Source organism: Desmodus rotundus, chromosome 2, assembly GCF_022682495.2.
Source record: "Desmodus rotundus isolate HL8 chromosome 2, HLdesRot8A.1, whole genome shotgun sequence".
Classification (NCBI taxonomy): Eukaryota; Metazoa; Chordata; class Mammalia; order Chiroptera; family Phyllostomidae; genus Desmodus; species Desmodus rotundus.
The window spans coordinates 108,007,756-108,151,934 of NC_071388.1; the positions used below are offsets into that span (position 1 = coordinate 108,007,756).

At 45.1% G+C, this 144,179-nt stretch overlaps 1 protein-coding gene and 1 long non-coding RNA gene across 2 annotated transcripts; one reads left to right on the forward strand and one right to left on the reverse strand.

The window, feature by feature from the left end:
- Positions 1-45,752: 45,752 nt before the first annotated feature.
- HS6ST1 (heparan sulfate 6-O-sulfotransferase 1) lies at positions 45,753-113,360 on the forward strand. Its single transcript, XM_024569774.4, has 2 exons — positions 45,753-46,593; positions 110,122-113,360. The coding sequence occupies exons 1-2, from the start codon at positions 46,064-46,066 to the stop codon at positions 110,828-110,830; spliced, it is 1,239 nt and encodes a 412-aa protein (XP_024425542.1). The 5' UTR covers positions 45,753-46,063; the 3' UTR covers positions 110,831-113,360.
- On the reverse strand, positions 66,231-77,313 carry LOC123480667 (uncharacterized). The gene is made up of 3 exons (XR_006656749.2): positions 76,729-77,313; positions 75,898-75,979; positions 66,231-66,635 (listed from the first exon to the last, which is right to left on the reverse strand). It is a non-coding gene; the product is annotated as an uncharacterized lncRNA (long non-coding RNA).
- Positions 113,361-144,179: the final 30,819 nt, after the last annotated feature.

The window sequence follows — 144,179 nt, forward strand, 5'->3', positions numbered from 1 at the left end:
AATCACTTGAGAATGAGAATATTTCTTACAAAGGGGGATTTTGGGAAAGCCCAACTGCAGTGTTTATAATGCCATGCAAATGCACTAATTTCAGTACAAGATGAATACTAGTGGTGTCTGAGATAACACCTGCTGTTTTTAGAAGATCTCTTGAAGTATCTGTGAAATATGATCACTTTGCTGGTAAGTTTGATAGCCAAAGAGTTGCTGAAATCACTGCCCCATATGCAAGAGACAATGGATGCATAGGACTATGTCATTTTTGCAGTAGAATAAGCTTCTGGACAACAGTTTTCTGCAATGTATTATTCAAAGCAGAAAAGTATACCCCAACCAGGTCACGTATGTACATGACATGGCATGATGTGACATGGAATACACAGGTTTGTTAAAGTCTAAGTGAATATGAATATAGCAGTCCACTTGTCATGCTCCAGGTGCATTTCACTCTGATAAAATGGTAGTGAAGTGTTTGAACGCCTCCAGATCTTTTGGGAATGATAAAATTTCATACAAAGTGGGTTCTCAGGAAAGCCCATCTGCATGGGTTATAAAACCATGTAAATGTATTCTTTTAGTATGTAATGAATACTAGTAGTGTCTGAGATAACAAAGTGGTGATGAAGTGTTTGAACACCTCAAGATCACTCAGAAATGAGAATATTTTGTATAAAGCGGGTTTTCAACAAAACACATGCAGAGTTTTTATAATACCAAGTAAATGCATGTACTTTTGCTGGAGATGAATGCTGGTTGTATATGAGATAATGAAATGGTAGTGAAATGATGAACAACTTGAAATCACTTGGGAATTAGAATATTTCATACAAAAATGGCAATGATTAAGTACTGATCAATAATAACCCTAAACATAAATGGATTAAATGCCCCAACCAAAAGACACAGAATAGCTGAACGGATAACAAAGTATGACCCACATATATGCTGTCTAAAAGAGACCACCTCAAAATAAAAGACCTACACAGACTGAAAGTGAAGGACTAGAAAAGATTTTCCAAGCAAACGGGCAGGGAAAAAGCTGGGGTAGCAATACTCATATCAGACAAAATAGACTGCAAACCAAGGGCCATAAAAAGAGACCCAGAAGGACACTTCATAATACTGAAGGAAAGAATCCATCAAGAAGACATAAACATTGTAAATATATATGCACCCAACATAGGAGCACCCAAATTCAGAAAGAAAATCTTGGAGGACTTCAAGAAAGATACTGACAGCAACACAATTATAGTGGAGGATTTCAACACCCCACTGTCAAAAATGGAGACATCTTTCAAACAAAATATCAACAAAGATATTGCAGCATTGAACAATGTCCTAGATCAAATTAACTTAACTGATATATATAGAACCTTTCAGCCCCAAAAAGCAAAATACACATTCTTTTCAAATGCACATGGAACATTTTTAAGGATAGACTATATGATAGGACACAAAAGAAGCCTCAACAAATTCAAGAAAATTGAAATCATATCAAGCATTTTCTCTGACCACTAGGGACTGAAAATAGAAACCAACCTCAAGGAAAAAATTCAAAAACACTCAAAATCATGCAGATTGAATAGCATGCTATTAGGCAATAAATGGGTCAAGAATTAGATCAAGGAAGAAATAAAAAAAACTTTCTTGAAACAAATGAAAATGAACTCACAACAACCCAAAACTATGGGACACAGCAAAGGCCATCCTGAGAGGGAAGTTAATAGCAATACATGCCTACCTAAAAAGATAGGAACATTTCAAATAAACTACCTAACCCTACACCTACGCAATCTTGAAGAACAACAACAAAGACAGGCCAGAACAAGGAAAAGGAAGGAAATAACCATGATCAGAGCAGAATTAAACGACATAGAGACTGAAAGTCTAATTCTGAGAATCAATATATCCAGGAGCTAGTTATTTGAAAAGATAAAATTGACAAGCCGTTAAGCAGGATCATCAAGAAAAAAAAGAGAGTACCCAAATAAACACAATCAGAAATGAAAGAGGAGAGATAGCGATGGATACCACAGAAATACAAAGGATTGTAAGAAATTACAATGAAGAACTATATGCCAAGAAATTTGAAAACCAAGGTGAACTCGACAAATTTCTAGAAAATATAATCTTCCAAAACTCAATGAAGAAGAAGCAGAAAGCCTGAACAGACCAATAACAGCAGACGAAATTGAAGCAGTAATCAAAAAACTCCCTACACACAAAAGCCCTGGTCCACAGGGTTTCACAGGAGAATTCTACAAATTATTTAAGGAAGAGCTAACTCCCATCCTTCACAGACTATTAAAAAAAATTCAAGAAGTCAGAAAACTCCCAAACTCTTTTTATGAAGCCAGCATCGTCCTAATCCCAAAAACAGATGACACAACAAAGAAAGAAAACTTCAGGCCAATATCGCTGATGAACATAGATGTGGGGAACCGTTCCAAGTATGGGAAATGTGGCTCAGCCCCAACTTGAAAAAGCCAGTGGGGAGCAAGGTTGGCGGGCAGGACCAACATCCATGGATAGGTTCTCCCGTGGGAAATCAAGCCTGCATTGTACATAGGCTGCTATGAGACTTGCTCTTGCTAAAACTCCCTCACCCTCAATTGAGGCAGCAAATGTTTACTGAGTATCTTTAACTTCCTAAAGTCTGTGCTAAACCACCTAAGTATGGAGTGTGAGCAGTTTCCCCCTTGAGTTGGAACATCCTTGTCTTTGAAGTAATTAGCAGTATTCTCTCCTTTGTTGTCCTTAAAAGGTAATCACCTGTGATGAACCTGTGCATAGTAAATGAGGACCATCCTCCATGTAATGTGCCCAGAAAAACAATAAAAGCCTGTCCAGGTGGGGGTCGGCTCTCTCTCTTGGGCTCTCTCTAGCCCTCTCGCCTTCTCTCACTTAGAGAGTGGCCGTGCCATCCCTTTCCCTCCACAGGATTTCTGTAGTCCTTGTGTATTTGCATATTGCTGCCACAACACAGGATCCTGCGGGCCGGGATCTGCGTTGCATAGAGGCTAAAATCCTCAACAAAATATTGGCAAACTGCATCCAGCAATACATTAAAAAAGATCATACACCATGACCAAGTGGGATTCTTCCCAGGGATGCAAGGATGGTACAATATTCACAAACCAATAAACATAATACATCACATAAACAACAGCAAAGACAAAAATCACATAATCATATCAATAGATATGGATAAAGCATATAATAAGGTACAGCACCCATTTATTAAAAATACATTTAACAAAGTGGGAATAGAGGGAGCATTCCTCAACTTAATAAAGACCGTATATGAGACACCTATAGCCAAAATCATACTCAATGGGTAAAAACTAAAAACATTCCCACTAAGATCAGGAACAAGACAAGGTTGTCCACTTTCATCACTTCTATTCAACATAGTATTGGAAGTCCTAGCCATAGCAATAGGGAAAGAAAAAGAAAGAAAAGGCATTCTAATTGGAAAGGAGGAAGCAAAACTGCCATTGTTTGCAGATGACATGATAGTGTACATAGAAAGTCCTATAGACTCCACAAAAAAACTGCATTATGCTAAGTGAAATAAGCCAGGCAGTGAAAGATAAATACCATATGATCTCACCTTTAAGTGGAACCTAATCAACAAAACAAACAAGTAATTAAAATATAACCAAAGACATTGAAATCAGGAACAACCTGACAGTAACCAGAAGGGAGAGGGGAGGGGATAATGGGGGGAAAGGGTGAAGGGTTTAGAGGAACAACTGTAAAGGACACATGGACAATAACAAGGGGGATGGAAACAGGTGAGGGAGGTGTGGAAGGCTTGGGTGATGGGCAGGGGTGGGGATAAAAGGCAGAAAACAACAAAAAAATCAAAAGTATTTAAAAAAAGAAAAATAGAAAAAGAAATGGAGATCACATGGAGGTGTATCAGCATGGAGGTCGAGGGAAGAGAATGAGGTGAAAAAGCACAGGAGATAAGAAACATAATTGGTAGGTAGAAAGTAGATAGGGGGCTGTTAAGAGTAGTATAGGAAATGGAGAAGCCAAAGAACTCATATGTATGACCCATGGACATGAACCAGGGGGAGGCAGTGGGTACAGGGTGGAGTGGTTTAAAGGAGAGAAAAATTGAGACAACTGTAATAGCATAATTAATAAAATATACTTAATAAAAGAATAAGCATCACAAAGAAAAAAAGAGAGAAAATAAGACCCTGAACAAGCAAAGCTTAAACCACTTACAGCTGACACACATGAACCTTGTTAACCCTGAGGGGGGAAGGGATGGAGAAAGACACTTACTAAGGGCTTCTTGTGGCTAACCAGACTCAAACTTTTAAAAACAGATCCTAGCAGCCATTTCTTCACAAGGTCCTGTTGCAAGTGTATGTTTCATGATATAGTCAGCTTTCAGTCCCCACTCAGGTCGTCTGACCCAGGTCTCTGGAACCAAAAGCACTGGGCTGCCTATACAACTACCAGTCCTGCAGGCGATGCCAGCACTAAGGAATAACAGTGAGTCAACATAGGAAACTACGCTATTCACTCAGCTTTTATTAATGCAAATTCATTCCAAATCCACACTAACCTAATCACAAAAATAATCACTCAGGAACAATCAGTAATAATATCACATAAGAGAACTGGGGAATAATGAACCCAAGCTCCAGCAGTCCAGAGCAGGTCCAGGTCCAAGCAGGAACAGAGGGCAGTCAACATCTTGCAAGACAGAGTCAGAGTGATGGATTTGCAGCAGAGTTCTTTCTGTCCCAAGGCAGAAAGTGCCAAATGTCCCCAGATGTGCCATCCATAGTGTGAAATCCTCACTTTTATGTTTCTTTGGTCGAAAGTCATGTTGATTTTGTACAATTTCTGATATGCATGTTTTTCATGATTTAGATAAGCACATGTTGTTTTCCTCAGTCTCAATAGGCATATGTTGTATACATCAGCTCTCACAGGTACATGTTTTACGTCAGCTCTAATAGACATGTTGTTTTATGTCACTCTCTGAAAGCACATGTTGTCTACTATGCTGTACTGTGCATGCTGAGGGGCTGCATCATCCCCCTGAGTCATTGCTCTACTGCACATGCTCTAAACATGGCTTGAGGTCCTGCTCTACACAGGGCCTCTCACACAAACTGCACTTCATGAAGAAGCCTGCACTGGACTGCCTGCCTGCACTGTTTTTGCCATCTGAGACAGCTCTTATCATGAAATTCCTAGAATTCTATCTCAACCAATAGGACTAAGGCTTTCCCCATCCAATTGAAGCTGCACAGTTCCAGCTAATCAAAGTGTTCTATCCTGACCAATCACAACAATGCCCTTTGGACCAATCAAACTGTGAAGACTTGGAATCCTAATTTGCATGAGATCAGACCAATCAGAGACAAGGAGTAGGGGCATCTGTCTATATGAGTCATCTCCTCTCTGACTGGGGAAGCACACTTTCCTTTTCCATTGAAGATTGAAGGCTGAATCTCCTTGGCTGAGCTGAAACACCAAAGATGTCTCCCCAGAGCCAAGCAGAGCAAGCCGGCACTGCACAAAGCAGTCCAGAACAGAGCGGAGCAGACCACTGAGCAGAGCAAAGCTGTCTAGCTGGAGAGGGGCCTGTTCCCATGCTGCCTCATAGCCATGCTGTATCACAATTGAGCTGTTTTGCACTGAATAAGATTTCTTCACCACACCCCAGACTGGGGATTCCTGTTGGCATTGAATTAGTGCCAATGACCACTACTGACAACCCTTGGCTACTCCCCTCCATGGTACTAAAGGACAGGGACCCTTTCAGAAGTGAAGGATTCATTGCCCAGGAAGATCTGGCACTGAAGTCTGTTAAATCTTCCCCTGAACCCTGAATCGAGGCAACAGATTTGAGGCTCACCTCCTTTGTTCTTGCCAGTTGACCTCATGATAAAGCTTTTTTCCCCAAAAATCCAATGCCACAGTGTTGGCTTCTGTGTGCATCAGGCATAGAACCCTTGCTTGGTAACAAGAGCACATAGAGGGCACAGATGAGGAGTCTGAACTGAACACCTCAGCTCTGAGAAAAGAGCCCTTGTTAAAATCCAAGAGCAGAGAATTGAAACCGGTGGGGGATGCAGCTTTCATCTTGAGTGTTGGACAAACCTCCATGCAGAATGATGGAAAGGACTGAGGATGTCCTAAAGCTGCCCTGCTTGCCAGCTCAATATCCACCACTTCTTCCTTTCCCTGTCCAAGTGGCTGGTAGAACTCTTATTCTTTCAACTTATTGATGTGCTTTTAAAATGGAGTCTACTATGTGCCAGGGACCCTGCTAAGGGCTAGATTAACAGTAGTGAGCCAGAAAATACCACATGGAGTGCCAAAGAACAGAAGCATTACAAATGGAAGCTGGGCTGTATGCTCACCAGGATGCTGGGATACTGCTGGGAGGCTCAGGGAGACAGGCCTTCGGGGAGACAATACATGCACAGAGGACTCCAAAAGAGGTCTCTCTGCAGCCACTAGTTTCTTGGCTCTGCCAGGTGTAGCTGAGAGGCCACCAGGCTCCAGGGATGAACTAAGTCCAGGAAAAGGGTTGGACCATCTGGAGGTGGTACAATTAGCAAAGACCCAAGGAGAAGGTCAGAGAGGAATGCTTTGGAGCATTCCTTAGACTGAGTCAATGTACCAGCTCCTTAGTCTGTACCAGACCTACCAAGAGAATTGTCCAAATCCTTCAGAGATGCCCACTGAACTCAAAATAAAGCTTGTACTGCATGGCAAGGCCCTGTTCCCCTCATAATCCCACCCCTGCTTCTTTTTTAAGTTTAGTGATCACCACACTCTGATAATATATACCTGCTGCCCAATCCAAAGCAAGCCCCTATGAATGTGCGTGCCCTTTCCCTGGGTGACCAGTACTCTTTCCCCCTGGCAAAGGGGATGTCTTGGGGGACAGAAGTTTGCCAGCATGGGCATGACAAATAAAGCATTCCACATAGACAAACAAAACAGTCTGAAAAATCTGGTTTGGGTTCACTCTAACATAAATATCAATGGAAATCATCAACTGTGTTTTCAGGAAACCAATAATATGTCACGTGTATGGTGCACAATCAAGAAAAACATTTCTTTCCACCTCTAGCACCACATCATTAATCTCTCATAACGGTTTGGAAACAGTCTGTGCACAATGTGACTGCCCATCCACTGATCTTCCTAACCACATCCCTCCACAGTTAGAGGAACAAGGGCGTCCAGGGGAAGCCACATAGAAAAGGGGAGGGAGAGCACAAATCAGAAAGCAATGTCAGCTCAAGGTCAGCTCAACTGAAAACTCATCACATGCAAAGAAGCTGACAGACATCCCCATGAAACCACAGATGCTTTCCAACACAGTCCCTGGTCCTATAGGGACTGATGGAAGCAGAGGAGAGAGGGAACAAAGAAAGAAGCAACCCATCGAAAACCAAGTTTTTCAATTCTCACAGATGTCACTCTTCTGTAATATATAGAAACTTGGAGCTGGAAGAAAACTCAGAGATAGTTTGCTTCAACAATTTTTCTGTTTTCTCAAAATAGATCAGAGTGAGGGTTGACCTTCCTGCTTGACTGATTAACAACCCTGGCAGGGGAATTCTGATCCCTTGCCCAGCACCTTCTCAGACAGAGTCAGAATTCTGATTCTCCACTCAGAGGAAGGTGCGAGTAAGCATTATCTGTGGGCAAGACCCCATGCATGTAGGGCTGAAAGACCTTATAATCAGGCAATCTAACTTAGCCTGATACTGGGTAATGGGAAGAACTTCCTAAGGAGGTGACATTTAAGCTGAGACTATCAGGGTTAGTCAGAAAAAAAAAAATGGGCAGAAAGTTTCCAGAAAGAGGGTCCCTCCCTCTGTCCTTCCCTCCCTGCCCCGTTCTTATCTTTTTCTCTTCCTTTAAGCAAACTGTTCATTCAAATAAGCTGAACACATTTCCCACCTCTATACACAGTACAATCATTGCTTTCCCCAGCCCAGGGCTTAGGTAGTTCCGCTCTCTCATCTGATTTTTTTTTGGCAACTTTTTGTTTATTTATTTGTATTGTTGCTCAAGCGCAGTTGTCTGTTCTTTCACCCAACATTCCATGTCCTGCCCTGCTCTAGGATCCCAGCCTCCCCCAACCCTGTCACCATATGTGCTATGTGTTCCTCCTGCTTCAGAGCTTCAGATGCCATACCCACAACACCAATCACAGGGACAATGACTTCCCAAAGATCCTCTGGCTAACCTGTGGCAGGACAAGAATTCTGGTCTAGGTTCATGCTCTAGTACCACTGTCCAACTTTCCCAGTAACTAGTCAGGAACGACCTCAGGTCTCTGCCCATGCCAAGCTGAGTTTCCCCATACCAGGCCACAGAAATCCCCCTGTGTCCTATGTTCAGCTTTCAGTCCCCTTTTGTCTTGGCTGAATAGGGCATGCTCCCAGCAGAGGGGAAACAGCCATCATGTCCAGACCTGGTCTCTTCCATCTGCTACCAATGCACACTCACAGGAGGAAATGCAACAGGATGATCAATAGATAAATATCCTGTATAGAGACATACTGCCAGGGCCTGACACAACCTGTAGCCTGCTGACTCAGCTAAGTAGAAAAAAAAGGGAGTGAGCTCCTATTAGCTGACAGATCACCATGTACCAATCACTTGAGCCTGGTGTTCTACATATGTGGATGGTGCTGATGAGCTGAAATTGTAAAAACCAAGATTATTCTTCTATGTCTAGAAGCAGAAATGAGTCATCTCACAGCCCATTTTTGTTTTCAGGGGCAATCACAGGTGTGGTCTTTCTTCAGTTATCACATCAGTGAAGCACCTTTGCTCCAGGAAAGGCTATAAAAGGAACTTTTAATTTTCTTTGTTGTACAATCTTCAGCAAAGGGCCTCAGGGCCTTCCTGAAGGTAAGAGAATATAGCATCACAACCCTGCAGCCCAGGGGTGGTTGTAGCACAGCCTTGGTGGGGACCTGGAACAAGACCCTCACCTCAGCAGCTGACCAGTATTCACTGGGCTGTACAGGGCTTGTGCACAACAATGATGCCATCTAGCAGCAACAGAAACAGCAGGGCCTCTGGTTTCTGCCCTTCCTAGTAGTGAAAGTTAGTGAAGACTGTAGTAGCTCATTGCCATGTAACCACATCTCTCTATCTCTACCAAGATGGTAAGGGACCATTCCAGTATTGGAATAACCATCTTGTTTAATGCTCATGAGTATATGGGAAGCACATACCCATGCTGTTGTCTGAATTTTGCTGATGAGGGCAGGGCATTCAGAAATTAGCGAGTTTCCCAAAATCATATACCCAAATAAGTAGCAATACTAGGAATTCAAAGCAAGCCTGTCTGACTCCAGGGCCTATATTCCTGCACTCCAAAAAGCCTTGTTCTACCCACAGCAGAAGCTAGAAACTACGAAGCATCTCTGGGCCATATTGCTTCCAGGTATTGTCTCCCTGTGGGTTTATTTCACTTAAGCTTCCCTGGAAACCTGTCTCTCTCCACACCTCCAATCAGTGTAATGCTTTAGCATTTCATTTACATGCGTCCAAGCCCTTTGGATCAAAAATCACATGTGCCACGTGGCATGGGATTTTTCCTCCATTTTGCTTAGTTGACATGAGAAACGTGCCTAAGCAATCAGCATAACTTTTGAAAATCAATTTTTATTATCTCAGTCTCTCATTAACAACCTCTATTAATGAGCTGTAATGAACATCTGGAAACAGCAGCTGTTTGGGGAATGAAATAGAAAACCCACTAAGATGACAACTTGCTTTTCATAAACTAGATTGACTCTCCAAATAGGAGAGGCAGACAAAATGGAATCCAAAGAGAGAGTAAAGGGAAGGAAGAAGGGTTAAGCAGTTTTATCCCACAAATGAATTCACTGGGAGAAGGCTCTCACTGCACCAGTGCTGGTGGTCCATCTTCTGTGAGCCAGGCCCTCCCTGGGATAAGTGCCATGTGCCTGCAGGGATCCCCTGGCCAGTGGGAGACACCGGAATTTTAGCTTATGGATATCTCCATGCAGTGAGCACCAGATACTGCTAGACCTTTCAGTAGGCAGGAAAGTTGGCTGAGCAGACTAGGAAGGCTTCCTAGGATAGGAGCAGTGAAGCTGGGCCTTGAAGCCTGATTGAGAATTTGTCAGATGAGCAAAAGGAGGACATTCCAGGAAGAAAACACTGCTTGCGAGAAGGCAAGGAATGTTTAATGGCATGTTATTCAGTCTCCACGAGTCAGTGTTTTTGAGTTTTTTTCCTTGGGTTCGTTTGTAGTTTGAGGCCCTTGTTGTCTGAGAAAATGATTGAATTGATTTCAATTTTCTTGAATCTGTTGAGGCTTGTTTTGTGTCCTATCATGTGGTCTATCTTTGAAAATGTTCCAAGTGATTTGAAAAAAATGTGTATTTTCCTTTTTGGGGGTAAAAGATTCTATATATACTAGTTAAGTCTATTTCATCTAAGACATTGTTCAATGCTGCAATATCTTTGTTGATATTTCGTTTGAAAGATCTATCCATTTTTTGCCAATGGGGTGTTTAAATCCTCTAGTATAAGTGAGTTGCTGTCTTTATCTTTCTTGTAGTCCTCCAAGATTTTCCTTACATATTTGGGTACTCCTATGTTGGGTGTATATACGTTTATAATGTTTATGTATTCTTGATGGATTCTTCCCTTGAGTATTATGAAGTGTGCTTCTGGGTCTCTTTTATGGCCCTTGTTTTGAAGACTATTTTGTCTGATATAGATATTGCTAACCTAGCTTTTTTTCCTGCCCATTTGCTTGGAATATTTCTTTTCCAACCCTTCACTTTCAGTCTGTGTAGGTCTATTGTTCTGAGGTAGGTCTCTTGAAGGCAGCATATGTGAGCGTCATGTTTTCTTACCCATTCAGCTACCCTAAGTCTTTTGAGTGGAGCATTTAATTCATTAATATTTAAGGTTATTATTGATAAGTACTTATTCCTTTCCCCCACTCTGTACCTGTGTTTCTCTCTCTCTCACTCTTTTTTTTTTTCTTTTTCTTAAAGCAAACCCTTTAACATATCTTACAGTGCTGGTTTGGGGGAGGTATATTCTTTCAGTCAACTTTTGTCTGGGAAACTCATTTCACCTTCCATTTTAATTGACAGCCTCACTGGGTAGAGAAGTCTTGGTCAGAAGCCTTTGCTTTCCATTTCTTGCAATATTTCTTGCCATTCCCTTCTGGTTTGTACTGTTTCTCTTCAGAAATCTGCTGCTAGTCTTATCACAGCTCCCTTGTATGTTATTTCCTATCTCTCCCTCGCAGCTTTTAAGAATCTTTCTTTGCCTTTTTTGTTTTTAAGATTATTTAAGGCCAGCTTTTTAAAATATTCTTTTTTAACTTTTTTTTATTGTTCAACTACAGTTGTCTCCATTTTCCTCCCCCACTCTCCCCACACCCCAGCCAACCCCATTCCCATCCTTGATCCTACCACCCTTTAGTGTTGTCCATGTGTCCTTTATACATGTTCCTGAAAACACTTCACTTTCCCCCCAATTATCCCCTCCCCTCTCCCCTCTGGTTACTGTCAGTTTGTTCTTTATTTCAATGTCTCTGATTATATTTTACTTGCATGTTTGTCTTGTTGATTAGGTTCCACTTATATGAGAGATCATATGGTATTTGTTTTTCACTGCCTGGCTTATTTCATTTACCATAATGCTCTCCATATCCATCCATGCTGCCACAAAGGGTAGGGTCTCATTCTTCCTTTCTGCTGCATAGTATTCCATTGTGTGAATGTACCATGGCTTTTCCATCCACTCATTTATTGATGGGCACTTAGTTGCTTCCAACATTTGGCAATTGTAAATTGTGCTGCTATGAACATTGGGGCACATAGGTTATTTGAACTGGTGTTTCACGGTTCTTAGGATATAATCCCAGCAGTAGAATTGCCCAATCAAAAGGCAGTTTCATTTTTAGTTTTCTGAGGACATTCCATACTGTTTTCCACAGAAGCTGCACCAGTCTGCATTTCCACCAACAATGTGCTAGGGTCCTCTTTTCTCCACAACTTTGTTACCACTTGTTTGTTGATTTGGTTATGATGGCCACTGTGACCAGTGTGAACTGGTATCTCATTGTGGTTTTAATTTGCATCCCTCTGATGGGTAGTGATGCTAAGCATCTTTTCATATGTCTCTGGGCCCTCTGTATGTCTTCCTTGGAGATGTGTTGTTCGGGTCCTTTCCTCAAACAAGGTTTCTATCTCTTTCCCCTTTTCTTCTCCTTTTGGTATTCCCATGATTCGAATGTAGTTGCATTTCATATTCTTTTGCAGTTCCCTAAAGCTATCTTCATATTTTTTTTTAGTCTTCTTTCATGCAGCTGCTCTACCTGAGTATTTTTTCCTGCCTTGTCTTCCAGCTCACTAATTTGGTCTTCTGCTTCATCCACCATGCTTGTAATTCCTTCCAGTGTATTTTTCATTTCAGATATTGTATTCTTCATTTCTTTCTCCCTTTTTTTGTTTTTCTTTCTTTTTTAAGTATATTTTATTGATTATGCTACTACAGTTTTCCCATTTTTCTCCCTTTCTCCCCCTTCCACCCTGCACCTCCCAACCCTCCAGTATTCCTCCCCTTAGTTCATGTCCATGGGTTGTACATATAAGTTTTTGTTTGTTTCTTTCTTTTTTAAAATTATTTTATTGATGTTCAAGTAGAGTTGTATGCATATACCACCAACCATTCTCCCCGACTCAAACCATCCCCACCTCCCTCCTCTGTTGCCACCACCCTTAGTTTTGTCCATGTGTCCTTTATAGTTGTTCCTGAATACCCTTCCTTCCTTCCTCCCTATTGTCCCCTCCCACCTCCCCACTGGTTACTGTCAGCTTGTTCTTCATTTCAGTGCCTCTGGTTATATTTTGCTTGTTGTTTGTTTTGTTCATTAGATTCCACTAAAAGGAAAAATCATATTGTATTTGTCTTTCACGTCCTGGCTTACTTCAGTTAGCATAATGCTCTCCATATCCATCCATGCTGCCACGACAGGTAGGAGCTCATTCTTTCTTTCACCTGCATAGTATTCCATTTTGTAAATGTACCATGGCTTTTTGATCCATTCAATTACTGTTGCGCACTCAGGTTGTTTCCAGCATTTGACTATTGTAAATTGTGCTGTTATGAACATTAGGGTGAACGAGTTCTTTTGGATTAGTGTTTCAGGGTTCTTAGGATATAATTCCAGCAGTGAAATTGCTGGGTCAAAGGCAGTTCCATTTTTAGTTTTCCGAGGAAATTCCATACTGTTTTACACAGTGGCTACACCAGTCTGCATTCCCACCAACAATGCACTAGGGTTCCCTTTTCTCCAAATCCTCTCCAACATTTGTTTGTGGATTTGTTTATGTTGGCCATTCTGACTGGTGTGAGATGATACCTCATTGTGGTTTTAATTTGCATCTCTCTGATGGCTAGTGATGCTGAGCATCTTTTCATATGTCTCTGGGCCCTCTGTATGTCTTCCTTGGAGAAGTGTCTGTTCAAGCCCTTTGCCCATTTTTTAATTGGGTTGTTTGTCTTCCTGGAGTAGAGTCGTGTGAGTTCTTTATCTATTTTGGAGATCAGGCCCTTGTCTGAGGTATCATTGGCAAATATGTTTTCCCGTACTGTTGGTTCTCTTTGTAATTTGGTGCTGTTTTCTTTAGCCATGCAGAAACTTTTTATTTTGATGAGGTCCCATTTGTTTATTCTTTCCTTTATGTCCCTTGCTTTAGGGGATGTGTCTGTGAGGATGTTGCTGCGTGGAATGTCTGAGATTTTCCTGCCAATGTTTTCCTCAAGGACTTTTATGGTGTTATGGCTTATATTTAAGTCTTTTATCCATCTTGAGTTTATTTTCGTGTATGGCGTAAGTTGGTGATCGAGTTTCATTTTTTTGCACGTAGCTGCCCAGATCTCCCAACACCATCTGTTGAAGAGGCTGTTTTTGCTCCATTTTTTGCTCCTGCCTCCTTTCCCAAATATTAATTGATCATATAGACTTGAGTTTATTTCTGAGCTCTCTATTCTGTTCCATTGGTCTATGTGCCTGTTTTTATGCCAGTACCAGGCTGTTTTGATTACAGTGGCCTTGTAATACAGTGTGATATCAGGTATTGTGATCCCTCCTGCTGTGTTCTTCTTTCTCAAAATTGCTGCAGCTATTTGGGGTCGTTTATGGTTCCATATGAATTTCTGCAATGTTTGTTCTATATCTGTGAAATATGTCATGGGTACTCTAATAGGGATTGCATTGAATCTATAAATTGCTTTGGGTAGTATGGCCATGTTGATGATGTTAATTCTTCCAATCCATGAACATGGTACATGCTTCCATTTGTTTGTATCTTCCTTAATTTCTTTCTTCAGTGTTGTGTAGTTTTCTGAATACAGGCCTTTTGCCTCCTTGGTTAGGTTTATTCCTAGGTACTTTATTTTTCTTGTTGCTATATCAATTGGGATGTTTTTCCTAATATCTGTATCTGCAGTTTCGTTGCTGGTGTACAGGAATGCCTTTGATACCTGAGTATTGACTCTGTATCCAGCTGTTTTGCCAAATTCATTTATTAGGTGGAGTAGTTTTTTGGTGGAGTCTACAGGGTTTTCCATGTACACTATCATGTCATCTGCAAACAGTGACAGTTTCATTTCCTCCTTTCCAATTTGGATGCCTTTTATTGCTTTTTCTTGTCTGATTGTTGTGGCTAGGACTTCCAGTACTATGTTGAATAGGAGTGGTGAGAGAGGGCATCCTTGTCTTGTTCCTGATCTTAGTGGGAAAGCTCTACGTTTCTGTCCATTGAGTGTGATGTTGGCTGTAGGTCTCTCATATATGGCCTTTATTAGGTTGAGGACTGCTCCTTCATTCCCACTTTGCTGAGTGTTTTTATCAGAAATGGGTGCTGTATCTTATCGAATGCTTTTTCCACATCTATTGATATGATCATGTCATTTTTGTCTTTGCTGTTGTTGATGTGATGTATTATGTTTATTGATTTGCGAATATTCTACCATCCTTGCATCCCTGGGATGAATCCCACTTGGTCATGGTGGATGATCTTTTTAATATATTGCTGGATGCGGTTTGCTAATATTTTGTTGATAATTTTAGCGTCTATGTTCATCAGCGATATTGGCCTGAAGTTTTCTTTCTTCGTTGTGTCTTTATCTGGTTTTGGGATTAGGATGATGTTGGCTTCATAAAAAGAGCTTGGGAGTCTTCCATCAGTTTGGAATTTTTCGAATAGTCTGTGAAGGATAGGGGTTACCTCTTTCTTAAATGCTTTGTAGAAATCTCCTGTGAAACCATCTGGTCCAGGGCTTTTGTGTGTTGGGAGTTTTTTCATGACTGCTTCAATTTCGTCTGCTGTTACTGGTCTGTTCAGGTTTTCTGCTTCTTCTTCGTTCAGTTTTGGAAGATTATATTTTTCTAGAAATCTGTCCATTTCACCTAGGTTCTCAAATTTCTTGGCGTACAGTTCTTCATAGTAATTTCTTACGATCCTTTGTATTTCTGTGGTATCAGTTGTAATCTCTCCTCTTTCATTTCTAATTCTGTTTATTTGGATCCTCTCTCTTTTCTTCTTGATGAGCCTACTTAAAGGCTTGTCGATTTTGTTTATCTTTTCAAAGAACCAGCTCCTGGATTCATTGATCCTTAGAATTGTGCTTTTAGTCTCTATGTCATTTAACTCTGCTCTGATCTTGGTTATTTCCTTCCTTCTGCTTGCTCTGGGCTGTCTTTGTTGTTGTTCCTCGAGTTCTTGTAGGCGTAGGGTTAGGTTGTTTCTTTGAAATGTTTCTATCTTTTGAAGGTAGGCCTGTATTGCTATGAACTTCCCTCTCAGGACTGCCTTTGCTGTGTCCCATAGGTTTTGGGTTGTTTTGAGTTCGTTTTCATTTGTTTCCAGAAAGTTTTTGACTTCTTCCCTAATCTCGCTCTTGACCCATTCATTGTTTAATAGCATGCTATTCAGTCTCCATGATTTTGAGTGTTTTGGGTTTTTTCCTTTCGGGTTGGTTTTCAGTTTCAGTCCCTTGTGGTCAGAGAAAATGCTTGATATGATTTCAATTTTCTTGAATTTGTTGAGGCTTGCTTTGTGTCCTATCATGTGGTCTATCTTTGAAAAACTTCCATGGACACTTGAAAAGAATGTGTATTTTGCTTCTTTGGGATGAAAAGCTCTGCATATATCAGTTAAGTCCATTTCCTCTAGGGTATTGTTAAGTGACACAATATCTTTGTTGATCTTTTGTTTGGAAGACCTGTCCGTTTTTGACAGTCGAGTGTTAAAATCCCCTAGTATAATTGTGTTGCTGTCAATATCTTTCTTGAAGTCCTCCAAGATTTTCTTTATGTATTTGGGTGCTCCTATGTTGGGTGCATATATATTTACAATGTTTATGTCTTCTTGGTGGATTCTTCCTTTGAGTATTATGAAGTGACCTTCTGGGTCTCTCTTTATGGCCCTTCTTTGGAAGTCTATTTTGTCTGATATGAGTATTGCTACCGCTGCTTTTTTTTCCTGTCCGTTTGCCTGGAAAATTTGTTTCCAGCCCTTCACTTTCAGTCTGTGTAAGTCCTTTGTCCTGAGATGGGTCTCTTGTAGGCAGCATATGTGTGGGTCATGTTTTCTTATCCATTCAGCTATTCTGTGTCTTTTGATTGGAGCATTTAATCCATTTACGTTTAAGGTTATTATCGATAGGTAGTTATTGATTGCCATTATTTCCTACCTGTGTTCCTCTGTCTTTCTCTTTTCCTTCCTTTCCCTAAAGCAGTCCCTTTAGCATCTCTTGCAGAGCTGGTTTGGTGGAGCTGTATTCTTTTAGACTTCTTTTGTCTGGGAAACTCTTTATTTGGTCTTCTATCTTGATTGAAAGCCTTGCTGGGTAAAGTAGTCTTGGTTGCAGGCCTCTGGTTCTCATTACTTGGAATATTTTTTGCCATTCTCTTCTGGCTTGGAGCGTTTCCATTGAGAAGTCAGTTGCTAACCTTATTGGGGCTCCCTTGTATGTTACTTCCTGTTTCTCCCTTGCTGCCTTTAAGATCCTCTCTTTGTCTTGGAATTTTGCCATTTTAATTATGATGTGTCTTGCAGTGGGCCTCTTTGGGTTCCTCTTGCTTGGGACTCTCTGTGTTTCCTGGATTTGGGTGACTTTTTCTCTCCTCAGATTAGGGAAATTTTCCATCATTACTTTTTCAAACAGGTTTTCTATCCCTTGCTCTTCTTCTTCTCCTTCTGGTATTCCAATTATACGGATATTGTTACGTTTCATGTTGTCCTGCATTTCCCTTATTGCCTCTTCATTCTTTCTGAGCCTCTTTTCCTTTTCTTGCTCTGTCTGGGTGTTTTTTTCTACTTTGTCCTCCAGCTCGCTGATCCGGTCCTCTGCTTCATCAAGTCTGCTTTTCATTCCTTCTACTGTCTTCTTCAATTCAGAAATTGTATTCTTCATTTCCTCTTGGCCCTTGTTGATATTTTCTATTTCCTTTTTCATGTTGATATAGTTTGCAGTGAGTTCATTGTAGTTTCCTTGTAGTTTCTGGTAGTTCTCTTTGAGCTCGGAGAGCTCAGTGAGCTTCCTGATGACCATTGCTTTGAACTCAGTATCTGATGGTTGACTTGCCTCTTTTTCGGTTAGCATTCTTTCTGAGACTTCCTCCTTTCCTTTCATTTGGGAATTGTTTCTTTGTCTTCCCATTGTTTGTGAGACTCTTTTTGTTAGCCTCTGCTTCTTAAATTGATGTGTTCTGACTCCCTGGGTTTATGGTATGAACTTCTATGGTAGAATGCCAATGGGATTTGGTGGTGCTGTCTCCTTAATCTCCTGTGCTCACTGGTCTTGAGCTGACGTTTATGGGTTTAACATGGTCTAATTCTAGTCTTTTCAGCACTCCACGTTTTGTTGTCTCACCTGTGGGAAAAAGAGAAAGGGGGGAAAAAAGAAAAAAGAAAAAAGAAGAAGGGAAGGAGGGAAAAAGGGAATAGAAAAGGAAAGGAAGGAAGGAAGAAGGAATAAAGAAAGATTGGAGGCAAGATAAGAAGGAGTTTTAACAAAATTAAAAGAACAGAATAAATAAAAGAAGGCAGGAAGAAGGAATAAAAAAGGTAAAGGATGGAAGGAAGAAGGAATAAAAAAAGACAGAAGGACAGAAAGGAAGAAGGAATTCAGGGGGAAAGGAGGAAAGAAAAAGAAAAAAAGGCTTCTTCTGGCTTTAAACCGGTCAGGTTAGTTCTGCTGGTCTTCCTGTCTGTAGAACGGGAGGGGGTGGTTGGAAGGATTGGTTTCACTTTTCTTCCTTCCTGAGCCACACTCTTCGCTGTTGTTCAGGCTGCAGTCCAGTTCCTCAGGGTCCTTCTGCTCCCCGCTAAGCCTTTAGTTCATCAGTTGTGCTGTCCTTGTGTTGCACCAATTAGGGGCAGCTCACCAGAGGGGCCCAGTTTGATTGTGGGTAGCGGAGGGAGTGACTGAAATCCGGTGGAGAGTGGAGCGGGTGCCATTGCTCCCTCTCGGCCCCTCCCCCACGTACAGCATCACAGTGCAGCAACCAGCGTTACCCCACCCTGGTGAACACCTAAGGCTCCGCCCCTTTAAGTAACAGAGGTGCCAAGACAAAAAAAAAAAAAAAATGGCCCAAATGACAGAACACTTCAAAGCTCCAGAAAAACTACAACTAAGCGAGGAAGAGATAGCCAACCTATTGGATGCACAGTTCAAAACACTGGTTATCAAGACGCTCACAGAATTGGTTGAATCTGTTCGAAAACCAGATGAAAAAATGAAGCCTAAGCTAAGAGAAACAAAGGAAAATGTACAGGGAACCAATAGTGATGGGAAGGAAACTGGGACTCAAATCAACGGTGTGGACCAGAAGGAAGAAAGAAACATCCAACCAGAAAAGAATGAAGAAACAAGAATTCGGAAATATGAGGAGAGGCTTAGGAACCTCCAGGACATCTTGAAACGTTCTAACATCCGAATTATAGGGGTGCCAGAAGGAGAAGAGGAAGAACAAAAAGTTGAAAACTTATTTGCACAAATAATGAAGGAGAACTTCCCTAATCTGGCAGAGGAAATAGACTTCCAGGAGCTCCAGGAAGCTCAGAGAGTCCCAAAGAAGCTGGACCCAAGGAGGAACACACCAAGGCACATCATAATTACATTACCTAAGATGAAACAGAAGGAGAGAATCTTAGAAGCAGCAAGAGAAAAGGAGACAATTACCTACAAAGGACTTCCCATAAGACTGTCAGCTGATTTCTCCAAAGAGACCTTACAGGCAAGAAGGGGCTGGCAAGAAGTATTCCAAGTCATGAAAGGCAAGGACCTACATCCAAGATTACTGTATCCAGCGAAGCTATCATTTAGAATGGAAGGGCAGATAAAGTGCTTCTCAGATAAGGTCAAGTTCAAGGAGTTCATCATCACCAAGCCCTTATTATTTGAAATGTTAAAGGGACTTACCTAAGAAAAAGAAGATAAAAAATATGAACAGTAAAAATGACAGCAAACTCACAGTAATTAACGACCACACCTAAAACCAAAACAAGAGCAAACTAGGCAAACAACTAGAACAGGAACAGAACCATAGAGATGGAGATCTCATGGAGGGTTGTCAATAGGGGAGTGGGAGGGGGAGAAGGTGGGAAAGGTACAGAGAATAAGTAGCATAGATGATAGGTGGAAAATAGACAGGGGGAGGGTGAGAATAGTGTAAGAAATGTAGAAGCCAAAGAACTTATAAGTATGACCCATGGACATGAACCATAGGGGGGAATGTGGGAGGGAGGAGGTGGGCAGGATGGAGTGGAGTGAGGTGGGGGAATGGGACAACTGTAATAGCATAATCAATAAATATATTTAAAAAACAGTCTGACACTGGCATAAGAACAGACACATAGATTAATGGAACAAAATAGAGAAACCAGAAATAAACCTAAGTCTTTATGGTCAACTAATGTTTCACAAAAGGGACATGAGCATACCACGGAATAGCGATAGTCTCTTCAATAAATGATATTGGGAAAACTAGACTGGTACATGCAAAAACCAAAAAAAGAAGAAGAAAAGAAACTCAAAAAACAATTTACACCTTACACCAAAATAAACTGAATGAATAAAAAACTTAAATATAAGTCATGAAACATAATAGTACTAGATGAATACATTGAAAATAAAATTTCAGATATACCACGTAGCAATACTTTTGCCAATATATCTCCTACAGCAAGAGAATTAAAGGAAAAACATTTTTAAAAACTATTCTTTCCATGTGTCCTTTATAGTAATTCCTGTAATCCCCTCTCCTCACTGTCCCCTCCCCACTCCCCTTTGGCTATTGTTAGATTGTTCTTAACTTCTATGTTTCTGGTTATATTTTGTTTGCTTTTTTCTTCTGTTGATTATGAATAACAATAAAAATTTAAAAAATAAATAAAAACATGATCAGCTAAAAAAAAAAAACAACTGTTCTGTATCAAATTAAAAAGCAAAAAAGAGAAACCATCATCAAAATGAAAAGGGATTCACAAAAACGGTATCGGAGTATTCCCTCTTCTTGGATTTTTTGGAAAAGTCTGAGAAGGATAGGGGTTAGCTTGTCCTTAAATATTTTTAAAGTTCTCCTGTGAAAGCATCTGCCCCACTACTGTTGTGTACTGCCAGCTGTTCTTGGTCTGTACAGGCTTCCAGATTACTCATTCAGTTTCGGAAGGTTATATTTTTCCTGAAATTTGTCCATTTTGCCATTTTCAAATTTCTTGGCATATAGTTGCTCGTAGTAATTTCTTACACTTTTTTAAAAAATATATTTATTGATTATGCTATTACAGTTGTCCCATTCTCCCAACTCACTCCACTCCATCCTGCCCACCCCCTCCCTCCCACATTCCCCCCCTATGGTTCATGTCCATGGGTCATACTTATAAGTTCTTTGGCTTCTACATTTCTTACACTATTCTCACCCCCCCCCCCTGTCTATTTTCCACCTATCATCTATGCTACTTATTCTCTGTACCTTTCCCACCTTCTCCCCCTCCCACTCCCCTATTGACAACCCTCCATGAGATCTCCATCTCTATGGTTCTGTTCCTGTTCTAGTTGTTTGCCTAGTTTGCTCTTGTTTTGGTTTTAGGTGTGGTCGTTAATTACTGTGAGTTTGCTGTCATTTTTACTGTTCATATTTTTTATCTTCTTTTTCTTAGGTAAGTCCCTTTAACATTTCAAATAATAAGGGCTTGGTGATGATGAACTCCTTGAACTTGACCTTATCTGAGAAGCACTTTATCTGCCCTTCCATTCTAAATGATAGCTTCGCTGGATACAGTAATCTTGGATGTAGGTCCTTGCCTTTCATGACTTGGAATACTTCTTGCCAGCCCCTTCTTGCCTGTAAGGTCTCTTTGGAGAAATCAGCTGACAGTCTTATGGGAAGTCCTTTGTAGGTAATTGTCTCCTTTTCTCTTGCTGCTTCTAAGATTCTCTCCTTCTGTTTCATCTTAGGTAATGTAATTATGATGTGCCTTGGTGTGTTCCTCCTTGGGTCCAGCTTCTTTGGGACTCTCTGAGCTTCCTGGAGCTCCTGGAAGTCTATTTCCTCTGCCAGATTAGGGAAGTTCTCCTTCATTATTTGTGCAAATAAGTTTTCAACTTTTTGTTCTTCCTCTTCTCCTTCTGGCACCCCTATAATTCGGATGTTAGAACGTTTCAAGATGTCCTGGAGGTTCCTAAGCCTCTCCTCATATTTCCGAATTCTTGTTTCTTCATTCTTTTCTGGTTGGATGTTTCTTTCTTCCTTCTGGTCCACACCGTTGATTTGAGTCCCAGTTTCCTTCCCATCACTATTGGTTCCCTGTACATTTTCCTTTGTTTCTCTTAGCTTAGGCTTCATTTTTTCATCTGGTTTTCGAACAGATTCAACCAATTCTGTGAGCGTCTTGATAACCAGTGTTTTGAACTGTGCATCCAATAGGTTGGCTATCTCTTCCTCGCTTAGTTGTAGTTTTTCTGGAGCTTTGAAGTGTTCTGTCATTTGGGCCATTTTTTTTTTTTTTTTGTCTTGGCACCTCTGTTACTTAAAGGGGCGGAGCCTTAGGTGTTCACCAGGGTGGGGTAACGCTGGTTGCTGCACTGTGATGCTGTACGTGGGGGAGGGGCCGAGAGGGAGCAATGGCACCCGCTCCACTCTCCACCGGATTTCAGTCACTCCCTCCGCTACCCACAATCAAACTGGGCCCCTCTGGTGAGCTGCCCCTAATTGGTGCAACACAAGGACAGCACAACTGATGAACTAAAGGCTTAGCGGGGAGCAGAAGGACCCTGAGGAACTGGACTGCAGCCTGAACAACAGCGAAGAGTGTGGCTCAGGAAGGAAGAAAAGTGAAACCAATCCTTCCAACCACCCCCTCCCGTTCTACAGACAGGAAGACCAGCAGAACTAACCTGACCGGTTTAAAGCCAGAAGAAGCCTTTTTTTCTTTTTCTTTCCTCCTTTCCCCCTGAATTCCTTCTTCCTTTCTGTCCTTCTGTCTTTTTTTATTCCTTCTTCCTTCCATCCTTTACCTTTTTTATTCCTTCTTCCTGCCTTCTTTTATTTATTCTGTTCTTTTAATTTTGTTAAAACTCCTTCTTATCTTGCCTCCAATCTTTCTTTATTCCTTCTTCCTTCCTTCCTTTCCTTTTCTATTCCCTTTTTCCCTCCTTCCCTTCTTCTTTTTTCTTTTTTCTTTTTTCCCCCCTTTCTCTTTTTCCCACAGGTGAGACAACAAAACGTGGAGTGCTGAAAAGACTAGAATTAGACCATGTTAAACCCATAAACGTCAGCTCAAGACCAGTGAGCACAGGAGATTAAGGAGACAGCACCACCAAATCCCATTGGCATTCTACCATAGAAGTTCATACCATAAACCCAGGGAGTCAGAACACATCAATTTAAGAAGCAGAGGCTAACAAAAAGAGTCTCACAAACAATGGGAAGACAAAGAAACAATTCCCAAATGAAAGGAAAGGAGGAAGTCTCAGAAAGAATGCTAACCGAAAAAGAGGCAAGTCAACCATCAGATACTGAGTTCAAAGCAATGGTCATCAGGAAGCTCACTGAGCTCTCCGAGCTCAAAGAGAACTACCAGAAACTACAAGGAAACTACAATGAACTCACTGCAAACTATATCAACATGAAAAAGGAAATAGAAAATATCAACAAGGGCCAAGAGGAAATGAAGAATACAATTTCTGAATTGAAGAAGACAGTAGAAGGAATGAAAAGCAGACTTGATGAAGCAGAGGACCGGATCAGCGAGCTGGAGGACAAAGTAGAAAAAAACACCCAGACAGAGCAAGAAAAGGAAAAGAGGCTCAGAAAGAATGAAGAGGCAATAAGGGAAATGCAGGACAACATGAAACGTAACAATATCCGTATAATTGGAATACCAGAAGGAGAAGAAGAAGAGCAAGGGATAGAAAACCTGTTTGAAAAAGTAATGATGGAAAATTTCCCTAATCTGAGGAGAGAAAAAGTCACCCAAATCCAGGAAACACAGAGAGTCCCAAGCAAGAGGAACCCAAAGAGGCCCACTGCAAGACACATCATAATTAAAATGGCAAAATTCCAAGACAAAGAGAGGATCTTAAAGGCAGCAAGGGAGAAACAGGAAGTAACATACAAGGGAGCCCCAATAAGGTTAGCAACTGACTTCTCAATGGAAACGCTCCAAGCCAGAAGAGAATGGCAAAAAATATTCCAAGTAATGAGAACCAGAGGCCTGCAACCAAGACTACTTTACCCAGCAAGGCTTTCAATCAAGATAGAAGACCAAATAAAGAGTTTCCCAGACAAAAGAAGTCTAAAAGAATACAGCTCCACCAAACCAGCTCTGCAAGAGATGCTAAAGGGACTGCTTTAGGGAAAGGAAGGAAAAGAGAAAGACAGAGGAACACAGGTAGGAAATAATGGCAATCAATAACTACCTATCGATAATAACCTTAAACGTAAATGGATTAAATGCTCCAATCAAAAGACACAGAATAGCTGAATGGATAAGAAAACATGACCCACACATATGCTGCCTACAAGAGACCCATCTCAGGACAAAGGACTTACACAGACTGAAAGTGAAGGGCTGGAAACAAATTTTCCAGGCAAACGGACAGGAAAAAAAAGCAGCGGTAGCAATACTCATATCAGACAAAATAGACTTCCAAAGAAGGGCCATAAAGAGAGACCCAGAAGGTCACTTCATAATACTCAAAGGAAGAATCCACCAAGAAGACATAAACATTGTAAATATATATGCACCCAACATAGGAGCACCCAAATACATAAAGAAAATCTTGGAGGACTTCAAGAAAGATATTGACAGCAACACAATTATACTAGGGGATTTTAACACTCGACTGTCAAAAACGGACAGGTCTTCCAAACAAAAGATCAACAAAGATATTGTGTCACTTAACAATACCCTAGAGGAAATGGACTTAACTGATATATGCAGAGCTTTTCATCCCAAAGAAGCAAAATACACATTCTTTTCAAGTGTCCATGGAAGTTTTTCAAAGATAGACCACATGATAGGACACAAAGCAAGCCTCAACAAATTCAAGAAAATTGAAATCATATCAAGCATTTTCTCTGACCACAAGGGACTGAAACTGAAAACCAACCCGAAAGGAAAAAACCCAAAACACTCAAAATCATGGAGACTGAATAGCATGCTATTAAACAATGAATGGGTCAAGAGCGAGATTAGGGAAGAAGTCAAAAACTTTCTGGAAACAAATGAAAACGAACTCAAAACAACCCAAAACCTATGGGACACAGCAAAGGCAGTCCTGAGAGGGAAGTTCATAGCAATACAGGCCTACCTTCAAAAGATAGAAACATTTCAAAGAAACAACCTAACCCTACGCCTACAAGAACTCGAGGAACAACAACAAAGACAGCCCAGAGCAAGCAGAAGGAAGGAAATAACCAAGATCAGAGCAGAGTTAAATGACATAGAGACTAAAAGCACAATTCTAAGGATCAATGAATCCAGGAGCTGGTTCTTTGAAAAGATAAACAAAATCGACAAGCCTTTAAGTAGGCTCATCAAGAAGAAAAGAGAGAGGATCCAAATAAACAGAATTAGAAATGAAAGAGGAGAGATTACAACTGATACCACAGAAATACAAAGGATCGTAAGAAATTACTATGAAGAACTGTACGCCAAGAAATTTGAAAACCTAGGTGAAATGGACAGATTTCTAGGAAAATATAATCTTCCAAAACTGAACGAAGAAGCAGCAGAAAACCTGAATAGACCAGTAACAGCAGACGAAATTGAAGCAGTCATGAAAAAACTCCCAACACACAAAAGCCCTGGACCAGATGGTTTCACAGGAGAATTCTACAAAGCATTTAAGAAAGAGGTAACCCCTATCCTTCACAGACTATTCGAAAAAATCCACTGATGGAAGACTCCCAAACTCTTTTTATGAAGCCAGCATCATCCTAATCCCAAACCAGATAAAGACACAATGAAGAAAGAAAACTTCAGGCCAATATCGCTGATGAACATAGACGCTAAAATTATCAACAAAATATTGGCAAACCGCATCCAGCAATACATTAAAAAGATCATCCACCATGACCAAGTGGGATTCATCCCAGGGATGCAAGGATGGTAGAATATTCGCAAATCAATAAACATAATACATCACATCAACAACAGCAAAGACAAAAATGACATGATCATATCAATAGATGTGGAAAAAGCATTTGATAAGATACAGCACCCATTTCTGATAAAAACACTCAGCAAAGTGGGAATAGAGGGAGCATTCCTCAACCTAATAAAGGCCATATATGAGAGACCTACAGCCAACATCATACTCAATGGACAGAAACGTAGAGCTTTCCCACTAAGATCAGGAACAAGACAAGGATGCCCTCTCTCACCACTCCTATTCAACATAGTACTGGAAGTCCTAGCCACAGCAATCAGACAAGAAAAAGCAATAAAAGGCATCCAAATTGGAAAGGAGGAAATGAAACTCTCACTGTTTGCAGATGACATGATAGTGTACATGGAAAATCCTATAGACTCCACCAAAAAACTACTCCACCTAATAAATGAATTTGGCAAAACACCTGGGTACAAAGTCAATACTCAGAAATCAAAGGCATTCCTGTATACCAACAATGAAACTGCAGATACAGATATCAGGAAAAACATCCCATTTGATATAGCAACAAGAAAAATAAAGTACCTAGGAATAAACCTAACCAAGGAGGCAAAAGGCCTGTATTCAGAAAACTACACAACACTGAAGAAAGAAATTAAGGAAGATACAAACAAACGGAAGCATGTACCATGCTCATGGATTGGAAGAATTAACATCATCAAAATGGCCATACTACCCAAAGCAATCTATAGATTCAATGCAATCCCCATTAGAGTACCCATGACATCTTTCACAGATATACAATCAACATTTCAGAAATTTGTATGGAACCATAAATGACCCCGAATAGCTGCAGCAATTTTTGGACAGAAGAACAAAGCAGGAGGGATCACAATACCTGACATCATAGTGTATTACAAGGCCACTGTAATAAAAACAGCCTGGTACTGGCATAAAAACAGGCACATAGACCAATGGAACAGAACAGAGAGCCCAGAAATAAACTCAAGTCTTTATGGTCAATTAATATTTGGGAAAGGAGGCAGGAGCATAAAATGGAGCAAAAACAGCCTCTTCAACAGATGGTGTTGGGAGATCTGGGCAGCTACGTGCAAAAAAATGAAACTCGATCACCAACTTATGCCATACACAAAAATAAACTCAAGATGGATAAAAGACTTAAATATAAGTCATAACACCATAAACGTCCTAGAGGAAAACATTGGCCGGAAAATCTCAGACATTCCATGCAGCAACATCCTCACAGACATGTCCTCTAAAGCAAGGGACATAAAGGAAAGAATAAACAAATGGGACCTCATCAAAATAAAAAGTTTCTGCATGGCTAAAGAAAACAGCACCAAATTACAAAGAGAACCAACAGTACGGGAAAACATATTTGCCAATGATACCTCAGACAAGGGCCTGATCTCCAAAATATATAAAGAACTCACACGACTCTACTCCAGGAAGACAAACAACCCAATTAAAAATGGGCTAAGGACTTGAACAGACACTTCTCCAAGGAAGACATACAGAGGGCCCAGAGACATATGAAAAGATGCTCAGCATCACTAGCCATCAGAGAGATGCAAATTAAAACCACAATGAGGTACCATCTCACACTAGTCAGAGTGGCCAACATAAACAAATCCACAAACAAATGTTGGAGAGGATTTGGAGAAAAGGGAACCCTAGTGCACTGTTGGTGGGAATGCAGACTGGTGAGGCCACTGTGGAAAACAGTATGGAAGTTCCTCAGAAAACTAAAAATGGAACTGCCTTTGACCCAGCAATTCCACTGCTGGGATTATACCCTAAGAACCCTGAAACACACATCCAAAAGAACCTGTGCACCCCAATGTTCATAGCAGCACAATTTACAATAGCCAAGTACTGGAAGCAACCGAAGTGCCCATCAGCAAACGAGTGGATCCAAAAACTATGGTATATTTACACAATGGAATTCTACGCAGCAGAGATAAAGAAGGAGCTTATACCCTTTGCAACAGCATGGATGGAACTGGAGAGGATTATGTTAAGTGAATTTAATAAGCCAGACGGTGAGGGACAAATACCATATGATCTCACCTTTAACTGGAACATAATAAATAGGAAAAAAAAGGAAACAAAATATAACCAGAGACATTGAAGTTAAGAACAATCTAACAATGGATAGGGTGAAGTGGGGAGGGGACAGTGAGGAGAGGGGATTACAGGAACTACTATAAAGGACACATGGACAAAATGAAGGGAGAGGGTGGATGTGGGGTAGGGAGAGGGGTGTGGATGGGGTGGGGTGGAGGGATGGGGAGAAACGGCACACAACTGTAATTGAATAACAATAAAAAAAATTTTTTAAATGGTATTGGGTGATCCGGACAGCTGTATGCAAAAAAATGAAACTGGACCACCAACTTACGGTATACACAAAAATAAACTCAAGACAGATAAGACTTAAATATAAGTCACTATACCATAAAAGTCCTAGAGGAGAATATAGGCAGAAAAATCTCAGATAACCCATGTAGTAATGTTTTCACTCGTATGTCCCCTAGAGCAAGGAACTTAAAGGAAAGAATAAACAAATGGGATCCCAACAAAATAAAAAGTGTCTGCACAGCTAAAGAAAACATCACCAAAATGAAAAGGGAACCAAAGTATGGGAAAATATATTTGCAAATGATACCTCAGACAAAGGTTTGATCTCCAAAATATATAAAGAACTCACATGAACCCACTCCAGGAAGACAAACAACCAAATTTAAAAATGGGCAAAGGGCCTGAACAGAGACTTCTCCAAGGAGGACATACAGAGGGCCCAGAGATATATGAAAGGATGCTCAGCATCATTAGCCATCAGAAAGATGTAAATTAAAACCACAATGAGATACCACATCACACTGGTCAGAATGGCCATCATAACCAAATTAACAAACAAGAAGTACTACCAAGTTTGTGGAAAAAAGGCAACCCTAGCACACTGTTGGTGGGAATGTAGACTGGTTGAGCCACTCTGTATAACCATAAGGAATTTTCTCAGAAAACTAAATATTGAACAGCCATTTGACCCAGCAATTCCATTGGTGGGACTATACACTAAGAATCCAAATATAACAATTCAAAAGAACCTATGTGCCCCAATGTTCATAGCAGCACAATTTACAACAGCCAAGTGCTGGAAGCAACCTAAGTTCCCATCAGTAATTGAGTGGATCAAAAACTGTGGTACATTTACACAATGGAATACTACACAACAGAAAGAAAGGAGAAGCTCCAACCCTTTGCAACAGCTTGGATGGATATGGAGAGCATTATGCTAAGTAAAATAAGTTGGACAGTGAAAGACAAATATCATATGATCTCACCTATAAGTGGAACTGAATCAACAACAACAACAACAAAATAAGCGAGCTAAATAAAACCAGAGACATGGAAATAAAGAACAAACTGACAGTAACCAGATGGGTAGGGAGAGTGGAATAACAGGGTTAAGAATGGGAAGGGTCAAGTCAAGGAATATGTATAAAGGACCCATGGATAAAGAGAAGAGATGCAGAGAATTGAATAGGAGGTGGGAGAGGGTGGAGCAGGGGATAGTAATGGGGGGAAAAATGTGGACAACTGTAATTGAACAACAATAAAAAGAAGAAATAATTAGGGAGATAATCATAAAATATACACAAATTAAAAAGACAATACAAAATCAAATATTTTTTAAGGTATTAAAGGATTAGTAAGTCAACCAGAACTTAAAAAACAAGAATCTGAGGATGAAGGAAAGCATGCTGAGATGGGTCCAATCCAGAGTGGTTTTCCCTTTAGGCCATTTCACAGCTCATAAGTGACATGGGGCTCAGAAGCTCAATAGCCAAGCAGAAAGCAGTGACTACAGGTGGATTGGAAAACTGACCTGAGCCTCATGCAGTCTCATGAGGCTATGAAATTGAACGTGGACACTTGGACTCCAAGTCAGTTAGCTGAGGATAGACCAAGAGACCACAGAAAAGGGGAGTGTATTGAAATGTGAAAAACCATCTGCCCACACTTCCTATTAAGACATATACTTATCTTTAGACAGAGGGGTTAAGAAAGCAAGAGGAAAGAAATAGATAAGAGAATAGAGACAGAAGCAGAGCATTTGGCAGTCTCTCTGGATTGAAGAGATAAGTGGAAGGGCCTACCAAAGTACCCTGGTAAACACCCCAAATTCCAGTGTAGGAGTAAGAATAAAATACCATAATAGGAATAAAGATATAAGACAGCTCTCAGAAAACTCTGAAACCCACCTTTGAACAAGCTTAGACCATATTGAAATTAAAGATCTTTACCCACAATAAATCCTTTGTGGAAGGAAGACACTATCAGCCAGAACTTTAAATCATCTGTGTAGATTTATTATTTATTTTTAAATATATTTTATTGATTATGTTTTTCAGTTGCTCCATTTTTTTTCTCCCTTTTATTCCCCTCTGCCCTGCACTGACCCTCCCACCAGCATTCCTCCACCTTAGTTCATGTCCATGGATCACAAATATAAGTTCTTTGGCTCTCCATTTCCCATACTATTCTAAACCTCCCCTGTGTATTTTGTACTTACCATTTATGCTTCTTATTCTCTGTACCTTTTCCTCACCTCTCCCCTCCCCCTCCCCTCTGATAACCCTCCATGTGATCTCTATTTCTGTGATTCTGTTCCTATTCTAGTTGTTTGCTAAGTTTGTTTTTACTTTTGTTTTTAGGTTTAGTTGTTGATAGTTGTGAGTTTGCTATCATTTTTGTGTTCATATTTTTGATCATCTTCTTTTTCTTAGAGAAGTCCCTTTAGCATTTTATATAACAACAGCTTGGTAACGATGAACTCCTCAAACTTGATCTTATATGGGAAGCACTTTATCTGCCCTCCCATTCTAAGTGACAGCTTTCCTGGTAGAGGAATCTTGGATGTAGGTCCTTGCCTTTTATGACTTGGACCCCTTCTTGCCTGCGAGATTTCTTTTAAGAAATCAGCTGTTAGTCTTATCAGAACTTCTTTGTAGGTAACTGTCTCCTTTTCTCTTGTTGCTTTTTAAGATTCTCTCCTTATCTTTAATCTTGGGTAATGTAATTATGATGTGCTTTGGTGTGTGTTTCCTTGGGTCCAACTTCATTGGGATTCTCTGAGCTTCCTGGACTTCCTAGAAGCCTATTTCCTTTGCCAGATTGGATAAGTTCTCCATTATTTTTTCAAATAAGTTTTCAATTTCTTACTCTTCCTCTTCTCATTCTGGCACCCCTGTGATTTAGATCAGGAGTATCAAACTCATTTTCACTGGGGACCACTTCAGCCTCATGGTTGCCTTCAAAGGGCCAAAATAATTTAAGACTGTATAAACGTAACTATTCCTTAACTGTTAAGGAGTTGAAATTACATTCAGCTCTTTGAAGGCAACTATGAGGCTGATGTGGGCCCCGGGAGAAATGAGTTTGACACCCCTAATTTAGATGTTGGAATGTTTCAAGTTGTCCCAGACATTCCTAAGCCTGTTCTTTTTTTTTTCCTTTCCTTTTCTTTCTTTCTTTCTTTTTTTTTTTTAATTCTTGTTTCTTTATTCTGTTCTGGTTGAATGTTATTTCTTCCTTCTGCTCCAAATAGTTTATTTGAGTCCTGGATTCCTTCCCATCACTGTTGGTTCCCTGTGCATTTTCCTTTATTTCACTTTGCATAGCCTTCTCTTTTTCCTCTATTTTATGACCATACTCAGCCATTTCTGTGACCTATGAAATTGGGTCTGCCTGATTACCAGTGTTTTGAACACTACATCTGAGAGATTGGCTATCTCTTCATCACTCAGTTGTATTTTTTCTGGAGATTTGATCTGCTCTTTCATTTGGGCCATATTTTTTTCTCAGTGCACCTGTTACGTCGTAAGGGGTGAAGCCTTAAGTGTTCACCAGGTTGGGGCAACCCAGGTAGCTTCATTGTAGTACTATATATATGTGGGGGAGGCATCCAATAGGGAACAATGCCACTTGCTCAACTCTCGGCTGGCTTTCAGTCACTTCCTCTGCTAACCACAAGCAAATTGTGCCCTGCTGGTGCTTATTCCCGGGCAGGTGGTTTTGTTTATCTTCTAGTTCCCTGTAGGTGTCTCCAGCAAACTCTCTTGTGAGTCTGGGAGTTTTCCTGCCACCTCAACCCCATGGGATTTTTTAGTCAGAGGTTTTGAGGCTTTATTTCCCCATGCTGGAATCCTGGGTTTCATGGTCTGTCTTGCTCCCCAGTTGTTCCTCATGGTTTATCTACACACAAATGTGGGGCTGCCCTCTCCACCAGCCACCGCCCTGCCCATCCCAGTCCTCCAGTGGCCACCTTGCTGCGAGTCCTCTCCACCATGGCTACCCATCTTCCCCCCTCCTACCAGTCTGGATGAATGTTTCTTCTTTAACTCCTTGGTTGTTGGACTTCCATGGAGTTTGATTTTCTGGCAATTCTAGTTATTTTCTGTTTTTAAATTTGTTGTTGTGTTTCTTTACATTGTGTAAGAAGGCAAAGTGTATCTACCTACGCCTGCATCATGGCCGGAGATTTGTGTACCAGGACATTTTTGATTACTACTTCAATTTCCTCCACTGTTATCAGTGTGTTCAGACTTTCTGCTTTTTCTTTCAGTTTTGGGAGATTATATTTTCTAGAAATTTGTCTATTTTACCCTGTTGTCAAATTTATTAGCATATAGTTGTATGTAATAATTTCTTATAATCCCTTGTATTTCTGTGGTATAGGTTGCAATCTTCCTCTTTCATTTCTGATTTTGTTTAGTTCAGTCCTTTCTCTTTTTTCTTGATGAGTCTGCTTAAAAGCTTGTCAATTTTGTTTATCTTTTCAAAGAACCAGCTCCTGGATTTATTGATTCTTTGCACTGTTGTTTTAGTCTCTATGTCATTTAATTCAGCTATGCTCTTCGTTATTTGTTTCCTTCTACTATCTCTGGGTTTTGTTTGTTGTTGTTCCTGCAGTTGTTGTAGATGTAGGGTTAGGTTGTTTATTTGAAATGTTTCTATCTTTTTTTAGATAGGCCTGTATTGCTGTAAACTTCCCTCTCAGGACTGCCTTCACTGTGTCCCATAAGATTTGGACTGTTGTGTGTTCATTTTCTTTTGTTTCCAGAAACTTTTTGATTTCTTCTTTGAGCTCATTTTTGACCAATTCATTGTTTAATACATTGGTATTCAATCTCCATGAATTTAAGTGTTTCTGAATTTTTTCCTTGCAGTTGGTTTCTAGTTTCAGTACCTTGTGGTCCAAGAAATGGTAGATATGATTTCAATTTTCTTGAATTTGTTGAGGCCTATTTTGTGTCCTAGTATGTGGTTTTTCTTTGAAAATGTTCCATGTGTGTTTGAAAAGAATGCACTTTGCTTCTTTGAGATGAAAGGAGATGAAAGGAGATATATATATATAAATACATATATATATATTTATATATATATACATATGTAAAGTCCACTTGATCTAGGGCCTTGATCACTTCCACAATATCCTTGTTGATATTTTGTTCGGAAGCTCTATCTATTTTCAATAATGGGGTGTTAAAATCCCCTAGGATAAGAGTGTTGCTGTCTATATCTTTCTTGACGTCCTCCAATATTTTTCTTACATATTGGGTGCTCCAGTGTTGGGTGCATATATGTTTACAATGCTTATGTCTTCTTTTTTTCTTTTTAAATATATTTATTGATTATGCTATTACAGTTGTCCCATTCCCCCCCTCACTCCACTCCATCCTGCCCGCCCCCTCCCTCCCACATTCCCCCCCTATAGTTCATGTCCATGGGTCATACTGATAAGTTCTTTGGCTTCTACATTTCCTACACTATTCTTACCCTCCCCCTGTCTATTTTCCACCTATCATCTATGCTACTTATTCTCTGTACCTTTACCCCTCTCCCCCTCCCACTCCCCTGTTGACAACCCTCCATGTGATCTCCATTTCTGTGGTTCTGTTCCTGTTCTAGTTCTTTGCCTAGTTTGCTCTTGTTTTGGTTTTAGGTGTGGTCGTTAATAACTGTGAGTTTGCTGTCATTTTTACTGTTCCTATTTTTTATCTTCTTTTTCTTAGGTAAGTCCCTTTAACATTTCATATAATAAGGGCTTGGTGATGATGAGCTTCTTTAACTTGACCTTATCTGAGAAGTGCTTTATCTTCCCTTCCATTCTAAGTGATAGCTTTGCTGGATACAGTAATCTTGGATGTAGGTCCTTGCGTTTAATCTTGGGTAATGTAATTATGACGTGCCTTGGTGTGTTCCTCCTTGGGTCCAGCTTCCTTGGGACTCTCTGAGCTTCCTGGACTTCCTGGAAGTCTATTTCCTTTGCCAGATTAGGGAAGTTCTCCTTCCTTATTTGTTCAAATAAGTTTTCAATTTTTTGTTCTTCCTCTTCTCCTTCTGGCACCCCTATAATTCGGATGTTGGAACGTTTCAAGGTGTCCTGGAGGTTCCTAAGCCTCTCCTCATTTTTCCAAGTTCTTGTTTCTTCATTCTTTTCTGGTTGGATGTTTCTTTCTTCCTTCTGGTCCACACCATTGGTTTGAGTCCCAGTTTCCTCGGCATCACTATTGGTTCCCTGTACATTTTCCTTTGTTTCTCTTAGCATAGGCTTCATTTTTTTCATCTGGTTTTCGAACAGATTCAACCAATTCTGTGAACATCTTGATAAGCAGTGTTTTGAACTGTGCATCTGATAGGTTGGCTATCTCTTCCTCACTTAGTTGTAGTTTTTCTGGAGCTTTGAAGTGTTCTGTCATTTGGGCCTTTTTTTTTTTTTTTTTTTTTTTTTTTTTGTCTTGGCGCATCTGTTACTTTAAGGGGCGGAGCCTTAGGTGTTCACCAGGGCGGGGTAACGCTGGTTGCTGCACTGTGATGCTGTACGTGGGGGAGGGGCCGAGAGGGAGTAATGGCGCCCTCCTCACTCTCCTCTGGCTTTCAATCTTTCACTCCGGTACCCACAATCAAACTGGGCCCCTCTGGTGCTGGTTCCCAAGTGGGTGGGCCTGTGCACACTCTAGGCCCCTGTGGGTCTCTCCAACAACCTCTCCTGTGATGCTGGGAGTCTCTCCTGCTGCTGCCCCAACCCCCACGGGCATTTTCAATCAGAGGTTTGAGGCTTTATTTCCCCCGTGCTGGAGCCCCAGGTTGCGTGGTCTGCTTCGCTCCCTACCGTTCGGCCGGTTTATCTGTGTGCAAATGTGGTGCCGCGGGGTGCTACCCGCCGCTCTGCCTGCCCCGTTCTCCGCCACTCTGAGTCCGGCCCTCTGGGTTTATCTGTGAGAATGTGGGGCCGCAGGGTCTGCTAGTGCTTGGACTGCCTGCGCCGTTTGTCCCACACTCTGCCAGTCTCAGTCCCACCACAGCCACGCGAGTCCTCTCCGCCCCTCCTACCAGTCTGAATGAATGTTTATTTTCTATTTCCTTGGTGTTGGTCCCCCTTGCCGTTCGATTCTCTGTCAGTTCTGGTTGTGCGAGGAGGAGCAGTGTGTCTACCTACGCTGCCATCTTGGTTCTCCCTGCTTATGTCTTCTTGATGGATTCTTCCCTTGAGTATTATAAAGTGTCCTTCAGTGTCTCTTTTTATGGCTTTTGTTTTCAAGTCTATTTTTTCTGATAAAATATTGCTACACCAGCTGTTCTTTTGCTGTCCATTTTTTTGGAATATTTTTTCCCAACCCTTCACTTTCAGTCTGTGTAGGTCTTTTGTTCTGAGATGGGTCTCTTGTAGGCCACATATGTGAGGGTCATGTTTTCTTATCCATTCAACTACCCTGTGTCTTTGATTGGAGCATTTAATCCACTTACATTTAAGGTTTTTATGAATAGGTACTCATTAATGGCCATTTTCCCCCTTTCTACCTGTACCCCTTTCTCAGTCTTTTTCTTCTTTTCTTAAAGCAGTCCCTTTAGCATGTCTTGCAATGCTGGTTTGGTGGAGGTGTATACTTTGAGCCTTCTTTTGTCTGGGAAGCTCCTTATTTCACCTTTCATTTTAAGTGAGAGCCTTGCTGTGTAGAGTAGTCTTAGTCGCAGGCCTTAGTTTTTCATTAGTTGGAATATTTCTTGCCATTCCCTTCTGGCTTATAACATTTCCATTGAGAAGTCAGCTGCTAGCCTTATTGGGGCTCCCTTGTATGTTATTCTCTGTTTCTCCCTTGGTGCCTTTAAGATTCTCTCTTTGTCTCTGAATTTTACCATTTTAATTATGATGTGTTTGGTGTGGGCCTCTTTGGATCCATCTTGATTGTGACCCTCTATGCTTCCTGGACTTGTGTGACCTTTTCTCTCATCAAATTAGGGAATTTTTCTATCGTTATTTTTTCAAACAGTTTTTCTACCCCTTACTCCTCTTCTTCTCCTTCTGGTATCCCTATTATATGGATATTATTATGTTTCATGTTGTCCTGCAGCTCCCTTTATCCATTTTTGCATCATCTTTCCTTTTCTTGCTGCTTCTGGGAATTTTTTCTACCTTGCCCTCCAGCTTATTGATTCGATCCTCTGCTTAATCTAGCTCCCTTTTGATTTCTTCTACTGTGTTCTTCAATTCAGAAATTGTATTCTTCATTTCCTCTTGGCTCTTGTTGATAGTTTCTATGTCCTTTTTCATGCTGGTATTGTTCATGGTAAGTTCTTTGTATCTTCCATCTAGTTCTTTGTAATTCTCACTGAGCTCATTGAGCTTTCTTCTAACCATTGTTTTGAACTCAATGTCTGAGAGTTTACTTGTCTCTATTTCATATACCACTCTTGCTGGGGATTCCTACTACCCTTTTGATTGGGGGTTGTTTCTTTGTCTCCCCGTTGTAAGGGGAGACTCTTCTTGTTTGTTTCTGCTTCTCAAATTGATCTTCTTTCATTTCCTGTCTTTGTTGTATGAATTCTATGGTAAGAGATTTGTTGGATTCAGTGGTGCAGTCTCCTTGATCTCCTGTACTTGATGCTCTTGGGATGTCCCTTATGCCCTTTATGTTGGATTTCTGGATGTAACCAGCATTTGATTAGTGTTGGGTCATTCTTTGGTGGGTCCTTCCCTCCAGTTGGTTGACTGTGGGTCACTCTGACCACCATGTCTTGTATGCTGTTGTGCAGTTGCAGTCAGGTTGTGCTGAAGCTGATTCTTCTGTCTGTCTGAGGTTATAAGGCTTCTCTCTTGCTATGGTTCAATTGTTTGTCCCAGGTGATTCCCCACAATTTAGTTATAATTCCAAATTGGCCCTGGGAGGAAGTTAGTGTGCCTTCCACTCAGTCCTCTGCCATCTTGGATCCCTTTGGAAATGGATGGATTTAATTAAACAAACCAAAAAAAGATGGCAAATAATTTAACTTAAGAAATATATAAAAGTTTGTGAGGAAGTATTTCTAAAACCTATGGTATACAGGGAGTTAATACCACTAATGTTTAGAGAACTATTAAAAGCAAAAAGAATAAAATCTCAATATAAATGTAAACTGAGGAAATAAATGGGTAGTTTTCAAATAAAGAAAAATAATGGGCAAACATTTTTATTTTCATTAGTAATTAAATAAATGTAAATTGAAAAAACATTAAGATACCATTTTTCACCTTTCATTTATATCATAAATATCTGTTTAGCATCTTCTATCTGTGGAATCTGTATATATCCCAGGAAGTTGATATCTACAAGTGAACTGACAGTCTCTGTTCTTAATGATGAGAAAATCAAGGCTCAGAGAATTTAAGTAACTTGACCCACATCACACAGCTAGTTAAAGCTGAGCTGTGTGTGAATGCTACACTCTTGCACCTAACAGCCCTACTTGACTATTTTTATTTAGCTGAGGCTGAAACCTTCCTCTTTGAGCCTCCACTCCAGGTGGGCCTCAGGGATTAGCCTGAGGAGGGAAGGAATGTCCATCCCCTGTCACTCAACATCCGAATAAGGAATCAAACACCCACGAGGAGATCCTCACCCAGCCCAGTGTGGGCCAGGACCCAAAAGGCAGACTTTGCAGTTCAGGCCCCCTTCCTTACTTGACATGTAGCCTCTCCCTGCCTTTCAGGCTTCAACTCTAGAGGCACAGGTCTCTGTTTAGCCCCTGCCTTCTTCTGGCTGTGGCCTTCCTAAGAGACCTGGCCTCCCTGAGTATTGGCATCCTCCTCTGTAAAGAGGATTAATGATGGATATGACCATCGAATTGCTGTGCTGTGGACTCATTAAAGGAGAGTGTTTTTGTGCATCACCAGCCAGTAGAGCTAGTTCTTGTCCGAGACATGGCATGGGGCTCTGAGTCTACTGCCGACTGCCATTTCTACTGCTTTCAAGGGGAGCCCACATTTGCTACTCTGTGCATCCTGCCTGACATCTATGCGCGTGCAGCCTCTGTATGGCCTTACTGCCAGCTCAGGCCTTCAGCCAGGTGACCAACCTGGTGTACCCCACTAATGTGAAATGACCCTACAGCCCCCCACTGCATCTGTCAAGGAACAACTCAGAGATATTGTGGGTTTTGTCCTACACCACCACAGTAAAGCAAATATCACAATGAAGCAAGTCACATGAATTTTGGGGTCTCTTAGGGCATATAAATTTATGTTACACTTCACTGTAGTCTGTACACAATAGCATCATGTATAAAAAATATTGTGTAGATACCTTAATTTAAACATATTTTACTGCAAAAAAGAAATGTTAACAGTCATTAAGCCTTCAGCAAGTCATAATCTTTTTCCTGGTGTGGGGGTGGGGTCAAGCCTCAAGGTTGTTGGTGCTGACTGATCAGGGTGGTTGTTGCTGAGGGTTGGGGTGGCTGTGGGAATATCTTAAAATAAGACAGCAATAAAGTTCAATGAGTCAACTGACTCTTTCTTTCAGAAAAGACTTCTCTGTGACATGGGATGCTGTTTGGTAGCATTTACCCTGTGGAACTTCTTTAAAAATTGAACTCAATCCTCTCAGACCTTGCCACTGCTTTATCAACTAAGTTTATGTGACATTCTAAATCATTTGTTGCCATTTCAACAATCTTCACAGCATCTTCACCAGGATTCAATTCCATCTCAAGAAACCACTGTCTTTGCTCATCCAGAAGCAGCAACTCTTCATCATTAAAGTTCTATCATGAGATAGCAGTGATTCAGTCACAATTTCAGGCTCCACTTCTAATTCTAGTTCTCTTGCTATTTCCACTACATCTGTAGTTAATTCCTCCACTAAAGTATTGCACCCCTTAAAGTCATCCATGAGAGTCAGAATCAACTTCTTTCAATTAACTCCCATTAATGTTGCTATTTTGACCTCTTCCCATGAATCACAAATGTTCTTAAATGACATCCAGCATGGTGAACACTCTCCAGAAAGATTTACTTTGTCCAGATCCATCAGAGGATTCACTATCTATGACAGCTATAGCTTTATGAAGTGTATTTCTTAAATAATAATACTTAGAAATTGCAATTACTCCTTGATTCATAGGCTACAGAATGGATGTTGTGTTAGCAGCATAAAAATGACATTATTCTGCCCTGGCTGGTGTGGCTGAGTGGATTGAGTGCCAACCTGTGAACCAAGGGGTTGCTGGTTCTATTCCCAGGCAGGGCACATGACTGGATTGTGAGCCAGGTTCCCAGTGGGAGGCACATGAGAGGCAACCACACATTGATGTTTCTCCCCCTCTCTTTCTCCCTCCTTTCTCCTCTTTCTAAAATATAAATAAATAAAAGTTTTAAAAAACAACAACATTGATCTCATTGTCCATCTCCATCAGAGCTCTTGGGTGACCAAGTACATTGTCAGTGAGCAGGAATACTTTGAAAGAAGTCTTTTTTTCTCAGCAGCAGGTCTCAACAGTGGGCTTAAGATATTCAAACCATGTTGTACACAGATGTGTTGTCATCCAGGATTTGTTGTTGTATTTACAATGCACACGCAGAGTTGATTTAGTATGGTTTTTAAGGGCCCTGGGATTTTTGGAATTGTAGATGAGCATTGGCTTCAACTTAACATCATCACAGCTGCATGAACCCCTAACAAGAGAGTCAGCCTGTCTTTTGACTCTTTGAAGACAGGCATTGATTTTTCCTTTCTAGCTATCAAAGTCCTAGGTTGCATCTTCTTCCAAGATGAGGCTGTTTCATATACATCGAAAATCTGTTCTTAGTGTAGCCACCTTTGCTTATCTTATATCTATCTCCTGAATAAATCACTCCAGCTTCTACATCAGCACTTGCTGCTTCACCTTGAACTTTGATGTTATGGAGACAACTTCTTTCCTCAAACCTCATGAACCAAACTCTGCTAGCTTCAGATTTTTCTTCTGAAGCTTCCTCACCTCTGTCAGCCTTTGTAGAACTGAAGACAGCTAGGGTCTTGGTCTGGATTAGGCTATAGCTTAAGGGAATGTTGTGGGTGGTCTGATCTTTTATATAGACTAAAACTTTCTCCATAACAGCAATAATACTATTTCACTTTTTAATCATTCATGTGTGCACTGGAGTAGCACTTTTAACTTCCTTTGCATTCCCAACTTGGCTAACTGTTTGGCACAAGAGGCCTACCTTTCAGCCTATCTCAGCTTTCAACATGACTTCCTCACTAAGCTTAATTGTTTCTACATTTTCATTTAAAGTCAGAGTAATATGACTTTTTTTTTCACTCAGACACTTATTAGAGGCCATTGTAGGGAAATTAGTTGGCTTCATTTCAATATTGTTGTGTCTCTGGTAATAGGAAAGTTTGAGAATATGAAGAGAGGAGATTGGGAGTGGGAAGAGCAGTTGATGGAACAGTCAGGACACATACATTTATCAATTAAGAGTGCTGCGATGGCACCCCAAAATAATTACAATAGTAACACCCGAGATCACTAATCACTGATCGCCATAACAAATATAATTTAAAAGTTTGAAATATTACAAGAGTCACCAAAATGTGGCACAGAGACACAAAGTGAGCTAATGCTGTTGAAAAAAATGTTGCTGGTAGACTTGCTCCAGGGTTGCTACAAAAAACACCTACATAGCACAGTAAAGTGAAGTGCAATAAGGTCTATAGATGCTATGGTTGCGAGCCAGACTCCCTGCATGCCCACCACCCCTCTTTTGGTACCCAGAGAGTGATGTTGCCCTTTCATTGGCTACTCAGAACACCTGAGCCAGGCTGTGTCTCATTACCATAAAAGGCTCCCTTTTAAAGGAGGTTGGTAAAGAGGGGAAGGGAGAGAAATAAACATTCCCATTTGGATTTTTAAAAGGTGGTCACTGCAGAGCTTGAAGAAAGTGCTATGGCCAGCCAGGTTCCTAGCTGCTTATCCTGGTGGACAGAGGGGCAGTGTCTGCTAGGGCCTGGTCTCTGGGACAGATGAGCCCCTTCCCCAGAGTGATGCTGGGGCAGGCAGTCCACATAAGATGCAGCCTCTTTGAAACCCAACCCTCCCCATGGAGCCATCAGTATCCCGACTTTGTGTGCCCACTCACGGTTCAGACTTTGTTAGAATAGGCCCTGTGGCCCTGCCCAAGAAAGGAGCTTCCATCAGAAAATTCAGCTGACTTTAATCTATGAGGAGGGTGACCTATAATAACATTTAAGATTAATGGAGTTAATAAGAGCCAGGCCAGACAAGAGAGTGGGCAGAGCCTTCTGTCCAGGAAGAACAGCTGGCAAGAGGGGGAAATGCACCTCCCCAGTGAGTTCCACAGAGAAGTACATAAGGGCAAACCACCTTAGTGAGCGATGACCAGCTAAGCACAAAGAGGCTGGTCACAAATCCAAACCAAGAGTTAAGGCTAACAGGAGGGCACTTTACCACCCCCCATCTCTGCAAAGTCATCAGGGTCCCTGGACACACCTTCCTTCACTTCCCATGCCCTGCTCCATCTGGATTCATGGAGCTGGGGTGGGGGCAACGGCAGCAAACACCACAGTCCTGGGAGCTCATCTCTATCTATTGCTTTTAACCCTTAAAGTTACTATGCCCCTGAAGGAATATTCCCATCAGTACATATTTCCAAAGTGCCTCCACAGCCCTCCCTGGTGGGTTCCCCTAACCCAGCTGGGTTGGGGCCCTTTCTGGGAGGAAAAAACAATAATATAAATCTGAGCTGAGGTCCTGCTGGGAGCTAGATGCTCCATACCCACATCTCTCACCTCTTACCTTGCCCTACCCACTCAGGCTTCGTGAACCTGACTTTGCTCTGGAATTTCTAAAGGTGTGTTCTGCCCTGGCTGGTGTGACTCAGTGGATTGAGTGCTGGCCTGCAAACCAAAGGGTCACTGCTTTGATTCCCAGTCAGGGCACATGCCTGGGTTTCGGGCCAGGTCCCCAGTAGAGGGCACACAAGAGGCAACCACACATTGATGTTTCTCTCCCTCTCTCCCTCCCTTCCCCTCTGTCTAAAAATAAATAAATAATTTTTTACAAAAGATGTGTTCCTTTAGGAGTGGTCCCAAGAACAATGTAAGAAAGAAAACAATGACCTCCGGATAACATTATGCCTATCCATGCCTCACTAAGCTGGCAGAATCTGCCCTTGTTCTGTCAACAACCCTGCGAGCAGGATGCTTACTGGGGGAGGGTGAGCTTTGCTGCCTGCTCTGTGATCCTGATGGGGAGGGAGACCCAGAAAAAGACTTCCACTGCAAGACAAGGAATCCAGGCCAGACAGCAAGCCAAGTGGGTCCCTGCCCAACCACCCACAGAGAGGGCAGGGCCAAGATCCCAGGTATCAGTGGTCACCCAGCTAGGCTCTGCAGGGTCAGGGTAGTGGAAGGGCCACACCAGTTTCCCTTGTGAGCCACAATTAGGTCACAAACTTCAGCTCTTGGGGGTGGGTGGAAGATAAGGGCCATGTTGTTTTTATCTGAATTGTTCTGATTCTCCTGAATTTATTTACACTCCCACTTTCTCCCCACAAAGGATTTAAGGAGACTAAAATCCAACAGGAGAGAATACAAAGAAAAGTGAGGAAGAAGAGGAGAAGAAAAGGAGGTCCAGCCTACTCAGAAAGGTGCTGCTCAGGAGGTTCAACTAGATCCTCCAGCCACGGCCCACTGTCCTCTAGCGGTCAGGACAAGCAGGGAGACCTCTAGAGCGAGAGAACTCCAGTACACTGCTCTGAGCACCCCTTTCCCTTGTCTGGCATGCCCCGCCCTTCAGAGTTCAGGTAAAGGTGGGGCAGCAGGAGCCCTAGTGGCTCCAGTGAAGTCTTAAAACCTTAGACCTTCAACCCACAAATCAGCCACCCTGTGAAGACAATGGACAGGCCTCTTTGCTGGGCTAGGGCAGGCCTCACAGAGCCTGAGTGATCCTGCTGGAGGTGCACCTGGCCACGGGGACTGCGTTGCGGTGGGAAGGAGTGGGTGACAGCTCCCTGGAGGAGGCCTCACACAGGTGAGCCCGCTGTTCCAGCAGACAGGGCAGAAGGTACTGTGAAGGCACAGGAAGGATGAGCTAGGGAGCGAACAGGGAAACCTCAGAAGAAGTGAGCCTTCACAGAGGGGAGGACGCTGGTGAAACCAGAGTGGCCATGAGTCACCCGCTCCGCCCGACTCCCCACTGCCCGCCCCACAACTCTCCACTCCGGTCCTCCGGGGCCAGCCACCAGAATCTGTGCCGATGCTCACATCCCCAGGACCGGTCCCTAGGGTGGGTCTGCTCCGAGGTGACGCGGATTCCGCCGCTATCCAGATTCCCCATGAAAAACTTGTCCCCAAATCAACTCCATCTCTCTCCCCGCGTGGGAAGCATGGTCACCCTTGGAGGAGGTTCTGAGGACAGACTCAGCCGCCCTCGTCCCCTTCGGAAACCACAACTGGCAACAGATAGAAAGAGAAGAAGGGAACCCATTGTGGAAAATTCCCCATGTCGCAAAAATCCCCCCAAACTAGGGGGCAGGCTTGGGCCGCGGTGCTGCCCCCTCATGCCCTTCTGCGGGACTGCAGCCCAGGAGGGAGGTACTCAGGGGTTGATCTTCTGGTTCTCAGACTTTCAGGAAACCTGAGGGAGGGAAAACTTACATTTGGATTCTGAGGCTATTTTATATTTAAAACAAATTACCTTTCATTCCTAAAGCCAAATTTTATCGCTGCTTGTCGTTTTGTGGAGCAGAAGTACAATGACTTGCTTTTATTTGCTGACTTCCTCGCCGTGTTTTCTTTTTCTTTGGCATTAAGTTAAAGACCATACATACATTAAAGAATTTATGAAGTGGATATTCACGAGAAAAAGTCACAGAGCAGAAGAGCAGCAATTGCTTCTGCCTGAACTCTGAAAACATTCATGGCTGGGTGCTGCCTCCAGCAAACAGTTAGACCTACTTATATTCATATACAATCTTAGGACCGAGGGCCAAGGGCAGCCTTACAGCACGTGAGGAAGACCTACTGAGTGCTATGTGGTTGGTTGTGCTCTGCGACCTCGCTTCAAATTCACAACTTCCCTTTAATGTGCATGTTTCTGCCAGTTTTTCAGAAAATGAATTAGGAATAACACATCTACAGTAGTTCTGAATGAAGAGCAGCCTCAATTGTGATTTACGACTTGGTAGAGAATTGTGATTTACGACTTGGTCCACTCTGGTAGAGAATCCTCATCTGGGTAAGGATGCCTTGTGGTTGACCCAGGGCAGCTCTACCCTCCAGGCGTGAGCTTCTGCCTCCAGACTGATAAAGGATGACTCCCCAGGACTCAGCCTAAAGAAGGGTCAAGTGACTGAAGTCAGTGGTGGGTATCTCCTAGCACACTTCTGCCTGTGCCAGCCCCACACCTGGCAAGAAGGAATCATCAAAAGGAGGTCTGATCAGGCTGACACAGGCTTCCTGGGCCAGGGGGAGTTTTAAAGCAGCTAAGGATGACCTGGGCTTTGGGACCCTAGGACACACCAGGACTCCCCACCCCCCATCCCCAGCAACTCTAAGTCATTCTGAATTGTGTTCAGGACACTGCACCTTTCTGCCTGGAGTGGCTGTTCCTTTAGCCCCCTTTGACAATCAAATGTTCCCATCTTAGTGGATTTTGGGGTGTTGGGTGACTTTTTCAGTTCTCCCGGTTTGCTTCCAGGAAGACGTTCTGGTGCGATTTAGTATATGTTTCTTATAACAGTTTTACTGTTTAAACAGTTTATTATTGACACAATAAACGCTCGCGAACCCTCTCCCCATGTTTTCAGGAACCACAAGAGAAGGAAACCGAGGACTTCAGGCATGGAATGGTCGGACCCAGGCATGGCACCTGGACTCCCTCTAGAGACCACTCTGACCTGAGTCAAAACACTAGGACCATCCCTGCTGACCACGCCGAAATTCCACGCAGGACATTTTACAACCCAGCCTCCAGCAGGCAAGCCCCCTGAGAAGCCCTGCACAGGGTCCCAGCTGCAAGATGGAATTTTTTTGTGCACTCTCGCAATTTTTAAATATTGGGTCAACTTTCTACAACCTTTTCATTAGGGTTATAACAATCGCGGAGAAAAAAATGCATAGAGCTGGCTGAAAAGCATCTGCGGACACTTTAGCATCTCTCCACGAGGGGCTGAGGCTTTTTGTCCCAAATCCACGGGGTGGGTTTGGGAGTGGTCCCAACTCAGCCCCGAGCCCAACCCTCCCTTCTCTCCTTAGCCCTAGCCTGCCGCCCAGCTAGCGCGGTGCTTTTCATCCCCACCGCCCAAAGGTCCCTCCAAGTTCAACCGGCCTTCTGTCTTTTACATCTTTACAGTCCCCTGAGTGTAGGTTAAATGCCCCCTCCGTAGAAGTGGGGCAGGAGATCTTTCACCCCCCAGCTGAGGTCCGTAGGAGAGTAGGACCCAGGTCCAGGGGCACCCTCCCGCCTAGAAGGGCCGCCGCTCCCCGGCTCCACGTCCCCCAGTCGTTCCCCGCGCCTCTGCGCACGGGAATCGGTTCCCAGTCGCTAGCATCCCGCCTCGGAGAGGTCTACCCCTACGGCCAGAGTAGGTCTAGGCGCAGAGCCTGCGCCAGCTGCCCATTGAGCTCTGGGGGTGGAGCCAAGGACCAGCGCGGGCGGTGACGGCAAGAGGCGCAGCGGGGGCGGGCTAAGGGCGGGGCAGGCGGGCTGCGGAGCCGCGGCCGTGCGCTGGACTGCGCAGTCTCCGCGCGGCACAGAACGGCTGCCCACTGGGTTGCGGGCTGAGGCCGGGCAGGAGTCCAGCCCCGGCCCAGCCTGGCGTGGGCCCCGGGGGTCTGAGGAGCCGTGACTAGCGGAAAACAGTCATGGCGCTGCACAGAACCAGGGAACGAGACTCTGCAGGCGGCCTGGCACCCAGTAGCTAGGCTGGGCCAGAAAGCGGGCGGCGGCTGAGGTAGCTGCTTCCGCGCCCCCCGCCCTCGCAGGCCCCGCGCTCTGTCGCTGGCGATGGTGACACATGCGACGACGGCGGCGCGCCGGCGGCGGGACCATGGTTGAGCGCGCCAGCAAGTTCGTGCTGGTGGTGGCGGGCTCGGTGTGCTTCATGCTCATCCTGTACCAGTACGCAGGCCCGGGGCTGAGCCTGGGCGCGCCCGGCGGCCGCGGGCCTCCCGACGATCTGGACCTCTTCCCCACGCCCGACCCGCACTACGAAAAGAAGTACTACTTCCCCGTGCGCGAACTGGAACGTTCGCTGCGCTTCGACATGAAGGGCGACGACGTGATCGTCTTCCTGCACATACAGAAGACGGGCGGTACCACCTTCGGCCGCCACCTCGTGCAGAACGTGCGCCTGGAGGTGCCCTGCGACTGCCGGCCGGGCCAGAAGAAGTGCACCTGCTACCGGCCCAACCGCCGCGAAACCTGGCTCTTCTCTCGCTTCTCTACGGGTTGGAGCTGTGGGCTGCATGCCGACTGGACGGAGCTCACTAACTGCGTGCCTGGCGTGCTGGACCGCCGCGACCCCGCCGCGCTGCCCACGCACAGGTGAGGCCAGCCAGCTACGCAGGCGGTCGGGACCAAGCTCGTGGCCCAGTTTGCGGCGGCTCCATGGGCTGTCTTAGGCCCGCTCTGCCCCCCTGCCCTCCATTCCTGCCCTGTGGTGACCCCACTCGCCCCAGCCCCGCTGGATCATCTCCCTTGTGCCAGGTCCTCAGGCCCCCCAGCCACTAATTTCGCTCTCCCCTCCTGCCTCTGCTTTTCCCGTCTCCCGCCTGGCTGTTCGGTACCTGGGCTTCCACCGGGTCATCGCGCGCCGGTATAAAATGGAGCCTGCCCCAGTAATAAGCCCAGGCTGGCCTTGGGACGTCCGGCAGGAAAATAGGTTCCAGTGTGTGTAGCCCACCTGGTGTGTTCCCTGTCTTGCGCGGGTCTCATACCCAACCGAAGTGGGGAAGTGGTGTGCCTTTCTCCTTGCACCTTTGGAGCCCCCATCCTGTCTTGAGGGGGTTGGGGAGACGCTGCCAGGCAAGGGTGTTGGCTCCTGCGTGTGCAATCAGAACAAAGGCCCCAGTGTGGCCTCGACGAGTGCGGGAGGCTGTGCTACTGTGCCAGAACCAGGTGTGAACTTGCTCTGAAAAAGAAACAAAAGTGGACCAACAGCTCTGTTGGGGGAGCTGGGCTGGGCTGGGACAGGTGCAGCCAGACACCTTCCCTGGGAGCCCCCCATTTCTGTAGAGGTTGGGGACATAAGGGCTGACCTGTGTGGGGGACGGCTCTCCTGGGAAGCACTTTGTAGCCAGAAACCTAGGGCAATGCGGGGTTTCTGGGAGTGAAAGTTGGGATTTTTCTCCTCCTGTTGGTGTTGGTACTTTGTGGGGCTTTCTTCTGAAGGTGCATGCTTTTTGTTTACAGTTTGTATTGGCCTTAGGACTTCATTTGCAGACTGGCTGAGGTGGGGAGCTGTGTGGCCCGTGTAGTCTCATTCATCCACATTCTGTGTCAGGAAGGTTCAGGGTCTCTGGTGAGTTTGGAAAATGAAAGTTAGGCATCTGACCAGTCTGGAGCTGAGCAATGCCCATACATTGCTCTCTTCCTGCTCAGCCCTTGTCCTTTTCCAACTGTCAGGAACTTGGGACCTTAGAGCTGGTGGAGGTTGTGAGGGTTCTTCCCACTTTCCATTGGCTATGTTGCTTCCTACAAAAAAAAAAAGCAGCTCTCTACTGGAGGAATAATATTCCTGGTCTCTAAAAGCCGCAGAGCTTCCAGATCAGCTTATCCAGGGCCCCTGAAGCATTGTTTCCTGTCCACACTTGTCCTGCTCTGCAGAGATGCACTTTTCCTGGCATGACACCCACACCTCCATCCCCAGCACCCGCCCGCATGATTCAGCCTAGCTGTGCTAGACTGAGCTTGGCCTGGAGGCTTGCAGCTGCTTATCCACAGTAGGCCCTTGGAACTGGACAGTGTCCAACCTAGATAGGCCCAGGTGGGTACCACACTGCTTGCAGGAAGGAGGGATGGGGACTGACACCATCCTGTCTTCCAGAAGGAATTAGCTCTGGAGAACCCCCTTAGAAAGAGTGCAGAATCTGCTCTGGAGGCTGCCATGAGGCCTGAATCAAGCTGGCCCAGTAGATATGGCTTTGGCCCTAGTTTGCAACCAGGGCAGAGGTTGATTTTCCCTTGGGGTTACCAGGGTGAAGGGCCCCTGGACTCTGTTCTGGAGTTTGTCATCAGAACAGGAGATCAGCCTCCCTCACAGACAGAAGTGGGAGGATCAGATGCAGCTTATTGCTGCACTCCCTACCCAAACCTACCCCTGTGCTGCACCAAGTGAGTCTCAGTGTCCCCACCTGTGTGTAACAAAAAAAGGAAAATGAATGCCGTATGGTCTGCTTGGTCCACCAGATGCCTCTTGCTGCAGTGGGCTGCCAAACCCCACCCCCTCCCAGCCCGGAAGTTGCTGAGCTCAGCAGAAGCAGGCCTGGTGGAGGAGGGGCTTCCAAGGTGATCTGGAGGCCCTTGTTCTGTTGTCCACTCTGGGAGTTGTCTGTGCTGCCAGGCAGGTGACAGAACTTTACCTTCACTCATCTTTTCCTCCTTCCTTCATTTCTGTTCCAGGCACTAGATAGGTTGGGTTTTTTAATGAGCTTCCTCAAGAGGCCAAGGTAGTCTCTTGGCTTTGTGAGTTTACAAGCCTGCCTGCCCTGAGGGTCACCTGCCAAGTGTTCCCCTAGTCTGTGGAGGTTGGATGCAGTTCTCCCATATGTGCAGAGACCTAATACCTCTCAGGATGGTGGCAAAGCCCTGTCCTCCATGGGGTGTCTGGGGTTGGTGGTGCCTAGTTTCATGAGTCTCAGATGTCACCCTCGCCCTCTTTCCAGCAAAGCCAGATCCCTTCCTCCCTGTGGGTATTGGAGCAACCCCCTGGCTGGTGAACTGAGGAGGGGTGGCCCTGGCTCCAAGAGCTGTCTTGACGGAGGCCCTTCATTCAGGTCAGGGCCTGGAGTGAGGACCCTTTCTTTCTCCTCTCAGGGGCAAGCACATTGCAGGGCTTGAACGATGCCTTTCTGTCATGAGGGGCACTTTCATGGAGCCTCTCCCAGCTCCTGGGACCAGTGTCTGCAGTATTTTTTTTTAATGTATTTATTGACTTTAAAGAGAGAAGAAGAGGAGGAGAGAGGAAACATTGATTGATTGCCTCTTGCATGCCCTGACTGGAGATCGACCCACAACCTTTTGGTGTATAGGACGATACTCTACCCCACTGAGCTACCTGGCCAGGGTGGTGTCTATGGTATTTTGAGACCTAGGAAAGGTGGGCTTTGTGCAGGAAATGAGAGTGTTCACAGCTATCTCTCATCACAGGGTGCAGTCTGCTAAGCTGGATCTGTGTTAAGGTGACAGATAAAGATGGACAGGTTTTCGTTGTCTTCCTGGACTATGGTTTAAAACTTCTAGCAGCTCTTAGTGCTTTCTGACTTGGCAGAGAAGAACAGGTGTATGAGTGAAGTACTAGCAGGTCCCTTTTTCATCCTGTGTCCATCAAGGGGGCTGCCGCAGTTGCTGGCATCAGCCAGGAATACTTACAAGGCCCCTCAGGAAGGACTGGCCAAGATCTGCTTTGATTAGAGTATCTCCGCACTCCACACTCTTGTGTCACCTTGTAGGGTTGGAGTGGTGCTCCTTAAGGTCAGAACCCTCCTTCTTTTCATCTGCCTGAATGGGACAAAAGACACTGTCAGGGTCTTGCCTGGGTTGCCCTGGAAATGTGCCTGAAATCATATAGGCTCCACTTGGAACTAACAAGGACATTTGGGACCTGAATGTGGCTTCTGGGCCATCTTTGTGGATCCTGGCCTGGGTTCAACCATGTCCTTTCTATAGCAGGGCCACCCTGGAGCCCTTGGTGGGCTCCCAGTGTCTGTGATGTTGCCCTACAGAGACTGCTTCCTTGAAGAGCACACAGAACCTAGAAGCTCTAACATTGAAGTAGCGTGCCCTGTCAGTTCTGCAGCCTCATCTCTGGTCACACACCCTCCCTCCACCATTCCAAAATCCTTTCCAGGTCCCAAAATATGCCTGGGCTGCCATCTGCCCAGCTCACCCTTATCTCCTTCCACAACTCTGCAGGCTACATCTCTCCATTCAGCCTCCTTTCTGCTGCCTCTTACTCCAGGAAGCCTTCTGTTGCCTTAGGTGCCCTTGGCCACTCTGCATCCTGTCATTCCATAGCATATTGGTTGGCTCTGGCAAGCTGCCAAATGTGTGCTGCCCGCATGTTGGCACCAAGAAGAACATTCTCCTCCTGGACCCGCAGCCTCTCTAGGAGCTGTGCTCAGCTGGCTTTCCTCAAACAAGTCAGGTTCAAGAAGTCAGGGCTATTCAGGGGCCAAACCCCTTTGGGCAGAGTTAGATTAGAGTGGTTCTGTGACTGTTTTTCAGTGGCACACAGCAGTTCCCACCTTACCTTCACAGACACTTTCTTCTCTGTCATCAAGGGACCAAACCCACATTTGCCTATAAGGGGGCAGATGTCACCTAGGGGTCAGGACTGGGACCAGTGAACAGGGCCTGGCCATCATGGCTGAGTCACTTAGAGAGGACTTGGGTTGAGATAAAAGGAATCTGAAGTCAGGATGTTCAGAATTAGATTTTCATTTTTTTAAAAAAGAAAGGAAAACCTCTTAAGTAAATGCATGAAAACTTTGTTTTTAGGCAAACTTTCAAATGGCTTACTGACAGTTTTTTTAAATGGTTCTCTGGCTTGTGAAATTACCATGCTCTAGAATGCCTGTTGTCCTAATGCACTGTAGGACTTGCAAGACCAGTGCTTCCTGTACTTGCAGACACTTCACTTGTGAAACCTGGAGCTGTGCAGATGGATTGGACCACTGTTGTGGCACTGGCTGTGGTCTGGGGCCTTGTCTGCTCCTTGTGAGCACAACTCCTAGACCTGGGGCCCAGGACCAGTGAAGCCCCATCAACAGGGGTTTCTTTCTTAGTGGGAGGTCTGAGAGGTTTGGCAGCTACACTTGGAGAGTGGCAGATGGTTGGTGGGGGTATTTGCTATCCTTAAGGGGCCCTGGGTCTTTCTCTTGCATATCCCTCTTTTTTTGTTGTGTCATAAAGTAATGATTGTGATAGATAATGGGAATTGAAATAGAAAAGTCATCCTATTTTTCACACACACATTTTTTCTATAGTTGAAACCATAATGTAAGTTCCCCGTAAACATTGTCCCATGTCATTAAAAATGTAACACACCAGGGGCTGTGCCCTCTAGTACCCCATCTTTGATTCTGTGTTGATGTAGATGCTTACCTGACTCTTGTAGCAGCTGCAGTGGAGTCACATCCTTGTGTGTAAATATTCTGCACAGCTTCAATTTCCTTTGAAAATTGCTAGAAGTGGAATTCCTGAGTTGAATGGTCTGGATGTTTAAATGCTCTCCATATAAATGTGAAATTACTTTTCAGAGAGTCAGCACCTGTCATGTTGCCACGTGTGGTAGTTGAGTGCCTATCTCAGCAGCACCCTCTTTGGGACTGAATTTGGGACCACATGGATGCCTATTGGCACCCTTGCTGTCCTTTTCCTTGAGGCCTGTACCGTGGCCTTGTTTCCCAGCTGAAAAGGCATGTTTGTAAGAAGGTTTTCATCTCTTAGGACTTCTGTTCTTGCCTCTTCCAGAACTCAGTTGGCTTTTTCTCTTTCTGTTAAGTTTTTGCTGTCTATTTGTGTTTTTCTTTCCTTGCAGGGGTGAGGATGACATACAGAAAAATTTCCAAGCTTGTCTGGGGCACAGGGGATGAGATGTTAACCCAGCCACAAAAATAGGCTGGCATGTGAGTGGTGACAGGAGATATGACCTGTAGCGTCTGAGTGGCTTATAGAAGCTGTCTCCACACAGGGTTTTGCAGGATAGAAGTATAGAAAAGAAGTTGTGTTCTGGGAACCACTGTTAGGTTTCCAGACACGTCCTCTAACACACAACCAATCACAGGGAGGAAAAATGGGAGCAAAAAAGGACAATGGGGACAGGGAGACAGTGTGAGTAGGGAAGGGCTCTTCCAGGGGGCAGACAAAGGCCCAGGCATTGGTGTCCACTCTGCCCCTGAATGCAGGCCTATCACTTTCTGGCTGTGGGACTTGTGGCCTAATCTGTGTTCTTACCTGGGCATTGTCCCAAGTCTCCAGCTTACAGGGCCAGTTATTTTGGAATAATACGGGGTGCACATACCCAGAGACCAAAGAGAGTTAAAATGCTGGATCCAGTCTGCCTGATCTTCAGTGGACACTGTTAGATGTCAGGGTCAGCCAAGTGGGTTAAGGGAGGAGGCTGCTCAGCTGCTAGACCCCCACCTCAGCTTGGGCCTGGGGCCTGTTTTCTTTGATGGAAGAACAGAAACCTGGCTGGGCAGCCTTTCTCTCCACTGCCACCAATTGCACCCGGCCAACTGCAGGCCAGCTTGGGGTATACAGCTTGCCTGGCCTCACCCCTCAGGGCCTGCTTGGACCTCTCTTCAGGTGCTCTTGGGTGGCCATAGTGTTTGGAGACCTCACACCCACCTGGCTGTTGGTGTGTATTCACTAAGCCAAGCACCCTAGGGCTGGAGCCCCAGCTCACCAAGGTCTGCCTGTGGGGCAGACATGCCCTGAATTTCACAAAACCACCTCAGAGTCTGGAGTCTTCTCTGTGTAGACAGGGCTCTCAGGCTCCAGGGGAGACTGAGGTATGTGGAGACTCAGCCCCAGAGTTCCTTTAGGGCCTCAGCCAGCCTAGCTGGAAACCAGAAGAGGAAAGAGGAGTCCCCAGAACAGCCTCTCTCACCTTGTATCTGAGTCAGAGGTCTCATGAGTACAGGAAAACCATCTCTCTGAGCCTCAGTCCCCATCTCTGAAATGGGGATGTACAGTTTGTCATTTGGTTCTATAGAGGAACCTGTGACCTCATGGCTCCTCTAGCCCAGCTTGTGTTCATGTCTTGCTGGAGTTGTGGCCAGCTGTAATCGTTTAGAGTTCTGCAATCAGAGGTGGAACACAGGTCTTGTCTGTAAAGCCGGCCATCAGTGACGTCCCACAGCACTGCAGGAGGCTAGCTGTGGTGGCAGGGGCAGGGCTTGATTCACAAGGGGCCTCGGAAAGAGTAGGGAGCTCTCTGATGGCTGAGCACAGCTTAAGGGCTGCATGTACACAGCAGAGCCAGTGGTGGGAGGACTTAGGATGCAGTCAGCTCCTGGAACTTCTGTCCACCCTCCACAATAAGTAAGGACAGAGGTGGTCCAGGTGCAGCCCAGCAGCAAGGAAGCCTGGGGAGAAAACAGGCCACAGCAGACTGGAGAGCAAGAGCCTTCCAAAAGCCTTTGACCATAGTGGTTGGGGGGTGGGGGGAGCAGAGAGGGTCAGGTTAGAGCCAGACCAGCTGGATAGGATCCCAGTTCTGTCACTCACAAGCTCTGTGACTTATATGCTTCAATTTCCCATCTGTAAAATGGGCATGCTGATAGTGCCTGCCTCATAGGTAGGCATTCGGAATTTTGTCTGGTACTGAGGAGTCTTTTTAACAAGAGGCTGTAAATTCCTTCTCTGGGGACATGGAAGGGCCCTTCAGAGCCAAATGGGAGTACAGTTCCTGATACCTCTCTGAATCAGTCAGCTCAGCCAGCAGGGCACTTCCTTTACAGCAGCTGCAGTCCAGGTAGCTAGGGTACTGTTATCTGCAAAATCTACCAGCATCACTGGTCTTCCAGCATGACGACCTGAGGTGTGCCATGCCTCACCTGTGGGGTCTCCTGCTCACCCCAGCTGTGGCTTTGGGGACTACCCTGTTCATTCCTGTCCATGGCTGCTCAACATAAGGGCTTTGCCATGTTTGCTCCCCAAATCTCTGGAAAGCCCCCAGTCTCTGGCCAGATGAAGAGGGCACTGAAATCATGACCTGTGGAGATATAAAAGTCAGTCCTGGTCTCTGTGGCCTGTGTCAGCAGCAGCTTGCCCAGCTGTCTCTCAGAATTCTCAAGACCCAACCAAGAGGAGCTCAATAGTGAGGGAAGGAAGAGATGAAAATGTAGGTAACTCTGGCTGTGCACAGAGGGAGCTGCTTGGCTGAGTCCCAAGACCTTTCAGAAACCTAGGGATATGGTGGTTTTTCCCCTTCCTGAACCCCCGCCTGCCTTCAGCCTGGGCTATGGTCACCTACCCACTGACATCAGCAAATATGAGGTGGGCAGGCTCGCATTTTCACTTGGTGATCACTATGATCTCTGTCACCAATACTTGTACCCCCACGGCAGGCTCAGAGCTCAGCACAGGGCACAAAGAAACTTTTCTGAGGCCTCCCCTCACCCCTACCTCCACCCCCACTGTCTACACTGTGTTTAACTTTCACTGCAGACATGTGTGCCCCCTTAAACAGTACATAGCACTGTTTGGATGTTATGAACCCCTTAAAGCCCACATCAGACTGTACTTGACCTTCTGCACCTTGCTTTCTCCACTCAGCCATGTTGTTAAGATTTATCTGTGTTGGTCCATGATGTGCATATGTAAGTTGTGTTGGATTTAACATCCAGTTCGTCTAAACACATCTCGTTTTGTTCCTGTGCTTTGTTTTGAGAGCAGATGGGAGGGGTATTTTACAGACCTGGTGACAGTGACTAGGCTTGCTGCCCCCCCGCCGACCACTTCCTCCCTAAGAGTGGGTTGGAGGGTGGGTTATCCTCCAACCCACCCATCCTTGGCTCTACTGGACAGGACCAGTGTTCTCCAGACTGGCTCCTCCAGTGCCCCCATGCCATGCCTGAAATTCCCCACCATTTGGACTGTCAGACAGTGTCATTTTTGCCAGGCCAGTAGCCATGGTCTTAGCACATTTTTTTATGACAGAGCAGGATAGGTGTCCTGTTGGATTACTGGCTGCTGAGGTTTTCTCCCCACCACTTACTGTTGGTGTCTCTGAGCTGCTCTCTCCCCCGAGGGGTGGTTTGTCCCCCTTTACGCCCTAGTACAAAGTTCTGCAGATGATATACTTGCCAGACACTGTCCTTCCACACTGCACGTGGTCTGGGCATTTGCACCCATAGGGGTGGGGGGCCTGCACACCCCTGACCTCCAGCTAGTGGCACAAAGTGCACATGCAACAGATGGAGGGGAGTAGACCTACTGACATGAACCCTTCTAGGACCCCCTTATAGCGGGGGCTCAGTCAGAGGCCCAGAAGGCTGAGTGGGTAGGCAGACAGCCGTCTGACCAGCTACCCTCCCTATAGCAGGGATATCCCCAGGGCCTTCCTCAGAAGCACTCAGCAGTGCCCAGGGTGGCTGCTGCTGAAAGCTGCACTTGTTCAAGCCCAGAAGGCTGGACAAGTGGGTAGGCCTCCTGCCTGGCATCTCACGCTCATCAGCCCTGGTTTGTTGGGGTCCCGATGAGGCTGGTTGACCCAACGGGAATCCAGGCTGGTATTTTCCAGAGTGAGACCTACCTGTGTCTCTGTGCTTCAAGCCTGGTGCCTGGTCATCTATCCCCCGTCCCCGTCTGCACAACTATAGCCTAGAGCTGCCCCTGCATGACCCTCCTCTGGACAGTTTCCTGCCCCCTCTTGGAGAGAAGCAAAATGCACCCTCACCCAGCCCCACTTGTCCCCAGTCCCATATTTGCAGCATTTGCTTCTAGACCACCTCCCTACCCCTCACTGGCCTGGGAGTGGTGGCCCATAAATCACTGTCCATGGGGAATTAGATGGCTTACAGGGCCTCAGGGACAAATGTGGGCAATGTTTGCAGTCTGAGCATGATGGGTGAGCGTCATCCCTTTGAGTGATCAGCTTGGAAGGTTCATGTGTAAACACTTCTATGGAGCATCAGTGTATTCAGGAAATGAGGACTTGCCACCATTGAGGTTTTACAGTTACATCATCACAGCAAGAGGAAGGATGGGGTATCATCCTAGTGCAGGGAGGCCAGGGTTTGGGGTATAGTATGGCATTTTCTCTGAAATCCTGGATCATGTTCTTCTCAGGGAAACCTTTGCAACAGCAGGAGGAAGTCCTCTAGCCAGTGCACTGCTGACTGAGGAAGCGCTTATGGAAAGTGCTGTCATGTGAAGTACATTGCTGTTTCTCAGTTACAGGGCCTGCACTGTTCTGGGGAGTGGAGTGAGCAGGTGTGCTTGCCCCAAGGTCAATCTGGAAGCAAAGAGTAGCCGAAATGACTGTCATGCTCACTCAGTGCCTGGCGTTCCTTGTTCTTGTCTCATTATTAAAGGCTCCACAGTGCAGATGAGAAAACCTGAGGCTCATAGAGCCTAAATAACTTGTCACCAACTGTCATATGTAGCAGAGCAGGGATTCACACCCAGGCCTGGGGCCTCAGGGTTTCCTGTTAACCCCTCTCCAGTAACAAAGAGCTGGTGGGGTCTTCACCTAGGAGGGGAGAGCTAGGTGCCAAGCCAGCTACACTGCCTGCCTGTTGTAGAGGACACTGTGGCTGCTTTGATGATGAGCTGTCCCGGGGTCCGGGAGGGAGGTCCCCAAATGCCTGCCAAGGCCCAACCGAATGAATGGCCACTTGCTGGAAACAGCAGAGTCATTAGGTCTGAATGTTGCTCCTCCAAGAGTATCAGGACAGGTGGGAAGAGGAAAGGCAGAGCAAATAGTCTCCCATGAGGATTTGGAGGCTTCTGATGTCACCTGTAAGGAGAGATCCTGCCCAGGCACACACAAAGCCAAGGAGTAAATGAGCCATAGCATGGGAGTCCAGTGCCTGCCCTGTCTGGAGAACCAAGGCTCACATGTCCAGCCTCAAACCGATGCCATAGCCCTCCTTCTCATCCAGCCTACTGCAGCACCCTATGGTTCCTCATCCCAAAGAAGAGAGACTGAAGCTCCAGGTACAGGCCCCTCCTCCTCTCTGCTCCCTGCTGTTGGGCAGGCAGATCTGGCAGTTTGTTTTGCTCACACAAGTCCAGATGGCTTTCTGTCTGAACTCTGAAAGTTCGAGGCCTATTGAGTCTTGCTTTAAAACCATCAGGCATAGGCAGTCAGAAAGCCCAGTTCAAGTAAAAGGTTTTAGCCAAGTGGATGAAAGGCAGGTGATGGGACTGGTATGGGGCTCTTCTGGAGTAGGAGCAGACCCTACCTTCAAGCCGTGGGTTGAAAGGGGACCCAGGAGTGTCAGGCAGGGCTTACAGAATGCACATTAGGACAGCAGAATCCAAGAATATGAATGCTTAGGAGGCCCTGGTGGCCTGAGGCATCTTGCGGCTTATTTCATATCACAGGCCCTTCGTGCCTCATGCAGCCCCCACTTTGACTGTCTGATGCGCAGAAAGCTTGAGAAACAGAAGCCACAGCACCTGTCTGGACAGCCAGGACTTCCCATGAAGCTCTTTCTGGGTGGCAGAGCAATTTTGAGTTGGCAAGGGCTCCCCATGGACCAAGGAACCCCTTGGCTGGGGAGGTGGGCCTTGGTTGGCATAGCAGGCTGAGCAGAACCCTCCAGTTCCTCTTGCCCACTCCTCACCCGCCCAGCCTGAGCCTGGTTGTCTGGTTACTATATCCCTCTGCAGGCCAGGCCAGAGGTAGCCTGAGGTTGTGCCTAGCATAGGGGTGGGGATAGTCCCAGCACTGCAGATGGAGTTGTCTTAGCACAGGCCTCATAGAGTGCCCCAAATGGGGAGCAGGGTGGGGTGGCATTCCTGCCCAGCCACCTCCTGCTGGACAGTGCCCCTGTCTTTCCAGCCCATCATGTGAGCTGTCCTAGGTCACTTCCTCTGGAGGAAATGTGTTCCCCAGAGTCTGGGCGTGATGCCTGCAATTGCCTATGGGCACTGATCACGGTGGATCAGGCATCAGTGTGGATCAGTCCACATAGTCAGCTGTCATCACAGCCTAACTGCACCATTCAATGTTGTTGTCTGCTGAGGTAACACAGAAACACCAGCATGGCCTCTCCCATGGAGCCTTCTGCGTCTTTTTAATTTGTTTAGCAGGCTTTCACTGAACCCTCACTCCATGCAGCCTTGAGAGAGACACTGACATGGGATCCAGCCCACCCTCCCTATCAAGGCTCCCAGCTGTGTCTGATGGACAGTTCGGAGTTGGGAGGGCCCAGGAGTCTTGGCATTTCCCTCAGGTCATGCTGTTGGCCTCCTTGAGTTCACGGGAGCAGTGTAAGGGCCCTGACACTCTCTGGTGACATTTCTGCCCTCTATCTGTGAGGCCAGATGCTGATATTCTCCAGGTAACATTAGGCCAGACTCCTTTCGCACACAACTTACTCTAGCCTCAGTCTGGAGGCACCCTGTACTCCTACTCCACTGACCTCTGCTGGAGACTCAGCCCTGGCCTGCAGGGACCAATGGGCCTGGGCATACGTAGGTGCACTGTGAGAGAGCTCCTCCGCTCTTCTGTGTCAGAGGTTGGGTGACTTGCCAAAGGTCACATGGCTTAGGCAGCAGACCTGGGACTTGAGCCCTGGCACTTGGAGCCCTAACTGTGACCTATCCATACCCCTTCCTGGGGCTACTTGGCAGTTACCTTTCTGAAACCAGTCCTCAGAAAGGGGGCGATGTTCATATGGGCCTTGGTCCTGCCCCAAGGAGCAGTAACTTACCGAGAGAAGGCACTCTCAAGAAAGCAGCCAAGATCCTGGGCCAGGTCATCTGTTGCCTGGAGCCATCCCTGTCTGTCCTACATGTGACAAAGGGGAAGCTCAGGGCCATGGAAAATTCAGAGCTAGACCTGAACACTTTTATTTGTTTGTTTGTTTGTTTGTTTATCATTGAAGTACAGTTGTCTGCATTTACCTCCCTCTACCCCCCTCCACCCCAGCCATACCCACCTCCCTCCCCTGTTTCCACAACCCCTTGGTTTTGTCCATGTGTCCTTTATAGATGTTCCTAAAAACCCTTCTCCCTTTCCCCTCATTATCCCTTCCCACCTCCCTTCTGGTTACTCTCAAATTGTTCTTAATTTCAATGTGTCTGGTTATATTTTGCTTGCTTCTTTGTTTTATTGATTAGGTTCCGCTTACAGGTAAGATCATGTGGTATTAAGCTGATTAACATTGAACACTACTTTTTAAATACTTCCCTTCAGTTCTTCCTATAAGAGTAGTACCTGTTGTAGCCCAGGAGCCAGCCAAGAAGTCCCGGGGCCTGGAGCCAGACACTTGCCTCCCCTTGCTGCACCTCTCTGAGGTCTGGCTGAAAGCCTGCTCACTGAGGCCACACTGCATGGTAAGGGGTCAAGTGGGCAGCAGCCCATTGAGTGCTGCCAACTGGTTTCCAGGCACTGACAGGTGTTCCGAGGGTCAGCACTGGCTTGATGGCTGACGCGGGAATTAATTCTGATGGGTCTTTACTGTATTCAGGGAGAGGACGAGTGGGCACTGTTGGAAGGCCTGACCCTCTGCCTTCTAGCTAAGCTGGCACCTCTGAGTGGTTCTGGCACGGGAGGCACAGGACAGCACGCTGTCTCCAACTGCTCATTGGCTCCCAACATGTGGGCTGGTGGAGGAACAGGCCATTTGGGCCAGCCCTGAGAACAAACACAGCTATGGTTTACACAGGTACCCAGGATTCCATGGGGGCCAGACTCCGGTGGGTAGAGTCACAAGCCTCAAACCTACACACAATGTCCCCAAGGTTGGGACAGGCATCTCCACCTCCATCTTGTGCACACATCTGATGACCAAGGGACTCCAAGCCCTGTCTGTCCCACACCATACTGGCTGTTCATGCCACTTGGGTAGAGGGAACAGGCAATGGCTACTGGGGGGTGGCCGCAGCCTCTCCTGGGATGACCACATGGCACAGCCCTTCGTCCAGTTTGTGATCTGTACACCCTGTCACCACCAAGCACAGGCCATTATAAATCAGTGGCCTCAGGCCCGGGGTGGACTTCTTGAGGACCCCAGGAACACTAGATCCTCCTCCCACAGTATGAGGGGCTGGGGGCTCCATGAGCTGACCAAAGTCTGTCTAAGCATCCACTCATTCTCACAAACACACATACACACACTCTCAGCAGCAGCTCATGCTGTGGAGTCAGCAGTACCATTTTTATTTACAAGTGGTTGGCACCTTGGAACATTTCCTCCCATTTGAAGTTCCTTCTAGTTAGCCTACTTTAAGAGCTAAGCAATTTTCTACTCTGTGGCTGGGCCATCCCTGCCCCCTCAGGACTAGCCAGGATGTGAGGGAAATGTGTTTTCCAGGAAGATTTTCTGTTGCTGCAGAATCAGATAGGGGGCAACCTGTAGCCAGCCTGTGGCTCAAGTCCCCTGCCCACACAGAATATGGGAGCATTGGTACTAGGCTTTGCAGGAGGCTGTCACAGGACTGAAAAACCAGACTCCAGACAACTGGACCTCAGGGCTCCCTCGTCCCTCCTGTCCTCCCAGGAGAAGAGACCTAAAACAATGATAGCAGCTCACATTTCTTAAGCAGGCCTGGGAGTGGGGTATGCTGGGTACTCTGCCTATGTCTGCCATCATGTTTTTCTTCACCACTCTGGACATGGAGATGAATCTCCCACAGCAAGGGAGGACCTGAGCCCTGGCAGGGTTAGGGATTGTGCTCCTCCAGAGAGTGGAGCTGGTTCTACAGTGGCCCTCTCAGGCTCATCCTTGGGATGGCCTCACAAGGTGACTGTGGGGACACTTGGCATTGAGGGGGCCTACATGGCCTGGGAGTATGCATGCCCCTCTGGCATGAGGCGTGCATTTTCATCCCTTCCTTCCCCAGTTGTGTGTCAGGCCTGCTTGAAGAGATTAATTACTGATGGGCCATTGACAGATTGTTGGGTTTGGAGGCCCAGCTGCCCCTCCCTTTCCTACTGGAGAGGGGCTAAGATCTTTAGCCACAGGAACTGCTTAGGAACTACTCAGCAGCTGAGACCACCCCAATGAGCATAGCACCACCCCTAATAGACACACACTACCCCCACAGAACACGACCCCTCAGGCAGACACATATACCACTCCCATGACACCCCCACCCCCGCAAAGACATACACTGAGGGTAGATACACACAGACAGCCCGAAGGTTGTCCCCAGCAATTTCAACACTGACAGCAATCCCCAATTTGAGGTGGGGTAAAAGGGATACTTACTCAGTAAAAACAGCTAATTGTGAGACAGTTCGGCTGTGAGACAGAAAGCACAGGCCTGAAGGATCAGGGACAGCAAATCAAGTGGTAGAGTTCACAACAAGGAAAGTTCCATGAATACAGAGGGAAGGCTGGCTTATATAGAGGGGCATGGGGACCCCTGGTTCCTGATTGGTCCACTTTCATGCAAATGAAAAATGCATATTCACAGCGTGGCCCAAATGGCCTTGTCCTGATCTGAGTGGTCAGCAAAGATGCAAATGTGAGGATGAAGTTGCACAGATCCCATTGAATGGGATAGGTCTTCAGCCCATTGGTCAAATTTCAATCCTAGGAGCTTTCTTATAAGGCTTGGCTCAGCCTGCAGCTTGTACCTGATAATGCAGAGTGTGTGAGAGACTTCTGATTATGAATTTGGGCCCAGTTAACCACAAGGAGTCCTTGTTAGGTCCATTCTTTCTTGGGGTTGACAACACATACACATACACATGTACACGGCCCCCTTGGATAGACCAGAGGTGCAAGGGCAAGGGGACAGGCACACCTGTGGACACCATTCCTGGGCATGTCTTGTTTTGACAGGAAAGGTGCTGTTTGGATTTGAGTAGGGGAATCTGATGGGCCCTTTGTCTAATGTAGCTGTTCTGTTTCCGCACCATCCTGCATCCCCCAGCCAGTGTAGGTGTGGCCTGGGTCCTGGGGTTGCAGGTGCTCTCAGTGGCCATCTCCATTTTGTAGACCCAGCTACCACCCAGGAAGTTGAGCAACTTGAGGAGCCACCAAGGCTACTCAGTGACCAGGGCCCCAACCTCTTTCCCCAGGAGCCTTTTAGTGCCACTTGGCCTCCACCATCTCCTTCCCTCAGCACACACCAGGTATTAGATAGGCTGTGATTCTGGCTGCGGGAACCTAGGGGGGTCAAGATCTAGGTGTCAATTTGTTTTTTCTTTTTTTTGAAAAATTTTGTAGAAGGTATGGAAGGAGGTAACCCTGGAGTCCTTTGCCTGGTGAAGACAGCAAAGTTGGCCCAGCTCCTGCAGTCAGAGGCTGGGCATATAAGAGAAACCTGGGTGTCAGGTATGGGTGTTCATGCTGCTGCAGACCTTGTTCCTCCACCACAGGGGTGTCCAACCTTTTGGCATCTCTGGGCCACACTGGAAGAAGAAGAGTTGTCTTGGGCCACACATTAAATATACAAACACTAACAAAAACTGATGAGCATAAAAAAGGACTGTACATAATTTTCATGATATCCTCCACCACAGATAAGCAAAAAAGTCTTCACATAATAACCCTAATTATACAGTGGCCCTTTTGAAATCTTTTAAAATCATCGAGGAGGTCCCAAATTTGTGATCACTAATAATAGAGGATGTATGTATCTAAATAACAAAATGTCATTGATTTTTTAAAATATTTTTATTATAAAAATAAAAGAATACAACATAAAACTAGTGGGATGTTTGACACTGTATTTGAGAAACTGCTGCATCAATATCTGGTTTGATAGAAGCAGTTGCAATTTTCAGTGAGTTCTCAAGGTGCTCATCAGATATTTTGGTTCTAATTTTACTCTTAATGTATTTCATTCTTGAAAATAGTTGCTCACAAATGTAGGTGCTACCAGATAGCAATGGCATGAATAAGGCATGATTGTGAAGCAAGGGATAGTTGGCCCTGGGAAGATAGGACTTATAAAAGTCCAGTAAAGAGACTCAATCAAAGTTTTCTCTGAGTGTCAGATTGCAGCTCTATGCATTCCACTTGAAAATTGGCAGGTAACATATTTATGTTGGCCAAAATGAAGTCACAAATATAGCAAAATATTATGTTCCCGGAAATCTTGAAATGTTTTCAAATTCTTGTGTATCAAATCAAAAAACAGTGCTGCATATTTTTCACTGTTCACCAGGACTGTGTTTAGCCAACGTGTTGAAATGCATAAAATCGTTTGCCTTAATTTGAGCTTGCCATAATTTCGGTTTCATTTGGAACACTGTTATGGTTTGAAACGTGGTATTGATAAGTTGGTTTTCACCTTGAAGACACGTTTCACTCATTTAAATCCACTAAAAATGCTAAATCTATAAGCCAGTTTTCATTGTCAATTTCCGGCATCAAAATTTGTGTTTTGATACCATAAATGACTTTATAACATGTCACAAATCATAAAATCTTTTCAACATTTGGCCTCAACTTAGCCATCTTAGTTTGGAAAAGTAAATGATGTTGCCATAGTCAGCATCAATACTTTCAAAGAATACCTGGAATTGGCAATGATTCAATCCCTTGGCTCTTATGAAATTCACAGTCTCGATGATGATTTGCATGACGTTATCCATTTTTAAAGCTTTTCTGCATAAGTTTTCTTGATGTACTGTGCAATGATACTTCATCAAACATGAGTTTTGGGTGGCAGTTGCATTGTCTTCTATTGCTTTTACAAGTCTCTCTTTCGCCTCCCATCACCAGGGCACCATCAGTGACTATACCATATGTGTTGACAGTGGACAAAGAAAATCGCTTTAACATATTTTTTACTGCTTCATATAAATCTCTTCATTTAGATGTGTCTTTTAGTGGTACTAAAGAAGCCATTTCTTCAGTGACATTATATTTGTCATCAATACCTCTAATAAAAATGGTAAGTTGAGTCATACATTATCTGTAGCATCAATGCTATTATTCATCACTAAAGAATAAAATTTTAAATTAGCAGCTTTACTCTCCAAGCCTCTTTCAATAGATTTTCCAGTTTCTTCAATTCACCTGGTTATAGTCTGTTGTGACAAACTGATTTTAGAAATATTCCCCTTTTTTTCAGGGCAAATTATATCAGCCATGCTTTCTATACATTGCTTAATAAATTCACCATCAGTAAATGGTTTTGATTTTTTTGCTATTAAATATGCTACCATGTAATCAGCTTTTACAATGGAATCCACCCAAGTTGTAACTTTTTGAAAAAATTTTTGTTGAGAAGGCAGGCTTTTTTTCAGTTCCACTATTTTTCTTACAGCATAATCCTTTATAGGCATTTAATTTGGCAGCATGTTTTTGCATGTAATGCCTTTTCAAATTATACTCTGAAAACTTGCACAAATTCCCTACAAATTAAGCAGAGTGCCTTATGTTTTGCCTTGACAAAAAAGTGCTGATATATCCACTTTTCATTGAACAATCTTCCTTCATCCGTAATTTTTCTTTTGGGGGGTTCTTTTTTCTTTTGAGACATTGTGGAAGCCATGCTGGGATTAAAAATATAATAATAGGTAAGGGACTTTATTTACTTTTATTACGAAAATTAATTGACAGGAAGATAGAAAGCAAGGTTTGGGCCCTTCCATAGCCCTCTCGGCTGCCGCCGATGCAGGGCGAAGGCAGAGGGCCAATTGTAAAGCTTGGCAGGCGATGTGTGAGGTGCCACTGAGGTGTGGAAGTACCTTCAATAATCAAATAAGAATGCTCACCTGACTTCTAAATAACATTAAATGCCTAACGTTGCAATGACAGGTTGAGATATTATTGATAATTGCTGCCTCGCTGAGTCACCACTAGCACATGTAACCTCTGATGGTGTCAATTCTACTATCTGCACTTAGAAGATAACACATTGGAAACTGCACACTGCCATAAAACTGAAGCCATGCATGCATACAAATAGCAAGAGCATGTGTTGTGTATTTTACATAACATTGCAACACGTAATCACAAAAACATCTCATAATGTTTTAAGTAAATTTACGATTTTGTGTTGAGCCGCATTCATAGCCGTCCTGGGCCACATGTGGCCCATGGGCCACAGGTTGGACACCCCTGCTCCACCACCTCGGAGCCCCCAGCCCCTGTCTGCAGATGGGCAGTGGGTAAGGGCTCATAAGCTGCTCTCTACCACAGCCCCCACCCTGTTGGCCTCTGTCCCATTAGCAACTGGGTGCTCTCAAGACAGTCTCAGGCTACCATGATTCACCTGCAGGTCCTAGCTCTGCCGAATAAGTAATGACCTTCAGGACAGAGTTGAGCTCAAGCCCCACTGTACTCCTCACTAGTGTGACCTTGAGCAAATGTGACCTGTTTGCCTTAGTTTCCTCATATGTTAAATGGGGCTGGTGTTAGTCTCTCCAACTTACCTGGGGTGGGAAATAGAGCCTGCTGGCTTGCCTGGTGCCAAGCTGAGGGGTCCTGATAGGGAGAGCACTGCCCACTGTCTGTCTTGCCCACACTTGTGTCACAAGTTTTAGATCAGTGGAGCCCTTAATCTTTCTGTCAGTGAAGCCAGTCATTTCCTTGTCACTCTAGAACAAATTCACAGTTTGTGTCATATTGACTTCTTGCAGTTAGTTGAGAGCAGCAAGGGAGCCTAGCCAAGGGCAGAGGGCTTTCTCCCCTTGGTCGTCCTGTGGCCTAAGGCGAGACTGGAACCTCTTGGAACCCTAGTTTGTTGATTTGGAGAGTGGGGGGCAGAGCATCACCTAATGAGCTATTGGGGGTGTCAGGTCTCCTCTGTGGTATTGGGGTCACCAAATCAGCATGGGGTGAGGCATGGTGCAGGGGGCTACTGGCTGAGCCCCTGCTCTGTCCAACAGAAGAAGAGAAAATAGGGCTCTCATGAAGGTCACCCCTGAGTCCTGGGCCATGTCTGGTGCACTCAGTCTTCTCATTGGTTCCATCACTCTCTGAGAGCTTAAGAAAGACCCTACCCATGCATGTGGGGTACAGGTTTAGACTGGGTCAACTTCATGTGTTACAATGTCACTGAGGATTCTTTGGGGTGGCTGTACCCTAAGAAGGGCTTTCTTTCCTGAGAAGATTGCTGTGGTTTTGCTCTTGAAGACTGCTACAGCCAGATCTGAGTGCAAACCACTGGCACAGCACCTTCACAGTGCACTGGTCCCTGCAGTGATCTCAATGCAGACTCCTAATTGGGGCTAAGCCCCACCCCTGGGATTTCCCTCATGGCCACTTCAGCTCCTGCCTGGTTCAGCATGATGTGTATGACTTGCTTTCCTTCACTGGTAGCCTGAGTCTGTGCATGTGTTGGCACCATGTGCCAGGCTGAACCTGGAAAAGTCAGCATTCATGCTGCCTGTCACTACCAGAACCAATAAGCAGAGACAAGGATTGAATCTTTATGGGCACTTTATTCAGATGGCAGGCGATCTGAGAAGGTGGTGAGGGATGTACCCTAACTGTCTTACATTTCCTTTCAAGCCAGCCCTTTTATAAGGAGGAAGATGTGTAGATGAGGGATTTGGAATTCAGGAAAAGAGGTTGGTCAGATAAAAGCTTCAGTCTAACATCATTTCATCTGTTGACCATTGACCAGTGACTTTCCGTCTGGGTCCTATGTCCTGTGTGATTTTCTTCATCTGTGTCCTGGGTGCAGGATGTGTCTCCCTGGAACACAATGGCTTAGATACCATCTTGATTGCTTATGGTCTCTTCTGGAGCCCAAATGTTGACTCGCTTGGTCCCCTAGAGTCAGGGTGGGCCATACCTTCAGTTCTGAAAACAATAGCTTTTCACGTGCATTAACTACCAAGCTTATTAACTATAACCTAAAACAAACATTTTTGTGTTCCTCCATCAAGGCCACCCTGACATCCTCCCTGCCTGTCTGTCCCTCTGAGTCCCAAGTAGCTCAGGCTGGGGAATGCTGGGAGTACATGTGAAGCTCTCAAGATTTCCAGGACCCTGAATTTATGAGGGAATCCCTGCACAGTGTCATTTGTGGATCTGGAGGCTCCCAGGGATTTGCCTATAAAGAACCTAGTGCCCCTCCCCTCAGCATGGGGGCTCTGGACCACAGGCAAGGTATTTATGACCTACCTGTCACTGCTTGCAGGCCTGTAGCCTCCACATTCCTGTTTCCTGATTCCCACCAAGATTGGTGTCATCTTGGGATCAATGCAGGGGCCTTTGCCTCTGAGACCACTGCTCAGCAGCAGAGGCCCTGGTCACACAAGGGAAGCATTCTCTGGCAAGAATAGCCACAGCAGTGGCCTGAAGGATGGCGGGTCATGGTCCTAGCAAACCCCCCAGACAGTTTGGGCCATGTTTTTATTACCCCTTGTGAGGTTTGAAAGTGTATGTGTATGAGTCCCCACTGTGAGTCCTTTTGGTGGGTGCCTGGTGAGCCTGTGGTGCAGTGAGCCCCTTCCCACCCCTTTGTGAACCACCCCCACCCTGGCCTCACCCCAGAGCCCCAGGCAGGATTGACCATGGAGTACAAATGTGGGTGCCAGGAGGACATGCAGCAAGGCCTCTGCATTGCCTTCCGGGACATACCCCATATTGCACTGCCTTCTCTGGGCCCCGTGGGTGCCATCCATCCCCAGGCCCACTCTGCTTTGCTACTCCCTTGGTGCCTGTGATCTGCTGCTGCTGCTCCTACAGCCTGGAGAGGCCCCCTCCTCTCAAGGGATTGGAGGAGCATGGTCTCTTGGAAGTCCTCGCTGACTCTGTGCAAGGAAATTGTCCAGTAGGTGGGTGATGGCCACTGAAGTTACCGCCACTGACTGCTTTTGCTCCTGGTTTCATGAAGCAAATGCCATGGTCCTGGGTCAGTTTCATTCCAAGCCTCAAAGCTTTAGCTCTTCTCTGAGTTCTCACCCCGTCTGGGCCCTATGCTGGCCCTGGGGACTTGGGCAAATGAGCCAGGCTAGTGGGAGGCAGGCCAGAAAAGGAAAAAGCACTTTGGGTGGCATGCCCATGACTGAGGTGGGCCAGCCTGGTGTGGAGGGTACTAGAGGAGAGAGGAGAATAATCTCTGAAACAGAACTGGGAAGAGCAGCACGTCATGCTTCTTGGACAAGGAGGCAGAGTATTGATGGATACTGGGCTACCTGTCAGTGCATAGCAGGGCTCGGCCATTGGGGAAGGAGAGTGCAGCATGGAAGGGAGCTAAGCAGGGGAACAGCCTCTGCCAGGACCTGTGGGGACAGAAATCCACAGGCTATACACAGTTGAGGGGCCTGTAGCTACACAAAGTACCACAGACATGGGCCTGGGCAAGCACCAGGTAGTCTCCAGGGCCCATTTGCATCAGGAGTCAGAGCACAGTTGAGAGGGAAGTGGAGAGCACAGGGCCAGGCGGAAGGGAGGCCAGTGTGAACGGGAACCATGAGGAACTCGCTCCCTGGGGATCTGGCATGCATAGGGCATCATTGACCATATACAGTGGCAGCACGTGTGTGTTCCTCCACCTGTCAGCCCTTGCTGAGGTGGAGGTTATGAGGCTGAGTGGACACCTATGGCACTGTCTGGGACCTCGGTCCTGAAAAGGGTATGTATCATCAGATAACTAGCAGGACCCCTGAGCCCCCCAGTCCAGCTGTGCCAAGTGGAGGGGTCACCACATTGGGAACCTGCCCTGAGATTCCAGCAGGCTGGGCCACTAATAACCTGAGGCAGGCCTTTGCCATGGACTTTGCCCTCCTGAAGCTTGGGCAGACAGATGTGTACAGGTGGGAACTTTGACATGACTGTGTGTGGCTGGTAGAGGAGCTGTCCCTTTGTAGCGCTGGGTGGGGGGTTGGGGGTGATCCTGTGCTGTGGTCCCTTGGTCTTGCCTGTGGGCATCTGAGGTGTCTGATGCTCCACAGTCAGGGCCCATGGTGCCCTGCTCTCTAGACTCAGGCTTTAGATCTCCTTCCCAGAGGCTTCTGCACACTGGCTATCCACCCCATCTCTGAGCTAGGGAGGGAAGGCAGCCTGTCCATGCTGGAGTGTGTCCTCTGACAGGGGAGGAACACTAGTGACTAGGGGAGTGGCTGTGGACAGGCAGAGAGACCCAATCACAGCCCTCCTCCCTCAACCTGCCTTTTTTAGAATCTCTGGCATCTCAGGTGCCCTCCTGTGTGGGTCAAGTCGTCTTTTCCATCTGGAGCCTATCGGCTGATGGCACCCATCCTCCCCCTGAGATACCTCCCCCCACCACATATGCCCAATGAGTCACTACCCTCCCCCTCGTACCAGGTGTCATGGCCTGCAGCACTCAGAGCACCCTGAATATGGGGCCCTGCTTGCTTCCTCAGATGCTGCTGCTTCTGCTTTAGGGCACCACCACCCTCACCCAAGTCCCAGCCCCATACACTGTGCCACTGCTGCCCATCCACGCAGGGGTCTCCCACCCCATGCCCAGTGGTTTCCCATTCTACTGTCAGTGCCCCCAGAACAGGGTAGTAGATGCAGACCTTCCATCATCCTCCCCTATAACACCCTCATCAGTGCCTGGCAAGCCCTGCTGATGGACACTCTGCCTACTTCTCTGAATCAAGGTCCCTGAGCTCCTGGGCATGGAACACACTTTCCCCCTAGTAAAAGGCTTGAGCACCAGGTTTGTTTCTGTGCCCAGGCTGATATGGGGCTTGGTCCACTACTTCTTCATCTGCACGTGGTGTGGTTACCTGTATCTGTGGTGGAAAGATGGGTCAGGATCCTCAGATCCACCTACCATCTCAAGAGCTTGTCTGAGCCTGTGTCCTGCCAGGCTCTGACTCCAAAGGACAGGCATGGACGGTCAGGGACGGTCCCAGTCAGATCTCACCCCTTTCACTCAAGCTGGGCCCTGTAACAGTGGGCAGGTCTAGGGCTTGCTCTGCCCCACCCCACTGGCCTCCTGTCCTTGTTCTCCCTGCCCAGTCCATTCCTCTCACTGATTCCAGGACAGCCTCCCCCAAACAGTTCTCTCCTCTCCAGACAAATGCACCCAACTCTTCCTTGTGCAGACAGTATTATGTGGATACTTTTATCAGGCTAAGGGAATTCTATACCTACTTTACTGAGAGTTTTTATCATGACTAGATATTTAATTTTAGCAAATGCTTCTTACTCACCTGTTGACATCTACAAGGTAATATCTATTGATGTGGAGAATCAACTACATAGATTTTCTCATATTAAGCCACCCTTGAATACCTGTGATAAGCTGACTTTGTTATCCTGTATTGAGAATGAAAAGGGTTGTAATTTTCCTTTCTTCTCATGTATTTTGTCTGATTTTGGTATTGGAGCTATGTTGGTCTCATACAATGAGTTGGGAGGGTGTGTATTTCTTTACTGCTGTCTAGAAGAGTTTGCAAAAAGTTGGATAATTTGTTCTTTTAAAAATTGGTAGAAATAACCTGGCATTTTCTTTTTAAGAATTTCCCCCCACTGTTTATTTTGAAAAATGTCAGATCTACAAAGTAGTAAAACCTTAGACCTCTCACCTAGATATACTGATTGTTAACATTTTGCTATTTTGGCACACATGCTAGCTCTTGCGCTCTTCATATCTGTGTATATCTGGGTATATATGTACTTGTGGGTTTTTTTGTTCTTTCTGCAGAACTATTTGAAATTAGGCTGCAGGCATTCTACAATACTTGAATACTTGTAGGAAGATTATAAACTACTACCTTTGACTTTTTTTTAAGGTTATAGGGCTACTTATATTTTTTATATTTGACAGCATCTCTCTCTCTCTCTCTCTCTCTCTCTCTCTCTCTCTCTCTCTCTCTCTCTCTCTCTCTCCTGATGCCTGTGGTTGGCAAGAGTCCATTCTGGCTCTTTCCCTTCTCAAGTAGCAGCCCTCTTTTCCTTGTGGCTGGATTGGGGATCCCTGGGATGGGGCCCTGTGTGTGGGGGCTGTGCTGTGGACTCTAGGAGGCAGGATGTGTATATCATGTAGTGAAGAAACAACAGCCAGAGACATTCCTCAGGTTATCTGTCATTGCTGTGCATTTACTAAGTGGTAGAGCCCATGGCAAGTTAGGAGGCTGGTTTCTTGGTGCTGAAAACAGCGCCCTGCCCCAGCTCCTCTGAGACCTCATGTCTGGGATCTTTCAGTGGTGGGCAAATACTAGGCATGGATTCCTCTGATAACTGGGAGATTTCAGCAAAGGAAAGAGCTTTTTACTTTAGTTTGCTAATCTGCAGAGGGTGTCTAACCTCAGACACCCACCTGAGAGTGGTACCCACATCAGAGGTTTTAGTATTAAGGCAAGCGAATGCCTCCTAGGCCCTACTCCCCACATAAAACCTGAGCCCCTATCCTCCCCCTATCCAGCACCCTTGGCCACTGAAGCGCTTGAAGGAGGGACCCCAAAAATGGCCTGGGGATTCCTGGTTCTGGAAACATATGTTTTGCCCAGCTCCCAGGAAAATGGTCACTGCTGAGGTGACTGCCCCTGGGAGAGCTGGGCTGGGTCAGCATGGTCCACAGGAGAAAGTAAGGTAGACGCTGAATGGCTTCTGTGTGCAGTATGCTGTTTAGTCTCTGAATTTCTCTCTCTGTAGAAAAATAGTGTATGTTCAAAGAGCATGCAAGGCCATCATTGCCTAGCAAGGGTGTCAGGCCCCTCCTCTCTGTTCAAAAACTCTCTGCATGGGTCCTTGTGGGAGAGAGCCAGGAGGATTCACTTGGGATCCTGGGAGGAGGGGTGTTGGGGGGCATGGACCTGGTGGGGCCAGCAGGTTGAGCTTGGAGGGAGTACCACGGATGACCCCAGTGGTCCTCAGACCAGACCCTCCTCACTCCCAGAAAAGCAGGTACCAAATGGTCTTGTGGCTTTGGAAACCTTTGAGTTGCCTCTGGGGAGGTCCAGAGCCTCCCAGGCTCTGACTTTACACCTCCTGTGAGAAAATCAGATTAGATCAGGCACATAAAGGACTTTTAATTCTTTTGTCTGTTTATGTGTTTTATAATACATGCTTGATTATATGAAAGTGGAAAAATACAAAAAAAATAAAAGCAGGACTCCAGGCCCATTGACAAGGTCCCCTTGAAGGCATCTTTCCTCTGCCCAATTCACGTGTTTTCCACGAGCTTTGATCTGGTGCTTTTGCTTGCTCTGCATACATAAGTGTGCTCCTATGTCATCACACCATTCCTAGCAGGGCTGTGTACCCCAGTTGCTATGGAGTCACTGGACTTGGGTGTCAAGTCATATGCCCAGAACTGCTGGAACAGTCCACCAAGTCCTGCACTGTGTGGGCCTTTCATTCAATCCTGGCTTGTGTAGGATATGTCCCTGGCACAGAGACCCAGAGGCCAGAGACCCTGGCTTCCTGGCGATGGCAGGAGCAGGCTGAGCCAGATGCCAAACAAGTCTGCTGCACACCCTGCAGGTCCAAAGCTGCCTGTGGCCTTACTCACAGGCTCCCCTCCTTCCCGGGCCCCTGGTGGCTGTGGTGGGTCTGCACCAGGCTGGGGGACCTGGGGAAAGAACCTCAGCAAAGGCCTGGTAGCAGAAAGAGTGAGCCTGAAGGCTCTTGGCCAGGATTCAAGCTGATGACAAGAGACCAAGGTTCTGGTGTCTGCGAAGTCATAAACACATGGCCCCATCCAGGGTCGCAGCAGAGCACAGCCCCTTTCTTTTACCCTGAGATGGCACTGTTTTTTCAGGTGGAAGTGAAGTCTCTCCTGCCAGGTGTCAGGAGCCAGAAAGTGTCAGGTGGGCGTGAAACATAAATGGGCAGCCATTGTGCACAGGTGAGCAGTGCTATGAGGCCCTCAGGGCCTGGCTGGGCTTCCTGGACAGTGCCCGCTAGCCCAGAGCAACAGGCAGGAGCTTGATAGAGTTGGACACAGGGGGATTTGTGAGGAGGTGCTCCCCTTGTCGGAATTTCCTAGCTGAGCACCATTTCTGATGCTTGGTCACACGTTCAGGGCTTGGTCTGACCCAAGCGTGGTAAGTTTGAGGCCAGTGGGCAGGCCTCCAGAAAGACACCAGAAGTCCTTTGCTCATTGGAGAGGACGTCTCACAGTGCACATAGCTGGGAAGTGGGTCTCTGGAGAAGGTGACCTCACCTGCACATTCCTGGGTGGAACAGCCTGACCCCAGGTCTTGGGCGTGTCACTGAGATACCCTTGCAGGGGGTGGTCACCCCTGGTCAAGAATGGAAAGTGATGGAGAGAACCAAGATGGCAGCGTAGGTAGACACACTGCGCCTCCTTGCACAACCAGAACTGACAGAAAATTGAACGGCAAGGAAGTCCGACACCAAGGAAATAAAAAATAAACATACATCCAGACCGGTAGGAGGGGCGGAGACGGGCACTGGGGCGGAGAGGACTCGCATTGCCGTGGCGAGACCAAGACTGGCGGAGTGTGGGACAAAAGGGGCAGGCGGTCTGACCACTGGCAGACCCTGCGGCCCCACATTCGCTCAGATAGGCCGAGAGGGCCGGACTCAGAGTGGCGGAGAATGGGGCAGGCAGAGCAGCAGGTAGCACCCCGCGGCCCCACACTCGCACACAGATAAACCGGGACGAACGGCGGGGAGTGAAGCAGACCATGCAACCCAGGGCTGCAGCGCGGGGAAATAAAGCCTCAAACCTCTGATTAAAAACGCCCGTGGGGGTTGGGGCGGCAGCAGGAGAGACTCCCAGCATCACAGGAGAGGTCGTTGGAGAGACCTACAGGGGCCTAGGGTGTGCACAAGCCCACCCACTCGGGAACCAGCACCAGAGGGGCCCAATTTGATTGTGGGTAGCGGAGTGAAAGATTGGAGTCCAGTGGAGAGTGGAGCAGGCGCCGTTGCTCCCTCTCGGCCCCTCCCCCATGTACAGCATCACAGTGCAGAAACCAGCGTTACCCCACCCCTGTGAACACCTAAGGCTCAGCCCTTTTAAGTAACAGATGTGCCAAGACAAAAAAAAAATGGCCCAAATGACAGAACACTTCAAAGCTCCAGAAAAAATACAACTAAGCGAGGAAGAGATAGGCAACCTATCAGATGCACAGTTCAAAACACTGGTTATCAAGACGCTCACAGATTTGGTTGAATCTGTTCGAAACCAGATGAAAAAATGAAGCCTATGCTAAGAGAAACAAAGGAAAATGTACAGGGAACCAATAGTGATGGGAAGGAAACTGGGACTCAAATCAACAGTGTGGACCAGAAGGAAGAAAGAAACATCCAACCAGAAAAGAATGAAGAAACAAGAATTCAGAAAAATGAGGAGAGGCTTAGGAACCTCCAGGACATCTTGAAACGTTCCAACATCCGAATTATAGGGGTGCCAGAAGGAGAAGAGGAAGAACAAAAAATTGAAAACTTATTTGAACAAATAATGAAGGAGAACTTCCCTCATCTGGCCAAGGAAATAGACTTCCAGGAAGTTCAGGAAGCTCAGAGAGTCCTAAAGAAGCTGGACCCAAGGAGGAACACACCAAGGCACATCATAATTACATTCCCCAAGATGCAACAGAAGGAGAATCTTAGAAGCAGCAAGAGAAAAGGAGACAGTTGCCTACAAAGGTCTTCCCATAAGACTGTCAGCTGATTTCTCCAAAGAGACCTTACAGGCAAGAAGGGGCTGGCAAGAAGTATTCCAAGTCATGAAAGGCAAGGACCTACATCCAAGATTACTGTATCCAGCAAAGCTATCATCTAGAATGGAAGGGCAGATAAAGTGCTTCTCAGATAAGGTCAAGTTAAAGAAGTTCATCACCACCAAGCCCTTATTATATGAAATGTTAAAGGGATTATTCTAAGAAAAAGAAGATAAAAAATATGAACAGTAAAAATGACAGCAAACTCACAGTTTTTAAAGACCACACCTAAAACCAAAACAAGAGCAAACTAGGCAAACAGGAACAGAACCATAGAGATGGAGATCACATGGAGGGTTGTCAATAGGGGAGTGGGAGGGGGAGAGGGGGGGAAAGGTACAGAGAATAAGTAGCATAGATGATAGGTGGAAAATAGACAGGGGGAGGGTAAGAATAGTGTAGGAAATGTAGAAGGCAAAGAACTTATAAGTATGACCCATGGACATGAACTATAGGGGGGGAATGTGGGAGGGAGGGGTTGGGCAGGATGGAGTGGAGTGAGGGGGGGGGGGGAATGGGACAACTGTAATAGCATAATCAGTAAATATACTTAAAAAATAAAAAAAGAATGGAGAGTGACTGGCTTACAGGCTGGAGCCCTAAGGGTGGCCTGGCAGGAGTCCCACAGAGCCAGTCTGTGACCATGTTCAAATGCTCTACCCCTAATGGCGCCCAGCCCTGGTCTGGACTCTTCCTCCCATCTGTGCCTTGGTAGGATTGTGGTCTATACCCAGCAGTTAAGTCAGCCCCTGTCCCATGGGGTTGTATGGGTCCAAAGGTATCATGAATGCCTAGGAGCTTGGGATGGATTAAAACCTCAGGATTCTCACAGACATGGGGCCCCACTTCCTCATCACTTGACCTGAGGAGGGAAGTGGGGGCTTCAGGCCCCTGGAGTACACTCAAAGAGGCAACCTGCCCTGGGGACCCTTCTGCCATCGCCAAGACAACCAGGGGTCCAGGCAGTGACCCATATTCTCTGCAGTGGAGCCAGGGGGTGAGGTAGCGTGCTCTCTTTTCCTAAAATTTTGGTGACCTTTTTTGTAAATCAACAGTTTTTCATCTGCCTACAGAACCATAGATACTGTCAGAGGAGCAGGAAGAGTACTGTTGAGGTGTATTCTAAGCCTAAACTAATAAAACTTGTTTTTCTTCATATCTTTTTCAACAACTTGGAATTTTAAAACAAGGACAGGAAGTTTATTTTTTTCTCACCATTTAATAACAAGGTCCTTTCTCTACTGGAACTCCTTGTTCCTTTCCTCTTGCCCACCCTGCAGTTGGATGAAGTGCAGTCTCTATTTTGTTGCCTCCCCCTTCGTGGTCCTCACTCTCCCTTCAGTTGTCAGCTCAGAAGTCACACCTCAGAAGCCCTACCTGACTCTAAATCTTGACCTTTTCCTCCTGGCACTTACCTGGGTATTTTCTGACCACACCCCCAGCCTTTCCTGATGCTGCACGAGGACAGTGCTATATCTTCCTGTACAGCCAGTACTCCTGTGAAGGAGGAAAGGGTAAGTGAGACTTCAGGGGACGCTGGAGCCCTGGATAGGGTGCAGGGCCCTGGGGCAGAGAGGTCAGGTCACTGGTTCACACTTTCTGTACCTGCCTAGGGCTCCTTGCCTCTGATCAGCTGAGATCCTCACCTTTGTGGACTATTTAGGGTGTAATGCTTTTTACATGTACTATTTTACCAAATCCATGGAGGAACTTGGGAAGTACAAGAGGTGGTAGCTGAGGCTCAGAGGGGTTCATGACTCTCTCTAGGCCACATGGGGTTGGGGAGCATTGGCAAAGTCTGAAGATGAATCTCAAGTCAAATCATAGGACACAGACAACTTCCACTTCCTCCCCCCACCGTCTCCCTTATATTCTCAGCCTCCTCACCTGGAGCTATTTTGAGGACAGACAGCGTCTGTGTGTCCATGCTGGCCCAGGGAAGGGGATCAGGGCTCTCATCTCCCAGTGCCATCCTCCATGTGGAGAAAGGCCCAGGCTGAGCCAGCACTGGGAAATAATTGATAGCCAGAGGCAGTCATGTAGACAGCATATAAACCTCAAGGCAGAATCTAGCCTGATGAGAGGTATACAGGCAGGGGATCCTTGAGGAGGGGCCTTCTGCTATTGGGAGCTTGCTGGAAGTCCCTGTCCCCAGGACCTGTGCCCCCTGGTCATACAGCCCCTCCTAACAACAAGGTCTTGGCTCGCAGAGCAAGGAGTATCCGGCATTCTGGGGCCACACCAACCTGTCCAGAAGTTCTGCCCAGTGTCCCACAGCAGGGTCCCACCTGGGTTGGGTTGCTCCCATGATAGACACCCTTGTCAGGATGATAGTCACAGTTGTGAGGTACAGTGGTTTAGTTCAGTGTTGCTGTGTCTTCACCACAAGTCTGGACATGTTTTTCTTTATGCAGACTCCTCTGACTCTTAACTAACTCACTGTAGTTTAAAGGGAATGGAATGTTAGTTGTGTTCACAGTTTGTTGTGGTTTGATGAATAGTCAGCAGGTAGCCATGGGCGACTTTGCCAGGTAATGTGTTGTTATGCCTTCTAGGGGCTGTGCTCAGCCAGTGAGCAGTTCTCATCTGTCAGGTACATTTTGGGTCCTGGTGGACCTGGATCCAACCCCAGCACTGCCACCAGCTAGCTCTGTGGCCAGCCTGGCTATCTGACCTCTGCAGATGGTTTCCTCATCTGCAACTGGGAGTATTTCCTTCCTACAGGTTATACGTAAGTGTCAAAGATGATCAGGGTAAAGCACTGAGGGTTCACTAAATTAATTCAGTTATTATTGAGCCCTTGATACCTTAGTCCCCACCCCAGACCTGACTGGCCCACCCCAGGAGCTCATCCCCTAATCATGCCCAGGTCCTCAGTGTGTTGGTCCTGGATTAGGTTCAGAGACCTAAATAGGATGCAGTTTACTCCCCTCCCTTTCAAAAGGACCCTACATAAATGGGCCAGACTAGTGGTGCAGCCACAGGAACCCAAGCTCTTTCTCTTGCCCAACCATCCCCAAAGGCAGGGCTTCTGCCTCATGATCCAAGATAACTCCTGGTACTCTGCAGTCACATCCACAATCTATCCAGCAAGAGGAGAATGGGAAGAGGTGTCTGTAAGGACATCCTGATGGCCAGACTTAGTCACACAGCCACACACCTGGCTACAAAATATCTCCTGGGCTTCTCCTCCTCACCTCCATGCTAATTCCTAAGCCTATGGCATTACCCGTGTGCCCACATGAGCCCAGTTCCCAATAGCTAGATTCTGTTCCCACTGTTGGTGAGAGTTCAGCTCACTGGGTGCACCAAGGAGGCCCTCCCAACTTTGCTGGAGGTGCACCAGGCAGCAAGCAAGGTTGTAAGGTCAGCCAAGCACCAGCCCTACCGCAAGTGTACCCCCTTGTATAGGGAGGAAGATAAGACCCATGTACTGTGGCTCTGCAGCTCTGTCCCTGCCAGAGGGTTTGGTGCTTGTGATGGGCTTCAGCGGCCCTGGTTCAAAGCACAGCCCCACAGGTGGTCTTGAGCCAGCCATTTGGTTCTCCAGCTGGGACAATCACTCAGTGATCAATGAGCAGTCACCAGTTTGATTAGTGTTCACCCACCCCAAAGCTTCCATTCTGATTGGTTCTGCCAAAGTTGTGTCAATTTTAGGCTCTACCTTCTCTGGGAGTACTGAGGAGAAGGGGGCGCTCTGGGAGGAGGAGGAGGAGCTGGCCAAGCCTTTAACACACAGCAGCTGACCTCCAGTGTTGCGGGGCTGCTCTCCCAACCCAGGCATATTTGGAAGCAGAGTCAGTTAATCCACCAAAATAATGTCTGAGTTCACAGGTTCTCTGCTGCCTTTGTAGCCCAGGAAAGGACAGCCTTAGACCAGCATTTTTTACAATGCGTTTGGAGAGGAGGCTCTCCGATGATCTGGTTTTTCCTGCAGGTACTGGGGCTGCACCATGCTTTGGGGCTGAGCAGGGCAGCTCCCATAGCATTAGGTCTGGTGCAGGGAGGGTATGATGGCCAGCACCCCTGAGGAACCTGTTCACTCCATCAGGTTTTTGCTCACTCTACTGCAGCCTCTCCCTTCATCTGTGCCACTCCCTCAGCTAGGCTCTCTTAGTGATACACTTGAGGATCCTGGTTCATAGAGGGCAGGTGACATGGCTGACAGTGGCTGGACCCTTGCCCTGGGGATCTGTGCCTGCAGCCTCCTTGTCACAGGAAGGAGGAGGAAGCAGCTAGCCACACAGTTGCTTTTCCTCAGTGGGAATTGTAGCTAAAATCAGGTTTGTGTGTCTTCCAAGACACTGAATCCCCATTTGGATTCAGTGCTGGGTCGTTTCATGGTGTTGAAACCACATCCCCCAGAACTGGCCTGACCACATGCAGCGCTTTCTGAGGCCAGGAGCTTGGTGTGGACAACAGACAGCGCTGATAAAGTCTGACACAACCACCTAACCAAGGCTGGTCATGCCATGGCTCTTGTCTTCGGTCACCCACTGAGGTTGTCATTTCCTTCCTGTGAGGTGGGCCCAGGCCTTGAGGAGGGACCAGAACATCAGCCACAGCAGCCCTCATGCTCTGGCACACTGGAACACCCCATGGCGAGGACTATGCATCCTTCCTCTGAATTTGTAGATGCCTCTCATGGTGCGGTGTTAAGATCTACCATCTGGATTCTGGCATTAGTGTGGCCTTTGTCTTCATGAAAGGATTCCTGGCCCTGGGAGACCAAAGGACATAGTTGAGTGGAAGGGGCCCAAGTACACTGCACAGAGCTTCCCTTGCCACACTGGGACCTCTAGAACTCATCCTAGGGGAGAAGATAGCTCACATTCTTGCTGCCCCAAAGCCAGCCCCCAAGGACTGCTTTGTGATATATTTGTCTTCTCTGAAAAGAATGACTTTATAATTCTGATTCTAAACAACAGTGTCCTCACTGGCCTATTGGTAGAAAAAATCACCTTTGTTAAGGGATCTGAGGTTGGGGGCTCCTGGCGCAGGAGGTAAGAGGTTAGTAGGAGTGCAGCCTTATAAGGTGCCAGCTGCTGGTGTTTTGTCATAGAGGACAAATGAACGTAAAGTGTGTGATTTGGTCCTACCTGATGGCCTCTTTGTACCCAACACTTCATTCCAGGCAACAGGGATGTTTCATAACCTTTATTTATCTTAGTTTTTAAATAATATATGCTTATTGCAGACAGTATAGAAATATTTAAAGAAGAAAATGTTAAAATTACTCATTTGGGGACAAAGTGTTCACTGAAATTTCAAGTTTTCTCCAAGTTTGAAATGTTTTATAATAAAATATTGGGGGGAAATCTGTAATCTTGCCATCCTAAAATAACCATTAAATAGCACATTCCTGCTCGGGGTGGTGATCACAGCGCATTGGTCACCTCACAGACAGGCACAGGCCCTTCTCATGCCTTCAATGTTGGAGGCATCTCTGCCCTTGGCTGCAGACAGTCTGGTGTGTCTATGATGTGCCTCCTGCTTTATTTCCATGTCAGCCACTGAAGGCTAACACTCAGCCAGCATCCTGTGGTGGCCACATCTCATCCCTTCTTAGGGCAAAGTCCTTCCTGGAATGGAATTACTGGTCAAGTTCTTCACCTATCATGAAACTGTGCACCCACTCAGCCCTGGACCTCCCACAGCTGGAACCAGGTTAAAGTTTTGTTTCTGGCCAGAGCCCTGGGCTCCTGGAAGAAGGGTCATTTGGCATGGGATTTAGAGCTGTGCTTACAGAAAGTGGCAGAAGCTTTTCATCCTGAAAGTATAATTTGCCATCCAAGTCACTAAACAGTGTCTCTGGCCCTGTGCAGTAGGATTGGCAGCAGTGGAAGGAGCCCCAGGGATGGAGGTGGCCCTGTTTCTACCTGGAAGGCACTCCTGGATGGGATGGAAGCAACAATCAGCTGATGCTTGGGCTTGGGAAAAACTATGGTTTCTGCCTGGAGAAGCTACCCAGCAGCCAGCTCAATTAGTGCATAGTTAGTTCACAAGCCACAGGAGAACCCTGACCCAGAAAACTGGATATCCTCACAGTCTCCAAAGGTGATATGCACAGTTATCCTCCATCCCTGTGTGGACCCTCTATTTTAATAAGGTGTAATGAGAAGGTAGAGAGGGGGATGAAGGAAGGGCTGAAGACTCCTAGAGCTGGCAGGACCAGAGGTAGGAGTTGGTACTGTAAGCAGGGTGGGCATCAGAGCAGAGGTAGTGGGGTCACTTGCAATTTGGGGAACCAAGCTGGTTTGGCAAGAAGGCTGGTTCACCCTGCAAGGCTTATTGGAGCCCCTCACGCTGCCCTGGAGAATCTTAGTTTTGTTTGTAAAACTTTTAAAAACTGTTCTCCTTATCACGAAGTATTTGGGACATATAAAAAAACTTGCATGATGAACTTAAGAAATAAAGTGTGAACATATGCCTGTGCCCTCACTGTCTGCCTTAAGAATGAGAACATGATTGGTGCTGTGGAAGCTACTGGAACTTCCCCACCCTGGAGCATGTCAGGCTGGCCTCTAGCTTGAATGTTAGTATCTCACCTCATCACCTTTTTAAAAAATAATTTATATATATATATAAATACTATTATATATATAAATAAAATACTCTCTATATAAAATACTATTTAGTGATATATATATAAATTATTTATATATATAATATATATATTTATATAATATATATATTATATAATTTATATATATATAAATTATTTATATATATTATATATATTTATATAATATATGTATTATATATATAATTTATATATATATCACTAAATAGTATTTTCTTTGTATATTTTTGGAAACTTGATAAAATTGTACTTGATTAAATTTTCTTAATTTGCTTTTTCTTCTGCAACATCTTTGTCATCCAATTTACCCAAATCGTTGTGAGTAGCTGTAGTTTGTTCATTTTTATTGCTGAGCGATACTCCATTGGAAGGCTGTACCACCATTAGTGCGCACATGCCCCTGTGGCAGGCCTTGGGACAATCACCACAGTACACTGCAGTCTTGTCCACATTTCCCAGTGCACACAGACAGGTTTCCCTGAATGCATGCCATCAGCTTTCCAGGAAGACGCCCATAACAACTGTCTCCAGTTCACACCCCATGAGCAGCTGTCAAAAGTTGGCATCACCCCCTTCTGTTTTGTAACTTTAGTGGGTATCACATTGTGACCATTTCCTCAATGATTAATGAAGTAAAACATTTTTGCATCTGTTTTTTAGCCAGTTTTCTTACTGTTTTAATTGTTTCAGTTAATTTATGCACATACTTAAAGACAAATAAATAGTTCTAAGAGACTTATGGTAAAAGCCCGCAGATCTCCTTTTGCAACCAACCCAAAGAACCACTTGCTGTTCCTTTCAATATTCTTCATGTATTTACCCCCATATTTCTAAATAACTTACATTGCTCTTCCTTGATGTATTGATTTAAACATTACCTGTTTATTCTGTTTTGGTAGATGAAGATTAAGTGTTCCCAATGCCCCTACCCCAGCTTCTCCATACCATCCAAGTAGAGGTAAAGCTCAAGTTTTTACTAATTCATTAATCACTTTGCATTATAATGTCTCTAAACTGTTTACTTCTGAGCCTAGTAATATACTTCATTTTTTTATTGTTGTTCAATTATAGTTGTCCCCTTTCCTCCCCCATTATTCTCCCCTGTCCTATGCACCCCCCACCTTCCACATTCAATTATTCCCCCCTGCTTGTCTTTGTCCATGGGTCCTTTTTACAAGTTCCTTGACTTGACCCTTCCCCTTCTTTCCCCTGTTATCCCCAAACCCCCACCCCTCTGGTCACTTTCAGTTCTTTATTTCCATGTCTCTGGTTATATTTTGCTCACTTACTTGTTTTGTTGATTAGGTTCCACTTGTAGGTGAGATCATATGGTATTTGTTTTTCACTGCCTGGCTTATTTTACTTAGCATAATGCTCTCCTCTTCCATCCATACTGTCGCAAAGGGTAGGAGTTTCTTCTTTCTGCTGCGTGGTATTCCATTGGGTAAATGTATCACGTTTTTTTTTTTGACCCACTTCTACAGATGGGCACTTAAGCTGTTTCTAGCACTTGACTATTATAAATTGCACTGCTATGAACATTGGGGTGCATAGGTTCCTTTGAATTGGTGTTTCAAGATTCTTAGAGTATAAGCCCAGCTGTGGAATTGCTGGGTCAAAAGGCAGTTCCATTTTTAGTTTTCTGAGGAAATTCCATACTGTTTTCCACAGGGACTGCATCAGTCTGCATTCCCACCAACAGAGCACTAGGGTTTCTGTTTCTCCACAACCTCACCAGCACTTGTTGTTTGTTGATTTGTTTATGATGGCCATTCTGACCCATGTGAAGTGGTATCTCACCGTGGTTTTAGTTTGCATCTGTCTCATGTCGTTAGTGATATTGAACATCCTTTCATATGTCTCTGGGCCCTCTCCCCCCTAGAGAAGTGTCTGTTGAGGTTCTTTGTCCATTTTGAATTGGATTGTTTGTCTTCGTGGTATGGAGTCGTGTGAATTCTTTATATATTTTGGAGATCAAACCCTTGTCCGAGGTATCATTTGCAAATATCTTTTCCCATATGGTTGATTCCTTTTTCATTTTGCTGATGTTTTCTTTAGCTATGCAGAAGCTTTTTAATTTGATGTAGTCCCATTTGTTTATTCTTTCCTTTATATCCCTTGCCATAAGAGACATATGGGTGAAAATATTGCTGCTTGGAATATCTGAAATTTTCCTGCCTATGTTCTCCTCTAGGACTTTTATGGTGTTACAACTTATATTTAAGTCTTTTATCCATCTTGAGTTTATTTTTGTGTATGGTTTTGTGTATAAGTTGGTAGTCAAGTTTCAATTTTTTTGCATGTAGCTGTCCAGCTCTCCCAGCACCATTTGTTGAAGAGACTATTTTTATTCTATTTCATGCTCCTGCCCCCTTTGTCAGATAATCGACCATAGAGAAACGGGTTTATTTCTGAATATAGTTTTTTTCCTGGAATTAATTGTTGATCTATTTTTTTTACTTGCTTTGTTTTGTGTCATCATAAACTTAATTTTTTTCAAGTGATTCCAAGGATCTGCAGTGTAAGGTAGTCTGTCCATGTCCCTTTTCCTGGAACCCTATCCCTCTGCTCCTGACAGTTGGCATCCTGGATCTCCTGGGTTGGAGCTCCCAGCTTATGGCTCTCACTAAATACATGCTCCAGTATTTCACTAAAATAATGGAAAAAGACTTATGGGAAATAAATTTCCTAAGCCCCTCTTTGCATGTCTGAAAGTATCTTTACTTGCCCATAACTTTGTTGATAGTTCAGTTAGGTATGAGATATAGGTCATTTTCCCTCAGCATTTTGAAGACATTGCCCATTGATTTTTCTAGAATTTGGTATTATTGTAGAGAAGCTAAGTCCCATCCTTACAACCAGTCTTCTCTGTGTATTCTGTCTTTACCGTCCAGGTGCTTCACGGGCCATCTCTTTCATCCTGTCTCTTATCCCACATTTATGTGCTGGGCACTTGGTGAGCTCTTTCAATCTGAATGAGTAAGGTACTGCAATTCTGGTTGTTTCTTTCATCATCTCCTCCCCTTTTTTTCTCCCCTCTTTCTGGAAACATTATTGATTAGCATTTTGACCACCGGGATGGACAGTTCCTGTTGGAGAGTGTTAGGCAGAAAGCTTCCTATATTGTGGGGTCCCCAGATATAAGCGTAGGAGGAAATTTGCTCTGAGGTAGAGACCTCCAGTTTCCTGTAGGTGGGAATGGGGGCAGGTTAGATTAGCCTGGTGGCACAGAAAAACGGATTGTAGAAATTACTACAAACAACTATATGCCAAGAAATTTGAAAACCAGGGTGAAACGGACAACTTTCTAGAAAAATATAATCTCTCAAAACAAAATGAAGAAGAAGCAGAAAGCCTGAATTGAAGTAGTAATCAAAAACTCCCGGCACACAAAAGCCCTGGACCAGATGGTTTCACAGGAGAATTTTACACAACATTAAAGAGCTAACCCCTATACTTCTCAGACTATTCCAGAAAATCCACTAAGAGGGAAGACTCCCAAACTTTCTTTACGAAGCCAGCACCATCTAATTCCAAAACCAGGTAAAGACACACACAAAAAGGAAACTACAGGCCAATATCACTGATGAATATACATGCAATAGTCCTCAAAAAAATATTGGAAAACCACATCCAGCAATACATTAAAAAGATCATACACCATGATCAAGTGGGATTCATCCCAGGGATGCAAGCTTGGTACAATATTCTCAAATCAATAAATATAATATATCATATAAACAAAAGGAAAGACAAAAATCACATGATCATATCAGTAGATGCGGAAAAAGCATTTGATAAGGTATAGAACCCATTTATGATAAAAAACACTCAGCAGAGTAGGAGCAGAGGGAGCCATATATGTAATGTACATAATAAAGACCATATATGAGAAACCTACAGCCAACATTATACTCAATGGGCAAAAACTAAAAGCTTTCCCACCAATATCAAGGAACAAGACAAGGATGTCTGCTTTCACCACTTCTATTCAACATAGTATTCGAAGTCCTAGCCATAGAGATCAGACAAGAAAAAGAAATAAATCCAAATTGGAAAGGAGGAAGTAAAACTGTCACTGCAGATGATATGATAGTGTACATAGAAAACCCTATAGAATCCACGAAAAAACTACTCAACCTAATAAGTGAATTTGACAAAACAGCAAGATTCAAAGTTAATAATGAGAAATCAAAGGCATTTTTATGCACCAATAATGAAATATCAGAATCAGAAATCAGGAAAAGAATCCCATTTGCTTTAGCAACAAGAAAAAGAAAGTACCTAGGAATAAACCTTATCAAGGAGGTAAAAGACCTGTACTTAAACAACTACACAACACTACAGAAGGAAATTAAGTTAGACCTTAATAAGTGGGAGCATATACCGTGTGCATGGACGGGAAGAATTAACATCATCAAAATGTCCATATTACCGAAAGCAATTTATAGAGTCAATGCAATCCCTATTAAAATACCAATGACATCACAGGTACGCAACAAACATTTCAAAAATTTATATGGAACCATAAATGACCCTCAATAGCTGCAGCAATTTTGAAAAAGAAGAACAAAGTAGGAGGGATCACAATACCTGCTATCAAACTATACTACAAAGCTGCCGTCATCAAAACAGGATGGTACTGCCATAAGAACAGAGATATAGAACAGTGGAACAGCATAGAACATCCAGGAGTAAACCCAAGTCCCTATGATCAATTTTTATGCACCAGTGTTCCACAAACAGAGCAGGAGCATAAAATGGAGTAAAAATAGCCTCTTCAACAAATCGTGTTAGGAGAGCTGGACAGCTATATGTAAAAAAATTAAATTCGATCACCCACTTACACCATACACAAAAGTAAATTCAAGGTGGATAAAAGACTTAAATATAAATCACGACATCATAAAAATCCTAGAGGAGAACACAGGCAGGAAAATCTCAGATATTCAGTGAAGCAATATTTTCACCAATTTGTCCCCTAGAGCAAGGGACATAAAAGAAAGAATAAACAAATGGGATCTCATCAAAATGAAAAGCTTCTGCATGGCTAAAGAAAACACCAGTAAAATGAAAAGGGAACCAACCATACGGGAAAAGATATTTGCAAATGATACCTCGGACAAGGGTTTGATCTCCAAAATATATAAAGAACTCGCTCAGCTCCACTCCAGGAAGACAAACAACCCAATTAAAAAATGGGCAAAGGACATGAACAGACACTTCTCCTAGGAGGACATAACAGACAGCCCAGAGACATCAAAAAGATGCAAATTAAAACCACAATGAGATACGACTTCAATAGGAATGAAGATGGCTGGGAAGTAGGTGGGAAAGGAGCCCAGTTCTCCCTGTGCCCAGCTAGGACACCTAGCCAATCTTCTGAGGAACAGAGTGAACAGCCAATGGAATTCCAGCTTATATGAAGTTTGGAGGCCCAAAATTGCAGAAGACATTGAAACACAGATGGTGAGCAGATTACACTGGGATTGTAAGGTCTCTGGGATATGAGCAGGGACCAAGGCTGCAGCGGCCCCAGTCCAGAGCCTGCCACAGAATACAGGGAGGAGAGTTAGATCACCAGCTCCCTCCCCTACCAGAGCAGGTAGGGCAGCTCAGCACCAGGAGGGACCTGGATGCTAGAAGTCTCTGGGGGGAATAGAGAGGAAATAGGAGACACACGGAGGCAGTACACATCCGCTGGACCTGTGGACGCTGGCACCAGAGAAAATGAGGTGCCAGGGACCACCTGGACAAGAGAGGAGTTGGGCTGTGTCGGACCCTGATTCAGGTAGTCTCTGGATTGGTTGGAAGGATTGGCTTTGTGAAAAGCAGTGTGCTTAAGAACAGCCAGCTGCTTTGTAAGGAGCTCTCAAGCAGCAGATCACCCAAGGATGATTTCAGCTGTGCACGCCCAGAGACTTGAGTGGCTGAGTGAAACAGCTCACTGGAGATTGACTTACACTGTGAGCAGCTGAGTGGCTGATCTGAGCCTAGCAGCTCACAGAGGACCTGGGCCAAAGGCTGGGAAACTGTGAATATTGCCACCCAGACCTGGTCCCCATTCTCTCAAAACCATATGAAGGTAGAAAAGCTAAGCACAGCCCCCTCTTCCTGTGGCATCTACGAAGATCAGCAGAACTTGCTGAACAGGTTTAAAGTCAACAGGAGGCTTTTCTTTTTTTTTTTCTTTTTGCATCCTCTCTCTTTTTTGTTTTTCCTTTTTTTTTTCTTTCCCTGGGCAAGATGATAAGACTTGGAGTTTCTAAGGACCCAGAGACAGATCAAACAAGGGAGCACAAGGCTAACCCCAAAACTGAGAAACTGAGACAAATGTCACTTTGCCATCACATACAGCTGGCATTTTATTCTTTATGTGTATTATTCTTACTTTTTCATTATTTTTTACCACTTTTATTTTTTTTGATTTTTATTGTTATTCAATTACAGTTGTATGCCTTTTCTCCCCATCCCTGCACCCCACCCCAGCTGAAACCCCCTCCCTCCCCCACCTCCACCCTCCCCCTTGATTTTGTACATGTGTCCTTTATAGTAGTTCCTGTAATCCCTTTTCCTCACTGTCCCTTCACCACTCCCCCCAACTATTGTTAGATTGTTCTTAACTTCAGTGTCTCTGGTTATATTTTGTTTCCTTTCTCTTCTGTTGATTATGTTCCAGTTAAAGGTGAGATCATATGGTATTTGTCCCTCAACGTCTGCCTTATTTCACTTAGCATAATGCTCTCCAGTTCCATCCATGCTGTTGCAAAGGGTATAAGCTCCTTCTTTCTCTCTGCTGCATAGAATTCTATTCTGTAAATATACCATAGTTTTTGGATCCACTCATTGCTGATGGGCACTTAGGTTGCTTCCAGTACCTGGCTATTGTAAATTGTGCTGCTATGAACATTGGGGTGCACAGGTTCTTTTGGATTGGTGTTTCAGGGTTCTTAGGGTATAATCCCAGCAGTGGAATTGCTGGGTCAAAGGGCAGTTCCATTTTTAGTTTTCTGAGGAAATTCCATACTGTTTTCCACAGTGGCCTCACCAGTCTGCATTCCCACCAACAGTGCACTAGGGTTCCCTTTTCTCCGCATCCTCTCCAACATTTGTTTGTGGATTTGTATATGTTGGCCACTCTGACTAGTGTGAGATGGTACCTCATTGTGGTTTTAATTTGCATCTCTCTGATGGCTAGTGATGCTGAGCATCTTTTCATATGTCTCTGGGCCCTCTGTATGTCTTCCTTGGAGAAGTGTCTGTTCAAGTCCTTTGCCCATTTATTAATTGGGTTGTTTGTCTTCCTGGAGTAGAGTCGTGTGAGTTCTTTATATATTTTGGAGATCAGGCCCTTGTCTGAGGTATCATTGCCAAAGATGTTTTCCCATACTGTTGGTCCTCTTTGTATTTTAATGCTGTTGTCTTCAGCCATGCAGAAGCTTTTTATTTTGATGAGGTCCCATTTCTTTATTCTTTCCTTTATGTCCCTTGCTTTAGGGGACGTGTCTGAGGACGTTGCTGCGTGGAATGTCTGAGATTTTCCTGCCAATGTTTTCCTCTAGGACTTTTATGGTGTTATGACTTATATTTAAGTCTTTTATCCATCTTGAATTTATTTTTGTGTATGGTGTAAGCTGGTGATCGAGTTTCATTTTTTTGCACGTAGCTGTCCAGGTCTCCCAACACCATCTGTTGAAGAGGCTGTTTTTGCTCCATTTTAGGCTCCTGCCTCCTTTGTCAAATATTAATTGACCATAAAGACTTGAGTTTATTTCTGGGCTCTCTGTTCTGTTCCATTGGTCTATGTGCCTGTTTTTATGCCAGCACCAGGCTGTTTTGATAACAGTGGACTTGTAATACAGTTTGATATCAGGTATTATGATCCCTCCTGCTTTGTTCTTCTTTCTGAAAATTGCTGCAGCTATTCGGGGTCGTTTGGGGTTCCATATGAATTTCTGAAATGTTTGTTCTATATCTGTGAAATATGTCATGGGTACTCTAATAGGGATTGCATTGAATCTATAAATTGCTTTGGTAGTATGGCCATTTTGATAATGTTAATTCTTCCAATCCATGAGCATGGTACATGCTTCCATTTGTTTGTGTCTTCCTTAATTTCTTTCTTCAGTGTTGTGTAGTTTTCTGAGTACAGGTCTTTTACCTCCTTGGTTAGGTTTATTCCTAGGTACATTATTTTTCTTGTTGCTATATCAAATGGGATTTTTTTTCCTGATTTCTGTTTCTGCAGTTTCATTGTTGGTATACAGGAATGCCTTTGATTTCTGAGTATTGACTTTGTATCCAGCTGTTTTGCCAAATTCATTTATTAGGTGGAGTAGTTTTTTGGTGGAGTCTATAGGATTTTCCATGTATAGTATCATGTCATCTGCAAACAGTGATGGACTTCTTTTGTCTGGGAAACTCTTTATTTGGCCTTCTATCTTGATTGAGATCCTTGCTGGGTAAAGTAGACTTGGTTGCAGGCCTCTGGTTCTCATTACTTGGAATATTTTTTGCCATTCTCTTCTGACTTGGAGAGTTTCCATTGAGAAGTCAGTTGCTAACCTTATTGGGGCTCCCTTGTATGTTACTTCCTGTTTCTCCCTTGCTGCCTTTAAGATCCTCTCTTTGTCTTGGAATTTTGCCATTTTAATTATGATGTGTCTTGCAGTGGGTGTCTTTGGGTTCCTCTTGCTTGGGACTCTCTGTGTTTCCTGGATTTGGGTGACTTTTTCTCTCATCAGATTAGGGAAATTTTCCATCATTACTTTTTCAAACAGGTTTTCTATCCCTTGCTCTTCTTCTTCTCCTTCTGGTATTCTTATTGTACGGATATTATTACGTTTCATGTTGTCCTGCATTTCCCTTAATCCCTCTTCATTCTTTCTGAGCCTCTTTTCCTTTTCTTGCTCTTTCTGGGTGTTTTTTTCTACTTTGTCCTCCAGCTCGCTGATCCGATCCTCTGCTTCATCAAGTCTGCTTTTCATTCCTTCTACTGTGTTCTTCAGTTCAGAAATTGTATTCTTCATTTCCTCTTGGCCCTTGTTGATAGTTTCTATTTCCTTTTTCATGTTCATATAGTTTGCAGTGAGTTCATTGTAGTTTCCCTGTAGCTTCTGGTAGTTCTCTTTGAGCTCGGAGAGCTCAGTGAGCTTCCTGATAACCATTGCTTTGAACTCAGTATCTGGTAGTTGACTTGCCTCTTTTTCAGTTAGCATTCATTCTGAGGCTTCCTCCTTTCCTTTCATTTGGGGATTGTTTCTTTGTTTTCCCATTGTTTGTGAGACTCTTCTTGTTAGCCTCTGCTTCTTAGATTGATCTATTCTGACTCCCTGGGTTTATGGTATGAACTTCTATGGTAGAATGCCAAAGGGGTTCAGTGGTGCCGTCTCCTTAATCTCCTGTGCTCACTGGTCTTGAGCTGACTTTTATGGGTCTAACACAGTCTAACTCTGGTCTTTTCAGCACTCCAGGTTTTATTGTCTCACCTGTGGGAAAAAGAGAAAGAAGGAAAAAAAAAAGGAGAAAGGATGGACAGGAAAAGGGAATAGAAAAGGAGTGGAAGGAAGGAAGGAAGAATGAAAAAAGATCGGAAGAAAGAAGGAATTTTAACAAAAATTAAAACAAAAATAAATAAATAAAAAGAGGCAGGAAGAAGGAATAAAAAAGGTAAAGGACGGAAGGAAGAAGGAATAGAAAAAGAGAAGGACAGAAAGGAAGAAGGAATTTAGGGGGAAAGGAGAAAAAAAAAAAGTCTTCTGCTGGCTTTAAATTGGTCAGGTTAGTTCTGCTGGTCTTCCTGTCTGTGAAACGGGAGCGGATGGTTGGAAGGATTGGTTTTACTTTTCTCCCTACCAAAGCCACACTCTTTGCTGTTGTTCAGCCTCCAGTCCAGTTCCTCAGGGTACTTCTGCTCCCCCCTAGGCCTTTAGTTCACCAGGTGTGCTGTCCTTGAGTTGCACCAATTAGGGGCAACTCACACTCCACCTTCTTGCTCTTTGCTGTCTTAGATGCTAGGGGCTCTCAGTGCTCCTACAGGGTAGTTCATCCCCCTACTAGTCAAGTTTTTCCAGGGGAATGCAGTCTCCCCTAGCCCGGCAGCTCCCGTCTGCTGGGCGTTCTGCCTTCCTCCTAGAGAGAGAGTAGGCCTCTGTGCGCAGGGGCTAGGTGGGAGTTGTTCAGAACCAGTGCTTTTAGGTGTTGTCGCCCGCAGGCAGCCAGGCCGTTGATCGGGTTACGCGGCCGACCTGTGGCTTTGGGCCTGTTGGCAGGGCAGCAGGCCACTGATCCGGGTGCGCACCCACCCGAGGTTTCAGGTGTGGGCGCCCAGTCCGCTAATCTGGGTGCGTGCCAGCCGGGCTTCAGGTGTGCACTGGGGCAGCTTATCCTGCATTCACAGTCCAGGGGCGGGGGGTGGGGGGGCGCCAGAGGCCACGGCTGCTGCGGAGAGTTCTCTAACTAGCCGCTGAGTGCCTCTATTTTCTTTTTCTTTTTGAGAAATTCTTCCTATTCAAGCCCCCTTGGTCCAAACAAGTACCTGGCCTCTCACACAGCCCAGCCTGGCTTTCTCCCAAGAATCCTGCAGCAGACCCTGTGCCCGGGCCGGGGCTTCAGCTGCCTTAGTCGGCGTGCTGGTCCCAAGGACCTTATTGTCCTTAAGCACTCTTCTTACCGTCAGAGCTTTCAATGTCCTCTCTCTTTGGTCTCTGATCTTCGTATATGCTGGAATACCATTGGCTGTTCGCTCTGTTCCTCAGATCAGCTAGGTTTTTCACTGGTGCCAAGGGGAAGTGGACTGCACTCCCACCTATCTCACCACCATATTCCTCCGTATTTCACCACTTTTATTTTATTAGTATTTTTTTATTTCTCTTCCTTATGTTTAGTTTTCCTCGTTTTATTTCTCTGTTTAATTGCATTGTTTGACTGGTTTTCCTTATTCTCTCTTTATTGTATTTTAATTTTCCTTCTTTCACTTCACGTGTGTTCCAGTAACACACAACTCTTAATCGTATACTGTCATTCTGCTTATCCAAATCATATATTTCTTGTCATATTATTGTTGTTCCAGTGCTATTGAAAACAATGATTGTTCCATACAATTGCACATACCACACAGCAACCCTCCATGATCTTAGCCCACTTCACTTTAATCCTGAGCATTATTATTGTTGTGGTTAACTTTATTCTCCCTCACACTATGCCTACTTTCTATCCTTTACTTTCACTATATCTCATCACCTAACCTTGCACAACCACTCTGTTTTCTGGGTCAGCTCACAATCCTCCTCCCCTCTAACAAGAGTCTTTTCTCCCTTTCACCTGTTATAAAAAGTGGCTAGTTGGGTGAAATATCACAGTTAACACAATATTTACCCAAGGAATGTCCTATTCTCTACTTGCTGATATTTCAAATCCAATAAAACTTTCTCCCACTGTCTTAATCCATTTTGACAATCCATTACCACTGATCACATACGAGAATACGTGGGAACTGTGAACATCAGTATACTTGCTGGAGGAGAAAAACCACCAACAAAGGAACCACCAAAAGGTAAAAACCAAAGTACAAAACAGAGCCCACACAAACAGAAGAAAGGGCAAGCCTAGAGTGTCCAGACAAGGGGATCAAAGAGACCACACCACTGAACCCCACAGAATTCTTACCATAGAATTTCACCCTACAAAGACAGCTAGCAAAACAAAACACCAGGAAGCACAGAAACAAAAAGCGTCACCTAAAATGGGGAGACAGAAAAACAACATTCAGTCAAAAGACATGGAAGACTCCCCACTAAAATAGCTAAATGGAATGGAGATAACCAAATTTTCAGATACAGAATTCAGAATAATGGTTATAAAAATGCCCAAGGAACTCACAGACAATTGCAAGGAACTGAGTGAGAACTATGTCACCATGAAAAAGGAAATAGAAACTATAAACAAAAACCAGGAAGAAATGAACAATAAAGTCTTGGGGGTAAAAAACACATTAGAAGGAATTACAAGTAGGCTGGATGAAGCAGAGGATTGAATCAGCAAGCTGGAGGACGAGGAAGAAAAAAACACACCGAAGGAGCAAGAAAAGGAAAAGAGACTCAAAAATAAAGAACTGGTAATAAGGGAGCTTCAAGAAAATATGAAACATAATAATATCTGTATAATAGGGATACCAGAAGGAGAAGAAGAGCAAGGGATACAAAACCTGCTTGAAAAAGTAATGAAGGAAAACTTCCCTAATTTGATGAGAGAAAAAGTCACACAAACCCAGGAAGCACAGAGAGTCTCAATGAAGAGGAACCCAAGGAGGCCCACTTCAAGAAACATAATAATTAAAATGGCAAAATTCCAAGACAAAGAGAGAATCTTAAAGGCAGCAAGGGAGAAACAGGAAGTAACATACAAGGGAGCCCCAATTAGACTAGCAGCTGACTTCTCAATGGAAATGCTCCAAGCCAGAAGAGAATGGCAAGAAATATTCCAAGTAATGAAAACTAAAGGCCTGCAACCAAGGCTACTTTGTCCAGCAAGGCTCTTAATTAAAATGGAAGGCCAAATAAGCACTTTCCCAGACAAAAAAAAGTCTAAAAGAATACACCTCCACCAAACATGGTCTGAAAGAGATGCTAAAGGAAATGCTTTAAGAAAAGGAAGGAAGAGCAAGAGAGAGGAACACAAGTACAAAAAAATGGCAATAGATAAGTACCTACCAATAATAACCTTAAACATAAATGGATTAAGTGCTCCAATCAAAAGACCTAAAATAGCTGAATGGATGAAAAAGCATGACCCACACATAAGCTGCCTACAAGAGACCCACCTCAAAACAAAGGACCTACACAGACTGAAAGTGAAGGTATGGAAACAATTTTTCCAAGCAAACAGGGAAAAAAAGCCAGGGTAGCAATACTCATATCAGACAAAACAGACTTCAAGAAAAGGGCCATAAAAAGAGACCCAGAAGGTCACTTCATAATACTCAAGGGAAGAATCCATCAAGAAGAAATAAACATTGTAAATATATATGCACCCAACATAGGAGCACCGAAATACATAAACAAAATCTTGGGAAACTTGAAGAAACATATTAACAGCAATACAATTATAGTGGAGGATTTCAACACCCCACTGTCAAAAATGAACAGATCTTCCAAAGTATCACAAAAGATATTGCGATACTGAATAATGTCCTAGATCAGATGAATTTAAATGATATATATAGAGAGCCTTTCATCCCAAAGAAGCAAAATACACATTCTTTTCAAATGCACATGGAATATTTTCAAGGATAGACCCCGTGATAGGACACAAAACAAGCCTCAAGAAATTCCAGAAAATTGACATCATATCAAGCATTTTCTCTGACCACAATAACCTGAAACCAGAAATCAACCTCAAGGAAAAAACTCAAAAACACTCAAACTCATGGAGATTGAATAACATGCTATTAAACAATGAATGGGTCAAAAATGAGATCAAGGAAGAAATAAAAAACTTTCTGAAAACAAACGACAGTGAACTCACAACAACCCAAAAGTTATGGGAACAGCGAAGGCAGTCCTGAGAAGGAAGTTCATAGAGATAAGGCCTGCCTAAAAAAAAAATAGAAACAGTTGAAATAAACAACCTAATCCTACACCTACAAGAACTCAAAGAAAAACAAAAAAGACAGCCCAGAGCAAGTAGAAGGAGGGAAATAACCAAGATCAGAGCAGAATAAAATGACATATAGACAAAAACCGCAATTCTAAGAATCAATAAATCCAGGAGCTGGTTCTTTGAAAAGATAAACAAAATTGACCATCCTTTAGGCAGACTCATCAAGAAAAAAAAGAGAGGACCCAAATAAACACAATCAGAAATGAAAGAGGAGAGATTACAACTCATACCACAGAAGTACAAAGGACTGTAGGAAATTACTACGAAGAACTATATGCCAAGAAGTTTGAAAACCTAGGTGAATTAAACAAATTTTTAGAAAAATATAATCTTCCAAAATTTAATGAAGAAGAAACACAAAGCCTGAGCAGACCAATAACAGCAGGCAAAGTTGAAGCAATAATCAAAAAACTCCCTACACACAAGAGCCCTGGGCCCCACAGTTTCACAAGAGAATTCTACAAAGCATTTAAGGAAGAGCTAACCCCTATCCTTCACAAACTATTCCAAACAATCCAAGAAGAAGGAAGACTCCTAAACTCTTTTTGTGAATCCAACATCATCCTAAGCACAAAACCAGAGAAAGACACAACAAAGAAAGAAAACTTCAGGCCAATATTGCTTATGAACATAGATGCTAAAATCCTCAAGAAAATATTGGCAAAGCACATCCAGCACTGCATTAAAAAGATCATACAGCATGACCAAGTGGGATGAATCCCACGGATGCAAGGATGGTATAATATTCATAAATCAATAAACATAAAACATCACATAAACAAAGGCAAAAGCAAAAATCACATGATATATCAATAGTTGCAGAAAAAGCATTTGATAAGGTACAGTACCCATTTATGATAAAAAAAAAAAAACACTCAGCAAAGTGCAAATAGAAGGAGCATTCCGCAACATAATAAAGTCCATATATGAGACATCTATAGCCAACATCATAGTCAATGGGCAAAAACTAAAAAGTTTCCCGGTAAGATCAGGAACAAGACAAGTTTGTTCACTCTCGCCATTCTATTCAACATAGTATTGGAAGTCCTAGCCATAGCAATCAGACAAGAAACGGAAATAAAAGGCATCCAAATTGGAAAGGAGAAAGCTAAACTCTCATTGTTTGCAGATGACATATAGTTTACATAGAAAATCCTATAGACTCCACAAAAAATCTGCTTGAAGGAATAAATGAATTTGGCAAAACAGTGAGATACGAAGTCAATATTTAGAAATCAAAAGTATTTTTGTACACTGACAATGAAATATCACAAACAAAAATCAGGGGAAAAGTCCATTTCATATAGTAACATGAAAAATAAAATACCGGAGGAACCAAGATGGCGGCATAGGTAGACACACTGCACCTCCTCGCACAACCAGAACTGACAGAGAATCGAACAGCAAGGGGTACCGACACCAAGGAAATAGAATATAAACATTCATCCAGACTGGTAGGAGGGGTGGAGACGGGCACCGGGGTGGAGAGGACTCGCGTGGCTGTGGCGGGACTGAGACTGGCGGAGTGTGGGACAAATGGCGCAGGCAGTCCGAGCACTAGCAGACCCTGCGGCCCTACATTTTCACAGATAAACCCAGAGGGCCGGACTCAGAGTGGCAGGGAACGGGGCAGGCAGAGTGGCGGGTAGCACCCTGTGGCACCACATTCTCCCACAGATAAACCGGAGGAACAGCGGGCAGTGAAGCAGACTGCGCAACCCAGGGCTCCAGCTTGGGGAAATAAAGCCTCAAACCTCTGATTGAAAGCGCCCCTGGGGATTGGGGCGGCAGCAGGAGAGACTCCCAGCCTCACAGGAGAGGTTGTTGGAGAGACCCACAGGGGCCTAGAGTGTGCACAGGCCCACTTACTCGGGAACCAGCACCAGAGTGGCCCAGTTTGATTGTGGGTATCGGAGTGAAAGATTGAAATCCAGAGGAGAGTGAGGTGGGCGCCATTGCTCCCACTCGGCCCCTCCCCCACGTACAGCATCACAGCGCAGCGACCAGCATTACCCCACCCCAGTGAACACCTAAGGCTCCGCCCCTTAAAGTAACAGACGCACCAAGACAAACAAAAAAAAAAAGGCCCAAATGACAGAACACTTCAAAGCTCCAGAAAAAATACAACTAAGCGATGAAGAGATAGCCAACCTATCAGATGCACAGTTCAAAACACTGGTTATCAATATGCTCACAGACTTGGTTGAATCTGTTCAAAAAACAGATGAAAAAATGAAGCCTATGCTAAGAGAAACAAAGGAAAATGTACAGGGAACCAATAGTGATGAGAAGGAAACTGGGACTCAAATCAACAGTGTGGACCAGAAGGAAGAAACAAACATCCAACCAGAAAAGAATGAAGAAACAAGAACTTGGAAAAATGAGGAGAGGCTTAGGAACCTCCAGGACACCTTGAAACGTTCCAACATCCGAATTATAGGGGTGCCAGAAGGAGAAGAGGAAGAACAAAAAATTGAAAACTTATTTGAACAAATAATGGAGAACTTCCCCGATCTGGCAAAGGAAATAGATTTCCGGGAAGTCCAGGAAGCTCAGAGAGTCCCAAAGAAGCTGGACCCAAGGAGGAACACACCAAGGCACATCATAATTACATTACCCAAGATTAAACGCAAGGACCTACATCCAAGATTACTGTATCCAGCAAAGCTATCATTTAGAATGGAAGGGAAGATAAAGTGCTTCTCAGATAAGGTCAAGTTAAAGAAGCTCATCATCACCAAGCCCTTATTATATGAAATATTAAAGGGAGTTACCTAAGAAAAAGAAGATCAAAAATAGGAACAGTAAAAATGACAGCAAACTCACAGTTATTAACGACCACACATAAAACAAAAACGAGAGCAAACTAGGCAAACAACTAGAACATGAGGGTTGTCAATAAGGGAGTGGGAGGGGGAGAGGGCGGTAAAGGTACAGAGAATAAGTAGCATAGATGATAGGTGGAAAATAGACAGGGGGAGGGTAAAAATAGTGTAGGAAATGTAGAAGCCAAAGAACTTAGAAGTATGACCCATGGACATGAACTATGGGGGGGAATGTGGGAGGGAGGGAGGTGGGCAGGATGGAGTGGAGCGGGGGGGAAATGGGACAACTGTAATAGCATAATCAATAAATATATTTAAAAAAAATAAAAAGAAAAATAAAATACCTAGGAATAAGCCTAACCAAGGAGGTAAAAAGACCTTTACTCAGAAAACTATATAACACTGAAGAAAGAAATTAAGGAAGACACAAACAAATGGAAACATATACCATGTTCCTGGATCAGAAGAATTAACATCATCAAAATATCTATAGTACCCAAAGCAATTTATAGACATGCAATACCTATTAAAGTACCAATGGCATATTTCAAAGATATAGAACAAACACATTAAAAATTTATATGGAACCATAAACCACCCCACATAGCTGCAGCAATTTGAAAATGAAGAGCAAAGTATGAGGGGTCACATTACCTGATATCAAACTGTATTACAAGGCCACTGTAATCAAAACAGCCTGGTACTGGCATAAGAACAGACACATGGACCAAAGGAACAGAATAAGAGAGCCCAGAAATAAACCCAAGTCTCTACAGTCAATAAATATTTGACAAAAGGGGGCAGAAGCATAAAATGGAGCAAAAATACCATCTTCAACAAATGGTGTTGGGAGAGCTGGACAGCTACATGCAAAAAAATGAAATTGGATCACCAACTTACACCATACACACAAATAAACTCAAGGTCGATAGAAAACTTAAATATAAGTTGTGATACCATAAAAGTCCTAGAGGAAAACATAGGCAGGAAAATCTCAGATATTCCATGCAGCAATATTTTCACTGGTAAGTCATGTAGAACAAGGGACATAAGGGAAAGTATGAACAAACGGGATCTCATCAAAATGAAAAGCTTCTGCATGGCTAAAGAAAACAGCATTAAAATCAAAAGAGAACCACCGTATTGGAAAACATATTTGCCAGTGATACCTAAGACAAAGGTTTGATCTCCAAAATATATAAGAACTCACATGACTCCACTCTAAGAAGACAAGCAACCCAATTAAAAAATGGGCAAAGGACTTCAACAGACACTTCTCCAAGGGGAACATACAGAGGGTCCAGAGTCATATGAAAAGATGCCCAGTATCACTCGCCATCAGAGAGTTGCAAATTAAAACCACAATGAGATACCACTTCATACCTGTAAGAATGGCCATCATAAACAAAGCAACAAACAACAAGTATTGGAGAGGTTATAGGGAAAAGGGAACCCTAGTGCACTGTTGGGATTGCAGACTGATGCAACCACTATGGAAAACAGTATGGAATTTCCTCAGAATACCAAAAGTGGAACTGCCTCTTCCCCCGGCAATTCCACTGCTAGAATCATATTCTAAGAACCCTGAAATATCAATCCAAAAGAACCTGTACACCCCAATGTTCATAGCAGCACAAGCTAAGTGCTGGAAGCAACCTACATGCCCATCAGTAAATGAATGGACCAAAAAAGTATGGCACATTTACACAATGGAATTCTACACAGCAGAAAGTAGGAGCTCCTACTCTTTGCGTGTGCATGGATGGAACTAGAGAGCATTATCCTAAGTGAAATAAGCCAGACAAATACCATATTATCTCATCTATAGGTGGAACCTAATTAACAAAACAAACAAGTGAGCAAAATGTAACCAGAGACATGAAATAAAGAATAAACTGACAGTAACCAGAGGGTAGGTTGGAGATGGATAATGGGGGAATATAGGGGAAGGGCCAATAAGGAACATGTATAAAGTACACATTGGCATAGCCCAAGGGAGAATGTTCGCAGGTGTGAGTCAGGGATGGGGGTACGGGCGGGGCATGGTAGGGCTAAAATGAAGACAACTGTACTTGAACAACAATTTAAAAAAAGATAGCCTGGTGGCAGGGACTGGGGACATCTTTGAATGTGCAGACTGTTGTTCACCCCCTGCCCAGTTGCCCAGATCTCTTGAGTTGTGAGCACCCGCAGAAAATGCACTTGGGTCTCATCCTGGGCAGAGAGCTCCCTAGATGGTGGGGAGTCAGTCACCTGGGGGTCTTCTTTCCCGCACCACACCATGCACTCTACTCACTTGTGATCAATGCCCTTCTTCCCCCTTTTGGAGGACAATAAACCAGAACATTAAAAAGGCAATCAAGGGAGGTGGGAGTGGGGCTTCAGGGCAGAGGATGACCAAGGTACAGGCCTGGCTGTTACGGTCTACACTATCATGGCAGAAGAGCAAGGGAGGAAGAGGGCAGGACTTGGTGAGTTGAGGTTGGGTGTTGGGCACACAAGCTTCTGAAGAGGCCATCAGAGTACAGTGTGTGTGCCCAACAAGGGCTTCCTAACCATCTAAGCAGGACCAGGGTGGGAAGTAGGCAGTGACCTGGGCTACTAGCCCCACAAGCAGGTTCCAAAGTCCACCTGGGCCCTTTGTCTCCACCACAGGCCATGTCTAGAGGAGTGTCTCAGGGGTTCATAGACCGTCTCTGGGCTTTAGTAAAGGGACCTGGAAAACAGGTGGCCTGCTTCCTCAGGCAGGGCTCTCCTCAGTCCTGGCTCTCCAGGTCACAGCTGTAGGTCACTGGGTGACCCTAATGTCTGAGCTGGCATGCAAACAACAGGAATGACTTACAGGGAAACTTATGGGAGGTCCAACCTGGCCTCCGCAGGACCTCCAAAGCACATTGGGCACCATGCTGGTTAGCACTCTTCCTCCAAAGCACAGGGATCCATGAGGGTCTGGGGGCAGCTGGGGCTCTACCAGGCCTGCCCCTCATGATGGGGTGGTAGCAAGTGCTGACCCACAACTTCAGGTTGAAGTAACTGCAGAGGGACTGCCAACTGCTTGCACAGACCCAGAGAGGGAACTCCACAGTTCATGCTGTGCCCTTGCCCTTGGAGAAGTCACCTTTAGGGCCAGTTGAGCCCCTTGTGGTTTTGGATGGGGGCAAACCTCTCTGTTAATTGACATGTCACACTGTTTTTTTGTGTCCAAGAGAAACTGCCACACTAGTCTGTTTGGTGGGGCAGGGTGGGGTGAGGTGAGGTTCTGTGTAGCCCAGCATCCCTGTGGGGCCTGAGAGCAGGTCCAGGCTGGACATGTGTCCTGCAGCCATTCAAGGCTGAGCAGGTTCACACAGGATTTGGGCAGATGGAAGAAAATTCTCAGAGTTGTCGGGATGTCTGACGTGACTTTATTCTAGTGTGGGGCAATCCATGTGCGACGCAAGCTGCAAGCTGCAAGTCCTACCACGGAAGTCCCAACTCCCTTATATACTAAGGGCACACAAAGCCAGCAAGGTGCCAACACTGACCTTCTAGTTATATAACAGAGCTTCATTCTATGTGTGCAGGCCCTTACTCAAGGCCACATGAACACTGCTAAGCCACAGTCGCCCAGACATCCAGATGGGGGAGCCTGACTGACTCCATTTTCCCCACATTCTACCCTTTTAGGGTTCCTCACCATACAATCTATGTGAGGGTCCCTTGTGAGGAGGGCAGAGCCCTGCACCCAAATGCCACAACAGCAATACAAGCTGCAGCAGCACACAACCAAAACACAAGCACTGCCTCCCAAAACAGCAAGGACCCACCGCCATTCAGTAGTTAAGGATGTCCACCATTCCTGCAATGGATCGCTTGTCGGGTATTCAATAGCATGGGTCTCTGAAGCTAATCCCTATAGAGCTTGGCTAATATTTTTACGGACATCTGGAATATATACACAGCATTCAGCCCCAACTAGGGCACATACCCCACTTTGTGATGCAGTGAGCATGTCTAAGTCCATGCTATTTTGTAGGGCAAGTTTCCTCAATTGATACACTTCCTCATTTAAGAGGCTCAAGGACTCATGTGTTGCATTCAATGCACAGGCAGTGTGCAAAGCCAAAGCAGTTATTTCCGCCTCAGTGACTATAAAGCAGATTGAGGAGAAAAAATGGCTAATGGGTAGTATCATCAGGGGGTAGGCTTTACCCGGTGTCACACCTTAAATGCTTCCCAATTGGCCAAATCGTGAGAGTTTTCTGAACTTGAGCAGGCAAATAAGGCCACCACCAGGTACCAGGTAGCCAGTCCAATTTCTGGGCAAGTAAGGCCACCCATGTGAACCACAGAGGTCCCCTGTGGAAACTGCAGCCCATGCATTATCCCACATCTCCCAGTAATGCTTAAGAGTATGCTTCTGGCACAGACCTATTTGGAGTCCAGCCCACTAGGGCTTGTCCTTTGAGGTTCTCAATACAGAGGGGGCTGTTCCAGCCAACTCCATGGCCTCAGCCATGAGCCACCCCCAGTCATCCCATATGGAGTAGCCAACTAACGGCCAGGTCTGGCCATACCACTGCCACCACAGTGTAGATGTTGGTTTAGGTTGCATTCTGCAAAGACTGTGCACTGTCCCACTGGTACTGTAACCAAGTCCAATTGGAAATGGAAGCCGGAGAGATGTGCCATGGAGGCAAGCAACCATGCTAAAGGGGATTTCAGTGCAGATCCAGCACGCTGATTGGTTAGCCACTGAGGCATAGGTAGGTACCCTGTCAACTAGGGTATTAGTTTGCACCCTAGGGGCAAAAAGACAAAGCAGTTATTGGAGCATCAGTGGCAAATCACAACCTTCAGGCAATATACAGGCAAGTTTCTGATCAGTCCAGACAGTGGCTGGCAGAGGGGGCCTCCCTGGGCATGAATACCATACCTTTCATGCCTTGACTGGAGGTTCAGCAACTACTTGCAATCAAAGTGGAGAACTCATAATGGGCCATGGGGGTATCACAAAGGAGCCACAAAGCAGTGTTTCATGGTCTGCTGGCTCTGAGTATGTTACCCACAATCATGAGGGCCATGTCCCAATCACCCAGGGCACTACTTTCAAGTTTCTCTCTACCTCTTGTCCCCAAGGGGCATCAAGAACCAACCAACACATGTGGGGGTACTTTATTTCCCTAGGCCGTGTCCAAGTGGCCATTTAGCCTTGCTCCAGGCCCTCAGATGCAGGCAACAGAATGCTTCCTTGTTCCCCATGCCTGGCTTTAGCAAAGCATACCTAGTCTGTACTTGTAGCTGAATTGGAGCTGCAGTCTTTTGGGGTAACACTTCCACTGGAGCTGGATCTCCTCTCCGACTCCTCTCATTTAGAGTTTGGAAGACAATCCATAAGTGTTTCGTCTAGTCTCCAAATGTAGGTGTGGCAGCTGTGGCTCACAGGCCCTGCTTTAATAAGTCATTATATTGTTCAATTATCCTGGCAGCCTGGGGGTGATAGGCCACATGGAACTTCCAGTCAATCTGCATGCCTGAAGCCCATTGTTGCACCAAGGCCCCAGTAAAGTGCATCCCTCGATCACTTTCAATGATCAAGCATCACCCAAAGGTGGCACATAAGTGCTCCAGCACAGGGATCACCACTTTTTGGTCCAGGTCATGTGTGGGGTATGCAGCCAAGAGTCCAGTGGCCATTCCACACATGTGATTGCATATTTATACCTGTTTAACTAGGTAAGGGCCCGATCATGTCAGCCTGCCACCAGGTCAACGATACTCGTACCTGCACCACCTGCCTGGTAGTTCCCACAGGCTTCTGAGGATGCTCTCATGAGCAGACAACACAGGTCTCACAAGTTTCCTGTACCTCAGCTAAAGACAACAGGTAACCCCCAAGCTTTTATAGTAGACCACATGGTCTCCTGGCCAGAATATAAGAGGCAATGGTGTAGCCACTAGGCTACTTTTCCTGACATGCCCGCAGGCACCATTTCCAGCCATTGAACTTTGGCTAGAGTATCAGCCTCATCATTCCTGGGGGAGGCAAAGGGTACATGCCCCATCACATGATCTACAGTGATTTTTTTTTTTCTGGTGTTCTAATTCCCATAGGTCTTGCCACAAGGCCTGCCCTCATAATGGCCTTTACATAACCATTCATGTATTTGCATGCCATGTAGAGATCCATAACATTAGACCCCAGGATGCCGCCCAACTATCTGCAAATATCCAGGGGCAGTGTTTCATTTGCAACCACAAACCACATGGCTCGCAGTTCTGCCCACTGACTATTCTGACCAACTCCAATGTCAAACCAGATTGTATCTGTTTCTGGTTGAATCGCTACAGCAGTCTACATGGCAAGCTGGCCCCTGCTAGACATATCAGTGTACCACACATCTGAGCGAATCTGCGCCCTTCACAGAAGGGGCTAGCTTCCACTTCTTTTGTGGCAGGAGCAATATATTTTTCATCTACATAAGTAACAGGTTCTATCACTTCCTGCAACTCAGCCCATAGGGGGCTAGTCAGAAAACTACTTCTTTGTTGCAGATAAGCCCCTGATTTAGCCAATGCTGGGCCATCTGACTGCAAGTGTTGGCCATCCAGTCCCAGACCCACCCTGTAATGGAGTAAATTGTCCTTACTGTCATGTGGGCAGTTCCTGTTACAGCCTCCATGGCCAACAGGGCAGCGTACACCACCACAAGTTGCTTTTCAATTAGGGAGTACCGTACCTCTGCTCCCTTCTATAGTTGGGGACAGAATCCCAGGGGTTGACATAGCCATTCCAATCACTGACAAAGGCCCCACCCAAAGCCTCCTTGTGTCACCTGCACACCTAGCTCACAAGGTCTGGCTGGATCCAAAGTATGCAAGGCCTGAGCACGTTTAATGATGTTCTTTGCTCCTTGGAACGTTTGTTCAGAGGTTGTGGGCCAGTCCCAGCTCGCTGCCTTTTTCACCAAAGTATACATGGGGCGAACAACCTGAGTGAGGTGAGGTACAAACACTCTCCAGTACACCAGCAGGCCAAAAAAGGTTTGGAGTTGCTTCACTGTGTGAAGGGTAGGATACGCCCGAATCTTATCTATACCGCATTGGGGATTACTTTTGTCTTACCTGTCCAGACAAGCCCCAAGAATTTGACACATAATCTAGGCCCTTGCATCTTGGCTTCATTGACTGCCCAGTCACATGACTTCAGGCATGACAACACTTGCAGCACTGCCTTTTCTAATTCTGCAAGAGAATCACTGCTTAGCAAAACATCATCAATATAGTGGAAAAGGCACACTGCTGTAGGCCCTGGCCACTTACCCAGGTCTTCTGCTACAAGCCCGTGACAGATGGTTGGGCTCTGCAAATACCCTTGAGGGAGCACTGTAGAGGTCCATTATCAGCTTTCCCATGTGAAGGCAAACTGATCTTGACTCTCTGGAGAAATACCATGGAGAAAAAGGCATTTGCTAGATCAGCCAGAAAGTGGTATGTTCTTAGCTCATTAGTTAATCAGTCCATCAACTCTGTCACAGAGGGGCGTGTATAGGGGAAGCAACCTTATTCAGCTCCTGGTAATCTACCATCGTTCTCCACATGCCATCTGGCTTCTGTACGGGCTACATGGGACAGTTGAAGGCACTGTGGGCAGCCCTAATTATCCTTACCTTTTCCAACTCGCCCATAGTTGCTGTGACCTCCTCAGGTCCCCCGGGCAGTTGGTACTGCTTCACTGCCATCACGAGCCATGGGGATGACAGCTGAACAGGGGGATGTTCAGCAAGCCCCCACACAATGGCTGTTCCCACTCATACTTCAGGCAGAACTCACCCACAGTGGTTTGCAGCCACAATCCTTGGAGCACATCAATGCCCAGAATATATTCAGGAATGGTGGACACATAAACAGTATATTCACAGGGGGGCAATCACCAATACTCAGGGGAAGCCGCACAGTCTTCATCTTTACACTGTGCCCTCCTATAACCATCACTAGAGGCCTCAAGCCCCAGAGACTTGTCAGGGTTTCCATACAGCAGTGTACATTCTGCCCTTATGTCTACTAGAGCCAGTACCTGGTGGACATTTGTAGGGGACCAGTGGATAGCCAATTCCACATGCAGCCTCCAGTCCCTGTCCATCTCCTATGGATGTGTTCCTCAGCTCTCTCCCTATTTAAATTGCCAAAGGATAGCTCCTCCCTCTTCTCAAGGGGTTGGCACAGCCAGGTGGCCTTCCAGCTGGACAGGACAGGCCTCTTAGGTTGTGTCCCTAGCTTTTCCCTTTGCCTCCTTCTTCTGGGGCTGCAGGAAACGCTGGTCAGTTTGCAACTGTTTCTCGTTCTAAAAAGTAAGTGTTTGGCTTCCCATCAATTTTATTTTGATCTACTCCAGCCCCCAAAAGATCCACCCACATCTGGGTCCTGGTCACCCACACGGGGTTGCCTGACTGAGAGGCAGAAGGGGCTTGAGACACCGTGCAAACTTTCTACTGCTCCCGACTCTCTGCCTCTTCCAGATTTGCCACCATTATGGTGACGTCATTAATACAGCACCCAACATATGGGGCAAAAATAGCCATGAGAGATCTAAAAGAGGCAGAGGGGGCATGCTGCAGCACCAAACCCCTCATTCCTGCCATAAAGCATTCATTGTCAGGGCCATGAGTGTTAAGACTAAACATGGCCTGGCGCATGCCCAACTCCCATAGAATCTGCACTAAGTCTGCATAGGACTGTCATTGATTACAGTGTCTGGCACATCTCCTGCGTCTACCCAAACCATACGAATCACAGCCATGACCCATTCTAACAGAGAATGAGATCCCTGCCCCCTCCCGTTCCACTGGCTATTTTGCAGCTGCTGGCATAGGGAAGGTGAGTCATGATGGAAGCCAGCTTTTCCATCTCATTATCAGTGCACATGATACTATCCACTCCTAAATCCCAAAGGCAGAGGAGCCACACTGCCAAGGACTCCCCGGGCCTCTGTTGAGACTGCTTCACCCAATGGGCTAGTTTGGCCTGCATGTAGGGATGGTACGTTGAGTGCTCAAACCATCTGGGCGGGGCCAGCCAGATTCCCCCCCAGGAGTCATAGGCTGTTGGGATTTCATCTTCTGTATCACTACTGGGCAGGCCTGCAGGGAACTTGGTTCCCTTTCCCCACCTCTTCCTCCAAATCATTCACTGTGATGGGGGCAGGGGTCCCTTTGGCGCTGCTGTTCAGAGGTCTTCCTCCAGGGCACAGACCCAAGCCTCAAAGGCTTTCGCTCCCTCTTGGAGCTCTCATAACCACTGCCTCTTGAAGTGCAGTCTCCTCTCCCTCATGGAATTCTCATACCTTTGTCACATTGCAAGGACATCGTAGCTCACAAAGCTGTAAGAAACACCCACAATCCCTGCAGCCACCCAGGCACTTGGCTTCTTTAGGAACTCTCCTACCAGGGTCTCAGGTACGCCACAAACATCAGGCTAGTTGGGGTGGGGGGGTGGGGTCTGAGAGGAGGGCCCAAGCCACAAGGAGCCCTGCCACTGAATACCACATACTGGTGGCAGGACACCCCTCCAATCCCACTTCTGGGATTCCCGATGGCTCCATACCGTACTGCAACAAATCCTGTCAACTATACCAGTTGTCCTGCGGCTGTTCAAGGCCAAGCAGGTTCACACAGGATTTGGGCAGATGGAAGAAAATTCACGGAGCCATGGGGATATCTGACATGCCTATATTCTGGTGTGGGGCAATCCATACGGGCCACAGCCGTGAGTCCCACAGCGGGAAGTCCCAACTCCCTTACATACTAAGTGCACACAAAGCTGGCAAGGTGCCAATACTGACCTCCTACTTATATAACAGAGCTTCATTCTCTGCATGCAGGCCCTTACTCAAAGCCACACAAACACTGCTAAGGCACAGACATCTGGGTGAAGGAAGGAGCCTGACTGACTTCATTTTCCCTACAACTTGGCAGTGGACATGATGTATACCAACAGCTTGTACTTAGGGTTTGTTTATGCATGTGTTTCTAGGCATGTCCTTGCCTGTCTGTCTTGGCCTCTTTAGAAGCCATTGTTTTGGTCAGGATTTATAAAGATCTTACACTTGGTCCCTAGGAAATTGGCCCTTGGGTGAATTGACCTCCCTGGTTGTGGCCACTTCCAAGGGCTTTCTCACTGCCGGAGGCCACCAAAACAGGATCTGCAGAGAGGAGCCTGGCCACATGCCCCACCCTAGTAGTGCTAAAGCCACTGGGGACCTATAGGTAGTTGTTTGATCCCTCGGGATTGGTATCCTCCACTAGGGGCTGAAGGTGCTGTGTGAGGGGATTGCCCTGAGACACCTTCTGTTTTGGATCCCCTCACCCTTTTTAGTCTTGTCCCCAGGGAGGCACCATGACCCTGCTTAGTGCACACACAGGACCCAGCTCCTTGCCCATCCACTCACTACCCCAGGATCAGCTCAGAGGTCAATGTGAAGTCATGGCTGTGACAGAGGTCCAAGAGGGAGCTGTGTCGGCAGAACAAGACTTCCCTGGGAGATAGCACTGGCTGAGGTCTAGAGAGTGAGCCAGGGTCAGCAGATGAAGTAGAGAGGAAAGAGGACACAGCTCATGCAAAGACCTTGGGGTGTCTCCAGGAGCCAGGGAGAAGGCTGAGAGGAGGTCCCAATAGTCAAAAAGGGACTAGGAGCATGCAGGTGGACCTTTGTTCTCCCAAAGGCAGCCAGAGCTACTGAAGTGTGTTCCACAGAAGCTGGGGGTTGTGACTGGGGCCATAAGCTATCCCCTCTGGAAGGGTTGGAACATGAGCTGCTGCAGAAGCCAGGAGCAAGTGGTCACTGCTAGGCGAGGACATGGCATATGGGCTAGGACAGAGCAGAGGAATTTCTGTCAGGTTCACACCTTGATCTTGCCCAGGCAGCAGCTGGAAATGTGGAGCCATGACCTGAAGTGGAGAGCAGACATAAGAACTCAAGCTTCAGGGAGGAGTCAGGAGTCAAGATGCCCATCTTTCTCTTTACTTACTACTAAGAAAGGAGCTCTGAGCCTCTTCCCCAGTCTTCAAAGGGCCCTCAGCTCCTCAGGTGCCCTCTGTCCAGGCCCTGTCCCATTTGTCTGCCTGAGCACTTCAGTGGTAGCACCTAGATATGCCCTGCCCAGTTTTAGTGTACAGCATCAGCCCATGGAGGCCAGGGGTCTGTCCACTAGCACACAGCTGTCCTATCTCTTCCTCAGCAATCTGTCATAGCAGAACTAGTCTTACCATATGCCCCTTTGACACCATGAGCAAGCTGCATCTACTGCATGGGCCCTGCTGGAGGTGGGGGGTGGGGACAAGCCCCCTAAAGAAGGTGCTAAAAACTGCTATCCCTGCAGTTTCCTGGATGCAACCTCCTCAGGCTGGAGTAACCTCCATTGGTACCTCACCACCTTTGTCCTTTTCGGTGATATGCTCACCTCAAGGGCCCCTTACCCCTGGTCGAATCTGGACAATGCCAGCAGACCCCTCAAGATCCCTTGTGTCTCAAGGCTTTCCAAGAGTGCAGTGTGAGTGGTGGTGGATGAGCTGGGTGCTCTTATTGGGCTTAATGAGGAGGGGCAGTGTGAGTACACTTTCCTATTGCTGTCCAGGTGAGTGCTGGGGGTAGGGAAGGTCCAGCCTGGATCTTCTTCCCCAAAAGTAGTGTGTGAGGTCCAGTGGGCTCCTGTAGCCCACTCTCAAGAAATTCCAACCTGCCCATTCTAGGAGGGACCTGGTTCTCCTTGTTCTGAGGACCGCTCCACCATGCATAGCTAGCCAGCTCTGCCAGCCCTAGAGGAAGAGCCTCTAAGAATAGTGGACAGAACCACACACACCAGGCCTGTCACAGGAACATCTGGAGGCTGCCCCACAGCTCAGCGTCCTGGCACTGTGGAGCCACTCATAGCATGCTCTGCAGAACCATGGATCATGCTTGGTGCCTGTCACAGGGGAAGGGGAGGATGCAAAGCTTTCCTTGAGTCATTTCTCCCATCATAAGGACACTTCCTTGTGTACAGTGGGAAGGTGACTTCATGAGACATGCCCAGCTCTGTGGGACTGTAGCAGTTCTTGGAAGACAGTCCAAATTACAAATTATAGCTCACCCAGGGGATATGGGCTGGGGGGGTCTCCTGGTGCTTCTCAGGAGCCTGAGGTTGGGTGTGCCCTATGAGAGGCCCTGACCCAGGCCCGCCTATACAGCTTGCAGCCTGAGACAATGAGTGACTTCTGCTGAGTAGGCTCTTGGGCAGCACTCTGCCTGCCACTAGGAACAGCTCTTTAAACTACTGGTTCTAAGGGGCATGGGCTCTAGGGTTACCCTGCTCCATCCCCAGAAAGCCAGGTTTCTCCCCAGGTGTGAGCAGGCAGGAGAGCACATCGGAGGTTTGGGGGAAGGCCTCCGGAGGAAACCAGACCCTGGGCCTTTGGGAGGGCACCAAGGCTGGGCCCTGCAGGACACCATGGCACTACAGTGAGACTTGGGGTTCCAGCCTCCTTCCTCCTTCACCCCACAACAGACCCCTCGCATTCTGCATCCTCATCTTACCCCACTCCCTATCTCATTGCAGGAAGTTCTACTACATCACCCTGCTGCGAGACCCTGTGTCCCGCTACCTGAGTGAGTGGCGACATGTGCAGCGGGGGGCCACATGGAAGACCTCTCTGCATATGTGTGACGGGCGCACGCCCACACCCGAGGAGCTACCATCCTGCTACGAGGGCACAGACTGGTCTGGCTGTACACTGCAGGAGTTCATGGACTGCCCCTACAACCTGGCCAACAATCGCCAGGTGCGCATGCTGGCTGACCTGAGCCTGGTGGGCTGCTACAACCTGTCCTTCATTCCTGAGGGCAAGCGGGCCCAGCTACTCCTGGAGAGTGCCAAAAAGAACCTGCGAGGTATGGCCTTCTTTGGCCTGACAGAGTTCCAGCGCAAGACACAGTACCTGTTCGAGCGGACGTTCAACCTCAAGTTCATCCGACCCTTCATGCAGTACAACAGCACCAGGGCAGGCGGAGTGGAGGTAGATGAGGACACCATCCGGCGTATCGAGGAGCTCAATGACCTGGACATGCAGCTCTATGACTACGCCAAGGACCTGTTCCAGCAGCGCTACCAGTACAAGCGGCAGCTGGAGCGCAGGGAGCAGCGCCTCCGGAGCCGCGAGGAGCGTCTGCTACACCGAGCCAAAGAGGCGCTGCCACAGGAGGACACCGAGGAGCCAGGCCGGGTGCCCACAGAGGATTACATGAGCCACATCATCGAGAAGTGGTAGTGGCAGCCCCAGGGGAGCCCCTCAGGGGCAGTCAGGGGAGAAGAGGTGAAGTCAGACAGATGGCTCACAAGGGGCTGCCTGCCCAGTACTCCCAACAGGAAGAGTCTCAGACCTGCTTACCCAGAGGGTGGGTGCATCCTGAACAAAGACCAGGGATAGTCAGTGCTAGCCCAGTGGGACTGGTTCTCATGGTTTCTCCCAGGCCTGGGTCTGAGAAACCAACCTGTATCACCCACTGGCTCAGAAGAAAATGTTCTTGAAGGATGCCCCTCTCATGGCTGCACAGGTCAGGTGCAAGTGCCATCCCTGCTCTCCTGGCCCCCACCTCACTCATTGTCAAAACAGCTGAAAGTTTGAAGACAAAAAGACAGTGGAGCTGAGAGTGGAAAGTGGCCCTGCTAGACCAGGACTGTGTTCCACACCCACTGCATACATACCCACTCTCCTCGCATAGGCCAATGGGAGGTTCCTAAGGCTAAAGCGATCCCAGTGGCCCCTCAGCCTCCATTGGCCCCAATGCGCCAGGCCTATTTGAAGTCCCCCCTCCCTGGGAATGCAGCAGCCCTTTGAGGTGTTATCAGGAATTGAGCTCCGCAGCTGCCCATCTTTAGTGTCAGAGCTGCCCATCTGAAGCCAAGAAGACTAGTTCAACCTCTGGGAAGTTTCTTCCTCTCTCTGGCTTCCTGCTTTGGGTCAGGAGATTAGGACATCCCTCCTGGATCCCCACCCCCTTTTCCAAAGTCATCAGACTGAGGAGGCTGTGGAGAATGTCTCCAAGAGTGGGAAGGCTGAGTCTGAGCTGGCCTTTGGGGTGACCACCCAGTCAGATCAGCTCAGGCAGTAAGAGGTATTGTAACTGCAACCCCCCTGCCCTGTTCTCCTTTGTGACCCCTGGGACTTGTTAGTAGACTGCCCTGCCCTAAGCCCACAACTTGCACATTTATTCAGAGCCCCTACCCCACTGCTCCCACCATCCCATGTACAAAAGTCCAGTTAAGCCTCTGTTGGTGGAACACAGGTGCCCATGGCTGGTGGAACATGGCTGCCCATGAGCCATACCTAGAGGCCATGATGGTTCTGGATGGCCAGGAAAGGGAACTAGGGCTTTCAGATTCTCAGCTAGGGTTAGAGGAAATGGTTCTAGGTGGCTGGCTCTCTGATACCCACATTCACAGCCCTCCCCACCCTGGGTTCTCCTTGCATTTCCCTGCCCCACCCCCACCCCCCAAAGCTCATCAGGCCCTGTTTCCAGCAGCCTTGCAGATTGGAAGAGTTGAGTGGGAGCCCCACACTGAGGTAGACAGGTGCCCCATCTCTCCAAAAAAGAAAGGACACGTGCCCAGAGGACGCAAGCCTGCCTCAAGGAGGGCAATAAGGGTCATAGGCCTCACAGGCAGATCCTGCCAGTGGTTCCCTACCCCAACAGTCCCACCAGGGAGTGAGGATTGGGGGAGCAAGGAACCTTCTTTAGTACAGGAAAAGCTAAGTTGGTGTCAAATGAGGTAGCTGCCCAGGAGAAAGTGGCTTTAGTCTTTTGTTGTCTGGCTTTATTCCTTTCAGCTCCCTACACTGACCACTTCATCTTGTAGTCCAAAAGCAGAACAGTCAGCAGGTCAGGATGAGTATTGTGCCAGCCCAACTCAGGACCATCCCTGGGAGTGGGTGCATCATGCTGAGAATGCAAGCACCTATTTTAATGACTCTTTTAAAGGGAAATGAAGGACATGTAGAGGAGGAGGGTGTGTGTCTTCTGTGATGCTCAGCACTTGGGACATGCATGCTCCAGGCAGGACATGTTCATGAGAGCTCGAGAGGTGGCCAACTCCAGGGTATAAGTATCTGCTTGAGGCCTTGTAGTAGGTTTCCTGAGTGTGCAAGCCTGAGCATTGGATCTGTTCTGCATATATTGGAATGTTTTAACTTACAACCTGTTCCAGTTTGCATGGAAACACAAGTCTCTCCTAAGTTTCTTTGCTGCATCTGGAAAGAAGTCCTGTCTTGGGCCAGCACGAAGACTGAGATGTCCAGAGACATGCTAGTTGGCAGTTCCCCTCTACCCCTTCGGTCTCTAGTCTGGCACATCCCATGGAGGCTACCTGCTTTGGGGGGAAGTTTCCTTGTGCCTACATTGTCTCCTTCATTGCCAAGGGCTGGGCTCCACAGATGACATGGGGTGGACCCCACTCAGGGGCTCTTACCAGGGCTGAGAGTATAGAAGCAAACATGCAGTGAGTAAACCACTCATTCCCTACACAGGCCTGCAGTGTCCTTTCCCAGGGAAGGAACCAGGGACAACAGAACCATCCAAGTCTGTGAACTGTTGGGGAACTGAAAGTGTTTGATTTGAACCCAGGAGCATTTAAAGCTTTATTTATTTATAGCTTCTTATTAAAAAAAAAGTGTTGAGAAGAAATCTTTTGGTTATTCATACAAAAAAACCGAGTTGATGGAAAACAAGTTATAATCATCTAATTGTTTTTGTCTAGGGCAAGAGTGAATGTTAGCCGATGAAATAAACCCTGAAAAGGAGCCTCGGGTGTGCTGTGGTCTGTGATGACAGTAGTCTGCCCAGTGTGGTATAGCAGGGACCTTCAGTTTGATTTTCAAAATGTACATCTGTGAGCACAGGACTTGTTGCAGGAGCAGAGGACCTTCCCTCAGGTGCAGACAGCCCAAGGAGAAAACACTGTTTCACTGAGTAACGCTTTGTGAAAGTAAAAGGTGTGATTATCATGGCCCTAAAGAATAATTTATTGACCGTTAACCACAGTACTTGAAAAGATGAACCCAGCTGAGTGTTAGAATGAGAGAAATGCACACACCACATGCTTGCATTTTAAGCTTTTAAGTGGTTCATACCTCAAGGCCTAAAATGGTCACCTTCTCTTCCCCCTCACGGAATCTACATCTGGAATCTGTTGAGACTGTGCACATGGGAGAAAGAATTGGTGGGAGGGGCCAGGTGGCCATGCCACCTGCAGAAGGGGAAGGGCAGGCTCGCCAAGTGGACAAAGGTCAGAACAGAAACCAGGACCTGGTCACAGCCAATGCCCAGAGAGTGCCACTTCCTGGTCACTGGAACTCTCATACATGGGAGAGGCAGAGGAAGGCAGACAGGGCTGCCCCTTCAACCCTATCTTCCGATCCAAATATAGACAATGCTCTTTGCCATCTGGTCCCTGAGGGAGCATCCATTTAATAACAAAGTAGTCTTACAAGGGAGGAACACAGTGTGGAGAGACCTGCACAAAGAACCCTCTGGGGATACTTCAATGGGGCCTTTAGCCCACTCCTCCTTCAAGAACCGGTGATGGAGGTGCTCTCCACTCTGGTGGGGGTTGAGGGGGTAGGCTCCATCCAGCTCTATGAGGCCAAAGTGTGATTAGACAAGTGAAAACAGTCCTGAGAACACTTACCCCTTGAGGTGGGGATTTCATTCTACCTGTAGTAAAATGGAAGACTACTAGTAAGTCTGATTCTGAGACCCAGGAAACTCCCAGTCCCTGCCTGGCCCCTCACCTCATCCCTGCATTCACCTGTGCCAGCCCAGCCTGTTGGCCCCACCCACCCATCCATGTCCCTATGCCCTCTTGCACTGATAGGCAAGCCTGCTTGCTCCTTTGGTCTCAGGGTTTGGACAATTCTCCCTCCCTTTGTGGACAGCTGCCACCCAGGCCCATTCCAACTTATCTCTGCTTCTCTTACTATCCCTCTTCACACCCAACATTTCAGCTTCAACCAGCAATTGCTACTCCCTGGGGTGGGCCAACTACCTACATGCTTCCCTGGATCCTCACATCCAAAACCTTCACACAAACACTTGTCCTCACATGGTGCTCTGTGCCTAGTTCACTTCTCTCTTCCTAGGGCAAGTAGCCCTGACCTGACCTCCCTAGGCATGGTCCACTTTGCAGTGGCACAAAGAACAGTCCATCCTCTGGCCCTCATGCTCACAGCCCAGGGCACTCAGGCTCTCTGGGGGCTGCTGGCGGACCCTGAGGGAGAGAAGCTTGCAGTCGCCTCCAGGGCATGCACCTAATCTCAGGGACCTCCAAGATTAGGAGGCCTCTGGAGGGCACTGGATGCATCAATGTTTTGGGGACCTTTTGCCCAGCACCCTTTCTGGCTAACCAGGTCCCCTCTTTACATGTTCCTCTCCTATTGGACCAAGGTAGGCGCCTAGCCCCTTGACAAGGCCTGGCTTGGAGGACTTCACCTCCTTCCGTGGAGACCCTGCTGTTGGGAACCTGGCCTTGGCTCTTCACAGAGAAATCTTCCAGGAGTACAGCTTTGCTGTCAGATTCAGTTTTAGATTCCAGCTGGACCACTGACCTACTGTTGGCCCTGTTCTGTGAAATGGGAAGGTTGCTGTAAGGATTCATCTGCTTCTGGGGAACAAACAGACCTGGGCATGGCATACCTCATACTACCTTCATCTCCGTCTCCAACCCCAAACACAGGCTGCCACAAGCAGACTTGTTAAAAGCAGAGTCCTGACCTGGCTGGTGTGGCTCAGTGAATTGAGCATGGGCCTGCAAACCGAAAGGTGGCCGGCTCAATTCCCAGTCAGGGCACATGCCTGGGTTGCAGGCCAGGTCACCCATTGGGGGAGTGCAAGAGGCAATCAACTGATGTTTCTCTCACACATCAATGTTTCTCTCCCTCTCTTTCTCCCTCTTTTCCCCTCTCTCTAAAAAAATAAATGAATAGAAACTTAAAAAAGAAAAACTTTAAAAACAAGTTGTGCTAAAAAAAAAAAAATGGCAGAGTCCTGACCCTGCCTATGACTAACCAAGTCACACCCACTGAACTCCTTAGTTCACTGCCCACTGGTGGAGCAAAGCCATGTGGGCCCAGACTCTCCTATGGGCGCACCTAAAGACTATCCTCTTTCTTCCCCCTCCCCCCTCAAAAGACCATGGCAACCTTTGAAGTCCCCAGCCTGCCAGCCCCATCTATCTCTACCTGGTCAGTGCCATCTTGTTAGGGTGGGTTACTCACCCTACCTTTTCTCCCATCGGACAAATATACAAAGAACCCTTCTGGCCCCATGCCAGCTAGGCCTCCCACTCCGATCCACCCAGGCTTGGGGCTTCAGGTGGGACCTGGGTTCCTGGGCAGGCCCAGTGGAGGGGTCTGAATATACATGGCACTGCCCAGACTCTTCCCAAAACGTGCCCTTTTTAAAGAAAGTCCTTTAAAGAAACTGCTCACATTCTGACTTTGTCTTATTCCCTCTGGACTGTGATTGATTTTCCTTAATCTGTCAGTTCAATTTAATAGTCTCTGCTGATTACAACCAAGATGTTAGGGGTTCCCCTATATTCTCTGGGTGGCATCAGGCCCAGGGGACGATCCTGTTTTCCAGTGATGGCTGGCAGGGTGCTCACACATGGCTCCCTCTGCCATCCCCCCGCCACCTTGTCAAGAAGGCCATCAGACCCTGGCCAAAACAACCAGGCTTTGTTCTCACTGACTCCACTGCAGAGTGTTTAGGGCACAGAACTCAATGCCACTCTCTCAGCTTGGGAGAGGCACAGATATCCCTCTGGGGGCTAGCCTGTTCCCTCTGATGCTCTACTGAGGATCCCTTACCTCAATTCTCTTGGCCCTGCTACCCCTTTCTCTAACGCCACTCCCTTTCACAGGTCCCTCTCCTCAACCCCTCAGGCATGGGGTTGTTAACCTCACCCCAGACAGTTCCCCACTCACCAGCCATGGGAGGCTGGCTCTGTTTAATTTGCCACACAGCTATTGTCACACAGCTGCAAATGGGCCAGGCATGGTTTCTCCTTTTCTTAGACCATCCGCACTGTTTCCAAGGCCTGACCCTGGCAAAGGCCAAGGATGTACAGCAGTGAGGCCTAGGGAACCCCCCTCACACCAGTTTTCTACCATCCCCTCTGATGGGCCATTCTCACTGGCCCCATCCTCCTGTCCTGCTCTGAGGCTCATATGAAACCTGGGATCTCTCTGTGAAAAGAAGCCTAGGGACTGTGGGAAACACTTAAAAAGCTGAGATTTCAAGAAGAGGACTCTCCAGAACTTGTGAGAGCCAGCCTGGCTCCTCCAGTCTCAGCTGGCTGGCAGGCAGTGCTGCTTTGTTCTGGATGGTGCTGCCCTTCCCCAGAAGCCTCAAGGCTGGATCCAGGGCTCCCAGGGCATTATGAGCTTAGTGCTTGCCCAGAGCCATCTCAGGGGACAGACCTGTGATATGACAGACACACACAGGGGTGCTTGCTCTAAGGGTCCCTGGGCTCTGGCAGGATGGGCTTCCAGCTTGAATAACACATGGTTATTTGGGAAGCAACTTAAAGCACAGTTCAGCTTTGTGCTCATGGAACATGTAGAGACATGCTGCAGGGGCATGGCAGAATCTGCCTATTCTCAGTTGGCACTCACTGCACACAGGAAGTTTTTCACTTCAAGATATTTAAAACTCGGACATCACAGCAGAGCCTGCTAGTTGTCCCTTGATACTTGTCTAACCCTCCTTTCTTCACCTACCAATGGGAACACAGCGAGCCAAAGTCAATTAAGACTCCATACACTTCCCAGCCCCTCACAGTGAGATGTGCCTAAACCACCAAAATCCAGCCAATGGTGTGTTAAGAGTAGGTAACACATGCAGCTTTGGAAAACCATCCTGAATGAGAAGTGGGCCCTTCTTCCTCTTATCCTGCTAGGGATGTTCTGCTTCAAGATTGCCCACCTGTTGCTCCAGGCTCCATTCATAGGATGAAAGGGTGCTTTTTTCTGTGTACTCTTGTGTATGTACCTTTTGAATTTTGAAGTGTGAATGAATTACCTATGCAAAACAGCTGAAAATAAACACAAAGCAAAATGGAAGATAAATGCTAAATTTATGACAGTAATTTTGTCAGAATTTACAGAACAGGGGGAAGGGTGGGACTTGGGCTGGAGGAATAAGGGAACTTCAACTTTATCTGTAACATTTTACCTGTTATAGTTAGAAAACTGGCAAATAAAAGAATAATTGTCACTTCTGGGTGGTGGGTCCATGAGGGTTTGTCATGTTATTCTTTATACAGTTCTGTATGGTTTTATGTTTCTCAAAATAAAAATTATTACTAAAAGAGCCAGCAAGTGTTGAAGCTGAAGCTTCAACTCAGGCTTCAGGATACTGAAACAGAGGGAACCAGCCAGACAAGACCAGGAACTCCCAGGCTGAGATGTGGGGCTGGGGGACTGGCTTTGAGCATTCGTTTCCTGTCATTTTGCTGGATGAATCATAGAGCAATGAGGCATCCCTCAGCATGAGCCCAGCCTCCCCACACATCTGTTTTGTCTCCTTCACCAGAGGCCCAAAAGAAGGTGGAAATAACAGGTTCCCCATTTGGCCTTTCTTTCCACCTGAATCTGGGACTCCTCATTACTGACACTTGTCCCAGGCTTATTCCAAGCAGTGGGGATAAGAGCTCTGGCTCCCTACATAGCCTTTTCTGACACCACTCAGCAAGGATATTGGGGCCTGTGGAATCTAGGATCCGCACTTGACCTTTGCCAGTGGGAGGTAGGAGCTGTGGTATCTGCCTACAGTAGAGCAGTCATTGCCTAGGAATTTTCTGTTTGGTCTTTTGGCTAAGAGAGCATGCTTTATTGGGGCTTTTCTGTTTATTCCCATTGGCATTTCTAGGTTGCTGGCTGCTTCTGCTCCAATTCTGGGACACATGAGGCAAAAGGAAAACCCAGGATCTCACATCATATCATTCCTTGGGTTTCAAGGTCTCTCATTGGTCCATCTTCTTTTCGCTATCTTTTAGAAGATGATGATAGATAGATGATAGATAACATATGTTACATATATTGTATTATAAATAGGTAGATATTCTATCCAGATATATAAATATCTATATATTTCTATCTCTATCTCTATAAGATATCCAGGGTTTTCCATAGTAGTTAGCAGGAGGAATAGGGAAAAGTATGTCTATTTCACATTCCCAAAAGCAGAAGTTGCTTCTCTAGAAAAATTTTATTTTAACCAAGATGCTTTTGGATATGATTATTCTTAACCCAGGACAGACACCAACATTTCCTTCAATAAGCTTAAGGGAGGCTCCATGCTGAAGGACCTCAGGCAGTGTCTTGAGAAAGTTGATGTGAGGACAAAACACCTCCTCAATGCTCTCACCTTCTGCCAAAAAACCTCAACTCAGACTGTGCCCTCTTGAGGCTAAATATTTCTGAGTTTCCCCAGCAAGAAGGAAAGCAAGACATCCCTGACCCAGTGCCATCTGGTTGAGGGCCCAGGTGAGAAGCCAGACCTTTTCAGCTCATTTAGGGGATCCACTTGTTGAAGGCCATTATGAGCTGTATGTGGCTGGCTTTCCCTGCATGGAGCTTGTTTTCTGTTTAGGGCTTGGCCTGCTGCAGGGCCTTGTCAGAGGAAGTCAAAGACAGGAGTACACACCAAGCCAGGAAGTAGGGTCCTCTAGTCTCCTGCCTCAGCCCTGACTCTGCTCATATTCTAATGGATCAGGAAGGAAGGTGCTCCTGTGGTGCCCCCACTACCCTCAGGCCATTCCTCATATGCTCTCCTTTCACTTACCCTTGACCATCTGACCTGAACATACCAGCCTGGGAACTGGTGTGAAATTCTACCTCCAGCTCCTCCACATGCCAGTTTGGGGGCAAAAACGCTTACTCTCCTTCAGTGTGTGTTTCTACTGTAAAGGAGTATTCAGATGAGATTTGAGATACAGACAGGCTTTAGCTGTCTGGGCCACCCTGTGAGATGGTGCCTGTAGTTGGTGAAGCAGTGGCTCCAGGATAGAATAGGATAAGTATCCTGGGTTCTCAGGGGTATTGACTCCCAGTTGCCCAGTAAGACCCGCTAGATAAGCCGCCTTCCTTGGCCTTCTTCACATCCTCATGTACAAACTTGAGCTTCCAGAATCCCCTCCTGAATACTCTGCTTGCTGGTGAATCCTTGCTCTGCATCTGTTTCTGGGGGAAAAACAAACCGAGAGACCCTGATTCCAGGGCAGCCACCAGGAGTTCTCTTTCCATAATGCATCTCCCTTGATGGAGCCACAGCAGGACTGAGGGGAGGCAAGCCAGCTTTTCTCATACTCTCAGCCTGAGGGTCAGGCCTGCAAAGTAGCCAGAGGTCTGGCACTGCCAATATGACCAGCCAACATGGCTCCAGGGGCGACTTCAGAATAGAGCCCCATGGGTTCTCTCTGTTCATAGCCACATTACAAAAGCACCCCCTTCTGTAACCCAGCTTATTCAGTCCAGGCCTCAAGGGGAAAATAAATGTAGAGGGTGAAGGGTGGGACAAAACAAGCCTGGTTATACCCACTAGAAAAAGCTATTCTTCCCTTAGGCCAGTCCACTGAAAGAAGACGTGCCTTGTAGAAGGGCAGACAATAGCCATGCACTCATGTTATGTGCAAATGCTATATACATTGCATGCTTCATGCTTTATATATTAAACACTATGCATAGCATGTGCTGTTACATGCTACATGTATTAGATGCTGTGCATGTTATATGCCATACATGTGTGGCTGATGTATGTGTTAGAAGCTATGCATGTTATATACTGTGTGTACCTACAGCATGTACTGTTATGTGTTAAATGCTCTATGTATTATATGTTGCATGCTGTACTTATTTTGTGAATAATATACTAATGTAATTCACTGCATGCTGTATATTACATGCCATGCAAGTTATACCCGGTGTGCTGCATGTTATATGCATGTGCTGTGTGTGCCAAACATTGCGTGTTGTGTTTTGCACTGTGTGTTCCATATTGTATGTGTTCCACTCTATACATGTTATATACCATGTGTGTTACCTACAACTCCTCACAGACACTGGTCAGTTGAGTCTTCCAGGAGGAGGTGACTTCTCTAGCTCTAGGTGCCCTTTACTCCCAGCTATAGTTGCTGCTAAAGAACCCAGGCCAGGCTCAGAGCCTTTTAGGAGGGAAGACTGTGCTACTAGCTGGCCCTGAAGAGCACATGGCCTGCAGTGAGGGACCTTAGTGCTTTTTTATATCTGTGTCATATTAATGTATCATCATTTCTTTATCCATTCTCCCACTGTTGGACATTGAGTTGCTTCAAATTTTTAGCTATTTATAAATAGAGTTGCTATTAAATTATTTATGTGGACATATATTTTTTATTTCTCTTGGGTAAATACCAAAGAGTGGAATTTCTGGTCCATATAAAAGTATATTTTAAGTTTATAACAAACTTCCAGTTTTTCAAAGTATTTGAACTCCCACAGCAGTGGACAACATTTCCATTGCTCCACATCTTCGCCAACTTTGTTGATGTCGATCTTCAATTTCAGTCATTCCAGTAGTTGAACAGTAGTTTATTGAATAAAATAATTTCATTTATTATAATATTGATGAGAAGAAAATCGATTCTTAGCTGGGACCACTGTCTGTGTGGAATATACTTGTTCTACACATGTCTGTATTGGTTTTCTCCAAGGACTCTGGTTTCCTCCAACATCCCAAAGACATGTATGTGAAGTGGACTGGTGGGTCTGCATTGTCTCAGGTGAGTGAGTGAGTGTAAGTGTGTATGTGTTTGTGAGTTTGTGTGTATGGTTGTGCATGTATTTGTGTGTATGAGTACATTTGTGTTATGTATGCGTGTGCATGTTTGCGAGCATGTATGTTTGCCTGTGTGTGTTTGTGAATGTGCGTGCGAATGTGTGGTATGTGCATGTGTGTGTGTATGCGTATGTGGGTGTTTGTGTGTGTATGTGAGCAAGTGTTTATGTGTGTATATGTGTGTGCCTCGCATCCTGAGCTGCTAGTACAGCCTCTAGCCACCTGGGATCCTGAACTGGAAAGTCATTCTTATTTGTTTTTATTAATTTTTCTTAAATGTATGTATAGCATACACTTATTTTGAGGTTCAATATTAGTAGTGTCATGCATCTTAATTTAGAAGTTCAATTTTTGTAATCAGAAATATGCCATAGGAACTTAACTCTTTTTTATATTAATTAGCCTATGGGAGAACTGATTTTGTTAGACTTTGTTTAGCTTAAAGTTACAGTCTCCAAGAATCTATCAACATTAAGTGAGGTCTTGTTGTATCTCATGTGATTTTTAATTTTTATTACCCAGATAAGTAGTGATATTAAGTACCCTTTTGTATGCTTATGTGTATTTGGATATCTCTTTTTGTGAAATATGTCTTTTGCTCAATTTTTTAAAAATTGGGTTGTCTTTCTCTTACTAATTTGTAGGAATCCTTTATATATAGTCTTGACAGGAACTCTTTGTCAGATGCATGTATTTTGAATACCTTCTCCCAGTCTTTGGCTTGACTCCCTTGATGAATTCTTTTGATGAAAAGTTCTCAATTTTAATAAAACCTACATAAGTAATTTTGTTTGTTTTGTGGTTAGTTTTTACGTCCTTTTTTGACAAATAAATGAAACTATTCACATTACATAAGACTTCCAGGAGGCCTCCCGACAAGGATTGGTAGTTCCCTTCACTTTTCTCTATCCTGCTGCCTAGAACACAAATATGATGGTTGGTACAAAGCACTCATCTTAGACAATGAGGTGATCTTGGAAATGGAAGCCACAAAATAAAAAGAGCCTGAGACATCATGAGGACACCATACTGGTCCTAAAACCATCTACTTTTATAACAGGATGCAGCCAGAACCCCTCCTCCCCAAGAGGGATTTGTAATGGGCTCCAGAACTCGGGTGTCCAGGAAATACAGGATGTCCTCACCCCCACAAGTCTGAACTGGGGAATGGGACATATAGAGCAGGGCCATTGAGAGTTATTTTGTATATCAACAGTTTTGCAAATAACTGCAAAAATGGTCATTTAACATATCTATAACTTTTGACTGGTTTCATAGATATATTAAGTAGCTGTGGCCAAGCTCAGAGCCCAGGAGACAGGAGTGACTTCGACCTAGAACACAACTGGGAGGCAATTCCCCCTGGTTACAGCAACTGTGTGAGAGCTTGGAGATGGTTGGTTCCACCACACGGGGCCACACCTGCCCCAACTTATTATGGTGGCCCAGAAAAGCTGGAAAAAAAAAAAATAGGGGAATGCTGGCAGGTGTAGCCAATTGTGGGAGGAGTCAGAAATGGGGATGCAGAGGGAGATTTGCGCTGGAATTTAAACCCAGGTGTGGCATCCATGCAGGAGGATCAGGCAGTTTGGGGTGGAACCACACAGTTTTGGGGGCTAATCCCATGGTTTTGGGCTCCCTTCACCACACAGCTTAGGAAGCAGGAAAGCAACATGTAGCAGTGATGCAGAGCTCTCTCAGCAGTTTGCAAGAATGCAGGAGAGACGTTGAGGGAAAGAAAGGGGTAAAGGGACTCTTGCTGGTGGGCCATGAGAAGGTGTCATGCAGGTTTGGATTAAGAACCGGAGGTTGTGGCAGAGACACAGCTGATGGTGTTGGGAACCACAGAAGGCCTGCCAGCTGAGCACAGATTACTGGGAAGAACTGGGGGCTACCTGAGCCACAGACTTCTATTTCTTTTCCTGAGATACAGTACCCAGGACCAGGCAAAGGGGGAAGGAAGGACTGTGTGTTTGTGGGTGTTTTAAGGAACTTTGGGATTTTAATAAAGACATTAAGTCATTACTCTAAATCTGTATTACCTTCAAATAAATAGTTCCTTTCCTATACACCAAACTCTAGCATTGATAGCCATAATTCTGTGGCAGCGGGCAAGGTGAACCTAGTATAGAGGGACCCTGGGAGAGGTGGGATCCATTCGGTATCTTGTCCCCCTTGCCCCCACAGAACCATTCTGTAACACTTTTAGACTTCTTTTATATGAGACAGAAATAAACTTCTATCTTATATAAGCCTCTATTTTTCCAGGACTTTGTTCCTCAGAGCTAAACCTAATCATAATTGATATATAAATAAAGATAAGTTAGCAGACTCACTAATTATTCTGCTGTTTTCCCTTTACTTTCAAAATTTCTCTAAGTCAGCATATCTTAATTTTCATTGTCCATCAGAGTCACTAGTAGGCTTATGAAAGTGGGAATGCCCATGATTTAGGTTGGGCCTGAGTGGGAGGCCCAGGAAACCCATTTCTCAGATAGAATGCAATCTCCCCAGAGGATGCTCCAAGGGCTGTCAAGGCTGAAAAATGGTGCTTCGAATCAATGTTTTATTTTTGGTCTGAAAGTGTGGGCATAGGCCTGGAGAACATGGTGGAGAGGTAGGCGGGAGCAGAGCCCAGTTCTCCCTGTGCCCAGCTAGAACACCTAGCGATCTTCTGAGAAACAGAGTGAACAGCCAACAGAATCTCAGCTTTTTTGTCCTCTGCAAAAAAAAATTGCAGAGGACATTGAAAAATAGATGGTGAGGAGATTGTGCTGGGACACCAAAGTCCCTGGGATCTGCGAGGGGACCAAGCCCGGTGCCTGCCACAGGATACGGGGAGGAGAGTTAGAGCACCAGCTCCCTCCCCTACCAGAGAAGGGAGGGCAGTCTGGCACCAGGAGGGACCTGGATGCTGGAATTCGCTGGGGGGAATAGAGAGGAAGTGGGAGACACACAGAGGCAGTACAAATCCATTGGGACTGTGGGCACTGGCACCAGAGAAATTGAGGTGCCAGGCGACACCTGGAGAAGGGAGGAGTTGGGCCCTGACAGACCCTAACTCAGATAGTCTCCCAACTGGCTGGAAAGTTGGGCTATGTGAAAAGCCGTGGGCTTGTTAAGAACGGTGGGCAGCTGCTTTGTAAGGAACTCTCAGCAGCAGCTGGCGCTCCTAGAGACTGAATAGCTCTGCAACTATGCGCCCCCAGCTTGTCTCAGGCTTCGCACCCGAGATTGACTCACACTGAGCGCCCAAGACTGAGTGGCTGATTTGAGCCTGGTAGCTCACGGAGGAACAGGGCAAGGGGAGACCAGGAAATTGGGACCCAGACATGGTCCCCATCCTCTCAAAACCATAGGAAAGGAGAAAAGCAAAGCCTAGCCCGCTCTTCTGAGGCATCTAGAAAGACCAGCAGAACTCGTTGAACAAGTTTGAAGTCAGCAGGAGGCTTATTTATTTTTTTTCTTTTTGGATACTCTCTCTTTCTTTTGCCTTTTTTTCTTCTTCCCCCCAAGTGATAAGACGTGGACATACAAAGGGTCCAGAGACAGATCGAAAGGGGGAGCACAAGGCTAACCCTCAGAAACTAAGAAACTGAGACAAATGTCACTCTGCTGTCCCATAGAGCTGGCATTTTATTGTTTATGTGTATTATCTTTTCATTATTTTTACCACTTTTATTTTATTAGTATTTTTTATTATTCTGCCTTATGTTTAGTTTTCCTCGTTTTATTTCTCTGTTTAATTGCATTGTTTGACTTGTTTTCCTTATTCTCTTTATTGTATTTTAATTTTCCTTCTTTCACTTCACCCATGTTCCAATAACACACAACTCTTGATCATGTACTTTCTATTCTGGTTATCCAAATTATATATTTCTTGACACATTACTGTTGTTCCACTACTGTTGTAAATAATTGTTGTTCCATAGAATTGTATGTACTACACAGCAACCCACCCTGATCTTAGCCCACATCACTTCAATCCTAAGCATTATTATTCTTGTGGTTAACTATATTCTATCTCACACTATGCCTACTTTCCATCATTTGGTCTCACTATATCTCATCATCTAACCTTGCACATGCACTGTTTTCTGGGTCAGCTCACAATCATCCTCCCCTCTAACAAGAGTTTTATCTCTCTTGACTTCCAGCCAACAAGGAGGCATAGGTAGACATACTGTGCCTCCTCGCACAACCAAAACAAGGACAACAACTTAAAAACAAAAAACAACAGAACTGACAGAAAATCGAACTGTATGGAAATCCGACAACCAAGGAGATAAAGAAGAAACATTCATCTAGACTGGTAGGAGGGGCAGAGACAGGCAGCCGGGCGGAGAGGACTCATGGCAAGGCAGCGGCTGGCGAACTCAGTAAGGCGGCGGATTGTGAGCATGGGGGGCAAAGCTGCAGCTGGCCGGTGAGGCAGCAGCTAGTACACCAGGTGACAGACCATAAAACCCAGAGTTCCAGTGTGTGGAAATAAAGCCGCAAATCACTCCTTGAAAACACCTGTGGGGGTAGAGGCAGCAGCAAGAGAACCTCCCAGCCTCACAGGAGAGTTCACTGGAGAGATCCACAGGGGCCTAGAAAGTACACAAACCCACCCACTTGGGAAGCAGCACCAGAAAGGCCCAATTTGATTGTGGGTAGCGGAGGGAGTGACTGAAAACTGGCAGACAGTGAAGCAAGCACCATTGATCCCTATTGGATCCCTCCCTCACATACAGCATCACAGTGCAGCAAGGAGCATCACCCCACGCTGGTGAATACCTAGGGCTCTGCCCCTTTACATAACAGGTGTGCCAAGACCAAAAAAAATGGCCCAAATGAAAGACAGATAAAAGCTCCAGAAATAATACAATGAAGAGACAAAGAGATAGCCAACCTATCAGATGCACAGTTCAAAACACTGGTAATCAGGTGGCTCACAAAATTGGTTAAATTTGGTCACAAATTAGGTGAGAAAATGAAGGCTATGCTAAGAGAAACAAAGGAAAATGTGCAGGGAACCAATAGTGATGGGAAGGAAACTGGGACTAAAATCAACAGTGTGGACCAGAAGGAAGAAAGAAACATCCAACCAGAAAAGAATGAAGAAACAAGAATTCAAAAAAATTAGGACAGGCTTAGGAACCTCCAGGACATCTTGAAATATTTCAACATCCGAATTATAGGGGTGCCAGAAGGAGAAGAGGAAGAACAAAAGATTGAAAACTTATTTGAACAAATAATGAAGGAGAACTTCCCTAATTCGGCAAAGGAAATAGACTTCCAGGAAGTCCAGGAAGCTCAGAGAGTCCCAAAGAAGCTGGACCCAAGGAGGAACACACCAAGGTACATCATAATTACATTTCCCAAGATTAAAGACAAGGAGAGAATCTTAGAAGCAGCAAGAGAAAAGGACACAGTTACCTACATAGGAGTTCCCATTAGACTGTCAGCTGACTTCTCAAAAGAGACCTTACAGGTAAGAAGGAGCTCGAAAGAAGTATTCCAAGTCATGAAAGGCAAGGACCTACATCCAAGATTCCTGTATCCAGCAAAGCTATCATTTAGAATGGAAAGGCAGATAAAGTGCTTCTCAGATAAGGTCAAGTTAAAGGAGTTCATCATCACCAAGCCCTTATTATAAGAAATGTTAAAGGGACTTATCTAAGAAAAAGAAGATAAAAAAATAGGAACAGTAAAAACGACGGCAAACTCACAGTGATTAACAACCATACCTAAAACAAAAACAAAAGCAAATTAAGCCAACAACTAGAACAGGAACAGAACCACAGAAATGGAGATCACATGGAGGGTTATCAACAGGGGAGGGGGAGGGGGAGAGAGGGGGGAAAGGTACAGAGAATAAGTAGCATAAATGGTAGGTAGAAAATAGACAGGGGGAGGGTTAGAATAGTATAGGAAATGTAGAAGCCAAAGAACAAACAAAATTAAAAATTAAAAATTAAACTATCATATGATCTAGCAATCCCTCTTCTGGGTATTTATCTGAAAGAAATAAAATCACTATCTTGAAGAGAATTCCACACCCTATGTTCACTGCAGCATTATTCACAGTAGCCAAGACATGGGAACAACTTGAGCGTCCATTGATGGATGAATAAAGAAAATGTGACATGTAAAAAAAAAAAAAAAAAAGTCTTATCTCTCTTTCGCCTTTTATAAAAAGTGGCTAGTTGGGTGAAATATCACAGTTAACACAATGCTTATCCAAAGAATCTCCTATCTCTTCTCTACTTGGTGGTATTTTAAATCCCATAAAATACTCTTCCACTGTCTTAATCCATTTTGCCTATACCCTGCCACTGATCACATACAAGAATAGGTGGGAGCTGTGAACATCAGTATACCTGCTGCAGGAGAAAAACCACCAACAAACGAACCTTTTGGTGAAAAGGTAAAAATCAAAGTACAAAAGAGAGCCCACACAAACAGAAGAAAGGGAAAGCCTAGAGTGTCCAGACAAGGAGATCACAGAGACCTCACCACTGAACCCCACAGAATTCCTAACATAGAAGTTCACCCTTCAAAGAAAGCTAGCAAAGCAAATCATCAGGAAGCACAGAAACAAACAAAAAGTGTCATCTAAAATGGGGAGGAAAAAATGAACATGCAATTAAAAGGAATGGAAGACTCCCCAATAAAATAGTTAAACGAAATGGAGATAACCAAACTATCAGATATAGAATTCAAAATAATGGTTATAAAGATGCTCAAGGAACTCACAGACAACATCAAGGAACTGAGTGAGAACTACATAGCATGAAAAGGAAATAGAAACTATAAACAAAAACCAGGAAGGAATGAACAATAAAATCTTGGAAATAAAAACACATTGGAAGGAATTAGAGAAGGCTGGATGAAGCAGAGGATCAAATCAGTGAGCTAGAGGACAAGGGAGAAAAAAACACCCAAAGGGAGCAAGAAAAGGAAAAGAGACTCGGGAAAAATGAAGAGGTGGTAAGGGAGCTGCACGACAATATGAAACATAGTAATATCTGTATAATAGGGATACCAGAAGAAGAAGAGCAAGGGGTAGAAAACCTGTTTGAAAAAGTAATGAAGGAAAACTTCCCTAGTTTGAGGGGAGAAAAAGTCACACAAATCCAGGAAACACAGAGAGTCCCAATCAAGAGAAACCCAAAGAGGCCCACTTCAAGACACATCATAATTAAAATGGCAAAATTCCAAGACAAAGAGAGAATCTTAAAGGCAGCAAGGAAAACAGGAAGTAGCATACAAGGGAGCCCAAATAAGACTAGCAGCTGCTTTCTCAAAGGAAATGCTGAGAAGGGAATGACAAGAAATATTCTTTTTTTTAAATGTATTTATTGATTATGCTATTAAAGTTGTCCCATTTCCGCCCCTCACTCCACTCCATGCTGCCCCCCCCAACACATTCCCCTCCTATAGTTCATGTCCATGGGTCATATTTATAAGTTCTTTGTCTTCTACATTTCCTACTCTATTCTTACCCTCCCCCTGTCTATTTTCCACCTATCATCTATGCTACTTATTCTCTGTACCTTTCCCCACCTCTCCCTCTCCCACTCCCCTATTGACAACCCTCCATGTGATCTCCATCTCTATGGTTCTGTTCCTGTTCTAGTTCTTTGCCTAGTTTGCTCTTGTTTTGGTTTTAGGTGTGGTCGTTAATAACTGTGAGTTTGCTGTCATTCTTACTGTTCCTATTTTTTTTTTATCTTCTTTTTCTTAGATAAGTCCCTTTAACATTTCATATAATAAGGGCTTGGTGATGATGAACTCCTTTAATTTGACCTTATCTGAGAAGCACTTTATCTTCCCTTCCATTCTAAATGATAGCTTTGCTGGATACAGTAATCTGGGATGTAGGTCCTTGCCTTTCATGACTTGGAATACTTCTTGCCAGCCCCTTCTTGCCTGTAAGGTCTCTTTGGAGAAATCAGCTGACAGTCTTATGGGAAGTCCTCTGTAGGTAACTGTGTTCTTTTCTCTTCCTGCTTCTAAGATGCTCTCCTTCTGTTTCATCTTGGGGAATGTAATTATGATGTGCCTTGGTGTGTTCCTCCTTGGGTCCAGCTTCTTTGGGACTCTCTGAGCTTCCTGGACCTCCTGGAAGTCTATTTCCTCTGCCAGATGAGGGAAGTTCTCCTTCATTATTTGTTCAAATAAGTTTTCAATTTTTTGTTCTTCCTCTTCTCCTTCTGGCACCCCTATAATTCGGATGTTGGAATGTTTCAAGATGTCCTGGAGGTTCCTAAGCCTCTCCTAATTTTTTTGAATTCTTGTTTCTTCATTCTTTTCTGGTTAGATGTTTCTTTCTTCCTTCTGGTCCACACCATTGGTTTGAGTCCCAGTTTCCTCGGCATCACTATTGGTTCCCTGTACATTTTCCTTTGTTTCTCTGAGCATAGGCTTCATTTTATCATCTACTTTTCTAACAAATTCAACCAATTCTGTGAGCGTCTTAATAACCAATGTTTTGAACTGTGCATCTGAGAGGTTGGCTATCTCTTCCTCATTTAGTTGTATTTTTTCTGGAGCTTTGAAGTGTTCTGTCATTTGGGCCGTGTTTTTTTTTTTTTTTGTCTTGGCGTGTCTGTTACTTAAGGGGGCAGAGCCTTAGGTGTTCCCTGGGGCGGGGTAACGCTGGTTGCTGCGCTGTGACACTGTACGTGGGGGAGGGGCCGAGAGGGAGCAATGGCACCCGCTCCACTCTCCACCAGATTTCAGTCTTTCACTCTGGTACCCACAATCAAATTGGGCCCCTCTGGTGCTGGTTCCCAAGTGGGTGGGCTTGTGCACGCTCTAGGCCCCTGTGGGTCTCTCCAATGACCTCTCCTATGAGGCTGGGAGTCTCTCCTGCTGCCGCCCCAACCTCCACGAGCATTTTCAATCTGAGGTTTGAGGCTTTATTTCCCCACGCTGGAGCCCAGGGTTGTGTGGTCTGCTTCGCTCCCCTCCGTTCATCCCGGTTTATCTGTGCACGAGTGTGGGGACACCGGGTACTACCCGCTGCTCTGCCTGCCCCATTCTCTGCCATTCTGAGTCCGGCCCTCTCGGTTTATCTGTGCGCGAATGTAGGGCCGCAGGGTCTGCTAGTGGTCAGACTGCCTGCCCCGTTCGTCCCACACTCCACCAGTCTCGGTCCTGCCATGGCCAGGCGAGTCCTCTCCGCCCCGGTGCCCGTCTCCACCCCTCCTACCGGTCTGGATGTATGTTTCTCTTTTATCTACTTGGTGTCGGACTTCCTTGCCATTTGATTTTCTGTCAGTTCTGGTTTTGCGAGGAGGCGCAGTGTGTCTACCTACGTCGCCATCTTGGTTCTCAAGAAATATTCTAAGTAATGAGAACCAGAGGCCTGAAACAAAGACTACATTACCCAGCAAGGCTATCAATTAAAATGGAGGGCAAATAAGGAGCTTCCTGGACAAAAGAAGACTCAGAGAATATAACTTCTCCAAACCAGCTCTGCAAGAGATGCTAAAGGGTCTACTCTAAGAACAGGAACCAAAAACAGGGAGAGAGAGAGGGACACAGGTACAAAATAATGGCAATGAATAAGTACCTATCAATAATAACCTTAAATGAAAATGGATTAAATGCCCCAATCAAAAGAGACAGAATAGCTGAACGGATAAGAAAACATGACCCACACATACGCTGCCTACAAGAAACCCACCTCGGGACAAAAGACCTACACAGACTGAAAAAGTAAAGGGCTGGAAACAATTTTTCCAAGCAAATGGATAAGAAAAAAGCCAGGGTAGCTATATTCATATCAGACAAAATAGACTTCAAAAAAAGGGCCATAAAAAGAGACCTAGAAAGTCACTTCATAATACTGAAGATAAGAATCAATTAAGAAGACAAACATTGTAAATATACACACACCCAACATAGGAGCACCCAAATACATAAAGAAAATATTGGAGACTTCAAGAAAGATATTGACAGCAACACAATTATAGTAGGGGATTTCAATACCCCACTGTCAAAAATGGATAGATCTTCCAAGCAAAATATCAACAAAGATATTGTGGCATTGAACAATGTCCTAGATCAAAGGAACTTAACTGATATATATAGAGAGAGCCTTTCATCCCAAAGAGGCAAAATACACATTATTTTCAAATATGCTTGGAAATTTTTCAAAGACCACATGATGGGGCACAAAACAAGCTTCAACAAATTCAAGAAAATTGAAAATGGATCAAGCATTTTCTCTGACCACAAGGGACTGAAACTAGAAACCAACCTCAAGGAAAAAAACTCAAAAACACTCAAACTCATGGAGATTGAATAGCATGCTACTAAACAACGAATGGGTCAAAAATGAGATCAAGGAAGAAAAAAAAAACTTTCTGGACACAAATGAGAATGAACTCACAACAACCCAAAACTTATGGGACATGGTGAAGGCAGTCCTGAGAGGAAAGTTCATAGAGATACAGGCCTACCTAAAAAAGATAGAAACATTTCAAATAAACAACCTAACCCTACACCTAGAACTAGAACAACAACAACAAAGACAGCCCAGAGCAAGTGGAAGGTAGGAAATAACCAAGATCACAGCAGAATTAAATGATATAGAGAATAAAAGCACAATTCCAAGGATCAATAAATACAGGAGCTGGTTCTTTGAAAAGATAAACAAAATTGACAAGTTTTAAGCAGACTCATCAAGAAAAAAAGAGAGAGGATCCAAATAAACACAATCACAAATGAAAGAGGAGAGATTACAATTGATACCACAGAAATACAAAGGATTGTAAGAAATTACTACGAAGAACTGTATGCCAAGAAATTTGAAAACCTAGGTGAAATGGACACATTTCTAGAAAAATATAATCTTCCAAAACTGAATGAAGAAGAAGCAGAAAGACTGAACAGACCAATAACAGCAGATGAAACTGAAGCAGTAGTCAAAGACTCCCAACACACAAAAACTCTGGACAAGACAGTTTCACAGGAGAATTGTACAAAGCATGTAAGGAAGAGCTAACCCCTATCCTTCACAGATTATTCAAAAAATCCAAGAAGATGGAAGACTACCAAAGTCTTTTTATGAAGCCAGCATCATCCTAATCCCAAAACCAGATAAAGACACAACAAAGAAAGAAAACTTTAGGCCAATATTGCTGATGAACATGGATGCTAAAATCCTCAACCAAATATTGGCAAACCGCATCCAGCAATACATTTAGATGATCATACACCATGACCAAGGGGGATTCATCCCAGGGATGCAAGGATGGTACAATATTTGGAAATCAATAAAGGTAATACATCACAAAACAAAAGGAAAGACAAAAATAACATGATCATATCAATAGATGCAGAAAAAGCATTTGATAAGATACAGCACTGATTTATGATAAAAAACCCAGCAAAGTGGGAATAGAGGGAGCATTCCTCAACATAATAAAGGCCATATATGAGACACCTACAGCCAACATCATACTCAATAGACAAAAAACTAAAATCTTGCCCACTAAGATCAGGATCAAGACAAGGTGTCCCTTTTCACCACTTCTGTTCAACATAGTATTGGAAGTCCTAGCCATAGCAATCAGACAAGAAAAGGAAATAAAAGGCATCCAAATTGGAAAGGAGGAAACAAAACTGTCACTGTTTGCAGATGACATGATAGTGTACATGGAAAATCCTATAGACTCCACCAAAAAACTACTCAACCTAATAAATGAATTTGGCAAAACAGCTGGATACAAAGTCAATACTCAGAAATCAAAGGCATTTTTGCATACCAACAATGAAACACCAATTCAAAATTACCTATGCACCCCAATGTTCATAGCAGCACAATTTACAATAGCCAAGTGCAGTAAACAGTCTAAGTGCCCATCAGTAAATGAGTGGATCAAAAGACTGTGGTACATTTACACAGTGGAATTATATGCAGCAGAAAGAAAGAAGGAGCTCCTACCTTTTGCGACAGCATGGATGGAAGTGGAGAGCATTATACTAACTGAAATAAGCCAGACGGTAAAAGACAAATACCATATGATATCACCATTAACAGGAACCTAATGAACAAAACGAATAAGCAAGCAATGTATAACCAAAGACATTGAAATTGAGAACAGGCTGACAGTGACCAGAGTGGAAAGAGGAGGGGATAATGGGGAAAAGGGTGATGGGTTTACAGGAAAAACTATAAAGAACACATGAACAATAACAAGGGGCAGGGGTGGGAACAAGGGAGGGATGTGGGGAGAAAAGGCAGAAATCTGTTCTTGAAGAACAATAAAAAATGTTAAAAAATAATAATAAATTTGGGGGAAAAAAGAAAGTGGGCATAATGACTAGATGGCTGAGCTTTGCCCTCTGGTGAGAATGGAGCAACAGAAAAAGATTTGTGAGATACCAGTAGATTGAAATATAAGTCAAACCTGCAAGCCAGGAAAGCAAACAAAGTATTTTATTTAGATGTATATGCAGTACAAGACGTACAACCCCTGGGCTCAGGTCCAGGAAGAATTATCCTGGGCTGTAACTTCTGTTAGCCTCATTCCTCCTCTGAAATATGAGTCTATTATAAATAGCACCTGCCTGGCCACAGATTACTGAGGATCAAATAAAATATTAGATTGTGAAGGGCCTTATATGTCACTTCCATGCAAATTTTCAGCATCTCAGTGACTCAGGCACTAAAATATTCTGTTCAGCTGTGCAGCGTTCTGAAGGGCCATGGGCACAGCCTCGCTATCCTCAGAGATTTGCATTGAGCCACCAGAGCAAGGTCCAGGCTCCCCCACCCCTGGAGCAGCTGTCTATATTGTCTTTTGGACCTGGATGCCTCAGGGAATCAAGTGAAAACTGTTGACCTTTTCCCTGAAAAAAGAAAAAATATGTATACAGACTCAGGGTTCACTGCCACCAAGAAGCCCACTATGAACTTAAAGTGAGCACTCCTGTTCCACAGTATGTCACTTCCATTCAGGACCACAGATACCAGATAGCAGCCAGTCCAGGCAGTGGGACAACCTGTTAACTAGAGTATGGCAGAGAATAAACCAGTGAGTGATAAGTCCTTTGAACTGGGACTACTCAGGGACACCTTGGGGCCTATGTCCTGGATACTCACCTTTAACAGGAGGCAGCTCTCCACCTTTGATGCCTGTTACAGACAGAATTGTGTCCCCCCAAAATCCGTATGTTGAAACCCTACCCCCTCAATATGACCATCATACTAGGACATAGGGTCTTTAAGGAGGTAATTAAGTTTAAATGAGTTCATAAAGGGGAGGGGTCTAATCCAATGTGATTGATGTCCCTATAAGAAGAGAAAGAGATGCCAGGCATGCATATACCCAGAGGAAAGGCCATGTGAGGACACAGTGAGAAGGCATCCAACTACATTCCAAAAGACAGGTCTCAGGAGAAACCAAACCTGCCCACATTGAACTTTCCAACTCCAGAACTGTGAGAAATAAATTTCTGCCACTTAAGCTACCTAATCTCTGGCATTTTGTTATGGCAGCCTGATCAAAGTGAAACAGTACCTGTATAGACTGAGGTTCACTCCACACAGCTGGGGTGGGGCTGGGAGGCAGGTGAGTGAGGTGTACACGAAGTGCAGCCCCATCACACAGCTGGGCTTTCCCTCCTGCCCACTAGCCTGGAAGAACAGGATCCCTTCAGCACTGCCAGCCCCAAATCAAGCCCCTTTTCTCCATCACCCCGCCCATAACATCTGTTCAGGTTCTAGGACCCTTTGTCCAATTTTGGGACCACCATCTCTTCTCTGATATTTTTAAAGATTTTATTTATTTATAGAGAGGAGAAGGGAGGAAGAAATCGAGGGAAAGAAACACCAGTGAGTGGTTGACTCTCACGCACCCACCGCATCACTGGGGATCAGGCCTGCAACCCAGGCATGTGCCCTAGACTGGGAATTGAACTGGTAATCCTTTGGTTCGCAGGCCAACACTTAATCCACTGAGCCACACCAGCCAGGGCTCTTCTCTGATTTTAAAAGGTAGATTTACTTAATAAATTTCACCCAGAAGGAGAATAAATCCCATTATAGAAATAAATGGAGATAACCTAGAGGAGGTGATGGAAGATGGTGGCAAGGTAGATGGGAGCTGAGCCCACTTGCTCATGCATCCAGCTGGGACACCTGGCCAGTCTTCCAAGGAACGGAGTGAAGAGCAAACAGAATCCCCATGGATGTGGAGTTTGGAAGGCAAAAGTTGTGGAGGATGTTTAAAAACTGATGGTAGGGAAATTTTGTAGGACAAGGGGAAGGTCCCTGGGGCCTGCGTTGGAGACCAGGGCTGCCTCAGGAGCTTTGGAGGGGAGCCAGGTCAGTGACTGTAGCTTGGCAGCTCCCTCCACTCCCAGAGCCGGTAAGTCACAGACCAGCACCAGGAGAGATCTGGATGCTTAAAGTTGCTGGGAGGATAAAGACAGTCAGGGACACACAGACAGCTATGTACTCAGGCTGGGACTGTGGTCCCAGCTGGGAGAATACCAGAGAAATTGGGGAATCAGGTGACACCTGGAGGTGAGAGAAGAGATGGGCCATGACTGGCCAGACCCAGATGGTCTCTGGACTGGTTAGAGTGTTGGTCTGCATGTAAAGTCAGGCACTTGTTAGGAACTGCCAGCCACGACCAAGGGGAATTCACTCAAAAAGGGTTCTCAGCCACTGTACAAGGACCTCTGCTATACAGCAGCTGGGCCAGCAAGAGGCACGATTTGCTCCCACTCAGGGCGCCCCATGGATTAATCAGGGGCTTGGAAAGGTAGCTGCACCCAGAGAAACTCAATTCAATAGGGAAACTGAACTACCCTGAAGGGACTTTGCATGCACACAGCACCCAGGCCAATGGCGAGGGAGGAGGGGGGGTGCGATTTGCTCCCACTCAGTGCACCTCAAGGACTGATCAAAGGGTTGTAGAGCAAGGTGGATTGTAATCACTGGCCTGGCACAAATGCTCCAAGTGGACAATGTGGACTGCACAGTACCCTGGTGCCATGGGCTGGAAACTGAGCACCTATGAATGTTGTGGCCCAGACCAAGCCCCTTTCCATGCAGAAGCACAGGAAAGGGAAAAAGCTGAGACCAGCCCCTCTTTGCCAGTCACATCCAGGAAGACCAGCAGAACCCACTTGGCAGGTTTAAAGTCAGCAAGAGGCTTTTTGTTGTTGTTGTATTTCTTTTTTCAAGGGTAAGACAATAAGACCTGGAGCCACAAGAAGACCAAAGACAGATCCAGAAAGAAGTCAGAAGGCTAACACCAACAGCTAAATCAAATTTCACGTTCCTATCCTTCAGAATTCTCATTTTATTTAATATTTTAATTTTTATAATTGTTTATGATATTACAGTTGTCCCACTTCTTTTCTACTCTTTATTACCTTCTGCACCTGCACACCCTCCTCCCAACAGCAGTCCCTCTCTTACTTCATGTCCATGGGTTGTACGTATAAGTTCTTTGCCTTCCCCATTTCCTATACTATTCTTAACCTTGCCCTATTTTGAACCTAACATTTAACCTCCTTATTCCCTGTAATTTCTCTCTAATTCTCCTTTCTCCCCCTCCCTACTGATAACCCTCCATGTGATCTCCATTTCTGTGACTCTGTTTCTGTTCTAGTTTTTGCTTAGTTTGGTTTTGTTTTTCCTTTTGTGTTTTTTAGGTTCAGTTCTTCATAGTTGTGAGTTTGTTGTCATTTTACTGTTCATAGTTTTTGACCTTCTTCTCTTTCTTAGATAAGTCCCTATAACACTTCGTATAATAAGGGTTGGGTGATGATGAACTCTTTTAACCTGACCTTATCTGAGAAGCACTTTATCTGCCCTTCTATTCTAAATGATAGCTTTGCTGGATAGAGCAATCTTGGATGTAGGTCCTTGCCTTTCATGACTTCAAATACTTCTTTCCAGCCCCTTCTTGCCTGCAAGGTTTCTTTGAGAAATCAGCTGATAGTCTAATGGGGAATCCTTTGTAGGTAGCTGTCTCCTTTTCTCTTGCTGCTTGTAAGATTATCTCCTTATCTTTAATCTTGACTAATGTAATTATGATGTGCCTTGATGTGATCCTACTTGGGTCCAACTTCTTTGGGACTCTCTGAGCTTTCTGGACTTCCTGAAAGTCTATTTCCTTTGCCAAATTGGGGAAGTTCTCCATTATTTTTTTAAACAAAATTTTCCATTTCTTGCTCTTCCTCTTCTCCTTCTGGCACCCCTATGATTTGGATGTTGGAATGTTTTAAGTTGTCCCAGGGGTTCCTAAGCCTCTCCTTATTTTTCTGAATTCTTGTTACTTCATTCTGTTCTTATGGAATGTTTATTTCTTCCTTCTGCTCCAAATGTTCTATTTGATTCCTGGTTTCCTTCCAGCACTGTTGGTGCCCTACATATTTTTCTTTATTTCACTTTGCATACTTTTCCTCTGTTTTGCAATGATACTCAACCATTTCTGTGGGCATCCTGATTACCAGTGTTTTGAACTCTGCATCTGATAGGTTGGCTATCTTTTCATCACTTAGTTTATTTTTGGAGTTTTGATCTGTTCTTTCATTTGTACCATATTTTTTGTCTCGGCACAGCTAAGGGGAAGAGCCTTAGGTATTTCCCAGGGCACTTGGCTATTTTGTGGTGCTGTATGTGGGGGAGGGGTCTGAGAGGGAACAATGCTGCTTGTTCAGCTCTCAGCCAGCTTTCAGTCACATCCTTCACTACCCACAAGCAAATTGGGCCCTTCTGGTGATGATTCCCAGCTGGGTGGGTTTGTGTATGTCCTAGGACTGTGTGGGTCTCTCCAACAAACACTCCTGTGAGGCTGGGAGTTTCTCCTGCCACTGAAACACCCACATGTTTTTACAGACAGAGGTTTTGAGGCTTTCTTTTCCCAATCCGGAACCAAGGGTTATGTGGTCTGTCTCGCTCCCCAGTTGTTGCTCCCAGTTTATCCACACAGAAATGTGGCACTGCCTGGTCTGCTAGCCACTGCCTCGCCTACCCAGATGTGACCACCACCTTGCCATGTGTCCTCTCAACCCCAGCTGCCCATCTCTGCCCTCCTACCAGTGTGAATGAATGTTTCTTCTTAAACTCCTTGGTTGTTGGACTTACATACAGTTCTGCCAGCTCTGTTGTTTTTTGTTTTTAATTTGATGTTGTACTTCTATTGGTTGAGCAAGGAGGCAACATGTATCTATCTACGCATCCATCTTGGCTGAAAGTCTATTATTTTTATTTATTTTGTATTATTTTTTTATTTATCTTTCTGTTCAGTTTTCCTTGATTTTTTGTTTGTTTGATTTCATTGTTTGATTTGTTTTCTTTATTCTCCCTTTCATATTGCATTTTAATTTTTCTTCTTTCACTTCACTCATATTCCAATAACACACTACTCTTGGCATTTCACATTTTATTCTTTTTATTCAGATTATATAGTTCTTATCATATTATTGTTATTCCAAATCCCTGACTACACCCTTCCCTGGTCTAAATCCATTTTGCCATCTCCTGAGCTTTATAACTGTTGTGGCTAACTTTATTTTCTCACACACCATGTCAAGTTCCTATCCCTTACTCTCGCTATATCTCACCATCTAACCTCGCATAAGCACTCTGCTTTCTAAAGTCAGCTCACACAATCTTGTTCCCTCTAAAAAGAGTCTTGCCCCTTTTTCACCTCTTATAAAAAGTGGCTAGTTAGGTGAAATGTCATGGTTATTGCTGTACTTCTCCAAAAGATCTCCTATTTCTACTCTACTTGTTAGTACCTTAAATCCCATAGATTGCTCTCCTGCTGTCTTACTCCATTTCATCTTCGCCCTGCTGTTGATCACATACTAGACAAGGTGGGAGTTGTGAGTATCAGTACATGCACTGGAGGGGAGAACCCACCAACAAAGGAGCCACAAACAGGTAATGACCAAGTACACGAACAAAACTAACACAAATAGAAGAAAGGGCAATCCTAGAGCATCCAGACAAGGAGATCAAGGAAACAGCACCACTGGGTCCCACACAATTACTACCACAGAAGTTCACCCTATGAATACAGCTGGCAAAGCAGAGCTTCAGGAAACGCAGAAACAAATAATAAGAGTTACCTACAATTGGGGAAACAAAAAAGAACTCCCAAACAAAAAGAATGGAAGACTCCCCAGTAAAAGAGCGAGATAAAATGGAGGCAAGTAAACTATCACATATAGAATTCAAAATAATGTTTATAAGGATGCTCAAGGAACTCACAGACAACTGCAAGGAACTGAGCTGGAACTACAACAGTATGAAAAAGGACATGGAAATGATATCAAGAACCAGGAAGAAATGAAGAATACAATATATGAAAAAAAAATACACTAGATGGAATGACAAGCAGGCTGGATGAAGCAGAGGACTGAATAGTGAGCTGGAAGACAATGTAGAAAGAAATACCCAGGTACAGCAGCTGCACAGAAAAGGACTAAAAAAATATGCAGATAGCTTAAGGGAACTGCAAGACAACATGAAACGTAACAACATTTGAATCATAGGAATATCACAAGGAAAAGAAAAGGAGCAAGAGATAGAAACCCTGTTTGAAAAAATAATGACAGAAAACTTCCCAAACCTTGACAGGGGAAAAGCCACACAAGATAAGGAAGAAAGAGGGTCCTAATCAACACAAACCCAAAGAGGCCCACTCCAAGACACATCATAATTAAAATGCCAAGTTTTAAAGACAAAGAGAGAATCCTAAAAGCAGGAAGGGAGAAACAAGAAGTAACATACAAGGTAACTCTAATAAGGATAGCAGCTGATTTCTCAACAAAAACACTACAAGCCAGAAGGGAATGGCAAGAAATATTTTGAGTAATGAAAATCAAAGGTCTCCAACCAAGACTACCCTACCCTGGAAGGCTAAATAAGGAGTTTCCCAGACAAACGTAGCCTGAAAGAATACACCTCCACCAAACCAGCACTCCAAGATATGCTAAAGGGACTGCTTTAAGAAGAGAAAAAGAGTGAGAGAGAGAGACAGGAACACAGGAACAAAGGGGGGGAAATTAATAAGTACCCATCAATAATAACATTAAATATTAATGGATTAAATGCTCCAAGCAAAAGACATAAGGTAACTGAGTGGATAAGAAAACATAACCTGCGCATATGCTGCCTACAAGAGTCCCACCTTAGAAAAACAAGCCTACACAGACTGAAAGTGAAGGGAGGGGAAAAAATATTCCAAGCAAATAGACATACAGAAAAAGAAAGCTGGGGTAGTAATACTTACATCAGACAAAATAGACTTCCAAACAAAGGCCATGAAAAGAGACATAGAAAACCCTGACTGGACTGGCTACGTGGATTGAGCACTGGCCTGCAAACCAAAGGGTCGCTGGTTCAATTCCCAGTCAGGACCCATGCCTGCTTGTAGGCAAGGTCCACAGTAGGAGGCATGTGAGAGACAACCATAAATTAATGTTTCTCTCCCTCTCTTTCTCCTTATCTTACCCTCTCTCAAAAAATAAATAAAATCTTTAAAAAAAGAGACACAGAAGGATACTTCACAATACTCAAGGGAAAAGTCTACCAAGAAGACATAAACATTACAAACACATATGCACCCAACATAGGAGCACCCAAACATATAAGGAAAATCTTGGAGGAATTCATGAAAGATACACAGCAACACATTTCTACTAGGGGATTTTAACATCCCACTGTCAACAAGGATTGATCTCCCAAACAAAATATCAACAAGGATATTGTGGCATCGAACAATGCCCTAGATCAAATGGACTTACCTGATATAAGGAACTTTTACCCAAAGAAACAAAATATACATTCTTTACAAATGAACATGGAACGTTTTCAAAGATAGACTTCATAACAGTACACAAACAAGCCTCAACAAATTCAAGAAAACAAATCATATCAAGCATTTTCTCAGACCATAAACTCCTAAAACTAGAAAACAATCAAAAGGAAAAAACTCAAAAACACTCAAATTCATTCAGATTGAATAGCATGCTATTAAAAAATGAATGGGTTATGAATGACATCAGGACTTCCAGCCAAGATGGAGGCATAGGTAGACACACTGTGCCTCCTTACACAATCAAAATAAAGACAACAACAAATTTTAAAGCAAAAAACAACCAGAAATGACAGAAAATCTAACTGTATGCAAGTCCAACGACCAAGGAGTTAAAGAAAAAACATTCAGACAAACTGGTAGGAGGGACAGAGACAGGCAGCCAGATGGAGAGGACTCACAGCAAGGCAGCAGCTGGAGGACCACGGTGGGCAAGGCAGTGGCTGGTGGACCAGGTGACACAGTGAACTGAGGACTGGGTGGTCCCACATTCACATGCAGATAAACTGGGAGGAACAACTGCGAGTGAGATAGACTGCACAATCCAGGGTTCTAGTATGGGGAGATAAAGCCTCAAAGTCTCTGATTGAAAATACCTGCGGGGTTTGAGGCAGCAGTGGAAAAACTCCCAGCCTCACAGGAGAGTTTGTTGGAGGGACCCACAGGGTCCTAGAACATACACAAACCAACCCTCCTAAGAATCAGCACCAGAAGGGTCCAAATTGACTGGGGGTAGCATGGGAAGTAACTGAAGGACAGCAGAGAGCAGAGCAAGCAACACTATTCCCTCTCAGACCCCTCCCCAACATACAGATGCACCAACATGGGTTGCCCCACCCTGGTGAACACCTAAGACTCCACCCCTCATAACAGGTGTGCCAAGACAAAAAAAAAAAGGCCCAATGAAAGAACAGATCAAAGCTCCAGAAAAAATACAACTAAGCAACGAAGAGATAGCCAACCTATCATATGCAGAGTTCAAAACACTGGTAATCAGGATGCTCACAGAAATGGTTGAGTATCATCGCAGAACAGAGGAAAAGTGAAGGCTAGAAAAGTGAAATAAAGGGAAATGTACAGGGAACCTACAGTGACAGGAAGGAAACCAGGACTCAAATCAACGGTTTGTAGCAGAAGAAAGAAAGAAACATTCAGTGAGAATACAATGAAGAAACAAGAATTCAAAAAATGAGGAGAGGCTTAGGAGCCTTCAGGGCAGTTTTAAATGTTCCAACATCTGAATCATAACGGTACCAGAAGGAGAAGAGGAAGAACAAAAAATTGAAAACTTATTTGAAAAATAATGGAGAACTTCACAATCTGGCAAAGGAAATAGACTTCCAGGAAGTCCAGGAAGCTCAGAGTCCCAAAGAAGTTGAACCCAAGGAAGCACACACCAAGGCACAACATAATTACATTACCCAAGATTAAAGATAAGGAGAGAATCTTACAAGCAGCAAGAGAAAAGGACACAGTTACCTACAAAGGAGTTCCCATTAGACTGTCAGCTGATTTCTCAAAAGAGACCTTACAGGTAAGAAGGGGCTGGAAAGAAGTATTTGAAGTCATGAAAGGCAAGGACCTACATCCAAGATTGCTCTATCCAGCAAAGCTATCATTTAGAATGGAAAGGCAGATAAAGTGCTTCTCAGATAAGGTCAAGTTCAAGGAGTTCATCATCACCAAGCCCTTATTATAGGAAATGTTAAAGGGACTTATCTAAGAAAAAGAAGATAAAAAAAATAGGAACAGTAAGAATGACAGCAAACTCACAGTTATTAACGACCACACCTAAAACAAAAACAAAAGTAAACTAAGCCAACAACTAGAACAGGAACAGAACCACAGAAATGGAGATCACATGGAGGGTTATCAACAGGGGAGTGGGAGAGGAAGAGAGGGGGGAAAGGTTCGGAGAATAAGAAGCATAAATGGTAGGTAGAAAATTGATGGGAAGGGTAAGAATAGTATAGGAAATGTAGAAGCCAAAGAACTTATATGACATATGGACATGAACTAAAGGGGGGGAATGCGGGTGGGAGGTGGTATGCAGGACAGAGGGGAATAAAGGGGGGAAACAGGACAACTGTAATAGGATAATCAATAAAATACATTAAAAAATGACATCAAGGAAGAAATCAAAAAGTTTCTGGAAACAAATGAAAATGAACACACAAATGTCCAGAACTTATGGAAGACAGCAAAGGCAGTCCTAAGAGGGAAGTCCATAGCAATACAGGCCTACCTAAAGTGGACAGAAGCATTTCCAATAAACAACCTAACCTAACATCTACAAGAACTGGAGGAACAACAACAAAGCCCACAATGAGTAGAAGGAAGGAAATAATCAAGATCACAGCAGAATTAAATGACATAGGGATTAAAAGAACAATGCAAAGGATCAATAAAACCAGGAACTGGTTCTTTGAAAGGATGAACAAAATCAACAAACCCTTAAGCAGATTCATCAAGAAAAAAAGGGAGATGAACCAAATAAATAAAATCAGAAATGAAAACGGAGAAATTACAACTGATACTACAGAAATACAAAGGATTGTAAGAAATTACTACTAGAAATTTTCCAAGAAATTTGAAAACCTAGGTGAAATGGACAAATTTCTAGAAAATATAATCTCCCAAAACTGAATGAAGAAGAAGCAGAAAGCTTGAACAGACAGGTAACAGCTGAGGAAATTGAAGCAATCATTTTTTTAAATCCTCGTACACAAAAGCCCTGGACTGGACAGTTTCAGTGGGGAAATTTAAAAAAACATTTAAGGAAGAGCTAATCCCTATCATTCGCACACTATTCAAAAAATCCAAAAAGAGGGAAGACTACCAACCTATCTTTAAGAGGCCACCATCATCCTAATCCCCAAACCAGACAAGGACACAACAC

What these genes read in the sequence shown, in the direction of transcription:
- HS6ST1 (XM_024569774.4), top strand. Translation starts at nt 46,064, where the DNA reads ATGCGACGACGGCGGCGCGCCGGCGGCGGGACCATGGTTGAGCGCGCC. An exon ending in GCCGCGCTGCCCACGCACAG is followed by an intron (nt 46,594 to 110,121) that starts GTGAGGCCAGCC and finishes ATCTCATTGCAG; the next exon opens with GAAGTTCTACTACATCACCC.